The sequence below is a fragment of the Phalacrocorax aristotelis genome, chromosome 4 (genome assembly GCF_949628215.1).
Source record: "Phalacrocorax aristotelis chromosome 4, bGulAri2.1, whole genome shotgun sequence".
Classification (NCBI taxonomy): Eukaryota; Metazoa; Chordata; class Aves; order Suliformes; family Phalacrocoracidae; genus Phalacrocorax; species Phalacrocorax aristotelis.
The window spans coordinates 25545213-25687102 of record NC_134279.1 but is presented as its reverse complement, the minus strand read 5'-3'; the positions used below and the strand labels follow the sequence as shown (position 1 = coordinate 25687102).

Sequence of the window (141890 nt, the reverse complement as noted above, 5' to 3'; positions counted from 1 at the left end):
GTTCAATGTGAAGGCAACTGATCCAGTGACCTTTACACACAAGTAAGTGATTCAGCTTCAGGTAACATCATCCAATGTGCAAGACGGGGTTGTAAAAGAGGGCAAAATGAAAGTATATCTATTAAACAATAAAAGTCCAGTCTTGATTTGCTGAAAATAAAAATCAAGCCAAAATGAACTCGCTAAACATCCTGTTTGGTTTTGTGTTTGTTTTGTTTTTTTTTTAATATAATATTTTTATTCATTTTATATTTTAAATTCTAGATGCTTGACAGGTGAGCTAAAGTGGAACCATGTGGAGATTTTTAAAATTTTTGTAATGGAAGCTCTGCTTTAAGATACATGGCATCTTTCAGAACATAATAATATTGGGCTTCAGGTCAAAGATAACTGTAAGGAAGAACAGGAAATGCAAAGAAAACCGAGAAACTTCCAGATCAACAGGCAGAGCAGGAAGATACATGGTAAATATTCTACTGGGTTTTTTTTTTTCCTTTTCAGCCTCAGCATTTAATATTACTTGTAGTTAACTGAAGGAATAGGGGGAAAAAGTACTTTACAGAAGTTAATGAAGTCAAACAAAAGAGGGAGCTCTTCCTACACCTGTCCAGCCTTTCCCTGTGATTACTTTACAAAGATCCTGATTCAGCAAAATAATTCCTGTGTAGGAGTATACTTAAATGCTTTCCTAAATAGCAAGCCTTGTTGGGGGAGTTAAGAGAAGCAGTTCATACCCTTGCTTTAGTTATTGGTGATTGACAGTGTTTTTACATGACAAATTCATGCTGATGTGGGGTTTTTACAAGACTGGAAGATGAAGAAAAATCTATGAAAACATAAAAATGTCTGAAGCAGGCAAGGGTGAAAAAACACCACCACAACTCTGTTGTGCAAATATATGCCATTTATTCAACAGGAAAATTAACCGAGAGGAACAAAGTAAAATAGGTACTAAAAACGTTTGTAAATTAGAATACAGTGAAGTATGTCCTAAAACTATTGAGCAGTTGGATAGAACTGACCAAGATGGTCCTGAAGCTATTTGATGGTTTTGTGTTGAGGGTACCAATCCACAAAACAAATTCTAGTACTTCTAAAAAATTTTGTGCACACTTTTTGTGCATAACTCTTGCCAAATGTAAGACTGTCACGTATAGACGGATGTTTTCTTATAGCAGATGCCATTACTGCTGTCTAAAAACATGTAGCTTATGCAGTAGTCCTTTGGGCTGTGCTTCCTGATTATCATGTGGGCAGAACTTCCTCGAAAGGACAAGGATTTTCTGCTTGATCGTTCCAGTTTTCTTGATGGCCCTTTGTCTTTGTCCAGTTCTGGGTCAGTTAAGGCAGTAGCAAAACTGTCCCAGACTGCACATTGCAGGATCAGGCCCTGGATGTTCTTCCTTGGCGTTACTGTTTCATGCTTCTGTGTGTTGGTGTAGGAAGCTTGTGGTAATTTGAGAATCTGGTGGGGGGGTGGGGTGTTTATAACTGAGAGTATTCATTTTAAACTTTAGATATGTAATTTGGTTTTGTAGAATTAAGTCTATATGTCTAATATATAGACTTTTAATATATTTATCTTGTTATATAAAGTGTGTGTGTATATATAAAAAAATACATATATACACGCAGTAAAACCCTGCTTGATGTTAAGAGTTTGTTGGATACCAGAAACACATGTATACATACACAGAAAACTGAAGACAGGAAAGATGCTTTTTATTTAAGTTGAAGTTTAAAGTGTTAAAATAGCTTTGTTGCTTGTGATTATTAAATTAATAAAGCTTAGAGCTACAAAAATGGCCCCAAGTTAGATGATCAGATGAGGTATATTAACTGGATAAAAATTGTCTGAGTTCGTAGCTGAAAACACTACCAACAGAGTTGTTATTTGGGTAATCGTTGCATTACAACAGATCTCATGATCATAGTCAATCTGTCAATTAATAGATGGTCTGAAGGCTACTTTTGCACAAAGCCTAAAGAATCAACTGCCAAGCAAGGCAGCACCTTGAGGGCTTCTAGTGACGTAGGCCTTGAGGTAATGGAAGTTCTCTGAAGCACTCTGGTTGCTGTCCTTTCTGTGACGTTCATGTAGCCAGTGCAGTCATTTTCCAACTGCTGCTTTCGTTGCCCATTTTAAATAAATAAACAACCGCAATTGAAACACAATGTGAAATGTGGAAAAAACCCAAACAACAAGAGAAAGATATTTTAATTTCCTTGCTTTTATTAAAGACTTTTGCTGCAGGCTCATATGACTGTAAAATTCTCTTCCTACAGGCTTCTGCAAGATTGTGGTATTCACAGAGTGTTAAGAATTTTCAAGATATATTCTTTAAAAGTTTGTACTAATTGCTGCTAAGTTACATGCCTGCTGATTGTAAAAAAGGATGTTCATTTTTGCATGGGTGATAAGAAGGACGTATTTAATTTTCCAAGCGTCAGATATTATACCGTGAAATGAGACTCCTTGTCACATGATAGCTAATCCAGTCATAATAGCTGGCGACTTTTGTATAGACGCCAGGGTGACCAGCCTCCCCGCAGTTCTCACCCCAACTCACAATACCCCAGACGTAGGCCACATTTTCTGCATCAAAACAGACCAAGGGTCCTCCTGAGTCACCTTTGCAACTGTCTATGGAGCCATCATAAGTACCTGAAGCAAAGAGGAAATAAAAAGCAAAAATAAGTTCACATACAAGCTAGCACACAAAACAGAGCTTGGGAGGTTTTTTGGGTCCATGTCGCTTCCTGGCAGGTGTTTGCCTCATGGTCACCAGTAAAGGAGGTTCCTAACCTCTTTGGTCTCTTACTTCTATTTCGGTTTAAGTGCGGGGCCTTTCTGTACATTTGTGGCTGGCTCAAAGTTGCCTCATTTGCTTTGATGTCAGTGATGTGTGTCTTGTTTTACCCTATGCAATAGTAAAGAATTCAGCCATATTGCCTATTATATAATTAGAAATAGTTCATTAAAAGTGAACAAAAGTGGGAGGAAAAAGGTAAAATGATCTGTAGGCTGATTCCTGTGAAACTATTGTAATTTGTGTCTGCCTTTGGTGTCCGCTCTACCCACTAATTCATGGGCCAGTTTCATTAATATAGGGCTGTACAGAGAGGCAGAGGCCTCAAAATCGTTTTCCCTACCAGCCTTATGAAAACAGATGGGCGGATCTAAGAAGCAGAGCATGTGAATGCTGGGATGGGAGGGAGAGCAACTGTCTGTAAGTGCCCTCACTGCAAGGTCTTGGCCACAGTGTGGGCTTTTTGCAACACCAGATAGTGGCCCTGAGGCACAAGTGTGTAGGATCCAGTGCTCTTTATAAGTTTCAGTGCTCACGGAACTACTAGTTTGCAATTCAGCAAATATAGTGCTTGTGAAAAAATGAATTAAGAGTGAAGGACGTGATAGAAACACTGCTACAGAGGTAGAATATGATTTATGCTTTGTCCTATATACTCAGTAAAAGTTCATTAATTTCTAACACCCTTACTACACTTTCCTGCTTGGTTGGAAGGAACCCATACTAAGCATGAGTCTCCAAGTTTTTAAGACTGTAACCTCTTTCTTGAATCTCTACCTTACTGAGAAAGAGTTTTGTGAACTTTTCAGAGTTGGAGTTACTAATCCTATAAACCACAACTTTTTTGCCTTTACTCAGTTTAATTAATATTTGCTTGAATAACTAACTCCCGTGGATACTAGCCCTTAATTCCAAAGTTTGTATTTGTATCAGGGAGGGGAAGCTAACCTGAGATACCCCTTTTCTGGTGTTGTCTCATGTGATACTGCTTTGTTCCCTCTTGGTAAAGTACGATCACTTGAAATACATTGAAGATCAAGGAGATAAATCACGGAACTTGCACAGTAGATAAACCCAGTATCTTACAGATGTCATGCTGAATTTACCATAAATTATTTGGCTTTTATATCTGGTTGTTTGTTTTTTTTTTTCATCAAGTAGTTTAAATATTGCCTTTACTTTTTGATTTTAAAAAAAGTTGAAACTATCTGCCCTGTAAGTTGAATACTCATTGCTCTCCTAGTCATGTATTCAGCAATACCTTTTGTTACTTGAGAAGCAAAAACTGTGTATTCAAAATCCTTATTTTAGTAATAGGAGCAATAGCCAGTTTCCTGGCCAGACTAATCTTTGTTTCAAAAGTTAACCATATTTTTCCTGGGGTGCAGTGTGGTAGTAGCAAATGTCTAAGCAGCTGAACAGTCACATTCTAGTCAACGGGACTACTAAGACAGGCATCTGCTTAAATACATTGCTGAATCAGATTCAAATATAGTAAAGTCAGGAAGTTCAGTGGGCTGTAAAGTGCTTGTGTATTTAGAAAACATAACTCAAATTGCATGCCAAAATTTGCCCACATGATCATAGAAGCTTGGCATACTCTTATCAGTGTATTGTCTTCCCCAAATCTAGAAGATTCCCAGCCAGTATGTCTGATCTTATAAACAGTGGGTTTGATGGTAGAGAAATTATAGTAAGAAAATTGATGCTTGCCTGCACATGCCATTTGTTTAAAAAATCGTCCTGGATACAATTCAGAACAATTCTCAAATAAATTAACATTGCCCCACTTGAGGATATATTGTTTGGTATAACCTAGAAAAGAAAAGAAAAAACTTTTCTAAATTAAAAATGGTGAGTACATATTAGACACTTTTAATATCATAAATTGAAAGATATATATTTGCCTATCTACAGAATATAATCTTCAATATTATCAACCAGATACCTTAAACTGCCACTAACACCCCATATGAATTGCAGTATATTGGCCATATATTTTAAAATAAAAGCAGAGTGGTCTAAATTGCAGTGTTAAATACAGTACTTCCATTTTGTGACATTTTCACCCTTTCCCTTTCCTTGTCTTCCTCGTTTTTTTCCTGTGTTTCCCATGTCAAGGTTTTCAGACACTGGGAAACTGGTATATCGTTCTCTATGAAATGGAGATGGGGCCCTGATCATCCTTGTTACCTCTTTTCCAATTCTACTCTGTCTTTTTGGGATGAGTGGACCAGATATTGAAGATACAGGTGAACTATGGATTCACAAGGTTAAGGAGATTCTCTGTTTCGCTCTCTGTTTGCTAGCAATGCCCACCTTTGCATTTGCTTTATGGCCTGCCACTGAGTATGGACAGGAGAAGCCTCACAACCAGTATGCGGTAGCTCCAATGCCAGGCTGTAATCACTGTGATACAAAACAAATGCTTCCCAAATTTCTGAAAGCGTGATTACTCTTGGCTTATCTGTCTCAGTGCAGCATTCTCTGGGCTAAACTCAAACGCGGCTGAGACAAGATGTGCCGAGTTTCGTAACTGTTGGCTGCAGCTCAGGTCCCCTTGGGCAGGGCACAGCGGACGGGCTGTGACTATGGGCCACTGTGAGCTACTAACCACCATTTGTTAAATATTGTTACCAGGTCCCCACAGCTAATGTAAATCTTAGATTGACAAAAGGAACATTTCTTATTGTCAGGGTAGTTTTCAACCAGGAGTGTCCCCCAGATCAATTTACTGAGTGGCTGAAACAGCAGAGGAAGCAGTACAGAAAAGAGACCCAACGGTGACAGCCGAACGCCAAACCAGTGTCTTCTACGTTTTCTATACTCAGCCTCTTCTGAGTGCTTTGTGCACAACTGCTCTTCAGCCTTTTCAAAATGAAAGCTCGCCACGATTAGAAAATGAGTGATACAAATAATGCATTCTTCTAGTAAGCACTAAAGCAAATACCTTTCTCTAGTCCCCATCCAGAAACCTTGCATCTGTCACCAGCCTTGAACATATGCTCTGACCACGGGATACAGGCAGGTGTGCTGTATGTCAGGGAGCATTCTTGCCCGAAACCTCTCAGCTCCAGCAGAGCAATGTCATTTTCATAAGTTGACGCATTATAATTTTCATGAATTATCAGTTGTTTTAGTCTGAAAGTGTCTGTCTCTCTGTCGTACAGTATTGTATTCAACAGTCCAACCCAGACACGGTACAGATTGACCCGACTTGCCCTGGAAAAAAACAGTGAAATAAAATATGTTTTGGTACTTAACACAAGGACTGTACATTCCAACTAGCTGTAAACTTTTGCATTTTATCAAAGTTTCTCTAGAATAAGAATTCATATTATATACATATAGTTTCTTTCTGGACTTGGTGTCCAGGTTTTTTTGAAGCGTAGCAAATGCAAGACAGGTGACACACACTGCTGAGTACTGCAACTAATACAGAATATTAAAGGCCAGTCTCTGTGTTTAGTGCTGTGACAAAGGGAAAGCAGGCATTTATGCCTCTCTGATTTCAAGTGAAAGAAGAGTGAGCTGATGTGGATGGGATGTGGACTGGCAAGTCTTCCCTGACTGCTCTTGCTTGTTCTGGGGATTATATGACCCCAGGGACATTCTCAGGGATCAGATGCTGGACTTCCCCCAGACAGAGATGGGGAAGAGAGGATGCCCCTTGTATCTCTCTTTCAGGCAACATGGTTACGGTGAACCATTCCTGCCTGCCTACGATCTGACTGAAGAATGCCACGTCTCTTCAAACTCATCATTACTTTTTCATCTTTCTATTCGCTGCCAAAATATTGTACTTTCTCTGAATCTTCCCTATTGTAATGTGGGGGAGTCAGTGTTTTAAATTGTTTTATTCAGTAGGCAAATAGGAAGTAGCAAACAGGTAGCTAAGAAGGGCAATAATATCCAAAGCAATCTTCCTGCCTTGCAAGACGAAAGTAATTTCCCCATTTGTTTTTACCTGACACAGTGTGCAGCAGTCAGAACCCAACAGCCACCAATATAAACCCCTCCACAGTACACTGTTGCACCTTCATTGCCAGTTTCTTTAATTGCCACTTGCCAAGGGAATTCACCCTATTCAAACAAAATACACCCAAATAACGTGAAATCATAATAATTGTACTATTTTTAGTGCACAAAGGGAAACACACTTCTTGGTATCACCTCATCTCCTTGACTATATCTGACTGTAAATAAAAAATTTGCTATCCAGAAATTATGAATTGGGCTCCATCTGATATAGGAGATTCTAAAACACAGTGATTTTGTTCAACCTTCTGATTTTGTGCGATGCCTCCTTTGCTCCAGCTTTCTACCATGAAACCCCTTGTGGCCAGAGAAACAGATGTAGAATCTGACCTGGTATGATCGAGTATAGCATTTTTGACTGTATTCTGTTTCCAAGGTGCAAATTTAAATTCCATTCTGTCAGAACTGTTATTTCTAGCTATACTATTAAGTATTTTGTTGAATCGTTTTCAATGGGTACTTGTACCGTAATGCTCAATTTTGCAGCTCCATATTTTACTTCATAAATTGTGCTTCTCTTTACTTTCATTCAGTGCAATGCCACTACTGCTGCAAAACATGAAATTAGCGTTGGAGCTGATTTTGTTATTTCCATACATTTTAACAGAAGTGCAATAATCCCCATTTAAATTGATGCTGAAGGAACTCATATCTGGTAAGGTTGGGGTTTTTTTACCTTTCTTGCAATCTCTCCACCTACGATTCTTTTCCGTCGAGTTAATGGGTGATTTCTAAGACCGCAGTGTACTTGGGGAAGGAGTGTCTTTATCATTTTTCTTTCTTTAACAAAAAGGAAAAATGTGTCATAGAATTCAGGCATCCATTCTGTCCATTTGGAGACAGGTTTATCTTTATCTTGAAATTTTGAGCGCTGTGAATATGCCAGTAGCTGAAGTAGCAGGAAAGCAAAGACCAAAAATGTTGGCATCTGTTTTTACTTTGAAAATTGCTTGTGTCTTAGCATCACATTACTTTTCTTCATTTTCCACTGCTGCTTGCATTCAGGCAAATAATTTTAAAGCAGTTCCCCTACATTTCCTGAGAGTTTACCTCCACCAGTTGCCAAAACATGCAGTTGTGGGTCCTCAGCCAGGATGAATTATTATGGCATTCTTGAAATTAGTGGAATGTGAGACAAATAGTAAGCCCCAGAGTGTATATTACTAAATCACAAAGTCCAAATACCTGAGTGTTCTGGGTCTGGCCAGCTGGTTGGTAGCTAGAAAGCCACTAGTAAGAGGGTATGCTGTTGGTTTTGGAGGGTTAGTTAGACTTACCTTCATCCATACTGTGATTTTCAGCACCTTTTTCTTTGCCTTTGCCTGTAATAGAATAACAAAATACTGAAAATATTGGCAAACATACAAATTTGTTCTATTACCTGAACATATGTTTGCGTGCCAAAATCGCGGTACATGTTTTAAATGGATAAGGGCACACCATTTCACATGGACAGCAATACTCTCTCAGCCTAGTGCCTGCTGTTTCCTTTGCTACTAGACACTCCTTGGCTGCCTCAGCCTACAGAGGACCTACATCCAGCAGATACTCATTCGTAACTACATGACATCTACTCTGCTTTCCATGCCTCGGGAGCCTTTCTGCAAAGAATCCCTGAGAAATAGCCTTTTTTGTTGTTTTTTGATCTCTAAAGTGATATCCCATTCTCGTCCATCAGGAAACAACAGAAATTCCTCCTCCTGCCCCATCAACCTTTTGGAGCTTTCTAAAGCCCGAAGGAGCATTAGGTAACAGGTTTTGTTTGTTTTTTTTAAATTTAGACAATGCTGTTGAGTACTGTGTGCCTCCTTTAACAGGGTAAGGGAGGATATTCAACATGAGAGGTAAATTGGTGCTTCCTGAATCTGGTTTTTCAACTTTTATTCCAACAAAATGCCCATTGAATTCAGTTCCTAAGTGGAGCTGAGGATTGGGTCTGTACTCATGTTACTGACAGCGATGTTTACATTTTGAGTTCAGTTTACCTTTACCAATTACCGTTTACCAACAGTGTTTACTTTTTGGCTTTAGACTTTGTCTCTTATCAAAGCAAGGAAAAACATTCTAATTTCAAAACAAAATATTTTTGTTAATGAGGGGAACAGCACAGAAGAACTATTATATAGACAAATTAGGTGAATTCCTCATCTGTGAGGAAAATATTCCTGCCTGCCCTGTCTATGGTTCTTCACTAATAGGGGATACTAGTTTTATAGATGGCCACCTAAGCAAAAGACATAATCTGCCTTAAGCCTCCTAAAACATCATCTGTTTCTTCCTTCCTTTAGTTTTCTTGCTGTTCTTTTCTAGAAGGAAAAGGAGGAAAGTTACGTAACCTTTTATTGCTACTATGCATAACATAACATTGGGAAGACTAATTCTCGCATGCATTTTGGTTTTGCTAATCTGTTAAATAATGTAATAATATGCATTGTGTAGTCTCTAGTTATAATTGAGCAGAATGAAAGGAAAGAAACAAAAACATCTTTCGGAAGGAAACCTGCACAGAGAACTTGAGCTTCATCCTCTCCTGTGAGGCAGTCAATTTCTTTGTTGCAGACATTCTCCTTTGGAATACAGATATTTGACCGACAGTGGAAACTGTTGCCTCTGCACTCTGTAACAAAGGAGAATTACAAATGTAAATCACAGGATCATATGATTCAGCAACCTCACATAGTTACAGGGCTCTTCAAAATGCAGGCACAATATAATATCCATGTTATGGGGGACTTGGCTGTTCATGAACAGATCACAAAAGCAGGCTCTGCAAGTGTAGAATGAAATGAGTACTTAGCTCCCCTCATTTTACAATCTTGCAGTTTTAAGACTTAAAAAATGTGGATCTGTGTTACCAGTTCAGTACTGTACTTCTAGACTTGGTATCACTCCTTACCAGTTTCATCCACAACGCATGCCCACACTTAATCTCAGCCAAAGGACCTCCAGTTTTGCTGGCATTACTGATCATCTCAAATGAGGAATTTATGATGCTTGGGTCAAATTTCCCCCAAAAAATCAGAGCCCAAGCTAGCTTTTGGTTGAATGAGCTAAATGCTGAAATGCAGAGTTAGGAACCAAGAGTCCTCTTTTGAAGATACTGGGTTTAATAACTTATTTCTTCTAAAATTCTTGAATTATATGAAGTGTTGTTATAATCCTGAGAACCCCCTTTCGTTAAATTCTTGTCATCACTTTGTATGTTATTAAAAGCAAAGCAGTGCTTGAATTTATGGCAGGTTTTTTTGAACTACTTTATAACCTTATGTCAATCTACTATTTAAGGATATATCTTCATCAGAAAATAAGATAGTTATCTCCAGATATCCTAATATGATCCAAAGACCACTGAACTCAGTTGAAATACTTCTTTTGATTCCAGGAAGCATTGTTTTCAGCCCATACAGCTGAAGCAGCACTATTTTGGTCAAGTGGAATCTGAATAAATGTCCTCTAAATACATGAATCCACAGGTTTGTTTTTTTTTTTCTGAGCCTGAGTCATGCCTGTGACTGTGTTTCCATGATTATCAGATTATTTTTACTGACAATTGTAAAACTACAAAATTAAGGTTATTTAAGGAGAGTGATGGGATTGGTAACCCACATTACCGTTTGGCACCTGAAATCCAACTTCTGAAAGTACTCGCCTGCATTCAGGTCATGCTAGATCCATTCCTTGTTTCTAATCAAAATTGTTACAGCTGGAATTGCAGATGCTGAAAGAATGACTGCTCGTGAACAAGCAATGTCACAGGAACTGTTCACAGATATTCTATGGATAATCTTGCATTAGTAATAAATTTAAGAGGGATCTTACTTAGGTTTAAAGACAGTTCATTGGAAAAATAGTGTGTTTAATTACTATTGATTTTTTCCCAGCTAAAAATACATTTTTCATTCTAACACCTTTTTTTTTTTTTTAATCACTGTTTAACAGCCTCCTAAATAATCTCATTGTATTTCCTTATCCTCCAGGGAAATCCAGATTCTCAGAGATCACTGGCCTGCTTAAAAAAATTATATGATGCCTACTTTTTTTGCACTTGCATATACATAAATTATGGTTTGAGTGCTTTAATGTAGTGACTTCTTGGAAAAGAGACCTATAGCTGTTACATCACTAAAAATTCTTTGGTGGTGTTTTTCTACTGAAAGGATTTTGAAACAGCTGAGAAAGGAAATTATTACCTCTACAGCACAGTTCATCACTTAGGTCTCCACAGTCATTGATCCCATCACAGGTTTTATGCAGAGGAATGCACTTCTTGTTGACGCACTGAAACTCACCATCTGAACAAGCTGTGCAGCACGATGAAGATGAAGTTAGTGTGGAAATGTCTATAGGTTCACAGCTGCCAATGGAAATATTCTGCTTGTGCATTTTATTCTATCAGCAGTTTGGCCTATCAACAGTAGGCATTCTGGGGTCTAGGAGGGTAAATAGGAATCTTTTTTTTATTGTTTTATTCGCCTTCTCATCAAGCTTTCAGCGTGACTACTTATTCTCCTCCTCCAACTTGCAGTAGCCTGGCAAAAGGGAACTTCATTTCATCTAGGCAAGGACTAAACCAGAAACGATCAGTTCAAGCCACTGTAAATTAAATTTGAGTGATTAAATTTGAGTGATTAAGACAATGGATGTTCCCCCTCCAGAAGGAAGTCATCAGGAGTCTGTGAACTCCTGAGACGATTCATAGCTCTCCTAACCAGCAGCATGTCGGGCTTATCAGCGCTAAAGAAAGCCCACTCCAGAGAACAGAAAGCTGTTAGAAATCAAAACAAGGACTTCATTCCCCTTATATCAGTGAGAACCTGAGGAGTCCTGAAACTCCCCAGAAGACACAAGTGGTTCCGCTATGGTCATGCTTGTCTGGCTATAGTGCTACAAGTGTCCTAACTGATCACCCTCATAGACAAAGCAGTGAGTAGGAGGTTGTCACCTGTCTCCTCACCAGTTAACCTGGGAGAGATGAGACTTGCGGGATGCAATATACCTTGGTAGCCTTGGAAGGGATGGGGGAACAGACAGAACCATGGGTGAAATTTATTTACTTTGGGGAAATATCTGTAAAAATGCCTTAGGAGCAACAGTGATTTTCCAAACTTATAAACTCAAGACTGTCTTGACCCAAGACTGCCTCAATTGTCTTAAAGTCTGCAAAAGGGTTGTTTAAAAAAATCAAAATGTTTCAGTGCAGGTTTGCTGTGGCTGAGAGTTCATCAAACCTGGTCCTAATTATTTAAAATAAACTTAGAATGTAAGAACCCCAAGTAGATATAAAATTAAAAAACCTACTAACCTCTGAGATTTTCATGGCACTGGAGGCTAACAAATCCCTCAGTACTGTCTCTTGGTTTCATCTCTATGTGACATTCAGCAAGACTTGTCTCTAGGCCCCTGCATGTTATTTGCAGACAGTGCAATGAATTTAAGGCAGATTCTGTGATGTTGGAAGTGGCTTGGTAATATTCAGCACCCCTGTGAATATACAAAAAATAATAATAATAATAACAAATTATATAATTTCACAACGGATTGTCCATTGCTTTTGTTGTTTAGAATTTATATGTTTTTCCTCAGTGTCAAAGAATTTTGGTCATGGCTAAGAAAAAGAAAGGACTTCCTATGGAATTGTCTAGGGGTAGGTAGGAGATATTTATTTTGGAAGAAAAAGTAAAACAAAGTGCTAATTTTTCCAGGTTGCTGCACAGAACTGTCCCTAAATCCGTATGTAGCTCTATGACAGTCACTGTATATCACAGTGGATAGAAAAGTCTCCTTATGTAGCAAAACTTGTAAGCTCAGATGCCTGTCTCTGTGTGGACACAGGTGAGCCATAACTTGGAAACCATCCTGCACAGGGTCAAGAATCCCCAATGTCATCAAAACCAATGCATATTGAGGAAGCTCAGGCCACTGCAAGGCTGGGATTAATAAATTTTATCTCCCTTGGTTTTAACTGAGCGGTATCCTCCTAACAGTGTATGTGTCCCCTACCTTAAAGAAATATGGATTGAATAAATAAGTAACTTGAGGCTTAGTGTGGGACTCCAGGGTTGAATGCTCTGTCCCAGGACAAACCCTTCTCTGCTATCTAAATAAATACTGATCAGGACTAGGAAGTATTTGCTTCTCACCTAGAGGGGGCAATTTAGGGCACTGCAATAGCATTTTTAGTCTTCAGATAGAGTTGGGAAGGCAGCCTTCCCTGACTAAGTTACATTATTTGTACATGTGTAAAGTTATTATGTACGGGATATAGAGTTGACTCTTTATGAAGAGCTGAATGTGCAACTCAGGTCACCAGCGTGGTTGCAGGAAAAAAAACAAGCTCTGTGTGGCTTCAGCCATCCCTGGAGCCAGAGCAATCACTGGCAGCAGGGGCAAGGGGTAAATTAAACAATGTGTTCTGGTTCTTGTTAGTCTGCCTGGTGCAAGTGGCAAGACAGAGCTGTACCCTGTTGTCGGTTAGCATCAAGAAACTTCTCTGCCTACAGGTTATTGCTCAGAGCTACTTGGGGATGGTCCATCTATGCACTGTCCCTTACACAGACCTGAGAGAAAACCTCTGCATTGGTCTTCAGCTTTATTTTAAAAGTAAAACAGTTATGGTTAGTATAGTTGTGATCTGTAATAGAACACAGAAATCTATGCTTTGGCTTTCACTCTCAGGTGTCAATTTAAGAAGCTTTATCAGAACACTTTAGCCAATACATTGTTCATGAGTTTTCTGTCATAACTGTTGGCTGGCTGTGACTGACACTTCTGTAAGCATCACTGCTTTTTTAGATCCCTTGCAGTTATCCAGGGATAAATTCCCCAAACTTACGATTCAAAGCCAAGGTGCCTGCAAGCCACGTTTGCTTCATTCATCGTCCACTTACTATCACATACAAAAATGTCGTTCTTTTGATTCATAGGCTTTACTCGAAGCAAACTTGAATCTCCATGGCCCACAGAGATTGAAAATGTTTCTAAAAAAAAAAAGATTAAAAAAATCCCCACATAAAATCGTATTATATAGATGTATCTAGTGGAAAGACAGCCCAGAAACAAATCAGGACTAATTTTGTATTGACAGCCAAAGTTCATATGGTAAGAACAGTAGGTTGGGAATCAGAAGCTTCAGGTATTATTCCTGATTTTTCTGAGGATTGACTGTGGCTCTGAGCGTGCCACTTTTCCAAAATACACCAGGCTCAGGACCAATGAGGGTAATGGTTCTTACCACGTAAGAGTACCTGGAGGTCTACTGAGGAAAGGTTGCAAATTAATATACTGAATTTCATTAGAGGCCTTTCAATAACCAACCAGTATCACTTCAAGTGAGATGGCCAGGTCCTGCTTATAGTACCTGTGTAGCAAAAGTTCTGCTGTTTACAGTGGAGTTAAGGTCCTCAGCTTAACTTAGGGAAGCCGTGTAGAGAGCGCACCAGGAACACACGGAGGCTTTCTAATACTTTTCAGTGGAATAGGCAGAAATGAATTTTGCCACCCTGAGGGCAATGGGCTGAGCTGCTGCTTCTGTAGGGAAAGGGAGGGATGATACTGGGACAGAGACTGGGCAGGAGAGCCCTGGGCCTGACTTGCTGCTCCTGCTGCGCGCGGTGGCGGTGGGGCTGGAGGACGGGTAGGGACAGCAGCTGCTACTGCTAAAAGAGGTCACCTGCCTAGTTAGCAGGAGCCATTTCTCCCTGCTCTCAGACAGAAGTTGAGCTGACAAAGCAGCTTGGTGCAGCCCAAAAGGCACGTGAGACCGAACAGCTCTTGTCAGTGCACAAACTGTTACTGGTTTGGAGGGCAGTAGCTTTCTGTTTCAATGAAATCCACAGGGTGAAGGTGATTAAGGTGAACATGGCTTACCTTCTCCCCATGCACTCCCACACACACCTCAGCAGCCTGACTCCACCCCTTGTGCTCTTGCTCCTGTGAGGTCTGCCCCTCTCCAAAGGATACCCTCTCTGCTGATGTTCTCAGCGGGCCCTCTTCCGCTCTGCCTCCCACCATAGTCAACATCCTGCCTGGAAACCTTTGAGCTCTTTCCTCTGTCTATTTCTTACCTTTCTGCCTGATGATTTGAGCAAGCTACCAGCAGCAGGGTGACCTGGGCCTGTCAGTTACTTACTTCTTATGAAAATCAACAGATACTGCCCATTTTCAATGACTTCTCATTTTGTTTCATGTTGTTACTAGTGGAAGGAAGTGAACAGGCTTTCTGAGCTCCAAGTAGTAAGCATCTCCAAATGACTGATACATTTTGGAAAAGGAGGTGTTAATACCTTCAGACATGCATTTTCCCTTGTGCAGAAACTTTGCTTCGGGACGTTGGCACTCGTAGCTCTTTAGGTGACAGTAAGTATGGAAGTTCTTTCCATTGGTAGAACAAACTGAAGAGCCATTCTTTGGGCACTGGTAGGGAAGCTTACAAAGGCATTTTCCCTCCACACATCGTTCCCATGGGTGGCAAAAAACTTTCTGACAGGACTTGTGTGTGTATTGGTTGCTTAAACATTCTTCTATGAGGTACATGCCTTGTTCAGCTGGCTGGGCAGGCTTAACCAGCTGAAACTGCTTTTCTTCAGCATTAGACGCTGCATTCTGCAAGGCACAAAATAAATTCAAAAAAAGGGAGTAAGACTAGGAACTGCACCAAGAGTTCTGCACATCCCTTCACTGACCTCAGTGAAGTGTTCATTCATAAGCCTTCTCCTCTCTTACAAGCACAAAGGTGCTAAATATAATTTATAGTGTTTATTCCCCTGTCTTTGGCCACCTTATCTTTCTCAGTTTTCCTGAACTCCTTTTTTCTTTTTGGATCATTCACCTGGTGTGATCTTCACTCCTCCTGGTCTCCCACAAACTTTACACACTTTACTCTTCAAACATCTGCTGAAGCGCACAGCAGATTATAAACTTTTTTTTTTTAAGCCAATGGTTTATAAGACACCACAGCAACAGGACTGTAAGCAAACCAAAACATATGGGGACTTAAAACACCAGAAAAATAAATAGCAACTTGTTTCTTCCTGAGACTTTTTTTATTGGCTTGGTTGGCTTTGGGTTTAAATATTACCTGTAAATACTTATGAACTGCTTAGAAGCAAATAAAGAAATCTACAATTAATTATTTGTTTCACCATGTGACCACTGAAGTGACAAGTATCTTAAAGAAATTTGAAAATTAATTGCCCTTCCTTATCAGCTTTTTTCCTGTATGTTGCACCGCAGCAGATTTGCAGCATGGCTGCTGGTCATCACTGGATTCAAGTACGGATTCTGACCCCCCGTCTGACTGCCTGCAGGCGAGAGGCTCTGCACCTGTGCTTTTGCTTACTAAGATCTATGTGTAGGAAGAACGTTGAAACATGAAAAATATATATGGATGGACTTTGCAAAAAAACAGGAGAGAAAAGTTAGTCCTCAAATGTGATTTATCAGCTTTGGCTGTGTCAACTGAAAAAATAGAGCTGAAGTTTAAAGTCCTCGTGAAGAAATCCTGGCCGTAGTAAAGTCAGCGGGGATGTTGTTGGGCCACAATTTAATCCAACAAAGCCCCTTTTAACAGTTGTATAATCTTAGTAAATTCTTCCTGCTCTTCTCAGGTCAGTAGAACCCAAACTGTGAGGCAGGTCCGGCTTGGCACAACTGCCGTATTGTACTAGGTGATTCTCCTGAACGGGAACAGAAGGTGCTGATTTTTATCTAAGGGTTTCTCCAAAAGACCTGGGGCGTGCTGAACCGGTGCTGAACTGAACGCGCTTTCTGGGACACTTCTGCCAGAAGAGATTTCACAGTGGACCCTCAGGTGGGACGATATACCATGCTGCCACGTGAGAAGGCTGTAATCTCATTTCTCAGAAAAGGGAGTCAGGCAAAATTGCAGCACCCTTCTGTGGTCAACCATACTTGCAAATTGGGTTTAGGATAGGATCATGAATACCATATTTTCCAGAAGCCTGTTAGCATAAACCCCAGATGGAATCAGTACATGAAAGAGAAATAGCAAGCTTCAAATGTTCAAGCGAGGCCAAAACAAATGTATAAAACACAAATACTGTGAAAGAAAACTTAAAAAAAATCAACTGGTTTTGCTTTTATAACAATAAACTGCTTTTTGACTGTTTTTTTTTTTTTTTTAAATAAATTACCACCACAATAAAATAAATTCTTACCTCCGATCCACAAAACGAAGAGAGAGACAAGAAAACCAAGAAAGCCAGGACCACCCGCATGATGAAATTTTATCTCTCTTTGTAGACAAATTCCTCTGGCTGGCATCCTTTTGAATGTCCATTGTTAGATTTGTGTTTAATTTTTAACCTTTAGTAAAATATTTTAGTGTGTTTAGAAATGAAGTACAGGGGCCTCAACTGTTAACTGATGAATCTGATCTCTCCAAAAGGATCCCGCCTCAGTTTAGCTGGTTTTACTGTAAGAGCAAGACGAGTTAAAGCCCCGAAAGTAAATGATTAAAAGGAAGCACTTATTAAGGGTACACGTTTCTTTTCTCCAGAGGAGGCGGATCGCATCACCACGCCGGTTCTGCTGGTCGTAGGCGACCGTCTTTGCCCGGTTACTGGGAAAGATAAGTGTGGTTTCGTACAAGAGATATATGTGTCCTCGCATATATGGAAAGAGGGTCAGGGGAACACTCATATCCGTGCGACGCCTGTCATATACTCAGCTGGATTACAAGGTCATTTTACACAATTTGTACAGAGAATTTTCAGGTATTTGACAAATGCTTGCAGTCCTCTTCTGAAGGGAACCCGCCGGGGGGGGGGGGGGAGGGGCTGGCAGGGGGCGGCCATCGCTCCCTCCTGGCAGCGCAGCCGGTCAGCGCCCACCCGCCGCGGGTGGCGGCCCATCGCGCCGCTCCACTCGGACCCAAATCCAGGGCAACCGGAGCCGCGCCAGGCCCGGCCCGGCCAGGCTCGGCCCAGCCTCCCTCCCCGACCGCTCGCTTGGGACGGATGATGACGGGCGTTGTGCTCCTTTTGCGACAGTGCCGGTCGGGGGGGGGGGCCGTTTCATTTACGGCAGGCTGCCTGGTTTCCGGCGGCGTGGGCGGCTGCCCGGTGGTGGTGCACGCTGCTGACGGAAGCGGCCGGTGGCGGCGGGACGGACGGCGGGGCGGACGGCGCGCACGTGGAGGCAGGCCACGTGCGAGGAGGTCGGGCTCGAGCCGCGTGTGGGGGCACGCGGGGAAGGGAGCAGAGCCGTTCGCGGCCGTTGGACCGCTCCTCAGTGCCCGGCCCGCCCTGCGGACGGGCCGGTGGCAGCCCTGAGGGAGCGCCGGGCCGGGCCGTCGGCGGGTTCCGGGAGCGCGGGGATTGCCCTTCCCGGGTTGCCCGCCCTCCTCCCGGGGCCGGAGAGCACCACGTCCAGCCCTCGTACCTAGGAGTGAAAAACTTGCCATCGCTGCTAGTCGCTTTTTACAGGTAGGCGTTGCAGTGGGTGACTTCGTAGGTGTAAACCCGATTCTTCCCGTGCCTGCGTGCCTTCAGTGAGAACTGAAGTGGCTAGCCATTAAATGAACAAACAAGGCTGTCTGGAGGGTTTAATTTGTACAAATCAAATGTGAGGTATCTCTTACATCTTAAACGACTAATTTATGTTTATAATTTAGGAGGTAGTAGAGAATGTCGTTTCGAGGAAGAGGAGGTGGAGGAGGAAGAGGAGGTGGAGGAGGAAGAGGAGGTGGCTTCAATCGTGGAGGTGGCGGCGGTGACAGAGGTGGCTTTAATCGTGGTGGACGAGGTGGCTTTGGACGGGGAGGTGGACGAGGAGGCTTCAACAGAGGCGGATATGACCAGGGGCCTCCAGAAAGGGTAGTTTGTAAGTTACTTGAAGAGATTATGTTTACTTAATTTAGAATGGCTCCTCCAGATCTTTAGCTTGTTTGTTCTTTATTTCAGTATTGGGAGAGTTCATGCATCCGTGTGAAGATGACATTGTTTGTAAATGTAAAACAGAAGAAAACAAGGTGCCTTATTTCAATGCCCCAGTGTACTTGGATAATAAGGAACAGATTGGCAAAGTGGATGAAATCTTCGGACAGCTGAGAGATTTTGTATCCTTCAAAAAAATGTGTGATGTACAATATTTGCTTTTTAAAGGCTCATTATTAAATGGAATTTCTGTAGGATTTTAAAATAGTTCAAGGCTTGACTACCAGTTAGATGTGAACAGTCACAAGTCTAGCTGCAAGTGTTGGTGTCAGTAGGTGCCTTACTCACATTAAGTGCCTGTCGTAAAGATTTTTCAATATGATGGAGTACTTTATGTCAGGCAGAGGTTTTCGGTCAGTGCCAGTACTGGCAGATGCCTTTTGGATCTGTGGAGGTTTGAGATGTTACTTTTTCTAGCTACCTGACAAAATTTTCTGCTATAGGTTACTTATTCATAACAGGGTTGGATCAAGGGAGGGGGCTTTTTTTGTGCTTAGGGGACCTTGATCACGCTCCAGCTTATACTTAGTTATAAAGGTGAGTTCTGCTAGGACATCCTTTGCTCATCGTCCAGCTTGTTACTTAAACTGCCAATAAAAGTGGGCTTGTGCTAGGGCATCCTCTTGCAAAGCAAGGTTGTTGAGACAGGGGTACTGGGTCCATTCTTTTCTCGCTCCCAGGCTGACAGAGTCCGTGATAAAAGCGGGATGACTCAGGGAGTAACCTTGTAACATGGTGGTAAGGCTTAGCCTGTGTTGGTTGGCTGAGCATCAGTAACTCGCTGCATGCATTTTCCTCTCCCACATTAAATGTGAAGTAAAATGTGCAGGTTTAAATCACTCTCACGCTCTGAATTATTAACTTGCAGGTTTACTTTTTGTATCAGAATTATGTGAATTTCAGAAACTTGTTTTCTTCCTGCAATAACATACTAAAAAAACCATGTTACTGGATTTTGCAGTTCCCTTGCTTCTCCACTCAGTCTTGAGTTTTAATTAAGCGCAGTTGGCCAGCAGCTCTTTTTGATCTTCGGAGCCACATACCAAGGTCCTTGCATACTGGAGAGCTGAAGGATTTGTGCAAGACTGTGTGTGGAGTTACAGAGAGTGTCTGCCACCTCGCTGTGGGGTGAGGCTGGGCATGTGGTTGGTCCAGCAGACCCTGCTGGGTCTTGTCTTTCCACAGCCAGGCAGTCGTACCACCCAGCAGCAGCAGCACTAGCAGAGCCCCTGCAGCACGTAAATTGTTGCAGATAAACTTTGAGGTCACCCTGGGGCTGAAGGGGTCATCTCTTGCTAGACAAATTTGTTTCTTTACTATTTTTCTATGTACTCTTTCCAATGATATGTTCTTCCTTATGCCTTAATACATAGAAGGAAAAAACTATTTTACTGCAAAATTCCATATTTATAAATATGAAAAAAACCTGAGAAAAACTGGGGATAATTTCTCCTGATCTTTTAATTGTAATTTTTTGTGGCGGTGATGTTTAGCTTCATTTATAAAATACTAATTTAGAAAATGTCTGAATGTGCCTTTCATATAATAAAAATCACAATTTCTAGTGTTCATTCCTGCTGTATTCCTTAAAGAAACTAACAGTACTTTTCAGTGAAACTGTCTGAGAACATGAAAGCCTCTTCATTTAAAAAAATGCAAAAGGTTAGCCAATCTAGTAACAGAATTCTACTGTATGTCATCAGTTAGATGAATCTACTCTATGTAATCAGATAAGAAAAGCTGTATTAAGTTTTTATTAACTTTAAAAGCTAGTTGTCCTTTGTAAACGTAAGTATTCATTTCCTCTTCATTCCACTTTTGTATCAGCCACGTTCTTCCTTTTCCCCGCCCTGCAAAAAAAGATGTAACAAATGAAACTCGCGCAGATACCGTCTATATTTTAATAACTTTATAACACTGTCATTTTTTTCTTGCGTGCTTTCTTTATTTGGCTGTTTGCAGAGGACAGTTTGACATAAAGGGTTAAGACCAAATTTTGGACATTTGTAAATGGAGATATTAATGCGCTCTTTAGCCTTGGTATTTCCAAAGCCTAATGGAACTCTCTTCCTACAGTTTTACATTGATCCAGCAAAGCTGCTACCCCTTCAGAGGTTTTTGCCAAGGCCCCCTGGAGAAAAAGGTGCTCCCAGAGGAGGTGGTAGAGGAGGACGTGGTGGTGGACGTGGAGGAGGAAGAGGCGGTGGTAGAGGTAAGATCCCAAGAATGGATGCTGCAGAATGTTGGGATTTTTGGTGTGGGATTTTTGGTTGGTTTAGGTTTGGTTTTTTGTTTGTTTGCTTTTTTTTTTTGTAAAGCTGCAGTTGAGTACTTGAATATGAACAGTTGTATTGCAAAGAAAAAATGTTATGCAGATTTCTGTGTGATGACTCAATGGAAGAGGCAGTGATACCTTTCCAATGGCAAGACCTAGGCTTCTCTAGCTAGCTAAGTAACAGCTCCCAAGCATGGGGAGGACAGTAACCTGATTTGTAACAAAGGCAGGAAGCATGACTGTTAAGCAAACTTTTGCTAAAAGGTTGTAGATAATACACACTCAAAACTGTCAGTGAAAGCTTTGGTTTTAGTATGTTCTAAAAATCTAGTTTGGACAAAATACTTGAAATACAGTGTTTTGAGAGAGGGGTGAATGGCCTGGTAGCTCTCATCCTTCTTTGCTTTTTGAACATCATCTGCAATATACTCCTCAGTTAAAGCTGAAGTTCATTTTTTCCAACATTGCAGTTTCTTGCCCCTTCTCCCTACCCTGCCCCTTCGCAGCACCACACGAGTGTTTCACAGCTTTTTGTTTTGCTTGTTTTAATGCTCTGTTGCCTTGTAATGAATTAACAATTAATAGTTGTAATTGATTTTTTTGCTCCCATGAAAGAAGTCTATCATGGAGTTTTGTTAGTGTCTTTAGTATTTTGGACATTGTATATCAGATATTAAACAATACCTAAAATGCTGCAGATGGTCCCTAGAAGAGACAAGGTGCTGGTAATTGACCTAGTAACTGTCCAGCAATTGCCAGCTGCTATTTTGTTGTTGTTGTTCTTTTCCTCTCAGAAGCTGTCGGTGAAAGAAGTTGTTGTGCATAACAAAGAATTCATATGCTTCTCAAAATGTATTTTTTTTCCTACGTTTAGGAGGATTTGGAGGAGGAAGAGGAGGGTTCAGAGGAGGAAGAGGTGGAGGAGGAGGAGGATTCAGAGGAGGAAGAGGTGGTGGAGGAGGCTTTCGGGGTGAGTGTGTGGTTTTTACATTTCAGAAATAAGAATGGCTCCTGATTTCTAAAACTTAAACACAGTGTTGTATTTTTTCAATCTCTTATTGATGTTTGTCATTTCCTGCAAAAGGTTTCTGTGCGTCGCAGTAGCTTGCATAAACCAAAGCACAGTGTCCTGCATTTTTTGATGCTTATGTAAGACCTTGCTAGTCTTTTGCATTCAAAAAGGACTGTGAGAACAGATAATGGCGAAAAATTATTTTATTCCATCAACTCATTTAGTGTTGTGTATATAATTTATTTGCTTTAAATTCATCTAAGATGTGAATTGTTTGGTGTATTTTTCTTCCCTCTTAAAATAGGAAAAGGATTTTAAAAATGGAGCCATGACCATCTCCCTGCTGTCTTACCGTATCATCTGCAGAAGTGAAGAACAAGGAGAAATTTTTGTAAAGGACCCTGAAGAAGTTCTTTTTGTAAAGAACTTGAAACTGTAAAACGATAACTTTTTTTATACTTACTGACTGTTGATGAACACATGAGGAGAGCTAGCCCTAGGCGAAGAACTGAAGACTGCTCAGAAAATACTTGAACTTCTGTTACTAAGCCAGGATTCAATGTTATTCTTAAACTGTTTGTTTCTGACAAGTGACGTAGTGAAAGCTTGACTTCATGTTGGAGCTTGGAGCAAAAAATCAGTTGAAATGTTTTTTCAGAAAAACCCTACGGGTTCACTACATGCACATACGTCAGTGTGAACCTGTTACCTACGTGTGACTGATCCCTAGCTCTCATCCTCTTTTTATATTGAATCCTCTGGGTGGCTGCAAAGTGGACATGCTGTTTAAACAACCTTCATGAAGCTTTTTATACAAACTAAACTTCAAAATTCTGTGTTCATAGAATTTTTTTATACATAATAATGTATAAAAGGAAAGGAGGATAGCAAAGTATGTTCTGTGGATTTTTCCATATAAATCTCAATGAAGGCCAAAGGCATTAAGACATGTTCTTCTTAGAAGCTATCTAATGGCTAAGACAAGGTTAATACTATTCTTATGTCACCTAATTGTATCTAATTATACTGATACTAAAATTGCTAAGGATTTTTAGCTGTCCCCACCTCCCCCTTAGTCTGCTTCTCTTGAGGTTTTAATGTCCTGGCAGTGCACCTCTGTGGTGCTCTGGGCTTGTGTAGGGCTTAAGATTAGATAGCCCATCATAGGGCTCCTCTGCACGTGGTGCTTTCAGTTAAGTATTGCTTAAAAAAGACATGAAAAAAATCTGCACAAGTCTTTGGTCTCTTTAATTAGATCCATTATCAGGAGTGTTGAAGAGCTAGTAACTGTCTCTTCCTAAGGGTGGAGGAGAACAGGATATCTCTCTGCTCTTTAACTTTGGAAATAAAATAAGAATAGAGAAGTAGAATCTCCCTGGATTTCATCCCAGAGCCAGGAGTCCATTCACAGACTCTCATACCAAGCACTTTTGAAAAGGGATCCGTAGAATAATCTACGTGAATGTATTTTAAACATCTTGTTCAATGTGGAAAGAAGTACATTTCAGAATTGTTTGTATTGTTATATGTTTTAATTAATGAATGCAGTAACAGGCAAATGAGTTATGTTAGCCTTCTGCTTAACAAAAGGAAACAGGTAAATTGTCAGCACCAGGACTGGACAGTTACTGGTCGTGTTAACGAATGTGACTTAGTTTGAATAGTCTCTGGAACAAAACTTGAAACAAGTTAGCAAAACAAATGTGCAGGAATTCAGTTAAGTCTGAACAGGCGCTGCATAGGGTAATCTCTACCCTATGCATATAGAAGTACATCCCTCTATACAAAAAGGATGTGGACAGGCTGGAAGGGGTCCAGAGGAAGGGCCACCAAGATGATCAAAGGACTGGGAAGCTGCCATACGAGGATAGGCTGGGAGAGATGGGATTATTCAGCCTTGAGAAAAGGAGGCTCAGAGGGGATCTCATCACCACGTACCAGTACTTAAGGGGCAGCTACAAAGAAGATGGAGACTCCCTTTTCACAAGGAGTCACATGGAGAGGACAAGGGGGAATGGCCACAAGTTGCTCTTGGGCAGATTCCAGTTGGACACAAGAGGGAAATTTTTCACAGTGAGGACAGTCACCCATTGGAATAATCTCCCCAGGGAAGTGGTTGACTCAGCCACATTGGACACCTTCAAGAGTTGTCTGGACAGGGTGCTGGGCCATCTTGTCTAGACTGTGCTCTTCCTAGAAAGGTTGGCCTAGATGATCTCTGAGGTCCCTTCCAACCTGGGATTCTGGGATTCTGTGTGATTCTGTAATAGGTAAAAACATTTTTCACCTTAAAAAAAAAAAACCACAAAAAGTTGGAATTTCTGCTAGAGCTGCCTTTGTGAGAAGCAGCTGAGTCTACTGTTCAACTGCAGCACAATCAGGAGTTGAGGAATACCGATTATTTTCCTGGTATCCAGACCTCTGAAAATGTTTAGACTTGTGTTGCTGTGTATTGCTAGGCCTAAATGACTTAGGGCTCTGACTTGAGGCATCGTAGAATTGCCCTTTAGACAAAATCCTATGCCAGTCGTTGCATCTCTGGCATACCGCATTGCAGTTGAACAATGCCAACCTGCAGTGAAGCTGGACTTGTCATCACTTTTGTCATATTTGTAATTGTATCATCTGCCGTGCTGTATTTCCTTAGTGGTGCTTCAGTAGCTACTTGTGGGTAGCTGACTTAGATCTTTCCTTATTTTTCTGGCTTTGGAAGACTAACATAACACAGTCCTCAGTCTTACACCCAACATCATACTCTGCTTCACTATTCTCACTGCATGCTTCAGGAACATACTTTTTGCCAGGATATCGGAAGAAGAGTGTACTGCCATCACCTTTAAATTTTGTGACATGACAGCTGATCTTTCAATTGTGTGAAGTACTGTCTTGCAGCCTTGGACAAGAAGCGTATGCTTTGAATCCCACAGCAGATGGAGCAGTGAGTCAGCCTGAAGCCATTGCAAGGCCAAAGCAAAGACTTCTACGTCTGTGTGCGGAGGGGTTAAAGAACAATATCCACTGCAGCTCTAGAGGGGAGTTCAGCCTCTTGATTTTAGGGAACGGGATTGCTGTCCCAGCTAAGGAGTGCATGAGGAGCATTATGGCATGCCCTATGCCTACAAACAATGTTAGATAGGATTAACACAAATATCCAGAGGAAATTTAGATCTTTGTGGAGGTTGTAGGACGTTCAGATGCTGATGGAAGAACAATCTTAGTGATTGGATGTGAAATGAGCTGCTATATGAGGAAGCAGCATCTGGACACGTCTGCCATGTGGTGATGCCTTTGTTTTGCTTTTCCTTCCCCATTCTGGGGGTAATTGTGTTTGGTTGTGGCAGGGCCCACCCAGTCTCTGTTCTGCGTTGTCTCCTCTGTGCCGTGGCGTGACCCTGCCCTCCTAATGCAAGTAGTTGCAAACTGTAATAGGTAAAAAATCAGTGTCTTAAAATAAGACAAAATGTCTTGTTCTGCAGTGTAATGCTGCAGTAGTCAAATCCTGTCTGTGATTCTGTCACTGCTCCTGATCCTAGTAAGTGAAGTGTTCAAGTTGTATATATGTGCTTACAGATATCCTAGGATTTTTATGCAGAGAACAGGAAAGGTGGGCTCACCAGCACCCTGACAGAAGTAGGTATGGCGGCAGAAACAGAAGGTTCAAGTAGCTGTAGTGTCTGGGGGAGAAAGAGTCACACTGCAGCAAGAGGGGTGGGGGGAACATGTTAGTGTCAGTGCGGGCTCTCAGTGACGGTTTGGTGTTCCCTGGATTTCCCCTCACTGGCAGCCTTTGGGGCAAACAGCTGGGCCATCTAAAGAGCTTCCCACGTGCCTCCCATGCCAGCAGCACAAAGCGGGTTGCTGTCCTGCAATATTCCTCCGAAGCTCTGGAAGAAGGTTGGCTTCAGTGCACCCCAGAGCACTTGGCTTCCCGTCCAGGACACAGCCATAGTGGTGTCACCTGCCTGTTGCCTTGTCTACTTGTCCATGTCTGCACATGCTCGCTGTCAGCAGGGGCAGAGCGTTCAACGACCAAGACCCGTTTTCAAAATGTGGTCGCAAGTGCATGTGTTAGCCACTGCGGTATTTGACCCAGACACAGGGTCCGACTTTCAGCTGATTCTGAAAATGACAGCTGGTAAATCAGTAAGATCAGGTTGCTTAAAGGTGCTTAAAGACCTTGACCCTTTTGTCTTTGCCACGCTAAAATTCTGGTTTTATGTTTTTTCTGTGTGGGATCTAAATCCTTGCTAAACAGGGTAATACATGGACGTGTATTGTAAAGCTGAAATTGTTATCAGTTGAGAATGGCTTTAGTGCTCCTGCATTCCTTCTTGGAGGGATGTTTTTTCTCCTTGTGTTCTCTATAGTTGCCGGGATAGGATGGTTCGGTATAGCTCATAGATTTGCTGTGTAACTTTGACAGAGAAATTTGATGAAGTGCAAAAAATAATTGGGATATTTTAACGTATGTCTGCAGCACAGGCTGTTGTAGAACAGAAAGGGTTCTCTCTAGCACTGACATGAAATTATGAATGGTTGCCTGAAGCAGTGCTGGTTAGTCACATGCATAGTGGTGCAAAGTTATCTGCAGTTGTGCGAAGCATTGTCTTCTTTAAAAAAGCATAGCTGCTGCATGAAGTTTGGCAAGTAGAAAGCTTTGTGGAGTCATGCTTTTCAGGGTGTTTTCTTCAGTCAGCTGAAAACCTCTTCAGTTTAGAGTCAAACTTTTCTAATCAACAGTTTAAATCTAATAAGAGCCTCTGTGAGGGAGGAAAAAAAAGTAATTGATTTGTTTTCCATTGGGTTCGAACCATTTGCATCTGTTTGTGAAAATAAGACTAAAGGGAAGTTCTGGCTTATAGAGCCCTCTAGTGGTGACGTGGGTAATAAACGTGGGAGGGTTTGTTTTGGGTTTGGTTTTTTTAGTGTGGTCACCACTGAAAGTAGGAGAAAGGTTTTGTTTTGGTTTTTAATTGTTAAATTTTTTAAAATGCAAACGGTAAGTTTCGCTACTCTCATCACTTGTAGATTGAAATATACTTTACAAATAACTGAAAGAAACTTGCTAAACCCTGTAGTGAGTTTTGCATTGCCCCATATCTGTACAGATACCTACAAATTGAAGAATGGACTTAAATAGAAATTGCTACTGATCTGGGACAAGTGGGAAGGAAAAGCATCACTTGAGATTATAAAGTGCCCCTCTGACACTAGTAATATGTAATACTATCTGTTATTGGAGGATAAAAACAGCCAGAGGATTTGCTTTCTATTTTTTCTTATGCCTGTATTAAAAAGCAGTGTGGTAAGCCATATTTTATCTGGCTTAGGAACTGTGGTTCCAACTTTCTGGATTATATCTATACTTCAATATTAAATGTTTTATGAACTGCAGTGTTCTAGAAAAAATACTTTTAGATTAATGATAAGTAAGGTCTGCCTTTAATTTTGACTTTTTTGTCTCAATTCCTGTTGCTGTAAAATTAGCCACATTTAAGAGAAGAGGAGGCAGAGACAACATGGTGGTACGTAGGATGGACTGCACGTATTAGAAACCTGTGTTTTAACCAACAAGTACATATAAAATCTGTATAGTCTCATTATCTGATACTCCAAGTCTGGAATCCTCTCTGAGTAAAAATAGTAATGCTTTGCTTTTCTGAGACATTCCGCATTGCAAGCTCTGACTTCTGAGGAAGCTGCAAGATCTGAGATGCTTTTGAAAATCTTGCCAAAGTTTCAGGGGAGGAAAGCAAAGATATCAAATTATCACCGTGCTTCTATCTTTCGAGGCAGGACTGTGGGGTACTAGGGAAGTGGCTTCTTTGCCAAACAGATCATCTTTCCTTTCAGAACCCACCCACTCTGTTCCTGCCTAATCTTCTTCTGACAGGAAAAAATACCATAATAATAAAAGTACCCTGAGAACAGTAAGAGTGAGTGTAGATCTGTGGCATTAAAGAAAATGCTTGCTGGTAGAACTGTGACACGTGATTGTAGCAATGATGACTAAATGTTGTGACTGCACAAGTTCTATATAAAAATTTTCTTACCTTTTGGTTCAGCTGGGTGAAAGATGCAGGATGTCTCTTTTGGAAAGCTGAGGAGTGGGAGGGAATGCTCTAGGAGTATTTAATGGGTTAGAGAAGGGAGAGCTCTTCAGGTATACTTCCATTCTATATGATGGCAATATTCCTCAAAACCACCTGTGTCACTACTCCCTTATTGCTGCTCAGAAGACACAGCCCTAGCTGGGAGCCTGCTTCAGCTGCCTGTGAACCAAGCATAACTGAAGAACCACTGGTTGCTTATCCTTGTCACTTTTATACCCAGTATGAGTACGAAACTGGAGGTAAAAACTGTATGAAGGGGAACTAGTGGGAGACACTTTCTTTGACTGTTGTACTGATACTGCATATAAGCTCTTTTGGCAAGGGTTTATTGCAGCTAGTATTTATGCAGGGTTTTGTAAAAGGTCTTTACTTAGGTGTAAAGAATTGTCTCGCTTGCACTGAAGAGAAGAAAACATGAGCTTCTGCTGCTCAAGGCTTTGGAAAATGCCTAATAATTTTCTGCTCAGTAACACGCTTTTGAAAATTTGCCCAAGTAAGCTTACGTGTGTGTGTTTGGGAGCGGGAGGGTGTTCAGACTTGTAAGGTGTATTCAACAACCGTTTTCCATAGACCAGTCTATTTTAGAAATGTAGCAATGGAGTTTTCTGAAAGTCATGCTTCACTTTAGAAAATGCTGGACTGTGTTCTTGTGTCTGTGTCAGCTCGAGAGTTTAAATCGAATGAAGAATCTTGAAGAAGTAGGTCTTTAACGATTTAAAGGGATGTACTTTACAGTAAGCGTAGCCTGCTTTTTAAAGAAGTTGACATTTGTGTCTTTATGTTGTGTCACGGTTTTGTGTGTTTGCTGTGATGATGGGAATTAATTCCAAACCAGGCTGTGGTGACCGACTGACCCGAGCCAACTTTTGTTGAGGTTTCCGAAGCATTGCACAAGAGGTTTAAAGGAAAAATTTTGGGGGCATGTGACAGTTAATCTCTTTAGCGGTAAGAATGAAATTTAAGCGTACTGTTGAAAATGTACTCGGTTCTGTGCTGCTCTTTGTTTTAATTAACAATCTCCTGCATAGATGGGGAGTGTAAACTTCTTTGCACTTTAGTCCAATTAAATCGTGCTTGGAGGCTGTCAATGGTGGGGAGAACTCCCCCCTGCCCCCCTTTTTTTAATTGTTCAGTGAGTCTGTTGAATAATGAAAGAATTTGCCTGGCAGGGTTTTGTACTGTTTCGTCGTCTCGATGAATTATTGCAGAGGGTAGGCGACAGTCTCCTTTGTCCAAAATGCATTGGAATGATTCATCCAATTCCTCGGAAAGTGACAATGAAGCTCATTCAGCCTTTACACAGACAGAGCACAACATAGTTGCAGCTTACTTAATAACAGCAGGTATGGGCATTGGCAAATTGTTGTGTAACTTTTTAAAATAGAACTGTAGATCGGAATGCTCATTTTGTATAGTAACAGTGATGGTATTTTGGTTTGTATTACACAAATGTCTGATGGCTTTCCTCCATAGTTTACTGACAAGTTAGCAATCAGCAGGCTGCCTGAAATGTGCAGAAACATCTGAAGTGTGTAGAAACATCTAAGTTTTCCGCTCTATATTTGAAGGCAGGTTGTGTCTTGAAAAATATATTTTGTTGATATGTAATTATAGACGAGAGTAAGAATTAATTTCTGCCAGCTTGCAAAAGAGATAAAAATAGGGCATAGCTGTCACATCTTGCATTTTTCTGTGATGTGCTTGAAGCTATCTTCAGATTTCTCCTGGGCCACATGTTTGTAGCAATATATGTGTAGTCTGAGCATGTGAGCGTGTGTCTGTTAGGGGGATGCGAGGGGAAGGGTTGGAATGTGACTTGGAGGGGGCTGGTCATTAATCAGAGAAGAGCAGACTCCAGTTGCGGCTGTATTTTTCACCGATGACACATGTTAGAAAAAGCACTCTGGAAGTCTTGACATCGTGTTCGTTCTTTGTGACTGCAGTGGCCTTTGGCTAAACTTGAATGATTATGGACTTCTTTTTTCCCTTGGAAACTTTCTCATTGTTATAATCACAACTGCTTCGGTAATGTTTTTCTGAAGCATTGAGTGCTATAGCAATGAAATATCAACCTGTCCAAAAACTGAAACCCACTGTGTTTAAAATTAGTCCTTCTATGCCTTTATTATGGAAAATTAAATCAGTTTATACTTTATTCGTAGACTGTACCATACATTTACTGTTATAATTAGTTTTTTAAAATACTTTAAAATATTAATGTACTTCGGGTTTATATGAAATAGTATTGCTGATGGTCACATTTTACTTCGCATATCTGTTTGAAGTGGTGGGTATCAAATTGCTGTTCTGGTAAAGAGTGTATTTTTGAATGCAAAGGCAATAATTTATTTCAGATTTTCAGAGAAATTGATAGAACAGCTGCACAGATCAGTAGACTTGTTAAGAAGCTGTAGAGATGGACGATAGTCAAGTGTTGGAAGGCTAGATACACTCCGCAGTACTACCACGCTATTTGCAGGTAACTAGATCTATTAGGTGCTGCAAATATGTATGATATTGCTATAGTTTAATTAAAATTGATTACACTGTATGTAACAAGGTGGTCTATTCAGATAGTTTGACCACCTGGTGTTAGGGATCGAAGCTATCGTAGGTGATCAGTAGGATTAGCCAGAATCAACCCAGCTTTTCTTTCTTAATCTTGCATGGAAATTAAATGTCTTTAAAAACAAAAAAAAAAGAAGTTGGATTACTTTGCACTTTGGTTTTTTTTCATTTCTGGGTTTGGGGTTGTTTTTTTTGGGGGGGGATTTCTTTTGTTGTTTTAATTAGGGGAGCCTAGTAAATCTTTCACCTGTAGCTTAGACTTTGTTTTCTTAATGAGGAATGTTTTTGACAGTGAGGTCTATAACTTCTTTGCAAGTATGATTGATTGCTTTGCAAATGCCTTACCACAGCAAATCTCACATCTGAAAAATTTAAGCTGTGTTAATAAGCAGATGTCTAAGAATAAGAATGAAATACAAGGTACAGTGTTCATCATTATGCTGCTTTTTAAAAAGTTCGAATGCTTCTTTCTCTTGAAAATAATTGCTTCGTTTTCTGAGAAGGGAGTATTGCATTCTACAATAGTGGTCAGTATATTAATTTTAGTGATGACAACAGCGATACTCAGGCTGCAGAATACTCAGGCTGCAGAATGCAGTATTGCCGCATGAATATCCTTCAGCTTATAATGGTGTGATGCTCTGGTATAATTTTAAAACGCTAACTGGAAAAGTAAATTCTATGTTATTCACAGACCTAACTTTCATTGTTTTGATGCTACTACCTGTGTGTCTTGCTTAACTCTGTTAGGGCTTGTGGTTGCATTTGGTCTGCATTTAGTTTTCATTGCTTCCCTGGGAAGATGGAAAATAAATTCTCCTGCTCTTGATCAGGTCATGAGGTTTTTATCTTCATTTTCACATAACTACAAAGTTTAATTGAAGAAATATGGGAAAAGTCTAAACCTAAGATGTTTCACAGGCCAAGTGGCAGCATCCATGTGCTTTTTCTGAATCACATGAGTTTGTCCCAGTTGATGATTTCAGGTTACTGAAAGTCTTGGGCTTGGTCTGCACTCCCTGTCCTCTAAGAAATCATAGAATCATTTAGGTTGGAAAAGACCTTTAAGAACATTGAGTCCAACCATAAACCTAACACTGCCAAGTCCACCACTAAACCATGTCCCTAAGCACCACATCTACACATTTTTTGAACGCCTCCAGGGATGGTGACTCAACCGCTTGCCTGGGCAGCCTGGTCCAATGCTTGACAGCCCTTTTGGTAAAGAAATTTTTCCTAGTATCCAATCTAAACACCACCTGGTGCAACTTGAGGACATTTCCTCTTGTGATATTGCTGGTTGGGAGAAAAGACTGACCTCCACCTCACTACAACCTCCTTTCAGGTAGTTGTAGAGAGCGATATAGTCTCCCCTGAGCCTCCTTTTTTCTCCAGGCTGAACAACCCCAGCTCCCTCAGCCACTCCTCATAACACTTGTGCTCTAGACCCTTTGCCAGCTTTGCTGCTCTTCTAATGGGTGCTGCTTAGCTGCTGCTGCCTGGGGAAACGTTGTTCTACTTGCCCTGATTCTCGGAAAGAGGGAAGAGAGCATTTCTTGAATCTGCATGGTATTTGTTTTTACTTTGTTCAAGATGGAATCCATCTTCTTTCTTACATGTTGTTCCCCAGAACATTTTTTTTGGCTCTATTATTGATTTGTTTTAGTGGTGGTAAAATTTTTAATAAATATAGGCTTAGCAATTCTCACTTTCTCTTCCCTGTTTTGGTTTAGTTTGGTTCCCTCCCCCGCTCCCCCCCTTTATTTTAAGGTTGGGCTCTGAAGTACTAAATTTAAGCATGTCTAACAGGATCCTTCCCTCACCCTGAGGATATGAGTTTACAGTCCTGTTGTGTTTCTGATTTCATTCTTGGTAGCTGTAATATCTGTTAAAACATGCTTCATAAGAAGCCTGTACTGTTTTATAAGCTTGTAATTCTATTTTGCTTTCTCTCTCCCAAGAGATGACATGCTACCTGTCAACGGGAGAGCTGACAGAACTGGCACTGGGAGTGCGTTCACTATGGTGTTTGTTTCAGATCAGATCCCCAGCTCCCTGCTTTTGTTCATTTTAGGGGCTCATAGCATCACAGTGGCATTCCTGAAATGTGTGAATATATGAATGTGGTAGCTGATGGCATCTGTGTGGCTAGGCACCTCCAACATCATCTGTAGTGTAATTTTTATGTACTGAGCAGGAGACTTGCACCTGAGAACAGACATGCTTGGTGGTTTTAAAAGACAATGGAAAGAGAGATAGCTAAGAATTAGTTACAATTTTGCCTCATTTGATTTTAAAATTATTGACTCTGTTAAGATCTGTTTCTGTAATGAAGGAGATCGTAACTGATTAATAAAATGTTGCAGTGAAACTCCTTATGTGAGCTTCAAGTGTAATAGAAAAGGTACCAATTTATGTAACTGTTATTGAGAAACTCAATTTAAAAGTGAAGAGTTGGTGTTGTCCCTAGTGTCCGTTATCCTAAGCACCACCTTTGTTATGTTTTTATGTAATTATGATCGCACTGGCTTTCCTTCTGCCCTTTTTCATATCTGTCATGGAAGTAACATAGCTCTTGCTGAGCATAGTGGTTCAGATGGTACTTCTGATGTGTATTTGACTCCAGAAATGTCTGCCTCAGTTTGATGCACTGGCGTGTGTGCTGGTAGTTATAAATCTATGGAATGGGTTCCTGTGGGCTGCCAATGATGGAGTCCACACAACTTTGCATGGTTTGAAGGAGTTTCCGTATCGATACCAGTTGAAGTCTTCAAGATTCAGCTGTGGAGCTGAAGTGCTTGACATTGATTCTTGCCCTCAGGTTTTCTAACCCTGCTGATTTGAGTTTATTGTTTTAAGTGCAGCGTGTTTGTAGTCTGATGGTAACCCGATGTTAGAGATTTTTAACTCTGTGCTGCAGCATTGACAGTGACGGGGACAGAAGAACATTGTATAATACTTTAAAAACTTATTGCCCTTTCCACAGAGGCATGTCAGCAAAAGATAAGCTGTGTGTGTCAGGTTTTTGGTGGAGCCAATAGACGAGCAGAAATCCCATCAGTGAAGGTGATGCCAGGGGACTGGAGCAGAATGGGCAGTGACTGTGGAAGAAGATGGGTCTGCTTTTGGAAATCCACATTCAGTATGTCAGCCATTCACTCAAGCTCCTTACAGAATTATGCTTCAGATCTGATAAAATTCTAAGCGACATTTCCACGGACAATATGTTGTTAGACTTTTACCAAAATAACATTCCACTCTGCACTTGTAATTTAAGGTGCCCAGGCTATATAAACATTTGTAAGTTTAGGATTTGGTTCAGAGATACTGTAACAGCTGTGCCACACTAGGGAATCTGTGAACAGCTTATAAACTCCTGTCAACATTTACAAGTTATTTTCTTAATGGCTGTGTTTGAGCATGTTGGAATTCTCCATTTTATTGATAAGGGCTGTGAGTCTACTGAGGTGCAAGGGGGAGTTTTTAACCTCATTAGCTGTTTATTAATAGCTTGTATTAACAGTGGATGAGTAAAAGTTTAGAGGATGGGAGTTTGGTCCGGGTATCTCTTCAACAGGCTAGAGTTGAAGAGAATAAAACCACAACACCCACCCCACCATACTCCCCCCAGTTTTGTGGGAGTGCCATGTAAACTCACTCCAAGAGCCATGCAGTAGGATTTGGCTGGGAAGGAGGAATAGCAGGAGAAAAGGAGAATCTGGGTGTTTTAATATAAGTGGCTAGGGTCAGAAAAAGCTTGCTGATACACAGGATCCTAAAGAGAGTGTCCTGGGCACCTTGAAGAGCATTAAGTCCAAGGCAAATTGCAGAGGGATTGGACATGAGGAGAGGAGAATGTACGTTTTAGCTCCAGTGCTGTATTTCTTTATTGCAACTCATTATCGACTGGCCATTTCTTGTGTTGCCTAATAGACTTCAGACACAGTTTGAGTCAAGCCAGACCAAAGAGGTTTAAAAATACACAGGTTAGTGAGGCAGGATCAAGTTCAGTGCAGAGCTGGACTTTTACTGTGGCTGTGACACAGCCCTGGAACTTGTCAGGTGGAGGAAATAGCTGTGGTGCGGGCACAGCCACGCCACTGTGGCAGGCTGTGCGGGTCATCCAGACTGCCTGACAAGGCTTAGAAAATACAGTCTGCAGCAACCTGAGCCAACTCGGATGTTTGCAAAGAACTGGGCCCTCATGAGCAGCGAGGGGAGTTAGTCTGGCTAGGATAGTGGTAGCAAAGTCAAAGCTTCTGATTCCTTTTGCCCAGGATTATTGTCTGAATGCACAGTGGAAACTCTCCACTGAGAAAGGAAGATCTCAGGTGGTGGCAGGGGCCTTCTGCTAGATCAGGTGCGTCATAAGCCCTTCTTTTTTTTGCCAGTCACCAAGCTGCATTCTTTTTTGCCATGGAAGAGAGCACTGCACTTGGTGGCTGGAACATTTGAATTGTAATCCTAGATGCTTTTGAATTTCTGCTAAGCTTGTTGTCATTGCATCAGAAGTCCCAGGTTCAGCAAAACATTCTACTTTTGGCCCTTACTGAATCCAAGTGAAAGTTACCTAATTGGAAAAGCTTTTCTCTCCTTTTCAGGTGTCTGTCCCCTTTGCAAAATTGCACTTGACTGAAAGTAAAACTTGTTTAGGACTTAGATATTACAATAGGCTGTGTTTTGTTCTACATGTATGTTACTGGCTGGGTGTATCTTTTGTAAAGATTCCCTTGTTCTGTTTTTACAGGAGTGATAAGCATTTTCAGTAACATTGTTGTGTTAGGCATCTTTGTTAAGTACAAAGAGCTTCGGACAGCGACCAACGCAATTATTATCAACTTGGCTTTTACTGACATTGGCGTTAGTGGCATTGGTTACCCCATGTCTGCTGCCTCAGACCTGCATGGAAGCTGGAAATTTGGATATACTGGATGCCAGGTATTGCAATTTGGTCAGAGAGAAAGTTTTGAGCACTTAAGATGAAACTGAGAAATAAGTAGTAGCTCTACCTGATACTCATTTTTTTAAAGAGATAAGATGGAGGTACAAAGTTTGACTGTAGTCCTGAAGCTGATGTTCTGTAATGTCAACAATTTCTGGATATAGGATTTAATGTGAATTTCATTGCAAACTTGTATTTATAATCTGAAAACATTAAAATGTAACCTTATATTTTAGAGATTCTAAAGTAGCTTTAAGAAGGCTTAGGGAATGAAATCTCCAAATGAAGAAGGTCATAGTAGCATGTGCACATTTGTTGACTTATTTGATAGTTAAAAGGCTTTGGCTGTGGCTACTGTTTTGATGATGAACCTAACAGATCTTAATGAGTTCTGCTTGGCAAATACATATTCTTTTGGGTGTCACTATTAAGATATCCAAAATGAAGGCCTGCAAAGCTATTGGCCTCTGTTAAAGATTTAGCCTAGTTTTAATAGCTGTCTATTTTTAAAAAGAGACTGGCTGAAAAATTGTACTTCCATAGCAGAGAGGTGGTGCCCTTTGCTCACTGTGTACTGTGATTTAAATCTGCTTTTTTAAGAGACTGTTGGGCTTAAGTGTCCAGGAAAATGAGTACTGATGTGAAAGTGTATGCTGAAAATGTGACTCAAGGAAAATATTAGCAACACTATACATTTTTGTACCTTTGTATAATGGACGTTTATAACAATCTGACATTACTTGCCTGAGAACACAAGTTATTTCAAGCTCAACATTCAGTCACTGTTTGACAGGAAGCCTCACTTTTAACATTTTTGGATCTAGACTGACTTGTAGTGGGTTGAAGATGATGTGAAATCTCGCTAACAATGCTTTGGGAGTTAAGATCACTTGAAGCACAACTCATGTCAACCTAAACCAAATCAGCCCTGTGAACTGAGATGGCTGAATGTCATGTTCTATTATAATTGCTGGTGGCATGTGGCCTGGCACAGGGCTCTTCTGTTTCTGGGGTACCAGTGGTAACAGCCCTCCCAGTCACCCTTCCTGGTCAGGCTGCCCATGGGATGACTGGGCAGATGCGTTTGGAGCATGTAGGGATTATAGCATATGACACTCTGTGCAGTACATCTGACCCATGTGAAAATGGGGGCCGATGGGGAAAAATCAGTGTACCATATCTGTGAAATAAGTGTAGTTATACAACAGAGGACAGAGTGACTATTCAGGACTTCACATTTGCTAAAGCCATAACTTTTTTGATTAATCAAATGCTCTTCAGGTTTCTTTAACATATATTGAAGACTAATTGAAGCACCACCACCACCCCCCCCCAACCTCCAAACTCTTTATCTCTGAGTCTCAAAATTTGCTTGTTGAAGTATGGTGTTTGTTTGCTTTTTAGACTACTGTCTTCAGGGTTTCTGATGTGCACACAAGCAGGTTGCTTTTGAAACGTTTAATTTTAAATGAGCCAGCTCCATATCGCCTGCATTGAGTTAGTTCCTTCAGTACCTTGCTTATGGAAGAGAACACTGACTGAATGTGATGTATCATAGTGCCTTTGAGTCCACAAATTTGTTCTTGTACCTTTGAAAGTTTTCTCAGAAAGGGTTTTGTTTGTTTGTTTGTTTGTTTTAATTTCAGATCTATGCTGCCTTAAATATCTTTTTTGGGATGGCGAGTATTGGTTTGCTCACGGTTGTTGCAGTTGACCGCTATCTGACAATCTGCAGGCCTGATATAGGTACCGTTCTTATGGTCAAAATTTATTCACTGTTGGGCTTCTATGAAATAAGAGTCTAATTGAATTTACTTTATAATTACAGTGCTGGGCATAATTTAAATTTAGGGCATGATCCTACAGTGGTTGGTTAAGTTATCTAGTTGGCATGGATGGTACTGCTTGTGAAAGTGAAAGTTCCACAGTTAGGCTTTCTGTTTTTAAGTTGTGTTTTCACTGCTGTTTCCAGTCTTTGGAGGGCCACATCTCTACAGTAGCACATGAAAAGCCTCTACCTGTGGGAGGTTTTGACCTCTGTCAAACTGGTGTGTGCCTCTAGTGTTGTGCCAACACTGTACGGGGTGTGTTTCTCTCTGCTCTGTTACAGCTATATTGTAACAGTGAACTCCTTCCCCTGCAGTCATGCAAAGATGTGCTTGAATGCACAGTTGTATAATCAGCCTTTTGGCATGGGGTTTAGGATCAGGTATTGCCTGTATGCTGTGAGTTGGAATGGGTGATGGTATTCAAGTGGCATTTAAGGCTGGAAAGTTTGAGATGTTGTTCAGCAGTATGAAACAGGCATGCTACAGTGTTCAGGAGTATAGGCCTTTGAAAAGATCACTATTAACCGGGTATGTGCTTGCTAGAAACAACTTGTCATTCCAAGTTCAACACTGGAAGGAGGCAAAAGGTGACAACTTTTTGTGATTGTATGTGCTTGGCCACAGGAAGAAGAATGACTACCCGTAGCTATGCCACTCTGATCCTTGCTGCTTGGATAAATGCAGTCTTTTGGGCTTCCATGCCTGCTGTAGGCTGGGCTAGCTACGCTCCGGATCCAACTGGAGCAACATGCACAGTAAATTGGAGGAAAAATGATGTGTAAGATCCCCTTTCACGCTTTCTTTTAAATTTGCTGTCTCACTGAAGGCTAAGATTATTTAATTCACCACTATATGAGCACAACTTCTTCTTCCTGAAGTATGTAGCCTAATTTGTAAAAATAATTTAAAAACAGTGGAAATAATACAGAGCAAGTCTAGAAAAAGCGTAGGAATTGAGCCATGCTTGAAAACTGCAAGGCTTGTAGTTGCTAAACAAAAATCGAAGCTGAAGAACATTTTCCTCATTCTTCAAAAGCTTGTTTTAGAATTTCATAATCAATTCAAAATATCAAATTCTTTAGTAAATTTTCCTGGATAGCTCTTTGTAAGTGTCTGTATTTTGTTTTTCTGTCTTATCAGGTCCTTTGTTTCCTACACAATGAGTGTAATTGCTGTTAATTTTGTTGTACCCTTAACACTCATGTTTTACTGTTACTACAATGTTTCCCGGACAATGAAAAAATATGCCAGCAGTAACTGCCTGGAGAGCATCAACATAGATTGGTCTGACCAAGCAGATGTGACAAAGGTATGGTAAATGAGGGATGTTTTATTTTAAGCATGTTCTTTTGTGTTAAAGTCTTGGGGCAAAGGAACAGTGTAGCCTTTTAAGCATTTCTGTTGCCTAGACTCCCCTGTTTCCTTGGTGAAACCTCTCATCTTGACTTATAACACTAGATTCTTTGTTTTTGGTCTAACACTCTTTCCAAATGAATAGCTACTTTGAAGGCTGGGAACAGTGTGAATGTTCTGGATAGCTCTATTTTCACACAGGTGCATCTGCTTTTGAGGTTGGGTTGTGAGGTCTTCATCTTCAGGTAATACTGCTTATGTGTTTCTTCCTCTTGTTTCACAGATGTCTGTTGTGATGATTGTAATGTTCTTGGTGGCATGGTCTCCATATTCTATTGTGTGTTTATGGTCTTCCTTTGGAGACCCAAAGAAAATTTCTCCTGCGATGGCCATCATAGCTCCTTTATTTGCAAAATCTTCCACGTTCTATAATCCCTGCATTTATGTAATTGCAAACAAAAAGTAAGTGATCCTAATTTAGTACCAGCCTACTTCATGATTTTAGCTATCATCTAACTATAGAAGGATCATCCATAAAATATCACAAACTGATTAGCAAAGAGATCAAAGGGTAAGCCACTGTTGACTTACCAAAGATGACCTTTTGGACAAGAAAGTCTAAAAGAAATTGTTTTGATCATCATCAGAACATACTGAATTGGTAAAGATTTTTGAGAACACATTAACAAAGCTTTTGTAAGACAGTTTTGAGAAACCACAAAGAGAATTTCAAAGGGACTCATTACAGAATTTGGGTTGTGTCAGCAGTAGACTGGTTTTAATGACTGTGGCCAAAATGTGTGGTAGCTTAATGACGTGCCGCTTCTGTAGATTTCCTTGCTTGATGTGTCAAGCAAGGATGTGTGATGGGATGTGTCATATTCTGACTGATGAGGATGAATTGACACTTTTTGTTAAAGTAAATAAACTAAGCCTATTCTGTTTTGAGCAAGCATATCAAATGCTCTAATCAAGCCCGTGCCAATGACTGAGAACTGGGTTTAGCAAAGAGGCATCCTTCCTTTCTCTGCTACCAACCTAGAAGCAGAGCCTGTGATCTCTGTCTAGGTGAACTTCCCTGATCCTGCTGAGTCAATGAAAAACCATCTCGTTTTTTCCCCATTCTGTAAGTTCATCTTTGTCATGGCTATGCCCTGTCTTGGGATAAGCAAAAGCTACTGTGACCCCTGTGGTAGAAGAAACACTGATTTTAACTGAGTTACTCCTGTACATGGAAGTGAAAAAGACTCAGGTCCTTTTGATTTCCAAATACGCTATTTTTTATTAAGTAAGTTTTACTAAAATTCAAAACGGTTGTAATACTTAAGGCCAGCTTACCCAGTTTTTCTCTGTATTTGGTTCTCCAGCTAATGATCTTTCTCGTTTCCCTTTCTTGTCCTTTGCAGGTTTCGGAGGGCAATGCTGGCAATGGTTCGGTGTCAGACAAGACAAGAGATAACTATAAACAATGCCTTGCCCATGAGTGTATCTCAAAGTGCACTGACATCATAGAACTCGTGTCATTTGCCTGCACAAGTTACATGGAAAGGAGTGAAACCTGGGTTAAAATTAATTGATCTTTTGGAAGATTAATCTTTTGTAATAATAATCTACCCCAGCCAGCTATTTTCCGTTGATCACAGTAATCTTTTTAGATACGTTAAGCAGACAAAAAGACAAAAAACACTAAGACTTTAGTTTTTGAGAGTGAGGTTTATTGGCTCAATATGCCTGCCCTAAACAAAAAAGACTAGTGAAGTGGTCACTGTGACTCTTACAGGGTTCGACAGGGTGACACAGGGGCAGGGAGAGACTGAAGCAGGAAGCGCTTCGGTTCAGTAACATAGATTTTGCACCTGTAATTCCTTTAATGAATTACTTTCCCTCAACTTCCCTTGAAAATTTTCCAGACTTGAAATATTCTGGATTCTCTCTGTGTGAATATATTTCTATACCGAGTGTCCATGTTGATATACTTTGCAAAGTTCTGTTTCTGTGAATATGTTAAGGTATCAAAGTATCTACCCAAACCCTACAGAACCCGTTATCAGCTTTTAGGATTTTGAAGGAGTTTCAGGATATTTAATGTATTTTTAAAGTTTTGGCTCACACAACCAAATGAATTTGTAGGAAAGACAGCTTTTGTTTTAGTAGTAGTACATTTCTAGTGCTTGTGACTGCACAGCAAATCCTAAAAACGAGACAAAATGCACCTGAAAGCTTGACATGTGGGAGGCATATAAAACCCAGTAAATATTTATGGTCATTTATCATAATTTCTAAGTCAATCTCACAGTTATATACGTCTGTTGTGTAATTTAAAAAAAATGCCTTTGGCAATGTGACCAATGGATTTATTCAGGATGGAAAAGATAACTGTGTATGATTCTCAGCTTCTGAGAATGAAGATCTTCTGTCATCATGTACGCATGCATCTGAAGTTTGGCTTTGCAGTGTGTAACTTATTTTAAATAATTTTTTTTTTTTAAAAACCTGTTTTTACAGGATTTTTTTTAAAGCTCTTGAATCTAGGCTTCCTTTTAACTTTTAGTATTAAAGAACGTGCCATGCAATATCCTCATGCTGTACTAGATTTCCTTCAGGAACCTTGGAACACTTAATGGACAGTAACTAATGCATTGCCTCTTAGAAGGAGCAAAGAGATATTTTACTACATACTAACCCTACAAGCTATGTATTAAAATAGCCTTGAAACATGCTGGATATGATTTGAAACAGAGTGTGTTCTTCTGACAGAATAAAGAATGAGCTGGTTTAACTGATCCCTTCCAGGATACATTTGAAGGTTAAGCAACTACAGATCTCAGCTAATCTGATGTAATCTGCTGTTACTAAATGGATGTCTACATTCACGTTCATAGCACACTGCACATGAGTGCCTAGGAATAAAGTTTTCAAATTTTTGCATATCAGTTCTGCTGGGAGGTAGCCATGTATCTGTTTGTTTACTTCTACCTCCTACTGAGTTTTTTTGAAGAAATGCATGGGTTTTGTCCTTCACAATGCACTTGCATTTACCATGGCAGAAGTGATGGCACTGGAACAAGGTATATATTTTATTATTTGTTATACAAGGCAATTTATAAGGAAAAGGGTTGAAGAAACTGGAAATAACATTTTCATACATTGCAGATTAGTTCTAGCATAGTTGAAATAAAGGCATATTTTACACTGGTGTTATATGGCTAGCAGAGTTCCTGAATAGGAGCAGATGGTGATTATGGCTTTGTACTTAGCAAATAGCTACTCTAAATCTTCAGTTTTTGCGGAAGGCAATGTCTTTCTGCTCCAAGATTTTCCTACTATTGTAATGTCCTTTCTATTTCTACAAAATAGTTTTCTACTGTAAGGTGATTCTGGTTTAAATAAATACAGTAGTTCCTTCTTTTTTAATCTGCAGGATAAATCATATAATTTTTGGTAATGAAGAGGTTAATTTGAAATTTGTTGATCTGGGTATTGTCACATCAATTTTGCGAGATACTGTTTGTCATTGAGACTTATTGTCACAGTATCTTTGGCATAAAGCTGGATGAGGAGAAAGCAAAATACAGTAAAAGTATAGAGAAAAGAGGGAGAAAATTAAAGATTGGCTTAGTGAGGGGCGGGGAATTGTCATGCTAATATGTGCAAACCATGTACCCCAGAAAAATGGAAACATACTGATTCTTGAAAATGCTTAGAAATTCCATTTCACTGAAGTCATCAGGAGCAGAAAGGTCTTAGCACTTCTAAAAAGCATGTCATTTCTATGTAGACACCAGAAAGAGGGCTAGAAAGCTCTCCTTTAGAGAAATATGCTAACACTTTCGATGCTGAGTCTATTCTGAAAGCTAAGCATAGGCAAATACTTTGAATCTTCATAAAGCAGAAAAATTAGAAATTAGTAATCCAGTATTCTGAATTTTAGTAAAACAGATGGCAAGCAGTTCCCACTTGAAATGCATGCATGTACTATTCCTTATACAATGGCTTCTGGTTTTCAGTTGCCAAAAGAATGATGGACAGAAGATAGTGCTTATATGCTTTAGAATAAAGCAAATCTAGATTTCATGTGAAAGTATAATTGCTATTATGTATTCTTTTTCTCTTTAGAAACTCCATGTTTGTCTTTTCAATTTTTAAATGCAGACGACTGTCCTTGATTTGATTTTCTTTATTCTGCTAGTAGTGTTGCAGAAAGTAATAAAACTTGCATTTAAATCTGGAATACAAATTTCTGATAAAGAAATGGCCATATCTCTTTTCTTTTTTTTTTTTTTTAATGCTAGGTCTGTGCTCTGTAATGATCCTGATATGTATGAGATCCCTGTGAATGTTCCTGTGGATACTGTAAAACTTCGTATAGAGAAAACTGTCATACGAAGGATTCCAACTGAAGCCTTTTACTACCTAGTAGATCTCAAATACCTGTGGGTAACTTATAACTGTGTAGCCAACATTGATATCAGCAGTTTCTATAACCTGAAACAACTGCATGAGCTACGGCTGGATGGTAACCTGCTCTCAACTTTCCCTTGGGAATCACTGGCTGAGATGCCCAACCTACGGACTCTTGATCTACACAACAATAAAGTGACCAGCATTCCCGCTGACGCTGGACGGTACCTGAGAAACCTCACCTACCTGGACATATCCAGCAACAAGCTAACCACCTTGCCATCAGACTTGATGGACGTTTGGCCCCCCTTCTCAGAAGCTGTCCTGTCCAAGAACAAAGACATTCTGGTGACCCAGAGAGTAATTTTGGGTATGTTAAACAGCCTGTCTCATTCCTGATTAAAATGTACCTAAACATTAAGTTGCAAGTGAGAGTAGGTAGGGGACCAGCTTGCGATTTGGGAGAGTAGGTTTTATCTAGGTCAGCCTTCTGGTTTGCTCTGTAATTATTTATTTATTTTCTGTTGGTGACAGAAAACTATAAAATGAAGATAGTGACCTCCATGTATGTTCTTATCTCAAAGCTATAAAACTGAAGTAAAATCTATGAGATTCCAGCCTACAGGCATACAAGCCATATGGAGTATTCTGTATCCATATAAATGCAGGACTTCCAAAAATTGTGTTTCTGATGATATTTTCTTCATCACTGTGTGTGGCTGCAACTGCAGGCATGTCCATCTGCAACTGTTTCTTCCAGTGGCTCACAAGCCAAACAAGTAGCTAGAGTTGATGCTCATATGAAGCCTGTCCTGAGACACAGTGCTGCAGACAGCATCAGTGGCTCATAAGAGGGCAACTCTGCTCTCCTCGAGACTCCTGTTGACCTTGTTTTGCTCAAAAGCTGGCTGATTATTGTGAAGTTTTTCCCATTTTATGTGTTGAATATGAGAAAGAGAGATGAGAAATCTAATCCCTACAACTTTTTTATAGTAGTTACGGTCACTATTTAAGAATAGTTTGGCCACACTCTGATTTTTTTCATAGTTTTATTCCATCTCTGTAGTATACCATCACATCAGTTCTGTTTGTGACTTCCTGCTTTATCTTACGCTTTCTCACCATTTCCTGGTCTTGCAGGTTGCCCTTTCTCTTCTGCAGTCTCAGAACATGGCTGCAACAGCTCTGTCAATAGTGTTCTCTTCTGTCGCTGTTTATGTATAAGTGCATGTTTTGATGTTTATGTGGTGTAGTGTAGCAGGTGGAAGGGAGGAAAGCCACCTGGCTCTCTCTACTGCAGTAGTTCTATACCCACTGGTAAATATCTGCCCTGCGTCATATAGCCCAGTATTTCCAATTTCTTGATCTAAGCCCCCACTATGCAGTGTTCATTTGTTCTTTGAAATTTGAAACTCTCATTCAGGTGAGATTGCGTATAAGTAACAGTAGATGCAAGTAGACTGAAACGAGTTCCTCGCATGCATGGTAACTGTAGGTTTGCAGCATTAGTAGGATCTTTGTTTATTCAGGATTTAAAATAAAAGAAAAAACTGTAGAAGTAAGTCCAGCTCAGTACCCCTTTCCCTGTCCCCACACTGAAGGCTACAGGAGGCAGTAAAGTAGGAGCTGACTGTGCTAGACCTAATCCTCCTGATAATCTCATGTGGGAGTCCCAGAGGTTATTTGGTTTCCTTGTCTTACATAGCCCTCACAACTTAAAAACCAAAACAAAAGAAACAAACAAAAAAACCAACCCAAAAAACAAACATAAAAAAACACCATCCCTCCCTCCCCCCCTTCTCTCCTCCCCTTCCCCCTGGCAACCATCTGCAGGCTTTGTCGGTGCAGGCACTTTGCCAGCTTCCTCTAGTCCTGGCAAACCCTCTGGTGCCAGCATTGAGTTCTCTAGAGGCTTGGGATGTGACCTTTGGATCGTTTTCATTGATGAACTACAGCTGGGTTTGAGCACAGGTCTCCAGAGTGGAACACACACTGGGTTCAAACAGCGCCTTGCTTCTCTCTCTCTCTCTCTTTCTTTTTAAATGTTATGCGCTGGGCAAGGCTCTGTGCAGTCGTTCTAGACTTGGATCTGAGAATGCAAAATGCAAGGTAGTACTTTCATTGTGTTATGTTGAGTAAATCTACCTTAGTTCAGCTGTGGATAATTAGCTGAATTTTCTTTCATTGACATCGTAGCCTTCTCGTGAGTGTATATCCCAATGCAGACAGACGGTGCTTGCTACATAAGGAACTCTATAGTGAACAAGAAAACATCCCCTTCCTCTGGAGATTAGAAAGTGCAGTGCTTTTTATGTCGTGGGTTATTTTGACAAGGTTACTTAGTCTCCATTATTATCTATATTAGTGGAGCCTGCAAAGCTGTGGTTATGCCACTCACACTCACCGCCAGAGGCTCATCCTTAGGTTGCTGTTGATGGACTGTTACAAAGCAGTTGCTTTTCAGGAATGAATGTTTGATAGAAACTATCAGGCTAGAAAGGTGACCTAGGAGTTGAGATGTCTATAATGCTCCTACCATAGAAGCTGGCTTAGAACGAAAGGAGCAAGATGTGCCCTGTGACATTGCTTCCTCTCTGATACCCCTCCTGTCTCTGCCAGAATTGCTGGAGCCTGAGGGAGGAGAAACATATCCCATAGATACTCTCCTCCTCTTCTAAGGGTGGAGATAAGGATCACAGAGGTGTGTGGCCAGGAAGGATTTCAAAAAGGCCTCCAGCCTGCTGGGATGCAGGTCCTGATGGACCGAACAGTTCTGGTTTAGTCAGCGCTGTTCTTAAGGCCTGTGGCCAGACCACTCCAGAGCCTTCTCTGGTAACCTCGTCCAGTGCTTGTCTATCAGGATAGTGAGAAAGTTTCTCTTAATATCTAACCTCAATCACCCTTACTGCAAACTAATCTGATTACCTCTTGTCCTACATGAGATGGTCGTACAGAAAAACTAATTACCATCTCCTGTAACAACCTTTCATGCATTTTCCTTCCCTGTTTGCTGCTTTAACTAATCACACCATTTCTTTCACCAATTTTTTATAGACTGTTGTTGTTGTTGGTTTTTTTAAATTTTCTACCATAGTTACTAGTTTCCTTTGGACTCCTTTGGGTTTTAAAAAAAAAAGGGTCTTTTAAAATGTGATGCCCACAATTGCATGCTTTGGTGCTCAAGAGCATCCTATGTGTTCCAGCTGTGCTCTGTGGGAGCACTGAGCCTGACCTATGTGCCTATATGGAATGGTAACTGCAGCCAGAGCTCTACTAGAAGCTGGAACCCAGAGCAAATAAATGCTGTTTTTGTCTAGTCAGGAAAACAGCAGTCAGATTCTACTTAGTATAAGCAATTATGGCTTGAGCTGGCTTCTCTCCTAGTTCTGGCAAAGCAAGATTGTCACTTGTATTTAATTAACAAGATCAACAACAGCAAAGCCCCAAACTCAAATGTTTGTGCATATGCATTTTTTAACACCATGAGGCAATTTTATCTTCAGTGTCTTGGCTGAGCATCAAGAAGGTTGCATGTAAAAGAAAGTTCAGGTTCCCCATGTTTGCATCAAGGACTCTTGGAGGAGCCACGGACTGCTTTTGCCAAGGGACTGGCAGGTTGGCATCTCCTTATTCCAATTCATAATCTCCATACTTAGGGATTTGGGTTTTTTTGTTACCTCCCACTGTATGATGTTCCTCTGTGTGGACACTATGCTAAATGAAAGAGGGTCAGGGAATGATTCCTGGCCCTGTGGTCAAGTGGCTCACTCTGGCTCTCATCCACATGTTTTAGGGCCAGCTCTCTTCAAAGCTGACTAGCTGTTCCATACTTTGTAAGATTTAGCCCTTGGTTTTCTGTGGGTGTTAAGGGATGCTGCAGTGACTCTGAAAAGTAGCTCTGTGGGTCAGGGTGTTTTTTCTTCAGTTCAAACTGCCTGAAGTAATGTGAGAATTGCATCATGGCCCATAGAACTGTGCTTTTGTAATATAAAATAACAAGGGTATGTTGTATGCCTGATGGACTGATAGGCATGCAGGATAGTTTGGAGGTGCAAAGCCTGCTGCACTTACGCTGGGGGCAAGAGCAGGATAGAGAGTGTCATCCTTGGTGTGGTCTCATCCATAAGCCTTTCAGGGAGCAATCCCTGGAGTGCAAACTGTCCTCGGAGCCACATCTGACCATGTCTTGGAGAGTGCCCTCTGGAACAGTTCAAAACAAAGCTGTGGAGTGATCTGAAAATTAAGCAGTGGAAATGATCAAGGGACCAGCGTGTGAGTCCATCTGGCTCTCTCCTGGTTACCTCTGGAGCTATAGCCTAATATTTTGATCCAAATCATAGCTAAGTTTCAGCACTGGCTACAGAGACTGAAATTTCTAGTGTGAATGATGGCAGTAGTAGTTTTTTGTATGGGAAATTACATCTAATGAGTCACTGAGAGGAACAGAGGAATCCAGGATTTGACAGAGTGGCAGTTAGATGAGATGTGCCTCTGTTGCACGTAGAGGTGCCAAAAATCTGAAATGCTGCAGGTCCATCAGGCTCCCAGCTGTTATGCTGGGCCATTGGGTAGATGCTGCTTTACCTGAAACTACTTCCTAGCAGTTACTGTGTGTAGGAAACACTGGGACACAGTGTCGAAATCATGCTTTACCGTTTAGAACTACGGATCAAAAATTTTGTAGCCTCACTTGGAATAGAGCCTCGGGTAGATTGGCCCAAGCTGGGGTGAATATTTCCATCAGCCCAAAACGTAAATATTTCACATACTGCCATTTTATAGCAACTGAAAAGCAGTATATTATACAAGTTATGGTCTGAGACTGGTTACTAATTTACAAAAGAAATTTTGCTTGTAGCTATTTGGAATGCTAAAGTCCATATTGACACAGCATGGGGAAACCCTGCTTACTGAGAAGACTGCAAAAATGTGCATGCACAGACACACGTATACATTTATTTGCATTGTACACACAAGCATACATATAAATCTGAGAGTAAATTTTAAATATGCTAAATCTAGAATAAAGAAAGGGGTTTAGAGCAATTTATAATCCATATTTAATGTTAAAATAAACGGCATTGGTATATTGCAAGCCATAAATATTTATCAGTGTTTGTTTTGCCTTAGTTAGTATTTCTTTCACAGGTCAATAAGCTGCTTTAATATTTCTACAAAAGAATCCAGGGTTTATAAAGACTTGGTGTTCCATCAGATACACATGCTGTTGGAGACTTATCATTATTTTTATTTTCTCTTCTTAAGAAATTATTTTCCTGAAGGGATTCCATCTCATTCCTTTATTAAAGCTCCCTGTTTTTTACACTTTCTTCATTATTTTTTCCTTTTTTTAACCTTTTCTTTATTCTTTCAGGTGTTTGTTCTCACTTTTTATTATCTTGTAAACACAAGCTGTTAAATTTCAGAATGCCCTTTGTAGTTTGGAAACTACATTTACATTCCCGTTTCTGTTGTCTTCAATAGCTAACTGAAGTATAATCAAGTTCAGTGTTTTATCCTTGCTTCCAACTCAACAGTGCTTTCATCTTTTCATTTTGGGAATTCACATGACTTAATGACTTAAGATGGTTGTGCAAGCTTACTAAAAATAATGTGAATACTGTCAGATATTGGCGAGACACAGATAAATAGAAGGGATGAGCCATGGAGGCAAGGAAGGAACTCCTGTAGCTGTATATATTCTATGTATTTATATAAGTCCTGATGCTTTAGCCAGTTCCACTGGGAAGCATGACGGATGGAGGGGATAAGGTGACTAACTGAAATAACTGTTTCTTTGCACTAAACCACAGGAGTACAGAGTCTTCTGGACTACAGCTTTCTTCTGAAGCTGCAACCAGGACTTCAGAATGATCTGAGATGGCCAAACCTGTGTCCCAGACTGGACTGAATGACCATCCAATCTGAGGACTATCCATCTTTGCTTCATCATTCCTTCTATTTTGTCAGTTTCTGATACTTACTGTAACTCCTTTGGGTCATCTTCGGGACACTGGGAGAATATGAAAGCTGCGTATTTATATATATTAGGAAAAATTTCTTTGCCAAAAGGGTTCTCAGGCACTAGAAGAGGCTGCCCAGGGAAGTGGTTGAGTCACCATCCCTGGAGGTATTTAAAAGACATTTGGATGTGGTGCTTAGGGACATGGTTTAGTGGTGGACTTGGCAGTGTTAGGTTAATGGTTGGACTCGATGATCTTAAAGGTCTTTTCCAACCTAAATGATTCTATTATTCTATTTGAATGGCCTTTTCTATTTAAATGACCTTTGGGCGCTGCTAGTAGAAACAATAATAAAGCCCATCCTTTCCTGAGTAAAGCTTGTAGGATGCAGAAAGGTCGCAGAAGAAATATTTTCGGTGGTGTTCAATGTAGGGGAGAATCTGCTGCCTGGTATGTGGGCTGGGAGCCCTACTGATACTGCAGATCTGCCCTGATTAACGCTATGGACCCAGAGTTCCTGCCCTGCCGCGTGCTTATAGCACAGCTGCCCCGTGCTTCTGTCCTCTAGATAGCACAGAGGCCGTCCTAGGAGTTCACATGCATTTTAGCAGCATTTGTTATGGAGGAACTCCGGCAGTTGAGACCTTGTTCCAAGGGGATCCTGTCTTCCCCCTGTACCTTAGGGGAATTTAATTTTCAAATGCTCATACAGTATCTTTCTAATAGAGTGAGGAAAATTAACTACTTAAAAGCAAGTGAGACTGGAAAAAAAACCCAAGTGGGAATATTGTCTCAAACTCTCTCTAGCTACAAATTAAAGCTTGCCTAATTTATGAGTACAATAGTTACATATATGTGCTTGATTGGGCACAAAGAGTTGTTGTCCCTAGACATATGGGAAACATTCAGATGGAGTCTCTTTTGCTTGTGAATATATGTGTGAAGTTCACAGGAAAAATATAAATATTTTGGAGATATTTTTTTTTTTAAGAAAAGCAGTTGCTGATACAGGTTCTGTGATTTTTCCTTCTCTGTTCCAGCTGGCAATAAGTACTGAATAGACATAAAATCTCTTACGTCTGGAAGGGGTGAAATTGGATTGTGATGTCAAAGTCATGGAATCTCTTCAGGTCAAGTCTTGTTTTAAAGAGTGGGGATTAACTGGGGTTTACAACAGTTTTAACCAATCACTGCCATTGTGCTTAAAATAACCTAATCTTGGTCAGGCGATAAAAGGAAGCAGTATTTAATTATTCGTGTGTTCTTTAATTTACAAGTGTCTTCCAGAAAAAAAGCAGAATTTTTCCATTAGCTATTTTGATAATTCCTAAAAATAGACACTGGAAAATATTAGCAGGTGTTTCAGATTTTTTTTTCTTTTAATTTTGGTTTAATTAATATGACTTGTCTGTTGCACTAATCAGTAAATTCAATAGCGAGGGGTTCTCGCATACCATCCCTCATTTCAGACTGTAAGTTCTGTTTATTGTTAATATTGAAAAAAAAAAAAGTTATGCCCAAAAGCATAAGTCAAATGAGAAAATATTTGAACTCATGAGTGATACGCTGTGTGGTGTTTTACCTGGTGAAGCCGCTGTTGCTCTATGAAGGTCGACATAGCGGAGTAATCAATACCAGCTGAGGATTTAGACTTACATTCCTCAGAAATGGCTAGTCTCTTTCACCATAATAAGTTGACCAAGAGGGAGAAGCCTCTCATTCAAACACTTTGGAGTCAAGAAGCAGATGTTATAGCCTCTAACAGAAGAGGAGAGAGAGTGTTCTTGTGTGCCATCATAAAAATATTGTAGTCATCAGCTTTTTTTTCAGGGTCCTTCCCATTTTCTACTCTTCTTTTTGAATATATTTCAGAGGTTGTCCTAAATTGAAGCCAGATTTCTAAGAATATCGGTACAGTTCAGAGCCAGATAAGAATTTTATTGGCCTAAAGCTTTGTCTCCTCAGCCTTTATCCTTTTTTCAAGGGGCAGAGATGTTGGTGTAAGCTCTAAACCCTTAAATCATCACGTTCTCTGCAAGCATTGAAAAAAGGGTCTGAGAAGATCAAACTGTAAGAGCCCAAAGAAGGACTAAGAGCAGAGGAGAGTGACAGGATGCAATAGTCCTGAGAAGCTCTTTCCAGAAGGCACAGGTAGGTGAAAATGTATCATCAGTCTTAAGACATCTTTTCAAAGTGTTTTTTCGTAGATAAATAGCAAAATTAAGCAAAGGTCGTGCCAGTATAATACTATGCTTCTGTAAACTTCTGTGAAGTAAAGGTTTTGCTTAAAAACCATTCATACCGTTCTTTCTCACCTCTGCAAAAACTCCCCCGCCAATGAGCCAAACAAAAAAGACAAATCGAAGGAGAAAAGATTGACTCAGAATAGGCCCACGGCTCTCCTTGGTTGTACTTGGTGGTAGTCGCGCGTCATGCTGTAATCACAATAGCCATATATTGCCTGACAAAATTATTTTTTTTTCCCCCTCTTCCCTCCCTGCTTCAGGTTTGCAGGACAACCCATGGTTTTGTGACTGTCGCATTTCAAAGCTAATTGAATTTTCCAAAATTGTGGACATCTCAGTTGTACTTCTTGATCCATTGGTTTCATGTAGTGGACCTGAGAGCCTGGCAGGAATCTTGTTCCAGAGAGCTGAGTTAGAGCAGTGTCTTAAACCATCTGTGATGACATCGGCGACAAAAATCACTTCCCCGCTGGGAAGCAATGTTCTGCTACGCTGCGATGCGACTGGGTACCCAACGCCACAGCTTACTTGGACTAGGTCAGACAATATACCAGTGAACTATACAGGTATAACTGCTCTTTTATAGGAAATGGGAGAGCCTGAAATTGTTGGTTTGCTTGTGCTTTGAGATCATTGTAATGAGTAACAATGGATCAGGTATTGCACCAAGCTGGCAACTGTATCCGTGCAACAGCTGTTACGAAATTCTTTGTCTAGGTCTTGGTCTGAACAGGTCCAACAGACTGTTCTGATTCTGGAGGTGGTCTGTGATAAGAACAATGTGTGTGGAGGAGGGAGATGGATGAAGCAGGGAAAGAATAAAGGGGAATGGAGGTTGGGATAGTTGGGCCCTAACTCAGGAGCTGAAAAGCAGAAAGGAGAATTTGTTACGGGAATCTCCATTTTGGTTCAAAATGTTCACGTTAAAAAAGCTAGTGAGGCCATAACTGAGCCACTTAAAACTCAGCACTGTAAACATAGAATTTTCCAAAATCATGTTTTCTATATTATTTGCAAATGTTTATTGTTTAATTGCATCATCCATCTTGAATGTTAAAGAGGCTGTGGTTGTCTGGTATCATGCTGGCTGCTATGATAGATATTTATGTAGTAACTTAAATATAAAAAAATGTTTCTTGCTAATGCCAAGTAGTTAGCAGTTATCTTAAATCGTAGGTCTGAAGAAGGTAATAGTCCAAAGCGCTGAAATACCTTAAGACAAAGGTAATTTGCAAAAATGTTTTTAATGGCTAGTATGTTCAGTGTCACCTGAAGTCAGTGAGACTTGTATTTCCTAGTCACTTAGCAGCTTTCAGGCATTTGATTTCTCTTTATGTGGTTTTGTTTTACTTGGTGAAACTGCAAATTATATTGTAGTTCCTCCAGACAGTCAATGCCATTTTGACCCAAGCTGAGTGCTTTTCTGCAATAATATTGTATGGCAGGGAGTTCCATAGTTTGTGTGCGTGGTTTTTTTTTAAGTTTAATACGTGTGATTCCTTCTGGCAGAAGTAACTTAAGGGAAGAAGTAGTCTAATAATGTTTACTTTCTCTTTAGCTCCCTTTTATAATGTTTTACTCTTTGCATTTTCCTGTAGTAATTCAAGAAACACCTGGAGAGGGTGTCAGATGGTCCATAATAAGCTTGACAGGGATTTCATACAAGGATGCAGGAGAATACAGATGTAAAGCCAAGAACTTAGCAGGAATGTCAGAAGCTGCTGTTACTGTCACAGTGGTTGGTGTAGTTACTACAACTGTGTCACCACAGAAATACATAAGGAAGCAAGAGGCAGAGAGACAGACTACCACTCGGGAGGAATCCAAGCAAGAACCTGAGAGGACAACCACACCTCTTCCCACCACGCCAACCACCACAGCACTGGTTAGCACTGAAAGATCAACGAGCATCAGGTTAACTGACAGGAAGCAATCCAGGCCCATGTTTGATGGAAAGAAAAACTCAAAAGCAGTGACAAACGGAAACAAAAAGCAGACTGGAGAGATAAGCAAGAAAGGTGAGGAGACAAAGCAGGCTGGGGCGATAAGCACAAAAGGTGAGGAGACTTCACTGAATACAGCAGGTATGGCTGAACAAAATGTTACTGTAAAGAACCTAAGGGTGATCAGTGAAACTGATGAAAGAGTGACCTTAACTTGGAAAACTGTCAATGCCACAAGAAACTCTGCAGTCACTGTGTTATACTCCAAGTACGGTGAGAAGGATATGTTGCCTCTGAGCACTGATTCTAGCAAAAAGAAAGTCACAATTGATGGTTTGCAGCCTAGTACTCAATATATGGCATGTGTGTCACCCAAAGGAGTGCCACCTACAAAAGAGCAGTGCATTATTTTCTCCACTGATAGGTTAAGTGATGAAAGCAGCTCTCAGTTTTCTATTCTGATACTGGCCAGCAGTGCAGCATGTGTGGTTGTTTTACCTTTGGTATTTTTCTTACTCTACAAAGTTTTAAAACTTCATGTGAAACCGAAAACTGCAAGGGAAGCTGACCTTGCAAAAGAGACCTATGTGAAATTTGAAACACTGTCTCTGAAGCCTCGAACAGTGAATGCCGGTGAGCAGCTCTGGGCACGAAGGTACACAGATGAGTCGGAAAGACTTCTCCTTTGTTCTAGGTCAAGCATGGATTCTCAAATGACCTTCAAAAGTGAGGGCTCTAGGTCTGAGTATCTGTGTTGAACATGGGTGAGGGTGGAATAGATGGAATATGCAATAGGTAAAGTTAATCCAAAATGATGATACTGCATCTGGAAGCAGGTTGGTGCTAAGTGGTGGTCGGAAAATATTATCTGATGTAATGCAGTCTACTGGATGGGTAGGGTGCGGGGTAGGAGGGATAATGGAAGAAAAATGTTGCCTGTTTATTTCCTCTTTTAGTTTGTGACTTCAGATGTGAAGGAATGATGTTCTTCAAAAGATAAATACAGCACGAAATGGTTGCCTGGTTAAAGATCTTTTTTTTTTTTTTTTTTTTTACATTAAAACATAATTCTGTTTTCTCCTTTCTCGTTTTACTGTATGATGTGCTAGTTGCATTTATCAAACATTAATCACAACCTTCATAAAACCAATGTACTTAAAAATAATAGGAAAACAGTTTGCTTCTATTGAGGTCAAGACTTTATTTGAAAATACAGGTTTCCTTCTGACATCAGCTTGTGCTTTGAGACATCATACAGCTCTGTTGTACAGTATCTTGGCCTGGAAGTGATCTCAGGCCAATCAAGCCTGAAGCTAGGTAGCCACAGCTTATGGACTCTCGAGAAGTTCATACACATCTTATTGTGATTTTGCAGATGCTATGGCAAAGGAGCTTCTTTAGCGTTCTGAAGCTCAGGTAAGATATTGTTATGAGTAACTCTGTGAGAGATACTAGATATTAATAATGTTAATTTACATCAAATGATCTTACTGCAAATCTCAGCCTTAGAATTTACTTGGATGCATATCCAAGAAATCTCTGTACAGAAAATGTTGTGGTACTGTTTAATACAACACACATTCCCATATACCTATATATTATATAGATATTGCACAATATTATGAACTACACTGTAGTAATATAATACATTTTGAGATGCACTAAGAGGAGGTGTTGTCCTCAGGTCATGTTGGATGTGTAATGAAGTTCAGTGAGCACAGTGAAAGTTAATTTTAAGCATGCTTCCCAGTGTTTAAAAAATCAAGTATTAAGAGTAATGATGAATGGAGAATTGCCTGTTAATGATAATAATGAATTGTCTATTCTGAGGCTGCTTTTTTATTGCCTGAAGTAAGTAACGGAGCTTTTATTGTTTTAGGTTCAGATACTATGGTACATAGTATGTATGAATTGAGAACCACAGTTTTTCCTAAAACTTACAACTGCATTGTTTTCTTGGACCTTTCTATGGCTGGAAGAACTGTTTGTTTTGCTAGGAAATTGGGAATCTTCTCTTTCCAGAGGGAGAAATTTTTCTCAAAGCTGCAAACCAAAGCTTAGTTAGTTAGCTTTAAAATAGTGGCATTTCTTGGTGTCCCTAGTGTAGGATTAAATTTTGCCTGCTGGAAGGCTAGAGAGCTTATCTTGTAAGGCATATCTTGGCAAGAGGAGAACACTCAGTCAAAAAACCAACATAAAATCATGGCAGAAAACGAACACATTGAAAAATCTCCATAGCACCTACATGATGGTGCTCGAGAGTCAGGAATAACAGAATTAGTATTTGAGACCATGGGAGCTGTAGTAAGGAAGCAGGTGAGATGTTCAAAAGTGCAAAATTAGCTTACCTGCATATGCTTTTAGTGTTAACCTTGGTGTTCCTTTCTGTGTTACTAGTGTGTGTGGTTAAAAAGCGATCTTTTTCCATGGACAATTTTGATTGCAGTGAAGATGTTTTTAGTTTTCCGAGTGGAATATTTTTACTTTGTCAGGTTTTTTGAAATTTGGGGTTTTTTTTGGAAAGCAGATCCTTTCTGTATCAAAACCAAGGTTCATCTGACAAGCAGTTTATGATAAACTACATTTTTAAGGGGACCTGAAGTGTTACAAATGGAAGGCAAATGCCTTCTATTTTCCATATAGATAGTGTAGCCAGTAGCAGTTGCTGAAGATGTTTCCAATTAAAAACACCATGTTTGTCATTAATGAAAGCAATTATTTTAACGTTTATCTTTAATTCCTGGAGAACGTTTTATTTCAGGTTTCAAAACTTTGCAAGAAACTTGAATCTAATTCTGGAGTACAAAAGTGCTGTCACCTGACTTGTAGATGATACATCAATATACCAGAGTGAGGTGGTGCAAAGCTCGTTCGAGAGAGCTCACTTGCAAACGTGAAACCTTTTGGTTTGACTCATCCTTGTGGAATTACCGTGTCCTAAAGTTAGAAATTAATCTCTATGACCATGTGTGCTATCCATATATCAAAGATGGAATGTATTATAAAGGGCGTGTTCTTTCAAGAAAACATGAGATACATTATTTTTTCCACAGTTCTTGAGACAACAGGGTTACGTAACCCCGACATGCTTCTGGACCTCATGTCAAAACAGCAAATTTGCTGGGGAATTTCGGTAGGAGTTTGATACAAAGGCCAAATCACACAATAAAGACATGTGCCCTGCATCACCCTGCATCGGTTTAATTAAAGAGCTGAATAAATAATTCTGGTAGCAGATGCAAATTGTTAATATTAATGATAGAAACATTATGAGATAGACTTTGTCACCTGTAGTCAATTTGTATAATACCTTCTGAAATGCAATACTGAATCAGTCATCCACTATGAACAGTGATGACTGTAATCTATGCTCGCCCTATAGGAGAATTTGGAGAGGATTTAGCCAAAGTTTGTGCATCGCCTTTCATGTATTTTGCACTTTGTTAGCTCAATTCATCCTGCACTGCACCAAAAAGGTTAGACTTCTTTTTATACGTTACCCACAATGGGTGTGTCAAAACTGAAAGGTTAATGAAATAACTGAATAATGTGAGCTGAATGCCAAATAGACCTCACTTTTACATAAAGCTTTAGTGGGCATCAGCGCTTGTCATAGTTAACCACAATACTGGCTTCAATGTGCACTTACTAAGCCAAACTTTAGGCATCCGTGCATCTATTTTAGTCCTTGCCATTGCTCACAGTGTACTTTGTATTCCTTGCACTACCATTGGATTCTCACGCTTTTCTCAGGCTGGGGATTAAGAGAGAAAGCACTTTCGTGTGTACCATGAAAATGTCTGTGATACGAAAAACATTCAGACTTGTGCTAACAAGCTAAACAAGGGACATTTTAAACTCATTACCTTTGCAAAGAAGTAATTAAAATAGAAGTTGTTTTGATGTGAAAATAAAAGATTGTTTTTATACATGACCGTGTGTTTGCTTCACCCGTTCATCTTTGTTTATCACTTTAGACAATATGCGATGAATGTAGCTGTAGGAATAAGAGGAAATCTGAGAAGAAATGAGAGAAAATACAAAAAGACGACTGAGAAACAATGGAAAGGTAGTATTCTAGAGAATGCTGGGACTGCATGTCACAAAGCCTTTTGCTTGCAATTCTGCTATGTACATGGCAAGGGTGCTGGGGTGTCTGCAGACCGGTAGCTATAAAAGCATGGATGAAGATGCCACAGGTTATTGCAATGAGCGGAGCTCTGTACATGCCCAGTTTTGACAAGGTGGGGGCAGCTATACAATTGGAATGTGGACCAAAGGCACTAGGGGAATTTGGAGAACATACTTAAAGCCAGTCTTAAAGCCTGCCTGCGTCCCAATGAAAGTTGTGAGAGCTGTTTGAAGAACATTGCCTGTAAACTGAAAAGGGGAGAGCGAGTAGTTTATGCATGTATCGCGAGGAAGAGGGCTATGCATCAGTAGCAGATCTCGCTAGGGTGTGAATCCTAGTTGTACTATACCACAATAGTCCATCATGATCTATGATTTTCTTTTTAAAACAACCAATTTGTTAGATCTGTGGCTGGGAGGTAGACCAACTTGAATTTCCTTCAGGAGCACAGATGAGATTTCAAAATTAACCTTTTTCTAAATTATCTAACTGGGTGTAGACTGGAAACATGCTGACCCTGGATGCCTTGTCTCATGGAATTCATTGCATTGTTCTAGGTGTTACAGTTGGCCGCCAAAGCTCCAGGCTAGCACTGTCACTTTCCTTTGTTGAAAATGAGAAGTTTTCAGCAGAATAAGTGCTTTCTGTTTTCTTTTTAAATCACTGAAAAAAATTTTCCTCTGAATTTCAGAAGATCAAAATTCACATCAGACTGGAGGCATGATTAATGTGTCATTTTTATAAACTGATTTTTATAAATCTGGAAGGCTCCCTTGCCAGACAGTGGCAAAATCAAGCTGAAATATCAGTATGAAACAGCCTATAGCAAGGGGAGAATTCTTTTTATGAAGCTGTGTACATTATTCATCAGTGTTCAGGAGGGGAATCTTTTCAGTCAGGAAGGCGGAAAGCAACTCTGAACAAAAGGATATGGTCTTTCCCAAGATGTAAGTAAAAAAGATGCACTTTTTTTTGAGTTTCTATTTTTTATGAAATAACATCCTAACCTTGTGTCTAGAAAAGAATGTGAAATTGCTCCAATTGTTGCAGCAAGTTCAGTAGCACCTGTCAGGTATGTATTTTAAATATATTTGGTCTAACTTAAGGTCTGGTATTTTTGCAAGACACTTGATTGGCTTAAGAGTGTTATGGCAGGAGATGACTGTACAAACAACTGTAGCATTTACATCTCATAACAGTGGAATACCAGTTTACCCACAATGTGTGAATTACTACATTTTGGAGAAGACAGTCTGACAAGAAAATACTTTATTCTAAAATGCTATGCGTAATCAAATACTTGGCATACCTTTCTAAGGAGTTGTCAAAGCAATTGGGTAGTGATGTGGGGTTTTTGTTTTTGTTTTGTTTTTTATGGAACTAAGGTGACTGAGAGGGACTTGGTGAAATACTTCATGTCCAGAGAAGGCTAAAATGGAGCGTGTTTTTTCTTCTTTCTTGACACAGAAGAAAGGAACTTTATGCATGTGTGTATTGAGGGCAGGAATAGAGTATTCCAGCGTTGCCTCAGATGGAGTTCAGGTACTTTCTTTTGAGGCCTCTGGTACAGGCTACTTGCACTTGAGACGTTACTGGTCTAGGTGGAAAGAACATTCCAAAATGACAATTACTAGGAGATAAAGTGCAACTATAATTCAGTCAACTAAACAGGAGCTTTGTTGATATATTTCTAGCATTCTCAGTTGTTTAGACGTATAGTTGTAGGAAACCTTTAGAGTCCTCAAGCAGCCGTTTCTCTAATCCTTCAGAAAGTAAATTAATAAATAAATCTCCAGATCATGTTCTTGCTTAACTCTTTCTCATTTATTCTTTCCAATTTAATATTGTTTTGGAAAACAGGAACAAAACAATTTGTATAGTCTGCTTTGTAATATTCCCCCCCACCCCGTCTCTAGCACAATTACACCTTTGTTGAAGAAAAAGGTAATTAAGTCCAATGCTCATAAGTACCTTTTTTTTTTTTGTAAGAGCCTGATTAATTAATGACGCTGAAGTCTAATGCCATGGGCTGATCAGATCGACTTCTGAGTCATGTGTCTTGAATTTTATGCTGCTAAGATTTGGCCAAATGTTCAAGCCTCCAAAAATAACTTGTACCAACTATATTTTGTTTGTTTCATAGCCCAGTCCCTTGTGTTTAAGCTCACGTGGAAGTTAAATCACAGAGGGAGAAAGAGGACAATATAAGGGTATGGTAAGCAGCCAGCTATAGAGCATGGCTCTATATAGTTCAGAGTAATATTACATTCTCTTCTAATGTTACTTCTCTCTTTTCTTTGTCTTTTAAATTTTACCCTTACTTGATTTTGGATAGAGCCACCTTCTAAGTTACACTAATCCTGTACAGTACTGCTAGCTTCAGATTACACATGAATGCATTATCCATGGGTATTTTTCCAGAGCAAGCTCTCAGGTCTTGAGTGACCCGTTCTGGTTTCTCACTGATTGGTTTAAAAAATAAAAATACTTGGTATTTCTTCTTCTCTAGCATGAAAATGACATGGTGGAGTGATTTCCTTCCTGCTGAAGCAGGAGTGTGAAGACAGGAATCGTAACGCTCTTGCTTGTTCTGGGACGCAGACTTCATAGCTGAGGAACACTTATACCTTACAATTGTAGTGCTTGCTGTCATGTCTGCGTTGCATCAATATCCACAAACCACTCAATTCCTGGAGTTCTGTGCCAATCATTCCGAGTTCGGCCTAAAATCTGAGCATAACATTTTTTAGTAGAAGATTGCCCCAAATTATTTCTCAACATCAGGAAAGAGTCTCTCTAGAATGGGAGAGGCACGTTTCTGTGCACAAAAGTGCTGCTTATTTGTTCCTTAGCTTGCTTGAGCATTCTTTACTCTTTGACAGAGGAGCAGACATTCCCTTTGGATAGGGTAATCAGCAGCAGAAACAATGCAAGCCACGTTTTTCACAAGCCAGAAAAATAACGGTCTTTGTTCTGGTCAGACAAAGATTTGAATAGGCATTATGTCCGGTATCTGTATGAGTTATTTCTTTGAAACTGTAACAGGGACTTCATGAAGAGAGGTAACTAATAAAGTTCATTGTTTATTGATAGAAAAAAGTGACATTTTCTTGTGTCTTTAATAATGACATAGCTCTAGAGATTGCTGGAATGTGAATTGGTACAGACAAAAGTTCAGTCTGTCACAGGATAATTAAGTTTTCAGTTTCTTACTACTGAAGATTCACATAGAAGTGAAGTCTGGATCAAATGATATGAGAGAAAAAAATGGTGATTCTTAAAGCTCATTAGCCTTCATAAAGTAATCAGAAGAATAGCCATGAAAAGTCTTTTAAGGGTCGATCAGCCAAAAACTATGCCAAAAAAAATGAATAATGGTTAAACAATTGCTCTTTTTTTATAAAAGACTGGAAAGACTCAGAATCAGCAGATAGACATTTGGAAAGGCGCTCAGTACAAGCAGAACACACAAATGATATTTTGGTGACTGGGACATGAAACAAGAATTTTTAGTATAACTATGTGCAAGTCTGCCTTGGAAGAGAGCATTAAATTGGCAACCTGATCAAACAGAGATTCTAAACAAGGGAAAAGGCTGTGGTGAAGGGGAATGCATGAGCAGCAAAGAATAAATTCCTATAGGAGATGCAGAAGAAAGATTAAATAAAGAATAAAAACACCCAGCTTATGAAATAATGAGCAAAAACTGCAAGAAGGAATAGTGAGAATTCACTGGTTCCAATAACTGGTGGAAAACTTTTCAGTAGAGTTTAAGAAAAATCTGGTCTGGGGGACATGATTTGTTCATTATATTTAATATTAATTCATTATATTTAATTCAGTTAATCCAGGAGCTGAGGTAACTGCTTTGTAACATGACTTGTGGAAAGGGAAACCCTAGTCTTAGGCTGAAGGAAAGAAAAAGATTGGCTTTCTGAGTCTGATGAGGCTACATAGGCGAGGAACCACGTGACTGACACCTTTGCCATCAAAGGAGTCTAACTGAACTGTAGAAATGAGATAGGCCACATGTTAAGCGGGAGAAGCGAGGACAGTGTTTGGTGGCAAATGCCAGCTAGAAAGATAGATGGGGTGAACTTAGCACCACTTGAATTTTCAGTCTCACTGAGAAGAATACTGAAACTGAAGAGAGAAATAAACTATGAAGATGACGTACTTTTATAGGCCTTGTTATAGTCAAAACACCATTGTGTATCTTTCTGATACTTTGCAGTTATAGGAAGTTCTGGACAGAATGACAACTGACAAAACTTTAACTATAGAGAGCCCATTACAGTACAAATAACCTGTGATTCATCAAAAGGGCAGGAGGACAGGCCTGGAGGAAGTTGAAGTCAAATGTCACCACCTAAAAATATATCTGAAATGATGAGGTTTCTTCCTCTGATGAATATTTGGAGTAAATTCCACAAAAGGCCATGCTCTTTCTGAACTGTGTGATGCTGGCCTTGCGTGGGCTGGGGATAAAACATAGGAATGGGTTCTGAAAAGATGCTCTAAATAACTTATTGACCACATCCTGGGAACTGGCATTTGACAATGCTTCTAAGCCCACAGCCATTTCAGCAAATGCCAGTAGCTCAAGACTTAGTGGAGTAGTACTCCAGTTACAGCGAGATGATTCCTGTCACACGTTGTTTTGGGCAGCTTTCAGACGCCAAGAATAAGCATGCACAAATAGCAAGAGTGTCTGGCAAGAGGCTGGGCCATGGCAGAGATTCGGAAAGTGCTTCCACATATTAATAATTTCAGCAATGTGACAGGTAGATCATAAACCACTTGCAATATTGATAAAATAGTAATAGTCAAAGTGCCCCTTACGAATGTTTTTCAAGCATATGTCCAAAAAAAAAAAAAATTTTCCAGGAGAGACTAAGGATGACTGACTGTCTCTTAAGGAGACTATAGATGACTCAGATTTTCAGCATGATAAAGGAGCCTGTGAAGATACAACTAAATAGCCTCATTTCATTACTGTACAAATCTGGCATGTATAAGTAACCACTGATGACCACAAACAAACAAAAAATATCCACCTTTTTTTTGAGTTGGCCTCAATAGCCATCAGGACTTGTGTTCTGCCTGGCAGTTTTGTGCAAGACATCTTTTTGTTTATGTGCATCAGTTTCATAGCAGTTCCACCATCCTCAAAGGTCAGCAGTTTATGAGAAACAGCCCTGCTGGCTGCCATAAAGTTGCCACTCACAGAGCTTAACATATCCACTGGGTAAGTAATGAGGCTGCAGAAAGGTAAAGTGACTCCCATTTACAATGTAGCATACCATTTTTGGTGTTGTCTGACTACTTTTTCTAGTTTTCTGGAAATCCTGCTTCCCAGTAACTCTGCAATTCAGCTGGTCACAGAAAAGCAATTGCTTTGGGTTCAGCACTCCAATTTCAAGAGTATTACTTCAAGCCCTAACCACTTTGCCAGAGCACTGATTGCCAAGAGCTTTGCTGCATCAGAAAGACTTGGCTTTTTTTCTTAGAAGTTACTGAAGAGCGACCACATTACTTCTAGGAATAGTTCAGTTGGTTAGTCAGGAGAAATCCTGGCAACTTTGGAGGTAAATCTTCATTGTAAATCGATCTTTATTAAACATGTGAAGCTAAGATATGGCAGTCTTTTCCTGTCTGTACATTTGCCTGAATTAAACAATATGCTTAATCTGATGGGTCCTGGTAAAAACAGAGTGATGTGAAATATGAATGTCATCATTTATTCATTGTGGATACAGCTGTAGCAAGAGTTGTCAATAGCCATGCAGCAGTACAGGCAAACCTTTCAGCCTTAAATACTTATAATGCTATCCTCATTTGAATTGTTCTGCACTTAATAGATGGTTCTTCATCTTACAACAAATGCATTAGTAGCAGCTGAATACTTCACAGAATCCCAGAATCCCAGGTTGGAAGGGACCTCAGAGATCACCTAGGCCAACCTTTCTAGGAAGAGCACAGTCTAGACAAGATGGCCCAGCACCCTGTCCAGACGACTCTTGAAGGTGTCCAACGTGGCTGAGTCAACCACTTCCCTGGGGAGATTATTCCAATGGGTGACTGTCCTCACTGTGAAAAATTTCCCTCTTGTGTCCAACTGGAATCTGCCCAAGAGCAACTGGTGGCCATTCCCCTTTGTCCCCTCTTCGTGACTCCTTGTGAAAAGGGAGCCTCCATCTTCTTTGTAGCTGCCCCTTAAGTACTGGTACATGGTGATGAGATCCCCTCTGAGCCTCCTTTTCTCAAGGCTGAACAAACCCATCTCTCCCAGCCTATCCTCATATGGCAGCTTCCCAGTCCTTTGATCATCTTGGTGCCCCTTCCTCTGGACCCCTTCCAGCCTGTCCACATCCTTTTTGTATAGCGGGGACCAGAACCGTACACAGTAATCCAGGTGTGGCCTGACAAGTGCTGAGTAGAGGGGGATAATGACTTCTTTCTCTCTGCTGGTGATGCCCTTTTTGATGCAACCCAACACCCTGTTGGCTGCCTTGGCCGCAGCAGCACACTGTTCGCTCATGTTGAGCTCCCTGTCCACCAGGACCCCCAGGTCCCTTTCCACAGAGCTGCTTTCCAGCCAGGTGGATCCCAGTCTGTACTTGACCCACAGAACACTATGACTTGAAGAGTTTTTAGTAACTGGTCATTTCAGAAGGTATAATTGCTTTGTTGTGTGTAAGGGAACAGGTGGCTGTTATTGGCAGTAGAGGAAAAGGAATGTCGATGTCAATTGCTAGTTAACGTTTGCTGTTGGAACCTCTCGTAGACTTAAGATTGAGAAAATAAATGTCCATTTCATGTGCTCACACAACGGCAACTGGTGTTTGGGACAGGTGTGGAAGTGCATAACATGAAAACCATATCCTGAAGCCTTAATCAGATTGTCCCCTTATTTTGCCTTTACTTTTACAAACATTATCTAATATATTAGAAATACTTTCCAAGATTTCTCTTATTTCCAAGTATTAGGCTAAAGTTAAATTATACAGGTTTAAAAAATACTTAAGTAGCCCCTGGAGAGCACATGATAGAGATATTCTCTTACCCAAGGAGCTAATATCTTTTGATTTCTGTGGGAGAAAAAAAGCAATGTACTGATTTAGAGCTGTGTTCGTGGTTAAGACAAGAATCTGGCCCTTCCATAAGATAGGCCTAGTCCAACGTTTTTAATGCAGTCAGTGGGAGTTTCATATTGACTTCAGTGAGCTCAGGATCAGTTTCTCCTTCATGTCTGGAAGCAAAGAACTGTCACTCTGGGTATTTAATCTTAGAATGTGACGATGAGCCTGTGGTCCAGCAACATTCGAGGAGAGTCCCCACCCTTGGTCTGCACGTTTTGCAGCTATGAGCAGCTATGAGCATTGAGAATGTATGCAGGAATTAGTGTCTTTGTCTTCTACGCCAACATACATAAAGTAGGTCCTTCTGTAAGTCTCTCTAGAGATATATAGATGATATTAGAATTTTACTGTTTGGCCCAGATATTTTTGGTACCTAAGTTTCTTCTTATGACATATTCTGCCTTGCCTGTCAGCCCAGTTCTAAATAAGGCAGTCAAACGTAAATGTGCAAGTGGAGAGGTTTCTTTAGCATTGGGAAACACATGCAGACTCTCAGAATAGATTTCCATGCCCCTCTCCCCTTACTAGAGTCTTGTTTCATTTTGGAAAACTGGGCACCTATGGCTAATTTTCAAAGCACTACCCAGGAGGTATACCAAACCCTCTCCCAAGGGCATTGCTGAAAAGGATTTGGGTGGGTACTCCTTTTTATAATTTGTCCTAATGCCCAGTTGACCTTAACTGCAATAGGACTGCAATATTATACAGAATGGCCCTGAAGTGCTCTAGCTTTTAATAAAGACGCTGCTATAGGTTGGAGTAGATCTTATAGATGGCGATTTTGGATTAGCTACTGTGTTCACTATTATTGTGGTTTTAGTTCGGTGACTTGAGAGTGTGATGCATTTTTTTAATACAGTATACAAGGCAGTGAGTCTCAGAAATGCTCTCACTACCGTAAGCTAGCTGATGTATTCCGACTGATGTCATATGTTAGTTCTAGTAAAATCATGGAAGGCTTCTGTATATTTTATCTTACAGTACTGATAGGAACTTTATTATAATGAACTTAGTTGGCACTTTGAGAAATAAATATTTCCGAAATGTAGTGTAATGATTTTTGGTAGAAGTAAAGTATAAACATTAACTGAGGGAAATGTATCTGTACTGTGCTTTTCTCTATGGAAGTAAACTTTTATTGCACTCTGAGTAGCAAATATTTAAAAGTTTTCAGTGCTTTGCAACAGCACTTGGCAAGAAGATTATTTTTTATTTCTGATGCAACTAATGTACAAACCCAAATTAATTTTCTCTTCTTCCTTCTATTTTGTGGCCCAACTTGTTCTCTCTATGTGATCTTAGCAGTAATAAATTAACAATCACTTTGCAGTTTTGAATATTACCTTACATACAAGGATCTCATTGCACTTTATAACAGCTATTAAATTGAGTAACCCTTCTTCATGAAAGAGGGAGGTATTGGTCCTTTTTGTTATTGAAAAGTGAATAGTGATGTACGCAGATCTTGCACAGTACGCCAAGATCATGCAGGAAGCCTGTGGCAGGATATAGATGGAATGAAGGCACCTTTTAATACACTGTGCATGTGGTTCTAGCAGCCACAGAATTTGTCTGTGCATCCATAGACATTTTAATTTACAAAGTTTAACTGTGCCTGATTTCACAGCTGCTTTTCTGGGTTTGTCAGTTGACAGCCTAGTGTAAGGCAAAGGCTATGCCAACCAGTACGTACTGGCAACTACAAAGGAGGTAGCTGTACCTTTCAGGAATCTGTTCCTTCGCTCTTCAGCTAGGCAGATGTTTCTCATTGTCATGCGCCCGAGTAGACGTTTTGTAAGAATGTATGTGACTGTTAATGACCACTTCGCTTGCTGTTTGTTTGTTGGTTACACAATCACTTGTATGCTGCTCTGTTACAAAATGATTTTTCCTGGTCCTTAATGCTTTAACCCAGTGCTTAGTACTTGCTTGATCAGTCCCTGAGACCCAGCCTTTGTTATGTTGTTTCGTTTTCTTCAAAAACACCATGGGAATAATACTCTTTCTGACTTCTACAGGTAATCTTAGGGGTTTTCTGTAGCACGGTAGTGTTTTACAGGTTCCAGAGGTAAAGGGACTACCACAAAGAACTGTTTCTTCCCTTTCTGAAATCACCACTGTCACTTGAGTCTGAACTGGAGCCTCCGTATTCACACTTCCACCAGCAAATACAGGATCCGTCTGAAGCTCTGGAGTATGTAAAGCCATTATCTAAAAGTTAAATATAATGTGGGCTATTGCTTGTACACAGTACGCCTGCCATTTTCCCCACTTTTTCTCCTTGTCCCTGTCTAGATGGAGAATGCTCAGCTGCGGCCTCAAGCAGGGTGTGTTTGGTAGCTGCAGGATTTGGATGCCAAGTTCTGGGATATCATTCTCACAGTGGCATCTGGGTCTGCGATAGGCTCTGGCATTGCACTGCCTGCAGCTGTGAGGCTCTCTCTGAGGTGGTGTCGGGTCAAGCTGCCTCCTCCGTGGCAGAGCCCCTTGCTGATTGCTTGCCACTTTCTGTGCCAACTACTTCCTGATATGGCATAAGAAATCCACATGCAGGACACTTACGGCCACTCTGGGTAGGCTCTGACAACCATATATTGTTTTGCTTTAGATCTGTACTGCGCCTGTAAAATTATCTCACGCAGTAAATGCCATCACATCTAAAACTTGCGTTTCCAGTGCAAGCTTACTTTCCGCAGGCTCTAGGCAAATTCTTCAGGAAATTCTCAGTGCTCAAATATTTACTAATTAGGACATATTTGCTTCTGGAGATGTCATGAACCCGTTCCACGAATTGTAGGGAAATGAACATTCCCAGCAATTATCAATGTATTTTATTACACCTGCTCTGGGTTCCCCACCAATTCACAGATGAATCCCTCTGGCGCCAGCTGCATTTTCCTGCCACGTACAGGAAAATGTTACATTTCGATGAAGAGAATGTGGCTTGCAGCATGCTCAGGAAGTCATCACCTCCTTCAGAGTCTGGCAGCAACTGGGAGCACCCTGCAGTCTGCTCACAGGAGCTCAGTACCAGGCACTGACATCATCTCTGGTAATTCCAGTCTTTTAAGTCCATCTCAGGTGCTTTTGCTGTGGAAGGCTGTCTATAGCAATGCCTGTTTCTACTTCTACTCGTATTTATTCTTCACCTTATTTGATTCTGCCTTTGAGATGTGACACACAGTGTAAGCTTACGCAGGTGTGTGTTTGTATAGGTATGCCAAACTGGTGTAATAGACGCGCTAGGATAAATGGGATTAATCTGACAAAGTGAATGAGTTTGGTAAATGCAGTGATTCCGTTCCACAGAGCCAGGGAGGCAGCTGTAAAACGAAACCATAAAATGTTCCCTGGAGTTTATCTTCTACAGAGCATCTTCATCACAAGAAGAATGAACCATCTGAAAAGGTCTGTAATGCGGAGACAAAAATTGACTGGGAAAAGTAATTTTAATTATTCATCTTCCCAGCCCAGAATTCATGGGATAAAAAGAGTAAAAGGAGCAATACCTGTAATAGATAGACTCCAAATAAGAACCTATAGACTGATATTTAAAATCCTAATCTCTTACTGGTATCAGTGGAAATGGTGAATTGTCAGCAACTCTGAAAATCAGTGAAATCAGATTTCAGCCAGTGCTTTTGTTCTGAGAGATCTGTTAGAGTGGCCGTTCTACTACGTAAACTAGAAGTCATTTTGCTGTGGGCGAAACAGAGCTATCCGTGGGACAGAAACGCAGAAAAAAAAACATGGGGAGGTTACATTTTTGACCCTGATAGTGAAGTAATCCCATACCTGTTACTAAGATCCTTTCTTAAATGTTCTCACATAGCAAGCTGCATAGGCCTTATTCATGGCAACAAATGACTTGCTTTCTCTTCAGTCTTATCTCCACTTTGGAGAGCCAAATGACTGTTTCAACATGCTATTTTAACTACTCCTTTATGTCTGCTAACATAGAGGCCTAATGTAGTCATCTAACATTGATAAATGTCATAAGTCAGTAATGTGCTATGTGGCTTCTCCAGAATGTTTCGCTCTTGTTCTGACTGTCTGGATACAAGAGAGAGCATATTTGACTTTCTTTCTGGATCCTTCTGTGGATTCCAGTGTGGCCTAGCTGATGAAATAAGTACTCACTGTATAGCAACTGGTGAAAGGTGCCTGTCAAAATGTTAAACGTAAAACTGCTTTAAAAAAGATAATATTGGTTATCACTAACAGTATGGTTTTAACATGGATTTTTTTTGTGTCTTTTTCTTTTCCTTAAGATCAGACTGCAGTAAGAAAAATTATAACCTTAGCAGAAAAGACGTGAACTCAAACTACCAAAAAAATCCAGTGGGTATTTGCCGTAATTGCTGCTGTGAAACAAATTGAGACAACCGGAAAAAGATTACCTACAATAGCACTTGGTTTTCATAAAGTTTTCACCATGTAAAGCCCCGGTATTTAACTAATTTTACTAATAAATTAAATTACAGCACCCTGCCAGCCAAATATCATCTCCAAATTGTTGAAGAGAACAACGAGTGACATGCTAGAGGACGAAACCAGAATGGCTGTCGTACCTCAGGAGGAGATTTCAGGCATTCCTAGTTTTTAGAGATCACTGGAATATGCCACTCTCTCACACTGTGCCTCCCCCTCCTCTGTCTGATGGGCAATTTAATATTGCATAACGTCCCTTTTGTCAGAATTATACTCAGTGCAGGCTCAGCCTCCTGAAATTACGTCAGCGGTACTGAATCAAGCACTGTCATATCGGAAGAAGTATGGTGATCAGAGTCAGCCATCCCCACACTGACCCTGAGCTCAGGCTTCAGCAAGTAGGTGTAAGGCATGGTTTACAAAAATGTGTATTTTTCGTCATAAAAGTTGCTTGTGTCAATCAGCTACTGCTCTGGTGGCAATACCTTTTCTGACAGAATGAGACGTACATAAGCGTGTTGAGCCAGGGGCTGGCAGGTTTCCTGGGGCCATCAGGGGGGATCTGGGAGCTGTTCTGTGGGATCTGAGTGTTCCTCACTGCTCTGTGCTATTTGTACTAGAGAGAGCTACTACACATTTCCTATGCCATTTCAGTGAACTCTTGCGTTTAATCATTAACTTGTGTTGGCCGTAACTGGGATTGTGATGACTATAAAATATAACTTAACCAGATTAGAATATGCCTAAGGCCAGAATCAAACTTTCAGAGGCTGACAGAAAAAGAAGTCAAAGTGCTGACAAGCTAGTGTAATGGGTAACAAGCAAGAATAAAAACCAAGATATGATTTAAAGAATGTGCTAATTAATACAATATAGATACTGAAAGCCCTGGAAAATTGAGGGAGGGCTCTGTTTCCTTCACAGTTTAGAAAGAGCCAGAACATACTGGCCTCGAACTAGGTAACAGCAGCTCTTTGCCAAGACAGGGGAGAAGACCCTCTCCAACCGAATCACTAGGTGGTCTTTACCAACTTTGGCAAAGAAAGCCTTCCAAAGCTAGCCGAGATAGCGGGAAGTCTGAAAGAAAGGAATAAAATGTTTGTTTGTCGTTCATCAGTGTCTTGAGTCAGCAGGTCAAATTAAACTAAGTCAGACCTTTGCATTTGGTGTACTGGGACAGATAATTTTAAGATCATTTTGACTGATTCCGTGGGGAGCCTACAGATGGGACTACTGTGCTGTTTTCATCTAGTTTATCATATGAGTGCTAGACTAAAGTAAATTGCTGTACTGAATACCTGTAGGTGAGAACAAGAGTTTGCTTTGTAGAAACATGTTTGAACAACTTCTTAAATGCTAAATGACTTTAAGTGTGAAGGAATTATTCTGTGCGGTATGTTGAACCACTTGGTGAAAAATGGTATGTTTGAAAAGTTTAGGTGTGGTACAGCCTGATATATTTCATGCTTTATAGAGAACTTTCTGGTGTGGTCTAAGGGACAGTGATTGTTTCTATCCACTTTCAAGTAACTTGTTTATATTGTTAGGCCTAGATCATGTCAATTCATATTGTGGGTCTGGGGGTTAGTTCTGGTCTGAGCTATATTTGGGTTTTGAGGGTAAAAAAAAAGAAAGTAAATCCACTATTAAGATATCTTTCTTCCTGTTTTTAAACCATACCTGTATTTCTAGGATGGTAAAATTAATGACTTGGTTAACCACTCTTTACCTGACTGCAGTGAAGGGATCTCTTCTTCCGGAAAAGATCGTTGTGATATTGGCATGTCAGACAGTTCTGCCTTCACTTTTACTTTAGAGAAAAAAGAGAAATTCTGGGACATGCCTTTGACTGTGTTTTGAGTAAAGGCAAAAAGAGGAAAGGGCGGGGGGGGGCAAGACTGGGGGAGATGTTCAGAAAAGACAATGTGTGTAAATAAGAGACTAAAAGAGTATGAGTAAGACAGAAATTGCTTCTGGGTTTTAATAGGAAAGGCAGAGCTTATTCATTTTGTCTCCTTCAGTGAGTTTGTCTGAGTCTGCCCTGCAAGAGGTCAGGGCTGTGCTGGGATGGCCACCCTCATGGTCTAGCAAACACTCCGCTCATAGTTGCTGACAAAGAAGTGACACATTCCTTTGGAGCTGTTTAGGTTGCGTGGTCCCAGCTTGAACACCAAAGAAAATTGTGTGAGGAGGAACTGATGGCTGTAGAATTAGTAAAAGAAGTTCACGTGGAACTTACCACAGTTCCTGGGCAGGATCCTGTAATCCTAGATGGGATGGCATTATACTGCGCTTTCACATTGGTTGCCCTTTTGTATTCCAGGGGACTATTTGGAGAAGCAAATGCTGCTTGGCATGAGTCTGGCCCTGCATAATTTACATTGCTGTTTTTGCATTTTATAGCATGCAGAATAGAGACTCGGTTCTGAACAGAGTATATGGAAATGTGGCTGCCATTTGTCAGTCCGGATTTAATTAGTTGCATTAACTGTAGCCGTGAAGACTGAGGGAGCAGAATGTGCCTGCACACAGGCAGAAACAACAAGAAACAGTTGTTTTTAATGGTGAGTGGTCCAGTTTATAATCAGGTTGTTTCATGCTTTTTATTTTCTGACCTTGGAAGTCTGGGCTCTCATCGATTCGGTCAAATATTGGGGGTGGCGGGAATTCCCAGAGACAGAACTCGTACAGCTGTAGGTTACTGTCTGATGCTGCTGCTGTATCCAGCTGTTGTATTAGTATTTATTCTAGCACAACACCACAGAAGTAAAAAAAAAAAAAGGAAAGGAAAGAAAAGAAAAAAGCAACAGACTAAGAATGCCTCACAGTAGTTGGCAAACAAAGCCTGTTGCAGTCAACCAGTTGAACACCTGCCTAATTCTCAACACATTCAAAATTCAGCAGATCACTTATGCTTGTGCTCTAGAGCTTTGCTAGTCTGGGCCAAAGGACTGGGAAAAAGGAGACTTTTCAATACTGGAAGAATTAAGAGCTTGATGCATTTGGAATTTCTCTAGTTTATATACTTCAGCAAAACAGGTGTAAAAGAGCGCTGCATCACAACAGTGGCCTCTTACAGCACTGACATGTGCATCTAAATGACTGCAATGTATGTGAGAGATGCAGACTCAGAACACGTTGCCTTGGTCTCTGACAGCAGGTATTCTCCTGGAAGTGCAAAAGCACCAAATTCAGACCTGAGAGAGATGGTTGGAATTTCTTTGAAATCAGAATTACAAACACATACCCTAGATCTGAACTTGACCTTAGGCCAATTTGTATTTCCAGTTGTAATGTATCAGAGAAACCAGAGGGATGTTTTTTTTTCCCTTTTTGCATGAAATGTTTTGAAGACAAAGTTTGTTTCTGGTGGTAAAACACCTGACAATATTAAAATGAATGCAACTAATCATGATTGAACAGACATGGTATAAACCTGCCTAAAATCTCTGAGAAATAAAATTTAGCTGGCATGCCGCAGGTACTTCTCAAGCAGAAGGGGCTGCTTTTCTAAGTAGGCTGTATTTATTACGGGTGGCTGGAGATCTGCATTCTGGCTCAGTTCCCTGTAGTAAGGAACTGACCACATTACTATTTGCAAACACAGGGTTCACTCAAGTGGTACTAAAAAGAGAAGAGGTGGGGCAAGCAGAGCTTTAAAAAGAAAAGAGGAGTCCGTCCAAGTTTGTATGTAAAAAGCAACTGCGTTTTGGAGAAGGACGGTACCTGGAGATCTCGCTCCCTGTACTCCACTGAGGGCTGTGGTGAACAGTTTTCCAAATTCGCTGCTTTTAAGATCTAAACAGCAGCTTTGCTTGTTGTGAGGAAATTCGCAGTGATCCTTGTGAGCATTGCTTGTAAGCTGTGTTAAATTTGTGGCAAGAGTGTCAGGCATTTCATACTTGGCTTCCAAAAAAGAAAAAAAAAAAAAAGAAACGAAAGAGAGAGAGAGAATAAAACGGCGTGTGTGAGGAAGAAATCTCCCAGGAATTTCTTCAAGGTTGTAGTCAGACACAGTAAGGGCTAAAGTGACAACGAAAGCAAGGCAAAGATAAAACTTCATATTGTGATAAGATGTCTGAGTGTAAAGTGGGAGATTGCAGAAACCTTTTGGGATTACGTATGCTCATCTTGTCCTGGATATGACTGAATGCAAGCTAGTTTTTCTCTAGTGACAGTTCAAAAAACCCACAAGATTATGTTTCTCTTCCTTGTTGCCTTTTTGCCAGTGGTTTTTAAAATTGGTTTTGTCAGCCTCTCAGCATTGCAGCACTGGAACTGTCCTAATGGATACAGATTAAAGACTGAAAACTCTGCTTGTGTAGGTAAGTTGCTGACCATTCACAGACTAAGAAAACTGCATTTGTATTCTCTTAATTGAGCTTTATAACTTTCAAAGCGTTTTTTTTTACAGATTGCTTGTGCGTTGTACTGGCAGAATTGATAAATCAGCTTCATGATATCTTTTGCTTCTGATAATGAACAGAACTCATTTTTAGTTTGTTTTTCAGAAATCAGTCACTTTTCTGTCAGTTTAACTATCCGAAAGCGGGATAAACTCTTATCCGATCATTAAGAGAGCTGAACTGTTCCCCAGTTAACAAAATTCCTTGCCATTACTTTAGTGTCTCTGCATTTTCAATACATGTGCACGCACATATTTGTGCTTCTATATATGTAAAATTTGTGTATGGGTGTATTTTTGTATTTCTATATGCATATAGAAAGAGTATTTTAATGATTATGTATAAGTATATACTTAGATGTGGGCTAGATAAATTTAAAAAGTACTCTTTCTATGTTTATTGGTGCATGTAGATATGTGTGCTTATCTTTAATAATACATCTCACAAAATACATGAAGTGCAGGTGTGTTTGATACCATAGTCTGGGTGAAATGTTCATTCCAATATTAGTATAATCATCTCCAGTGATTTGGAACATGTAAAATGCAGGTTCCTATTCTTTACAAAGTGTAAGGCAAAGAACGACACAGCCCTTCTCCCTACCCTGTTACCTTGAAGTCCAATTTTTTTTAGAAAGCCAGAGCCAATGAAGCTGTGGGCTTTGCAGTAAGAACATGAGGAAACACTCTGTAAGGATTCGAGCAAACAGACCTAATACTTGGAGTTAAGGCTTTTGTCTTAGATTGCTTGGGCTTCAGAGGCTCTGACTCAGTTCTTGACATGAATCCAGTGATTTAATAACAGGTGCCTCCTCTGTGCATTCTGCCAAGAAATACCATCTTGTAAGCAGAAAGTAGAAGTATGCATGTTAAGTGCTCTCGTATTGAAAGAGGAGGAGCTAGGCATTTTTTGTGTACAAATGTTAAACCTGGCTGAAGGTTTAGCTGAGAGTGAAACACACCTAGGGTGCTTCCACCCTGATGTTTGAATTCAAACAAGAACCATACTTCCAAAATGAATCTCCACACTGCCACCTCTTACTAGGCTTGTCTTCAAATTGGGGAGCACTCTCAAAGTGCACAAACTGGATTTCCTTTAGGCCAGCCTAAATCAGAAGGTATTCCCATAGGAGAGCATCCACCCTCCCTGCTGTTGACGGCCATTCGGTCCATGGGAACAGACTAGACCTGGTTCTCCGTAAACTCAACCTGAAATATATGCAGTGTGTATGTCATATCCTCACAACCTCTCCTATAGGTCCACACTATTTGATAATATGTAAGTAGCTTCCACAAGCTAATTAAGATGTACACTAGTTATGACTTCTACATTACTGGGTTGCCCAATTAAGAGTTCACATACAACAGGAGAATCCTACTGTCATGAAGGAATTGCTCAGTTCTTGTTTAATGAGTCAAAATACACTCTTAATATTGCCATTCAAAAGTCTGCAAAGATGTATTTTTTATTTCAGTTGACATATTTTGCATATTGATGTACATCGCTCTTCCATTAATGGAGATATAACCTGCCCCGCATTATGTCTTTTGTGTGAAAAATTAGATACATTCAGCTGCTGTATGAATGGGGGACTTTACATAAAGCACCAAAACAGAACAGCCGGTCGCTCAGCAAACTCTACAAGAAATAGTAGTAGAAGTCGCCTTTTGTGTAGGGGCTAACGCTACTATGACATACCCTGACCAATTCCATGTAATATAGAATAAATGGAAAATAAGATGTGCTAGGGTCTCTTTTTAATTAGAGACCACTGGATTGCAGGGGGTTAAGCAGAGGTGAAATTTTGACATTAAATGTGAGACTGAAGGATGCTTTGGTGGAATGGATTTCCCCTGTTCTTTCCTCTGTGTGCGGGATACACAAGTCATGTTCTGACCAGAAGTCCGGATGTATGATATTCTAGTTCATTAATTATAAGGGATAGAGGGTGCAGTGGAAGCAAGTGGTAGGAGGTTGGAGGCAGGCTTTGAAGGTAATAGTGGGGATAAAAGTGATGAGTGGGAGACGTGACTCATACCACTGAACTGTGAACAATGACAGCAAGCTGAACTGCGGCTTGGCGACTGTTCTTGGTGAGCTGTAATAAATATACCAATTGTAAAATGTTCTTTATCGTCCGTGACTGTGGTGGCATCCTGCCAGCCATAAGGACTACCCTGAACTGAGAAGGTGTCTGCTCTCTGTTAGTGAACAGTTACAAGCGATACTTACTGGAAAGTGTGTAGGCTTTTCTAGATTTGTTTTCCATATTGCCACTACAGATGAAGGTCTAGGTCGTGCTCTTCTTACATTGCTAAATAGCTCACTTCTTAATTAGTTCCTTTTATTTCTAAGGATATTCAAAGATCAAAGACCTTCTCATCCTGTGGAAGGATAATGAAATCTAACCCTAAATGTCTCACATAATTTTATACAGTTATTTTAAGAGAGATTATTTGAATCCTGACTTCGAATGCCAAGAGAGGAGAGGCCTTTCAGAGGGGACGTGCATCCCACAACAGCGAGGTTTATAAGAGAGGAAGTATGGGAGAACAGATCATGAGGTCAGAACAAGACCAGTCTGGTGAATGAACATACCAATTTATCAGCAAGTTATGGTAGAATTGGAAGCATTTCTGCAATTTTTGACATTGCCATCTTGATTTAATTGTTCATGTTAAGCTGATGTCAGGACTGGAGACTCAGCTACCTTTAAATAACACATCTTTCTTAGACCACAGTGAAAACGTAGAACCTTCCACCTCTAAAGAAAAATTACCTGGGCTACACAGGAGTTATTATTCCTACAAGGTAAAAACATGCATAGTTGGCCCTGGGAGAGCTTTGATTTCTAACATATTCAATGCTGTAAGCATACATGGTACACCCAGGGGATGGGCCTTATGCCTCTTGGAATCAGTTGCCTGTGCCCTCCTGAAGTACTGCTTTAACAACATTGGGTTTTATTCTCTCAAGATATATAGACGCTTTGCCTACTTGAGACCAAAAAGTTTCCTACATGGCACTGTTTATCTGAAGAAGCCCCTAGAGCAGCCCCTTGCATTATCAGTTTTAGACTAGATACTAGTGCCTGTTAGTCTTGGGCTACCCTAGGTAAATATGTTCTGGATACTGCAAGACTGGAGGTGTACTTTGGCTTCAGGGCTGATTTGAATACTCACTTTGTAAGTTTTAAAAGTGAAGTAAGATAGTTATTAAAAAAAAACAACCCAACAATATTGTAAAAAAGTTTTTTGAAGAAGGCAAAACACAACCCACGTTATTGAAGTTTTACCTAATCGTAGGTTCTTAAATTCTGCACATCTCTACTAACTGCTGACATTAACTGATCAGACCTTGTCACTTTTTTAGGGCTAACATGCTGCACATTCCTACAGAGCTACTGCCTGCAATTGAAGGTGACAACTGCAGCTAACTAGGTCAGCTCTTCTGATCAAATGTTTCTTTCTGTGTTTCAAGCTTTCCACTTTTCTTTCTAACTGTTCGCCTCTCTCCTGCCAGGGAGCACTGGTGATGCAGCATATTAAGATATTCCTCTTTGTATTACATCTTTAAATTCACCTTAATTAGCTAAATCCTGGCTTCACCTTGCTCCATACAGCCTTCTGAAGAACACGCTGTTAGAACTTCTTATGTTGTCTCCTGAGAAATATGAAACACCAGAACCTTACTAATTCACAGCTATCCTTTCTTTGGAACCATTGCATAAGGAGCAGCAGGAGCCAATGAAATGGGGAACTGTGTCGTCTACCCCTGTCATGACATAGGGATAAACCTGTTGAGCCCCTGCTGTATCCCTCTGTATTTCAGAAGAGTTGCAGTTGAGGCGTGCTTGTTTCCTTGTTTTCAAGTAGCTGCCTTCCAGCTAGCTCACTTACTATTATCCTGGCTTGAAAACATTGTTGCCAAAGAGTAGCTAGGAATTCTTGAAGATGTGTCTGAACCCACAGACCGATTCACAAGAAGATTCCCATTGAATTCTCTGGAAATTGGATCCATCTGAATGTAGTTTTAAATACTAGCTTTAGCTGTAAAAGCTTAGATCAAAATAGGAAGGAGGCGAATATGTTACAAGAAATGACAGAAATGGCATCATACATCACACGAAGCTTAATCCTGAAGAGGGCTAAGGAGCAGACTCCAGCACCAATCAGCGCTACTGCAAGACTCATCATTGTTTTTCTCAGTGGAAAATAACAGATATTAATTTTGTGTTCTGTTTTAAACAAAACTGATTACTTTCTAGCATTTAATTTGAAACCTGATTTTAAAGGGAGCTGGATGGCACTATTTGCTGATGCCTTTCAAAGAGGGCCAGATGATGGCCTCATGAGCTTCATCTTTGAAATGCAAGCCAATAACAATATGTTGAAAGTGGCATGAACTGGGAAGTAGAGGTCCGTTTCGTAGTTACTAATTTACACATAGAACTTATTTAGAAGACAAAACCAAAATACATTTTTTTCCATTCTAGTCCCCAAACCCTTGAGACCTGAGTCTAGGAAGGTAGAAAACTAAAGATATTGTAGTCCCTTGAGATCTTTTTTGCCATTTGTCTTCAAGATGTATCCAAGTGATTTCTGAACTTTATTCCAATTCTAAATTTTATTCTACTTTATACTTGATTAAATCACATGTTTGCTCTTGCTGTCATATCTGTGATATGACCTTCTCTGTAGTTCTGGACTGGAAGAGTCCAGAAGTTGATAACCACCTTATTGTATTCACATTGTATTTCTTACCATAGTATTTGAGCACTTCACAGCCTCTATCCGCTCAAAAATTGTGAGTGATCAAGTGGTATGTTAAACCTAATTTAAAATTAGAGAGAGAAGATACTGGTTGTGCCTCATCTATTTTATTGTGACCTGCTGATAAATGGAGCATCTTTTTCCATTTCTAGCTATCTTCTGTTCTTTGAGCTCTATGCTTTTAACAAAACGGAGGAAAGGCGTGGGCCGCTTTCTTTGTAACCCAGATGAAATTTCATGTTCAGCCTCGTTGAAAAGATTATGGTGGTGGCTAGACGTGGCAGATTGAATTAATATCCAGCCCAACTCCACAGGAACCAAATTTTGAGTGAGGTTATTTGAGCGTGTGTATCTGCACATGTATATTTAATGTATATAATGTATGTATTTGGGGCCATAATGAAACGCAAGTTCTGGCTTACTGTGGTTTCTCTGTATCCCTGCCAGGCATACTAATGCTTCACCTTCAGAGCATTTCTCAGGACTCTCAATAAAGTAGCATATTTGTATGCAAAGTCATTGAGAGCTGCCAACATCATGATGACATGATTCATTGTTTTTGCTGAGTCTCAAGGCATTTTTTTGCATAAAGAAGCCTTTGAGAGCTGAGCAGAACCTCATTCTTCCTTTCAGGGCTGGCTGTCAGGACACTGGAGACAGCTTTTGTGTTCACTAAGCCGATTTCTTTCACAGGGTAAAGTTCCCACTGGGGGATGTGGTTGCCAGGACACGTAAAACAGCTACAGCAGGACTCAACTCTACGCTTTGCTTTGGCACTAGGAGTGCAGGTGAAGGCACTGCTAGTTACACCTGATGGATGATTTTATGATCGAGTTCTAAACCTTAAGAGGCAGCTTTTATGTCAAGCATAGGACCCTCTTCCATTGTTAGTGCCATAAAAGCTGAATGTTCACAGTGCTGCAGTGTGTTTTACAATAGCGCTGTGTCTGTTGGCGCTTCCTGTTTACCGCTGGAAGGGGCTTTCTCCGGTGGCCGAGCCGCCTGTTGCCACTGCACCCCTTGTCTTTTACTGGGTGGTTATTCTTCCACTATAGCCTTCCTTCAGCCTTTCTTCTCCTTTAACAACCTATATCTGAGAAATACAAACAGCGTGCTGATATAGTCTTACCATTGCCATACACAGAAGTAAAATGATTTCCACACTGTCATTCATTTCTCCTGTGTTTACATGTGTTGTGATTTGAATTGTCTTGCCCAGTAACACGCTAAGAGGTCAGCTTTCTGTCCAGTATGAACACAAATCCTTTTCAGGGTAAACAGGCCTGATATAATCTGCAGGTCAGGCCTAACTGTCTTATTCTTATTTAATGTGCTCATTATTGTGATTGAATAATAGTTCTTTCATCAGTGTTTCACGTCGCTCAGTCAAATGACCCATCTTTAGCAATCTTAAATCTACACAGTTGCCTTTACCACTCATACTCGTGATTTCCTCAGAGATATAACATCAGGTTTATTTAACAAGCCACTATTGTCGTAAAAGTATATTGACTAACATGAACTACATTATAGCCTTTAATAACAAAGTCCTGCACCTCCTTTTGTACCAGTGACTAGATCAGATTAACTGTCTGCCCATTACTCCATTTGAAAAACAGTGTGTCAGAGAGAGGCACAAACAGTGTTCATGCCTGTAGACTCCTTGACGTCTCTGCTAACAACGACAGCAGCTGTGACAATGAGCTGAGGTCACCAAAGCCCTCTCATATGGGTTACCAAAAAACCTTTTAGCTTTAATGACTCATGGCAATGTTAGTCAGGAGTAGCTCGTTTTAAACTGGCAACCTGGAGCTCATGGTTTCTGTAGCCCATTAACAAACTTCTAAGCCAGTCAAGCCTTTCTAGGGGATTTGCAGAAGGAGTTACTCCTTTGATGCTGTGGAGAATGGCACGTGCATCCCTTGTACGTGTGGGAAAATATGCTCCTTAAAGCTGATTGTTTGAAGAAGATTGTGGGTTAGAATTAGAGCACTTTATGGAATTAAGTTGCTGAAAATGCTTCTGCTTTACCTTCATAATCTGTGCAACAGAAATCAGTTGCATGTGCTCTGATTATGTTTCATACATTGTCAAATTAGTTCATCTGCTTTGTGGAACATAACGTTGTGGGAAAACTCTGAAAACAATATGGAAAGATCCCCTAGTCTGTACAGACATGTCAGGTGGCTGTAAAGCATTGACATGCTATTTGAAGAACTTTGACACCTGACACAGAAGAAACCCCTATACACTTCTGCTGCATATAGTTTTTTAAAGCAGCTAAAGGAGACAGTTTCCCAGAGCCATGGGGTATCAGAGACCTGCTTGCTTAGCTCTCCCCAGGTTACAGAGAGAGAGGATGTTTCTTTCAAAGTGCTGGTGTGAGTTGGTTAAATTGCAGTCCCTTATAGTTGTTATGAGGTGCCATTTCTGACCTTTGAACCAGGAGAATCCTCACCTAACAATCACAGACCTCCTGAAGCACTGCAATAATTTGCTCTTGATTCAAATGATCATCTAAGATCAGTTATCCAAGGAGAAGCTCTTCTTTCATTCCCCTAAATTCTCCATCAGGAATACAGAAAAAAAATAATTGTTGTGAGCTATACTTGGAATAACTCAATATGTATATGTAGTTTTGGTAATGAATTTATATCCTTTAGTGACTTAATCAAATGTGTCTCTTTCTTTAAAATAATTTGTGTTGATTCCTTTTACCCTGCGTGTGCAAAGTCAGACGATAAAATCAGGACAAAAGGCACTGACATCAAATAGATCTCAGGCAGGGGAAAAGCTGCTCCTTAAAGCAAACCTTGCAGTGATTATACAAGAAGTATACAAGGATATGGTATTGCCAGATGTCAAGCACCTCGGGAAGTTACTATCAGATGCATTTGTTTTCAGTAGGAACTGAAGTTTAGCTACATTTTTTAGGACAATCATCCATGGTACTGCCAAAGGGGTTAATTTATTTCCCCCTTAGTGTAAAATATGCTCCTCAGTGGTGACCTTTTTTTCTGAAAAATAAAGTCCTTAATTTAGGATTTAATTAATAGTTACTCCCTCAAGCCCTGATAAAACACCATAAATACATCAAATATCTTTTAATTCCTGAAGGCTGTAGCCTAATCTACTAGTCAAAAGCCAAGTTTCTAATTAGTTTGCTTGTTGCCTTGCTTTGGGCTTGTTGCTGTCAGAATATGGGGCAGGGGTTTAGTGTTTTGTATGTATTTTTGAGAGTTGACTCAAACCGAAATGAGCTCAATGTGGAAGTCAGTGCTGTGGCAGTCTGTTTGCTGCTTTGCTGTTTTGCAAAGTTTGTTGATTTGTTGGCAAAATTATTACTGTGGAAGCAGCTGCAGGCAGCATTTGTATAGCAAATGATTATGCAAATCACAGACATGGAGTTTGAGACAAGTCTGTTTGCTGTGTTTGGGCAATCGGAGACCAGAGAGCCCAGACACTAGGGAGAATGGTAATTTCTGTGGACAGCCTTATAAAAAAACAAAAACAAAACCAAAAAAACCCCACTATGCCTGTGACAATGGACAAACAATTCTGAAACCAATGCATAAAGCAATACAGCCATCCTCCTCTCCTTTTTTAATGATGTGATATTAAATTTTGTGACCAATTTATTAATATATAACTCTGTCAAGGGTATTCTTCTTCTTTGCCGCTTTTGCTAGCTGAATTCTCCTGATCTGTTCAAAAACATGTTTCAGATATTGACGAATGCCTTGAAGGCGGTTTGGGAACTTGTGGCCAAACCTGTACCAATGTTCCAGGGTCCTACATCTGTTCCTGTTTGCCTGGCTACACTTTGGATATTGACAAGCGGTCTTGCTATGTGAACGGTAAGGTCGTTTGCTTTTTTGATGCCTGAAAAAGAGCTTTAGAGACACGGTTGGCATTAATTTTCAAAGTGAATGATGCCCAGCTGGTCCCTACTGGACAGTGACCGGGGTGCTCTTGTTCACTGATGGAAAAGCTGCCATGGTGCCACAGAAAAGCGATGGTGAAGGATGAAAAGTATGGTGGTGGGAAGATGAATAAACATATGCAAACAATCAAATAAAACAAACAAAAAAACCCCTTCCTGTTTAATAGACATACTCTCTGGGTGTGCCTGGAACTGTAAACTCTCTTATCCCCATCCTTGCCACTTCCAGGAACTCACGGAAAGATTTTGCTACCTTTGCCTCTTTCACTGTGCTGGTGTTGATGTCTTTTCAGTGTGTTTAGATTCAAGTGACAGTACTGTGAAACCATAAGCAGGAAGCCCTTATTTTTGGTTTGTCCCACTGGTGGTTTCTCAATAAAAGAGTGCTACTGTGAGTTCTTTCTCTCCATTGCTCTGTCCTGAGTGAATAAATTGGTTTTCGAATGTGTAAGATGTGTTTAAATCTTAAAAGTTTTTAGCCCTCCTAAGAGGAAAATAGCCACAGTTATGGTCTTTGAATAAACTTCATTTTGTCCTCAACTGATGCTACCCAGGGGAAAAAAAACATCTAGTTGGACTCTATTGGTTGGTTTAACCTTATATAGTGAGGTGGGAGTGCCCTGAAGTTTGCCTCTCACCTCTCCTTCTTGATTTCCTGAATGTCTGGTTTTGGTTCCTGTCTGGGATATGCTACTGCTCCCTTCTGGTCCAGGAGCCCAGGTTTTCTTGTTTCTAACTAATGTTTGCCTGGGGCTCTCACTAATGCAGAGATGGGATGTGCCAGGGCATGTTTCTGACCCAAGAATTAGGAGCTGTACTTGAGTTCCCCATGCATGTAGCCCTTGGGACCATGAACATAACCAAAAGTATTCTGTGCAGCTTCCAGATCGGCGCCAACACGATTACTTCCATCAGCTCCTAGAATCATCATTATTGACAGCAACATGCGGCTCAAAGACCCAACTTTTGGACTTTTTGTAGCCCTGCCTAAACATCTCTATCCACTTAAATGGAATTTTTAATTTTGGTTTTTTTTAATCAAATGTTTTGTGAACTCTTCACTTCTGAACTGAAGAGAAGTGAAAACAAACGTGTTACCTCACGTGGATATATGTGCACAGGTATCTTTCAAAGAACAATCCTACCTTAATATTAGAGGACTTCAACTTTTTTTAAACATTGTTGCTAATATTTATAGCACCAGTAGAAAGTGAGTTATGGTTCAGGAGCTACTGTGATTGAGATAAGGAACCCTTATGCTAGGTATAAACCCTTCTGTAGGGGATATACCAAGTGAAATACCCTCTTGCTTTAAACGTAGGAAGCTCTTTGATGCAGCTGTTGTTTACCTGTTCATTAAACCCCTGATAAAGTAAAGTACCAAATCTGACTGGTGCCTCTGCAATCAAAGTTAGATTTGTTTGGTCCCTGTTCTATTTACAGCCCTGATTCATGCATGGGTGCCTGATGGGAAATTCAGGAGCGGAAAGGACAAAACCAAAGTATATAAATGCTCTTGTTCAACTAATCGGCAAAAATGCAGGCAGTACAGCTGTCAAATTCCTGCGATAAATCAACCTTGCTACACTTCACCGTTCATTTACCATTTACGTAAAGCAAGTCTTCATAGTTTAAGTATTCTCACATGGGGTTGCTCAGTGCAAATAGCAGCAGAAAAAGGGAGTGACTAAAATCCTAGAAGCAGCTGTTATAACTGTGTGATAGCTTGAAAACTTGAGATACAAAAGAGTCTGTTAGTATGGAAACAGTGTGCTCATCATCTTCCTTGTGAAGAGAAGAAAATCACATCTTGGATGCTTGTCAGAACTCTCTGCCTAACTTGCTCTTCACTTGGAGAAATCAAAACTGGTCTCATTCTGCTGCTGTGAAAGGGGTTGAATCAAATAACCTTACAACCATGATGAAGGTGGAGAATCTGGCTAAAATTTGTAGAAGTGATGTCTGTTGGGTTTAAAGCCTCAGGTTGCATGCTAATAGTAAAGATAGTTAGTTAAAAGGCTACAAAACCAGTTTAATTTTCAAAAGTATATGTGCAAGAAAACTGGTGATAGTGCATCTTTGATGATATCCATCCCTGCTAAATGGAGAGCTGCTCTGCACTGCAGGAAGATCAACAAGTGACTAGGCTGGCTTGAAAGCTGTCGTTCTGTTGGATGACTATCAATAATTGCATTTCAAAGACACTTGGTTAGACCATTACTTGTATGCCATCATTTGTTGCTTCAGGAAACCATGTTATAAGTCCCCACCATTACCACCACAAGGGGCTTTCTTCTTTGAATGTTGTTCTGGTGGTAAATTAAAGACTAGGCTGCATACCCCTTTTTTTTTAAATTTTAATTAGGAAAAAAAATTTCCTTTTAAAATGAAGGCTAAAATGTGACTGGTTGCATAAAAACTCCTTTCCTCTGCTAGACACTTGATAGACATCCATAATATTCAAATTGCCTAAATGAAAACCATTGTAGTTTGGAAATGTAGTTAAGGTTCCTTGGGCAATCTTAACACTGCCCTACGGTGATACCCTAAAAATAACAAAGAGGACTTGAGTAAACTGGGTGAGTGTAATCTGCAGCCCCAACCCCTATGTCCTACTGATTGTACTTCCATACTAATCACCTGGTTTTAAGGCTGCATTAAAGCTATTTGGACCATCCTAGTTGCTCATCACTTTCAACCTTAATTGGATTTCTAGAGTTTGGGGCATAATTGGAACACCTTTCATTTTAATGTATTTTCTATTAAGTTATTGATATGCTCTTACCCTTCACTCAGTATGTATATAGTTTTTGTTTGGAAGGAGTTGTTGCTGTTGAGGTACAGGTCTTTTGGTTTCCTTCAGCCCTCTGCATCACAAGAAACCTCCACAGTCTCTAGCTTTTTCCTTTGTCCTGTCTTGGGATCTTCAATTTCCATGTTTGGACAGTTAAAGTGAGACTCCAGACCACCTTTCTGTGATAAATTCTTGCTCTAGCACAATAGTTGGAAGCGGTCTTCAATCTGAAGACGCATCCATGGTATAATTCTTCCAACCTCTCTTGGCATGCATGCAATGGTTCTTCTGAACTCTGTCTAGGCTGTAGGATTTGGGATTAGTGGTAACTGCTGCAATCTCAGTTTCATGACTTAGATTTTTGACCTAACTTTTAACATTAAATGTGAAAATATTTATATCTTATTGGTCCTCTGTGGAAAGTTATCATTAAAATATGAAAGAGACTATTAGATCCTGAACTTATCTTTGTCTAGTATAATACTGTTGAGAACTTAATGCAGCAAAAGTGTAATGCTTAGGCATTAATCGGTTGCATTTTGTTTTCGCACACCAGACCCTGCACCATTCCTACTTTTTAGCCATGGAAATGCCATCTTTAGAATCGACACTGAAGGGACCAATCATGAAAGACTGGTGGCTGATACTGATCAGTCAACACTTATGGATTTTCATTATAGAGAAGAGAAAGTGTATTGGGTAGACTCTGAAAGGCGACTACTTCAAAGAATTCACCTGAATGGCACAAAACAAGAGGTAAAGTAATCAGTTCTCTGGAATTCTCCAAGTTAATGGGCATAAAATCTTCCATGGAAACCACTTGCTCTTTAGGTACAATTCTGCCATTCCTGTTCATTGATTAGCACTTCAGACTTATTAAATAGTTTTTGCTGTCATAATAGTTATTGTCCTGAGTCTAGGGTGTTTTACTGGCATTCACAGTACATTTAGTATTTTCTGTGGATCAAGTGAAAGGGAGTTAAAAATGAAGGAGAGGAAATTCAGATAAACTAAAGCTTTGAAGACAATAATGTTTCTATCTGTTTTAAATTAATCTTTGGAATTATGGAAGTTTGTCTTCCAGATTGCTGTAACTCAAACTGGCAGAAATGGTACGAGAAGAATGTGCTTGAATTCCTACTCATTTTTTCTCAAACCTTTTATTGGTTTCTATGGTTGCACAAATGCTTATTTTAGCACTTCATCCTTTGTTCAGATAAAGCTGTGCAGTTCATTGCATCTGCCTGATTAAGAAGGGCAGGCAGGCTGTTGTGGCTGAACTTTAATGCTGTGAGAGCCTTCTTTTGTTTGAGAGAGATTGCCAGTGTTCCTGTACCCATGTGGAGTCTTCACTGATGTATTTTATGTAGATTTTTAAGGATCACGGTCCAGCAACAGTGTGTTAAGAAGTCTTCCATCTGTAACAGTACAGGTCTGGGTGCTTCATAGTGTGCCAGATGCAAGAAGCTGTAGCAAAAAAATCAGTGTATTTCTCACAGAGAACAGTTTCCCCTTTTGCAGTGGGTCACTCAGTTGAGAAGGGGTATGTGTAAGTACAAAGACCAAATGAAAGTGATTAAAGAACAAGAAAGAGAAATATCTACAGATCTGAGAGAAAGTAAAGCAGGCAAAGGAATGAAAGGGGAAGCTTCAGTCTGGCGGTCTGTTCCCTATACTGAAAGTCAAGTTTAGGATGTTTCTTGTTGTCAACCTTTTTTTTCACAGAGACTGTGTTACATAGACAAAGGTATTTCAGGATTTGCTATTGACTGGATAAATCAAGACATCCTCTGGGCCAATAGGCAGAAATCAACCATAGAAGCGACAGACATGAATGGGAAGAAACGCCGAGTTCTTCTAAGAGATGTTGGTCATCCCACAAGGATTACCATTGATGCTGAGCAAAGGTAATTTTAACTAGGTTAGTAATTTCATTGGAATGGACTCAAGATATGCAAAGTACCATGACTGCAGTTTATAGGCTGCTGGGCTAGTCTGTGCACAGTGTATTGTGTATAGTCCAACACCTCCTTGAGCTTTGACAAAAGAGGATAGAATATTAATAAGCATATAAGAGATAAATAGAGAAGTGCGTGAGAAAAGCCCACCGAAGTCTAATGCAGAATCTATACCTCTTGGTCATCAGGGATAATTTTGCTAGTGAGAAGAGCTGAGGGTAAAGAGTTATTGCTGGTCCCTTCTCAAAGACTGTGAAGTTTCAGAACAGCAGAAAGCAGGACTGGAGCAGCAAGGGGAATGATGCCTGCAAATGCTGGGAGTCCCTTGTGCTCCAAACCTGGCATACTTAGAATATAAATCAGTATGTTTTCTGAAAAAAGGTCTAAACTTACAGTTTTGCTCCTGTTTTCCTTGCCTCTCTGTCGGCTGCTCTGAATATTGGTTCTGAATCTACTGTTGCTACTTTGTGTCACTAGTAATTTGGCCATCATAAAGATGCTTCTTTCAGCTTCAAGCCATTTACACTGAGAACCATGCTCATATAAGAGATTTGGCCTCCTTAAGAGTTATCAATATGAATTGTCACAGTGGTCCCTCCGTGCTAATTTCTCTTTACCATAAACCTCTCCCATTAAAGTTACAAAAATAAAAGCTTTCAGAAACTTTGAGATGTTTCTGTTTCATAGAGCAAAAGTGTGTTTTTGTGGCCACTTCTGATTTGCAGTACAGTTGCTCAGCAGTGTGTGAAACTATTCTAATATTAAGGCTTATGTGTCCCTTCCTAGTACTTTATATATAAACCTATCTTCTGATGCTGGTAGCATTACTAGTATTCTTTGAGTCTTGTAATTTGGGTAGGATTTAAAGTCCTGAACATCAGCCTTTTTTTTTTTTTTTTCTTATTTGCTTTTGAATGTAGTATTTACCGATCTTGGAAATATTCACAAGTCCTCAAACTCGCTGCCAAATGCCTTCGAAACACATGTTACAAATGGCATTATAGAGATATATTTGCTGAACTTACGCAAAAGTTTGGGAAGGCTCAAGTGCATATATTCACCTAGGTGTGATTCACCATGCATATAAGCTGTACTCATGTGCTTAGAGGGAGGCCAGTAAGCTGGTAATAAACTGTAAAGAAAGTAGACTCCAAGAAGTCTAATATAATTTTTATGTCCTATGGCGGTTCCCTTGGAGGAAAACCCCAAGGGCTCTATTTTTAATGTGAAGTGAATTAAACCCCCAGCATTTTTATGTGCACAGGCATAAACATGAGCTAAATGTATTCCTTCAAATATGTGCAACTCTTAAGTAATAAAGGTCAGTGTGATACCCTAATAATAGAATTTTTATCAGTAGTTGTGTCTGGATATTAGCAGTGATAGGATTATTTTAGTAGTAATAATATAACTGCTGCTGTAAGATTGTTTTAATTTTTAATGGCATTTAGAAATGCTGAAAAATAAGGATTAAGACTACAGAAAAATAGAGGACAAATACAGTAAAGGCTGGCAATTACTCAGGCTTGTTTCTAATCTTAATTCCTCTTCTGTCTTCCTGTTTGTTCATAGCATATCCTGTCCCTACACTGATTTGCAAAAGCTGTACATAAAGACTATAACCACCTTGATTTCTTAGTTTCCTTATCTATAAAAAGTAAATCCTAGAATTTGTCCAGATTTCCAGAGTAGTGATGTTTCTTAGGTAACGGGTGCTACAGAAATGCAAGCGGATATTAATAAAGTGTTCAAAAATGGCAGTATAAAATTGGACTGTCCTTCTGGAAACAGGTTTTCACCTATACATTAATAACTTATGATAACTGTAGACTATGTAACAGTGAGGAAAATCTGTGAGGCAGGGGCTGATTCTCCCTACTGGTTTAGTAAGTCCCTTGCCAGTGAGATCTAATCCATTTTGGGGCCTTTAACAAATAGTTGAGATAAACACAGTAAAGCTGGCTTTATGCTACATTGCTTTGTACATATAAATTCTGCAATTTTGTAAAGACAAGACAAAATGGTGATGCTTCTAGGATTTTTCTGTGCCCAAGTACAAGCACAAGCACACAAGCCAAGCCAAGACCTAAGCAGAGTCTAAACACAAAAGTTAAAAAATAAAATATACATGAATGAGGGATAACTTGCTATTTTTGAAGAACTGTTGTTAACCTTAGTCACATCAGTAAATCTGGGTTCGGCTCCATGAATAACTTGACATATAAGTAGCTTCAGTGCATAACTGTTTTGAGTATTGGAGCTTTATTTTGACTGTGTCTTAATGACAGCATAGTCTGGCTGCTATAACCAGCAGGAAGGTAGAAAGAAATGAGAACAATAATAGAAATGGTATTTTTAAGTTAAGCAACTTCAGTGATGTGTTCAGCTAGAGTTTCGGGAAATAGATTCCTCGCCAGAGGAATGCAGAGGGCAATGCGTACCTTCCTTGGAGATGTGCCCTTCCCCAGGTTTGCAGAAGTTCTCTGTAGATTTGAGAGGTTATTCCCATTTCCTTCTCTGAATGCCTGGCTGAACAAAACAGAGGGACAGACAATAGTGCTTCGTGGTTAAGCTAGGCTGATTCCTGTTTGACGTACATGAGAGAGACATTTCTAGTCTCCCATTGCTTCCTGAACAGTGTCATACAGTCTCTGATAGAAAGATATTTATTAAAATAATAAAACAACTGTAACAAAACTTTAGTGGTAATATTGCTTCTGTGAAACAGACAACACTTCGTTGTCAAAAATTACTTCCGTTCTTAATAGAACTATGTTAAGGAGAGATGTCTATGGAGCTATCCTGAAATAGGCGAGTACGTATTTAAGGAAGACCCTTGCTTTATTGTTAGTTTTGGCTCTGAAAACACTGTGGTAAGACTGAAAAATTCTGCGTATGGGAGCAACTAAACAAGGAGTGTGTAGCAGTGATGTGATGTTGCAAATGTCGGGTTTTGTAGTTTTTTCCTCTTTTTTTCCCTTTTCTCAAAACATTCCTCTCTTGCCTGCAGGCTATTATTTTGGTCTTCAGAAGGTACAGTTTCCAGCATACACCGAGCATCCCTCAGTGGAAGTGATGTGAGAAATGTTTTCAGAACCACAGAAAAAATAAAGACCATCTCACTAGATTTGGTGGACACAAGGCTCTACTGGATCCAACATGACCATGGGAAAGAGATTTCCCATATTGGATCATGCGACTATGATGGCAGAGCTGTTCGTTTCCTAAAAAATTCTGTCCGGTGAGTTTTCCTCAGCTTGTCAGAAATAAAACACTAATTTCCTGGGGATGCAGTTAAGCTGTCTTCCTCATTCTCCCTTTTATTTTGTCAGTTCATAACACAATAAGGAATAAAATTGTAGTGCAAATGGCCTGTAACTGTAAATCTAAAACTACTGATAGGAAAATGGAAAGAAGTCACTCTTGTAAGGATAATACTGCCACTCACTACTCTCCATCTTCCAAGCTTTTAGCAAATGATAACTACTTAATCCTTAGAAATCCTCTCTGAGTGTTTATTAGTGGCTGTTTTCTGCAGATAGAGAAGCCAAAACCAAAGAGATTAAACGATTTGTCCAAGGTCACAGTGGGTGAACTCAGGTGTCTGAGCTGTGCTCAAGAGACTGAGCTAGATAAGGTCTTTCCTATCCTCCTCTAGGACTGTTGTCCTCATGAGCTGCCAGGCAGGGATACTCGGATAACCCCCTGTGCTCAGGCTCTCCAGCAAGCGTCAGCAGATGTGGTGAAAACTGTTCTGTGCAACAGACTTGTTCCCCTCTGCTCCCTGGTGCCAGGGCTAAGCATGGCTGAGGGGGGCTGTTAGACCCATGTGCTTTTGGGTGCTTTTAATATTTAACCTTCCTGCATTGCAGTGGTACAGATGCTTCATGGTGGGCATGTTTTCAGTGAGGTACTCAGGAAAAGGTTACCTTATATCACTGCAGATTCTACCAGGGTGGCTGGATCGGCATATGCGTAATAGGGATTGCCAGCTGCAAAATGAGAAAAATACATGGTTTTGCTGGCCTGATGATTTAAATATGCAGCACACTATTTGCATATGATGAACACAAAGCTGGTTTCTCTCTACATTGCCAGCTGTCACACTGGATTTTTCCTTACCCTTTCCCCCTTTCTCCCTTGAGTTGGCTGGTGTTCACTAGGGAATCAACAATTTCTCTTTGAGCCTGGATGATAAGGATTCTCCTTTTTCCACCTGGAATTTGTACTGGAAAGTGGAGGCCAAAAATCCCTCTTTCAGTATTTTTTCTGCTTTCCCTCTTATTTAAAACTTGGCCCTTTTGTGGTTCCTGCTGGCTGCTATAACTGACCAGCATATGGAAAATAAATTCCTGTGATAGGAGAAGCAGCAAGATGGATTTTAGGAACACCGTACTCCTACCACTCCATTGCCACCCTGATTTCCTGGGACAGTCAGAAGTGTCAGAGCAGGCACTGGAAATTGGGAAATAGGGAATGTCACCTGGCCTACATCCTTCAACAAAGCAAATGCCCATTTTAATTGCTGGGTTCACCAGAAGCAGGGTGATACCGAGTCTTTGTCTGTCAGTTGAGTTAGTCCTGAACAACAGCTCATATAATCTGTGAGAAATGCAGGTTATCCATTTTGCATATATTTCTTGCAAATCTGCAGGATTCTGGGTGCTGGATTATTTGGTAATGTCTCTGGTATCTCAACTGATTCTCACATATGTAAGATAAGATATATATCAGAATGCAAAGAAAGTTTATTTACAGTGAACTTGACTGAACTAGATGCTCAGAAAATGTATGGGTGAATAAATACATAGGGATCAGCTAATACGCCATTTTGTGTTATCTTCTCTTTGTGGTAGACATCAATTGCTTGGTATGTCTCTCTTTGCTGAGCACCTGTATTATTCAGAGTTGAAATCTGGTATGATATGGAGAGCCAACAAATATACTGGAAAAGTTGTAGTCACAATTAGCCTGAAGCCATCATTTTTTCCACCACTGGAGATAAAAGTTGTGCATCCCTTTAAACAGCCAGGTGCAAGAACAGATTCTCAGGATTTTGGTAAGTAAATTGTAATGATACAGTTGTATGTGTGAGGATAATAATGTCGTACACTCTAATTTTTCACAGTAATAATTTTCTTTGGCAAAATTTCAGGCCTCAGTGAAGTCAAGGAAAAAGTTTCCTTCAAATTCAGTGATCCACGGTTCCACTTGGTGTGTGTAACTCCAGCTGGAGTATCAGGCTGGAAGTGTGCTGAGCATGAACTGCTCATTTCATTAATCTGAATATACATGCAGTTAAATGGGATTTTGTCCTCTTCCCTTTGTTTACAAAAAGATGGTTTCTGTACTTTCCTGCTAAATGCACACAGTGTACAGTTTTTTAATCCTTCATGTAGATTATATTCATCAAATGTCTGCTCCCTTCTGGAAGTTTCATTCTCATGTGCATCTAAACACCTCTGATTATTATGGCACTGAAGGATTTTAAGTGCGTAGTATGATCATAGAATCACAGAATGGTTTGGGTTGGAAGGGACCTTTAAAGGCCATCTAGTCCAATCCCCCTGCAGTGAGCAGGGACATCTTCAACTAGAGCAGGTTGCTCAGGTTGTATGATCTGCAAGTCACACTGTGGATGTCTCAGTTTTGCTGTGAAATGGCTGGATTAAGAGTCAGCCTGTTTTAGGCAGACATGAAGTTGCTATAATAGTTACGAAATAAGAGCCTTGGGTCTCTTTAATTGATATCAGTTGTAGCCTACAGTATGAGGTGGTCATGTCACTGCCTTTCACTGTGGATCAGAAAATGAACGTAGTGGATAGCTCACTCTCCTTGAGGGTTCCTGCTGAGGCAGTAGGAAGCGAGGGGTATCCAGGGGAAATAATGTCTTGTTCTCTGATCTCGGGAAAGCAGACATAGACTGTTCTTGCTTTAATGAAATAACTTTTGTCACCAGTTTTGCTTGGATACAATAGCATCGAGGTAGTTGTGTGTTGAGCAGTGGTTGTAGAACTCCCAAGGGAAGACGGCTTTGGGTTCCCAGAGGTACAGGTGGTATAAAGACGTGAGGAGAAAGTGGTGTCTGTCTGTATGAACAAAAATGAAACTGAATATCTCTCCTGAACCATTTCTAAATACCTACTATAAAATAGGCTTTGTCTTTCTTAATGCCAGTCAACAGCTTTATACGGTACCATGCTCTCTCTCCTTCCTGAAGCCTGGTCTGAGCAGGAAAATCAAAATCTTCAAGGGAACTTTCCCCTTCAGATGCTTTGTTTGCAGTGCAAAGAGCTGTTGAGATGCAGAAGAGAAAGTGTTCCTGGAAATCAAGCTTATACTTGTAAACACAGGGAGCCTCCATTCAGAGGCAATACCTGTTCTGTGCTTCGAGGAAAAGAGTCATCCTGGCAAACAGAAGCACTTTTTTTAACTGACACGTTTGGTGTTCTCACACAGAATAACTAGGGAAGGATAAGTTTGTGGTGCAGTCAGTGGCATGTCCACACATCTCAGTGTTGTTACAATGAGATTTAGAAAGTCTCATGAGGCCTCCCTGGGTGACAGACAGTCACCAACTCTGCAGATGCGTGAAGATGGAAAGGAAGAAACAATGACCAGGAGAGGTAGTTCATGATAGTGGTCTCTCGAACCTCAGGGGCTATTGTTTGTGTTACGTATGTCCTTTCCAGAAGAGTGCGTAACATAGTTTCATTGACTATGGGCACTTACCTTTCTTCTTCTCTCAGAAGATTAACTCTGCTTCTTCCACCAGAACATGCTGCTTTCCAATGTTTCTCTTTTCACTGGAGGAAGGGTTTCCCAACCTTTATTAATAAACAAACGGCCAGTGTTTTTAAATGCCTTAATGCCTTGCAGTATATAGCAGTATATAGCCCTATATTTCCAACACATTTAGTAAATTTTTTTGCCAGTAAGTAGTAGTAGGCCTTTTTTTTTCTAATTCCAAATACCTTCTTGTAAAAATGTCTGGGAAATGATGGAGTAGAATGAAGCTTAGCTGGCTGAATCCAGATGAACCTTTAGGACTTTGCATGTATGTTGCTTGGCTTATCCAGTGCAAGAACTGGGATGAAAGGAGGACTAATGAGCCTGGAGTACAAATGAGATTTATAGCTGATCTTACAGCAGAGAAACCTGGAGATAAAAGCATACCTAGACTAATTGGATGCTCTGTACAAGCTAAGAAAGTGTATGTTTCAATGTAGTGTCAGCTGTGAATTATTGGGCCTTCTTTAAAGCAGATAACAAGTGAGTTCCTTCAGATGAAAAGGGAACTGATGAGAAGAGCCTAACTGACATGATTTGATTTTTTTACTAGAATTTAGATTATTTAGTTTACTGCTTAAATTCCTCATGTCCCCTCTTCCTTTTCTCTTTCAAAATACTTTCCTGGATTGGTAAGGGCCAGTAAGTACAGAGAAGAGCATTAATTCAGCTACAGGTTTGCTATAACCCCATACAACAACTTTAGTATGGCAGTATCTGGAACATGGCCTCTAATTTACCTCAAGTCTCTTCGACAGAATCCTAGATTTGATGACAGTATGTATATTTATACATGCCTGCTGGAATGTTCTTTGCACTTCTATTAATGGCCCATAAAATATCTTAATTACCTTAAAATCTCAAAGACTCCCTCTGGAATTTTTTTTAAGTATCTTCTCTGACAGATTAATGATATTCAGTATGGTCAGGATATTTTTTTGGAGGAATTATGTTGTGTTTCTTTCCAGTGTAAGATACCAACATCAGGCTATTATGTGAGAACACCCATTTCCATATAAGAGAGGTGATGGGAGGGGAAAAAAAACCAACCCAAAGCCAAACAAACTAGAAATTATGGTTTGTAGTTGTTGTTCTTCCAGAAAAGATTACCTTAAAAACTTTGTGATTCATAATGTAGTCACCATTCACTTTAAGTTTTGAAATGTGATTATTTTTTACATATTGATTTGGCAATACCAGGTTCTAATAAGTACTCAATTAAAAAAGAATATCTTTTTGAGATTGCTCAGATGGCAAAATTATTGCTGCTGTTATTATTCTGTAATTCCTGGGTGTCTTAGGTCTCATTAGACCACTAATGGTACAAAAAAAGGGCAAAATAGCAGCATCAGTGAAAAGCATAAGATGCAGTCTTGAATGTAATCTTCTTCCTGTTTTGTATTTTTTGTGATCACATGTACTTGCAGTTTTGTCATTCTAATGAGTTCTGTATTTGAAGATTAGACACCCCATCACTATAGGTTTCTGATTCAACTGCCGTAGGGACAAAGATGAAGGGTCCAATTCAAAACTAGTTCTACAAAAACAGAGGGTCAGCTAAAACTGAATGTAAAATTCGAGTCTCTCAAAAGCTAACATACTTAATAACAGATAATGTCCATCTAGACATTCATTCATCCATCATTTTTCATTTAGTGCTACATCTTCTGCTACAGAAGAATAATCAGTTTGATGCAAATAAGTGCAATGTTGATGATTTCAGCCAAGCTGAAGAGTCTGCCTGGGCAATTCTTTCAGTCTTTTATAGACATGATTTGTCATTCCACCACATGGCCAGCATTTTCTCGGTTGTGGCTAGCAGAAGACTAAATGTCGAACTTAAACATTATGCTGCTTTCCATCTTGTGGAATTTAGAGGGTGCATTAGAAACAGCACATGAAAATGGTTCACATACAAATTTCTTCACCTGTATGAGCCCATGATTTCTTATACGTTACACAGCACAGGGCAAAGGCAGTGTTGTGTGTGGGTGGCTACATACCCACATTCAGTAGCAGCAGTTCAGCTATTCTTAGCTTGGGAAAGGGGCAAGATAGCCCAGAAGAAGATTAGGAAGATTAAAATAAAAATAATAGGTTGGGAGGCAAAAATAAAACCGTGAGTGTTGCATACCTGTGAAAGCACCAGCTCTAAAAGATAGCTGAGCACAGACACGAAGCCCTGCAAATCCTTCCCATGAAAAAAAGATACTTAAATACCTGTTTGCCTTTTTCTGTGAAGCAGGAGAAGTAGGAAGGCTTCTGGGGATCTGTTGGGTACTTTTTTCTGCTTCCTTTGAAGAAACTTGGAGCACATCTTGTTGGAAATCAGAAACATTCTGAGTTTTAAATCCAAATCAAGTTTATAATGCTTGTATTTCTCATAGTCGGAAACCAGGATCCACTCCAGTACAAAGATTCTCTAGCCTGTGCTAATACTTTTTGTTCAAACGAAAATATGGTCATTATGATCTGTTCAGCTGTTTTTTTGTTAAATAATGTGAGACTTCAGCACTGCTTTGTGCTAATAATTTCCAGTCTTTGTATGCTCTCTCTCTTATAAAATCTCCCTTCTCCCTCCTTTTGCATGTGTGCTTTGTCGGTGTCGTTCTCTTCTTTCTGAGTGTTTTACAGAGCCTGGTAACATATAATGCTGTGCAGGACTGGCGGCATATGAAGCCTGCACATAGGGTTTTCCCTTTCTTACTCACTATAAGTATGCACCCAAACCAAACCATCCCCTATTTCAGGCGCTCTCTAGATCTGCTTCTGCTGATGCAGAGTTAGAAATTATTGTTTGCACCTGCTCTTAGTCTTCTGAGTACTTTCATTTTTTTTTGGCCTGATTTTACCAATAGAAAATAATAGAAGTTTTTTTCTATTAATAAGAAGTTCCTCAGGTTGAGTAAGTAGCTGTTGAGAAGACACATCACTGAGCATCATTACTCAAAATTGTCCTTGAAGGTTGATATGGTAAGAACTCCATTACCTTAACACTATATATGTTCTTCCAGAAAAAGGAACCTGTGATTTGAACAAAGAAAAGTGCAGAAGAAGAATCTGCAGGCCAGACTCAAGGACTCATCGGTGTAAATGCTCTAGTGGCTTTATTTTAAGTCGAAATAAACAGTTTTGTGAAGGTAATACACGAATCTCCCTTTTTTTTAACTCAGATCTTGAGTATAAAGAGCACTCTGAGGTCTTTAAAATTCCCATTGTGCCATTTCAGTTTTGTGCCCTTCTAGGTTCTGAAATAGTCTGAAAGGAAACCCATGAAAATGTCACAAGTGCTGTTCTTGTGAGAAATTTTGGTCTTAGCCTAAGTAGTTAAAGGAGCTTCACATAAGTAGACGTGCTTATGAGTGCTTATTTAATTTTTAAGAAATTAAAACGGATATATCACCAAAGGCGAAACACTGAAAAATCCTGCAGCAAGATCACTGTCCTAAGTCCCACTTTCAAAAAAGACACAATTTTTTTAACATGCTTCTAAATGTTTTGATCTGGATTGTTTCAATAACAATCTCTCATTACTATTAATGACGGTTAACCTATCACTTTTTGTCACTACACGATGAGATTTGAAAAGATATAAAGGCATCAAAATTTGTAGCTTACAGGATTTACAGACCTGCCTGAGCAGCAGCCATCCAGTTCTCAGGAAATTCATCAGGATTGTTTTCCAAATTTCCACTTCTAAACCACTTGGGTGTTTTGAGAATTTTACTTAGGTCATGTTGCTGCCAAATTTTTAAAAGAATTTTTGTCTGAAGAAAGTGTCTAATGTAAAGTTTTTGGGTGCACACAGGGTTTAACTGGCACTGGAATCTGCATGGAAAGGCATACTTTTGAAAGTCCTCTAGGTACCTATGCTGGACACGTGCAGTCTGAGAAGGTTTTTTTAGAAGGTTTCTAAAGCTGATTTGAATAAGGTCTGAAAACTTGTTTTTTTATCATGTATTAGGACCAACAAATTTTTGTAAAATGAATGGGGAAAAAGAGGTACTTATTGAAGAGTGTTAGTTTGTTTCATTAATCTAATTTCCTGGCACTGGTTGATGACGTTATTCCGACACAGCAAGTGCTTCTTTTGGCAGATATCAATGAATGTGGCTTCTGGAACCACGGCTGTACTTTGGGCTGCGTGAACATACCTGGTTCCTATTACTGCACCTGCCCGAGAGGTTTTGTTCTGCTGCCTGATAGGAAAACATGTCATGGTAAGTAGCAGTAATACATAAACGCCTCCAGTGTGGTATCGGAGAGAGTCCTCATTGAACACTGGAACCACTGAAAGTTTTGTGTGTTGCATTGCTCACTTCCAATCCCTTATTATGTAAGCAGGATCAGCTTAAAGTGAGGGAACCAAATTCAGCTGTCATGCTTAAGGAAGTGTAAATTACACGTCAGTAACCAAGTGTGAGCCTCTTCAGGAGAATAAAAAAAAAAAGAAAAGAGTCGGGTCTCTCCAGAGACGCCTTTGCTGTAGGCTCTATGGCACGTTCCAGGTGGATAAGCAGTTATACCTTTTTAAATGTGGTCTCTGAATTTGGCTCACTCTGTCTAACCTGCGTAACAATTTGCACAGTCTCTGAATGAGAAGCTTACAGCATCATCTTTTTTCTCTTCAGGTCACGATTGATAGCATTGCTAATGTGCACAAAATTAAATGTATGTGTATATATTTATAATGAATAAGATACAGGGAAGTACTCATAAAGTTGTTTGTCGTGCATGACTGCTGCACTTGTGGGCTTTTTTTCTTTTATGAATTAAATTGTGTATAAGAAGTATGCCTGAGAGAACTTATCTAGGTACCTTACATAGGTGGAAGCTGAATAAATGTGAACAAACTAAACACAGAGAACACAGAATTGGAGGAAAATCCCAAAGATCTGCCCATAAGCTTCAAGGACCATATTTTAGTCATAGTAAGAGTCAGAGGTGTTTTTGTTCTCCCTTTGAGCAGCATTGTGTATATTCAGCCTACAAATGAATTAAGCCCTTCTAAAGTAAGTCTAGAACATAAAATGTGAAATGCATCTAAGTTTTGTGGTCTTGGGATATTCCCAGTCACTTTTCTATTTCATAATGAAGTGGAACTTAGGCTTAAGCAAAGGGTCCTTCTACCCTGTTTCCATGGGGAAAAAAACAAAACATTGGTGTATATACCCCAGGTTGAAGTGCCAGTGCACACCAATGAGTTCAGTCTGGATCATGGCAGGATCAGGACCCTAGGTTATATTAAATATCACTGCTAGAGAATAACAGAGTCTAACAGACTCTAACAGTCTGTCTATTTTAGGCCTCCAAGAGTTGCTTCTCCCTCTCTTTTAAGAGGGACCCAGGAGTAGGATACAGTGACGCAAATGCGGGGGTCCAGGGCGTGTGACAGCTGCAGAAGGTAGCCAGCTGTGACATAAGACCTATGGGAGTCCTGCAGCCAGAGGTTATTGGGAGGTGGGATATCCTTTTGTGTGCAAAACAACACTTAGACACTGTGCAACTCAGTCCTACTCTGGATGACTAGCTTGAACTATATGCCTACATTTTGAGCGGCTCAAATTAGGTAGAAAATAATGTTTTTCTAACACAGGCTAGGGATGCAGCCTGGACAGTATAACTCCTTAACTACTGCAGGACAAGGCAGATATGTCACCATCTACGCAACTTGAGAGACAGAGAGATGCAAGGTGAGAAGTCCACACGCTGACCAGACATTTTGATGCTTTGTCCTCCAAGTCCTGTATGAAGCTTTTCATCTAAAGCCACAAGCTCTAGTCAGAAAGCAGTACAAGATCAGTTTCTTGACCCTCCTCACTGTGCTTAAGGGGTTAGAACAATCCAGTCCAGAGTGCGGTTGCCCTGGAGAAGCAATATTTGCAACAGCTATGCACCTTTTAAGCCAATGTACGCAGCTGATTCAACAAAGCAGCTGTGGGAAACTTGCATTAGTTCCAGTCTTCCAGTGGGTGTTGCCATATGGCACTAGAGTTGGCATAAAGAGATGCAGCACTGCAGTACAGAAGGTGGAATGAGGATATCCTGTGAAATTGCATTAAAGAAACACTCAAAAAAAAATTTGTTGGCACTCTAACAATTATAATGGAAAGTCAAGGAAAGCTATTGCCAGGTCCTCAGATGGTTTTGCCTCTACATGCAACTTCAAAAATTGCCACTAAGGAACATAGCTTTATTTCTGGAAGGTACAGCTCCTGTTTTCATTGGTTCTAACTCTGTCACCCTTGCAGTAGTAGCAAAATAGTTTTTCTTCATTCTCTTTGTGTTTTGTACTTATTCTTTCAGTATAACTTCCTGTAGTTTTCAAAAGCTGATCTATTTTTGATGAAATATAAAAAAGAAAGTTTTCTAAATTATTTCTATTTTGATAACAGGTCTTAACACAATTCATAGGAAATTTAAAGCTGATCAGTATAATGTCTTCAGGACCCAGCAATTTTGGCTTTCTCCTTTGCTATATTTAGGAGAGGTTGGGAAAAAAATTTTGGAAAAAACCAAAACAAGCCAAAACAAACCAGAAAGACCACAGAAGTGTTGTACTCTCAACATCACTTTTTTTCTTTTTTCTTTCTTTTTCTTTTCCCTTTGCTATTTAAGAAAGTGTTAACATTTCTTTTGGGGGTCTTAGTAAAAGATGGTATCATCATTTAAGAAATTTTTTCCTTTTTAAATTACTGTAGAGCTAATTTCCTGTACAAGTAACGACACCAAATGTAGCCATGGTTGCCTTCAAACATCTAAAGGGCCTGTTTGCTTTTGTCCTGAAGGATCAGTACTCAAAGTGGATGGCAAAGCATGCACAGGTAAGTAACATTTTTTCTTGCTGTAGTGACTGCCAAGCTCTCTTTGTCCTTGGCACTGAGAGCAAAAAGTGAACGATGACATTTTACCTCATTTTGCACAGCTGTAAATGATTGTACAAGACAGGAGGCAATGGAACGTCAGGTGCTTTGAGTGCTGAGATAAGCAATAGTCATTTTCCAATAGACGTTTCTTAGCAGCAACAACCAATGTTTGCAGGCCAAATCCTTTTGTCGTCAGTACAGATCAAGGCATCTCCCACATGTTTGTTGCAGGAGACATCTAAAATTTATATTTGAGGGGAAATATAGGTACAAAATTAGGGCCTGGTTGAAATCTGAAGATGGCTTTATAGACATCGTGCAACCCAGGTTCACTCTACAGCAGTGTCATCTAACTACCCACAGATGGTTTTTTTTTCAGTGAGAATATTTGAAGACTCACTAATCTGTCATTCCCCATTCCATTATCTTCCAAATTCAGGGGGCTGTAACATTTCGGCTGTGTCTTTTCAATCTTAGTGCTCAAGATAGCTTCATTAATGCCAGCCTTACACCTTGAAAAATCACCTTCTTTTACATCCCTTACGTACTGTGGACTGTACTGTATCCATAGATTCAGTCAGTGTTGCCGTTTTGCTTGGGACACTCCACTGAGTAAGCTCAGGTTGGCATTGAGGCTATAACCATCGTACAGCCCCAAGAAGAAAGAATAGTTTCTTTTTGTATGAAATGTTGGTCTGTTGTATTAGAAAGTATCAATTCACCATCCTAGCCTAATTAATTCCTGGGGAGTGAATGGCATTAATTTGCTCTTTCTTTGCATGGAGTGGAAAGTCTGATAAAATTTGTTATTCTGTTATAGATGGGAGGAGATTTGCATGGGAGAAAGAGTTCTCTGAAATGATGAACACATGGAAGCCCTCTTCATATATTCCACCCCCCACCCCTCCATCTTGTGCTGTGACTTTTCAGGAGACTCTGGAAGAAGTTTCTAATAATTTGCTTTCACTTCTCCAGACTTCTGCTTTCAGCAGGAGCCCTCTCAGTAAATCTGTCGGTTCCTGAGATGCTTTGCACTGTAGAAATCCTAAGTAGAGTGTATCGTTCTGTTGCTTGTATCTCTGATTTTGTTGTATTTGTTTCTTAGAATGGCGAAGTTAAATTTTTCAAATGCTCTGTTTAAGGTTGTACATCTCCAGATAATGGTGGCTGTAGTCAGATATGTTCTTCTTTAAGCCCATCCGCCTGGGAGTGTGCTTGTTTTCCTGGATATAAGCTTCAGCGAGACAGAAAGCACTGCGCTGCTATAGGTCTGTATCTTGGTACACCTGCATATTTCTGCCAATAAAAGCAAAAATATTTTAAAGTCCTTTCAAGTGGACTGCATAAGTGGGGTCCATTTTTGCCCTGGTTTTAGGTTGCTTTGTGAAACTTGGGAAGTATTAGTTGTTTGGAAAAATAACCTATTTTGGAAATATACCAGAACAAGCACCAGTATGCGGTTCAGTCTTCCTCACAGAAGATTCAGTCTATTATCCAACTTGTGCATTGCACTCTGGGCTCCTGTACCGCAGAGGTCTATCTGCAATATTCAGGTTTTTGTGCCTTCATATAAATGTGGGTGTAGCTTCTGCCCAGTGTTGCAGAATTGGAGTTGAGGTGTCTACATTTGGAGAACAGGGCAGAGAATTGTCTGTTGAGGGACTTTTTTTACAAGGGTATTTCTCCCCGCACTGGCCCCAGAAAGCCCAGGTATTTGAAGTGATGTTTAGATTCCAGACCATTCTGTTTCTTCTGAGAAAAGGGCAGACCCTGGTGAACAGCAAGATATAAGCAATTGCATGAGAGAGGGGAGGAAGGGGAAGTTTGTGATTTGTTTCGGGAATAAGGGAAAAGCTTTATTTTTTGGAGGACAGCATTTCTCTTGCTTTTACTGTGAAAGGCTTTTCATGTGCGAAAGTCAGGTGTTCTGGCACTTATGGTGATGCCCTGAAATGCAGAGGGAAGATTGTCTTGAGGCTAAGTCACTCGGTGTGAAATGCAGCGGAGCTAGTGACTGCCTTTATCACAATTTTTGAGGCTGATCTTGGGCAAGGCACTGTTGCTGAAAACCTTTATTCACATTTATCTTTGATTTCTGAGGCAAGTGGAACGTAGGATAAGGGCCTTGATTTCTTGGTGCTTCTGTTCCTCATTTTGTCTCCTACTGTTACTTACTTACAATGTTAGGTAGGTAGTGATGCAGGCTAGAGGTCACTTTCAACCTAGTGGAATTAACATATGTGCAAATTTTCGTCAACAGGTCCTAAGCCATTTTTGTTATTTGCAAATGGCCAGGATATCCGCCAGATCAGTTTTGATGGAACAGATTATGCAAGTTTACTTGACTGGCAGATGGGAAGAGTCTTAGCACTGGACTCTGACCCAGTGGAAAATAAGGTAAGGCATTAAAAATGAGAGGATTTTGAAGTGTTGCAAGGACAAATGGATTGGGCTTTCATGTGCCTTAACCTTTCTGCTGCCAGTGATCCAGATTACATGTTGTGCAGCATGTTGTTCTGTTGCCTGTCCAGGAGTGCAACTGGTACAGGATTCCAAACACGAGTTGAAGTGTTTCGTCTTTTACTTACTGATTGAATGTGCTTTGTACATTGCCATGGCTAATTCACAGAGAATTTGGATTTTGAAATTCACTTCAGGCATGATTTCAATTTCAAAGAACTTTTGTGTGATTGATAGTTTTCTCTCTTAAGAACTCAATACTGTTTTCTGGAAATGTATTGTGGGTTTTTTTTCACCAGGTAGCCATAATAGCAACAATATCTTTTTTTCTGTACAGGTACATCCTACAATCCCTACTCAATGCTAGGAGTAATCTTAACAAGAATTACTTCCCATGTCCTGACATTATTGAACAAAACTGCTGAACACTTGCTGGGTTTATTGCTCTTACGAAATCTGTTCCCCATATTACAAGATATTCCTGATGGAAACAGGAGTCTTCATAACAGGTCTCCATAAAGAGAGACATCCCAGTGCCCTACTCCTTGGCTGCAGAGTTGGGAAGGAGTTCAGCCACGCTTTGCTAAACCTTCTGTGGCAGATAGTTATTTTTTCTCATGGTGAGACTTATTTACACTGTAAAAGTGTTACAAAAAGATACTGGATGGTATAGTGAAAGCTGATGATGAGCTCAGTTAGGTTGCTGGAAACATCTCAAGGCCTGGACAGACACGGCTAAACAAATGTGAATGTTACCAGATCTGCATTACAGGGGGACCATTCCAGGCCCTGCTGGAACATGGCCACTTGCTCCTGAAATAGGGCCCTGCTGGGGAGCTAGCAGTTGTTCTGTGCTGTGCTGAATGTAAATCAGCTGTGCCAGTGACACTGGGGGCCACTCTTGTTCCACTTCTGCAGGGAGCTCTGCACGATGGCGGGGTCGGCAGTGTGGAGGTGAGGTGATATGCAGTGGGCCAGCCAGGCTACAGCGGTCTGGTCCTTGTGGCACAGAACTGATGTGCAAGATAAGTTAACTCAGCATCACTCTGTGCTCCCATGGTAATTGAATTAGCTGGCTTAATGCTACAGGCCTCCCTCCTGCTTTGTTTGGCCTCATGGTTAGCATCAAAACAAAGTTATTTGTTTGGTTGCTACCATTTGCAAAGAAAGCCTCAGCATTGCTTTGCATATCGTTCTGTCATACAGTGTTTGGCTCTTTATGGCTATCAAATACAAGACAATTTGTTTCCTCATCCTTGGAAAACACAAACCTAGTTTCCCCACTGATAGAGAACTTTTATTTTGACCCAAAAATGAGAAGCCTTTTCTGGAAATGTCAGAGCTACAGAATAGACACCTGTTAAAAAATTAAGATGTGTGCAGGCTGAAAGAGGAAAAAAAAAATAGAAGCAAATTATGTAACGCCTTTCCCTTCCCAGTTCCTTGACACTACTACTCTCTTCTCCCCATTCCCCACTTTTTAAAATGAGCAGCCAGTGAAATGGTAACCTGCTTCTTTTTGCCTGCTCCTACGTTTTCTTCTTTCAGCTGTGTTTCACGTGAGGGAGATGCTCGCTGAAACAAAACCACAGGATAATCAAAGCGCTGTATATAGGGCAACCAGGATTTACAGCTAAGCACAAGCTGCCTGTAGAAGTCATCCTGGTTGAAGGATAAGTGCCTTGTTATTTGATCAGGGATCACAGGTTACCTGTGCAGCTTTTTGTGAATAACCAGTTCAGGGAACTTTCAAGGTAATAAAGTTATTTTAGAAGTGGAACTATTAGATGAGGTAAATAGAGCAGAAAGTGAGATGGGAACTAATACCACCTCATCTGTTATTTCTTCACAGATTTACTTTGCCCACACTGCCTTGAAATGGATAGAACGAGCTAATCTGGACGGCTCAAATCGTGAAAAAGTTATTCACGAAGCTATAGATATACCCGAAGGCCTTGCTGTGGACTGGATTAACCGTAAATTGTATTGGACAGACAGAGGGTACATGCTCCACAGTGCTTTTATGTTGAAGCATGCCGTAAAATATTTGGAATAAATGACTGGTGATACAGAAATAGCTGAGCTATCACTCTAAATTCAGTACTGCTTCACATTCTGATTGGGTAGCTGTAATCTCAAGTATATACGGTTGGAAGGTTCTTTAAAACTGAAACACTGGAAGATCACTTTGAGTCTGCTATTGTATTTTTATCTTTGTCTTTCCAAGAAGCAAGGATTTGGACACAGTTGCAAGGAATCTAAAGCATGTACTGGATGTATACATATCTGTATGTGCACATGCACATGTGAATATATATATATGTAGTATACACTCATATTTATACACATACACTGCATGTGTGTATATATATAAGTATAACTTTACTTATATATCTATATATATAATAATGAGTATTAACGCACTAAGTATATCTTGGACAGAAGTCAGCATAGTTGACAGCTAGAATCATGCCCCTTTAAGCTAATGGAGAGTCTTTGTCCCTGATAAAAGAGGAATGGCCACTGGCAAACAACGTGACTTCACATTTCAGCTGATACCTAACCTTATGCGCAGAGAGAAACAAAACTGACCTTTGGTAAAAAGGCAGTGTCAGATCAGAACACATAATGAAGACTCCTTGAAGAGTGGTCGTAATGTTTCAGTATGGCCCGTATTCCATTAGTCAATAAAAAGTGGTTTTCAACATACAGATCACACTCCTCCTCCCTTTTAAATATGCTGCTAGTCCACTTCCTTGCTATTAGGTACAATCTTCTCTACATGATTGTGCTCCTGTATAAATATGCCCGTGTTTCTTGAGAAATAGGAAATTGTAGTGCTCATCTCTGTAAAACAAGAATCAAGGGTGAAGCTGTGAATTTCTATCTCCCACTTCCTTCTCTCTCACTGCATTTACTTGTTTGTATTCCACATTTGCATGAATATATTTCTCCTTCCATCTTTGTGTGGCCTTCCTTCGCAGGTTCAGGTAGGCGTGGAAGGCTGTAGGCTTGCTTTCAGGTAGAGGTTGATATTTATTTGGCAAAGTGAAGTTTGTAGCAATAAGTGCAGTTTTCTGAAAAATAATGGATTGGTAGACTGGCAACATAGATTCTATACTTGACACTGCTGTAGATTTTAGAAGTGATCATAAGGACCTTAGCTTCATTCTTTCCTGTAAAATAGATATAATATGTAAATTGCTTGTCAGTTTATGGATGAAAACTGCTATGTAAAAGTACTATTTTAAAAAAATTCTTTATACATGTGATAATGACATTCAGTTAGGAGCTTGTTTTCCTCCTGACTCCCTTTAAAGCTAACATTCATCAGTTAGTGATCATACTTCCAGCTCATTATTTGCCCATAAAAGGAGAACTTCATGTCTCCTGCAGAGCAGCAGGTATTTTATCATCATGCCCTGAACCAGATAATGAGACTGTAACATGAATTATCTGTTGATAAAACAGCTAGACATCCCACATCAGCAGGATTATTTCCTGTCTTTGCAAAGTTATTTATTACAGTTTTGTTCTAAACTAAAGCAATGCAAAACCAGTACATTCTGCCTGAGAAGGTAATTAAAAAGATAGCAGGGAGGACCTAACAGTGCTCTGTGTGTTGCAGGAAGGCAGGCATCGAAAGGAGCAATCTGAATGGAATGCAAAGAAAAATGATTATCTGGGAGGATATCTCCCAGCCCCGAGGGATTGCCATTCACCCATTTGCTAAGTAAGGAGTGATAAACCTGGTTAATTGTGTAATACCTGGGGAGGCTTTTTTAAAATGAGCACGCAAGTCTTGTCTTTTTGGCAGTCAAAAAGTGCATTAGTCTCATGTTAGGGTAGTCATCGGCTTGCAGTGTTGTGTGAACTGCAATATTCTATTGCTGGGTTTCTTCTGTGACTTGGGACATGTTCACTTTTCATATAGATTTAAAAACATACCAGAAACATTAAACAGTTTACAGTTTAAGCTAAAGAAAAGCACAAGTGACTGAAGTCACCCTGGTAGTTGTAAGCACCACACTACTAACTTTGATGGTTCCATATCTATTAGTGTGAGAATGGTAGTCACTTTTAACCAGCGCTGCTTACAAAGGATTTTTTTTGGCCATGTTACACTTTCTGAGGAAACTAAACCAAATCTACTGTTGTGGAGATGCGTTGATTTAAATGTGCCTGATATCTACTTACCTAGTGCTAAGATGATGAAAGGAGTTTTGAATGTTTAAACTATTGATGAAATTCTAGCCATTTTAATCAATGGCAAAGCCCCATGGATCTCAGTCAATAAGCTTGTAGTAGGATGGGTTTAAATCTGTTGTTTGTTTTTTTTTTTGATGCTCATATCCTGCTGTAACTGAGTACTGGTGATTGAAGCTGAGCTGGGAAGGGTGCTTTGTAAGCTTCACTCTGCGCATAAAAGACCTGAAAGAATCTTTCAGCAGAGGTTGAACATGATAGAGACATTTTGCAGGAAAACTAAGAACAGTTAGGCTTAGGGAGATTGCTTATTAAGAATTATTGGTAGAGGCAAGGGCTAAAAGGAGAAAGGGAGGAAGAAATATCACTAAAACCTTCCTTATTAGGAAGTTAGTGGTGAAAGGAGGAACAAACATTATAGCAATGTCCATAAATGTAAAGCCAGTATTAAGGAGAGATCTGAGATACGGTTAAGACTATTGAGAATACCATTCCCTGCATTGGCTACAGCAAAACTGCTCATGTAAATAAAGCTAAGGGAAACTGTGAGTTATTTCACAGGAAGGCTGGAGTCCTAACTTCAGAAGTAATTTGTGGGTTTGGCTATCTCCATTGTAAGTGGCCATCTTGTGCTGTCTGTTCTTTGAAAACCAGTAAGCACTCAGTGAGTAACACTCAGGACTCCAGAGAGACACCCTGAGAATCGTGATTTTATTAGAAGAAGAAAAGTGGCTGGGCCTGATACTAGTTTGTTGTTTTTTTTTTTTTAAAAAAAAAAAAACTTGAGGAGTCTTCCTTGATTTCCATGGGTGGTGGGCATTTTTGCTTCCATTTGCCCATCGTTAAACCTTTGTTTGGACAAGGGGCTGGGCAATGCATTGTCTTCTGCTGTCTGCATTTGTTAAATTGCTATCATCAGTCGTGGAAAACACAAAAAGCAGATATGAAGAGTTGGCAGTTAGCACAGGTGGGAGGAATTGTTTTTCAAAGGTTTTGTGCAAATGAACAGAGTAGGGATTCTGCATAAGTCCCAGAGTAATCACCTGGAGTCTTATGGCAAGTGTGAAAAGATCAGCAGCCAATATATTTACTTGAAGCGTGCACCTTTCCTCATGTGCCCCAGGCCTGTATTGCTCTGATCTGATCTTTCTGCTTTGAAAGAACTCCATGGATAGGAGGACAAACATTTACTTACTGACTTCCTGTATGCATTTTGTTTTCTAAAGGAGATTATTCTGGACTGACATGGGGGTCAATCCCCGGATTGACAGCTCTTCATTAGAAGGCATCGATCGCCAGGTTATAGCCAGCACCGGTCTGGTGTGGCCCAGTGGAATAGCTCTCGACTACCTAGCCGACAAGTTGTACTGGTGTGATGCTAAGCAGTCGGTGGTTGAGAGTGCAAACCTCGATGGTTCTGGTCGTCGAATTCTTGCACAGAATGATGTAGGTGAGGCTTTGGTGTTGATAATTACTTAGTGCTGCTTGTCAACGTGTGTGTGTATCTGCATATGTGCATGTGAATTACTGACAAGCAGCTGTGCTGTATATCCCATGCAACTCCATTTTGAGGTTAATGGCGTCACTTAGTTCCTCATTCTGTTATCCAGTTGACTTTTATTTATTCATTTTAGCAAAAGAATACCTTTTTAACACTCTCTGCTTTTACTAATCAGCTGCTTTGCCATGTAAGAAGAGCTTCTCTGTCTTCACAGAAAAATGAAAAGAAGGAAAAAGTTAAAAATGTCATTTGCTTTTTCCATGCATGGCTGCTTTGCGTAATTCAGGTTTTGCCGTGTTTATTACACCAGCGAGTTATATTGACGTAAGCTGGAAGAGAATTAAACTTGGCCGTTAAGGTCCTTGAGCAAAGAACCTGCATCTGCACAGTGTTGAACGCTGGGATGATTCTAAATACACAATAGACACTGAATGGAAAAATTACTTATGCTATATGCTGGTAGTTGTTATGGTTGAGATTTCTATTGTTTGACACGTAACTGTGTTGTGCTGGAGCAAGAGAACAGAAGTATTAGCAATGAGGAACTGATGTTGTACCACATCTAAAGTAAACCATGTGTTTAAGAATCTCGTACATAGCACATTAGTTTCTGGAGGGGACACTTCCCTTTGTGCATGGTATCTTTCTGGGCACCATTTTGTAGGTGTGCGTACAAAACATGGGCAGAATGAAGACTCTTGGTTCAATACCATGACTGCCATGGGTAACGACTTTATTGTTACTCTGTTGAGCAGCTGCTGTTCTAGCCTGTGCTCTGGGAAAGCTTGTGTTCATCTCCTAAGCCAGCTGCCCTGACACTTGTTTGAAAGTGAGCAGAGTGAAGTCTTGGAGGGAGCAGTGTTCTCCAGTTCATAAGACATCAAAAGCCCTGAGCAGACTGACATCCCAGCATTCCTCCTTTTTCCCCTACTGTGCCTATTCTGCTGTACGCTCCACCTTGCAACTGATCTGCAAAGGAGGACTTTGAAACCTGTTGAAAGTTTCACTTTGTTTCCCGAAAAGGAATGAGACAGTGTCTTACTGGGAGAAAACAGAGGAGAGCTAGGAGTGCTGGAGAAACACAGGGTATGGGAAAGGAGGTTGGTTTGGAGCAGTGATATGGCTGTTTGGAAGTGGGAGAAAAGGACATCAACACCTCTTTGGAAAGAAGTGAAAAAGATGAAGTGCAGACCAGTAGGGGTATGGATTTAGAGAGGCAGAGGGACTTGATATCCTGCTGTTTTGCTAATGCTGTTAGTGAGACCAGAATTCAGCTTCTGTTCTTGGACAGCTGTACACTGGAGGAGAGGAAGGTGACATCTCCTCATAGGTGTTCTGCTGTTAACATGAATTTTTATTACAGCAGCTCCCTCTAGTGCCCCTGTACTGAGAATTCATTCAGTACAGCTGCATGCAAAATAGGTGAAATTATTTCTGCTCTTCTGCTAACACTGTTTTCAGCTGTAAGCAAACAGCCTGTAAGCACCTGCCCAAGGCAGTGAACAACAGAACCGTTCCTTCTTTTTTTTTTTTTTTTAATGCAACGGGCTGGGTTAGCACTGTTGTGGAAAGGGTTTGCATGATTATTATTTTTTCTGTTCCTGCTATCTCCACTGATGACACTACACTTCTATTTTTAATCCTTAATGTATTTATAAATTCAGAGGTTAAGGAATTGCTGTTCAAAGCAGGGTGTTTTTTGTTGATAGTGCAAGTTATAGATCCTAAAATTGTGTGTAAATGTTTGGATGGGGACTCAGCTGGTTCCTCAGATTTCATGGAAGGAAAAACTAAGAACCATGCCCAGTGATTAAGCATGGTTCAGTGGAGGCAGTGAAGTGCTAACAGAGTAACAACATGATCTTCAACTTAACACTTAAGAACACTTAGTGTCTTAGAATTTTTCATATGTAGGAGTGGTTTTTTGCAGTTTATTTGTGATGTGTATTCAAGATATACCAACATGTACTCCTTCTCCAAGGTTCTAATTTATCTGTTGTTTTATTTGCTTCTTTGCTTGGCTTTGTGGTATTTTTTTTAAATTATTTTTTATTTTTTAAACTAATACCTTTTGGGATCTCAATTTCATTACTGGAATTAAACATCACCTAGCTGAGGTCTACTTCAGAAAACAGCACCACAGATCATAAAATCACATGCCTACAAAACATACCTTTCAGAGGGACTCAGACTGCAGTGGTAGAAAGCGAGGTGCGTATTCAGACTGTGAGTAAGGACGAGGACAAAACAATCTGGCTTCAGCCAGGAAGCACCCACTCTGAAACCAGGTGGCATCCATGGAAGAGCAGTATGTGTTCTCACCTTCCATTGCAAAAAGCTTGCCCAAAGGCTACCTTGAAAGCAGGAGATTTCTAGATGTATAGAAAGAATGCATAGTCCCATATGGACTAATGATAATTTTCCATGAGAGAGATATTAAAAAGAGTCAGAATCATTTTGCAAAGGTCTTTATATCTATAAGTATGTCTGCCCTCATATATGAAAGTGTCCTTTGGATTCTGAATTGCTTCTCTCTGGAAGTCAAACTAGGGATCTGGATTTTCCTAGTGCAGATAATGTGCTACTGAGAAAAAATTGCTCTACTCTGAACTAGGGGTGGGATTTCTCTCATCAGCTATTAGTCATGTAAGTGTAGGTGCCTGGTCTAAGCTGCTGTCTACGTTCCTGTTGTAATCAGTGAACAGAGAGGAAGGTACTTGGATGATCTATTGCATCCAGCGGTTTGTGTTAGCTGTTAGTGTTAGTTAGCCAGCTAACAGGCAGTGACTAACTAGTCACAGCCTACTGCTGCTAGTTGGCTGATGTGAGGAAAATGAATTCCACTCATGAATTTTGCACTGTCATGAATGGGCTAGTGAATGTCCGTCCATGTTCCATATGTACGTGCAGACCACTGTATTACACTTGTGTGTACTTTTGGCACTTGCAGAGACCACACACTCGCTTTGGGGTCCTACTATGAGTCAGTGGTTATAGTGTCTGTAGCTCCCAGGCTGCCCTGTGCCAGTACACTTATGCAGGATGCCACATGCCATGAGCTCCTCTCCTCCCTGTTATGTGAAGACTGCAGAAGGAGCTGTTCGCCTCAGCAGCTCTGTGCTGGGCCACTTACTGGCAGAGGAGGGAGACACTCCACTTCTGAAAGGCTGGTCCCAATGCTGTTTCAAGAAATTATGATGTCTGAGGTAGAAGCATCTTGCGAACTGGATCTGGTTGGAGGTCACCACAGTATAGAGACTACTGAGCCAGGCATGTGTCATAGCCTCCTGTGCTAAAAGCATACATAACATGTGCCCATGGTCCATCATTCATGGACCCTCCCCATGAGACATCAAAGTGGAGAGGTGACTATGGCTATGCTGCTGTGTTAGAAGCAGACCTGTATGCAGCTACTGCTTTTGATTACATGGTTTCTTGTGTATGTTCTACAGATGTGGAAATAAGAAATCTAATTTTTTTTGTAGGCCACCCTTTTGATGTAGCAGTGTTTGAGGATCACCTTTGGTTTTCTGACTGGGCTAGGCCATCACTAATGAGGGTGGACAAGAAGACCGGCCAAAACAGGGTACGTCTTCGAGGCAGCATGCTGAGACCCTCATCAATGGTTGTAGTTCATCCTTTGGCGAAACCAGGTATACTGCAAAAATTAAGCAGTTATTCCCTTCCAGCCTCCTCTTGTTCACTGATATCAGTAGAATAGACGTCCTTGGGGAGAAGATTATCTTCTCAGAAACAGGCCCTTTAAAAGGCCTTGCATAGTCAGACTGGCATTTATTGAAAGCATCATCTGGGCATGTGTCCCAGGAATGCTAACAGATTTTGTATATTTATGATCATGCCCAAGAACAGATGTTGATCAATTGCCACAAGGCTACTATAGTCTTCTAATTCCTATTTATCCTGGTTTATTAGCACTTCTCACACACACAAATAATTACAAATGACATGGAGAAAGGTTTTGTAAGATTTATTAGTTTTGGATCAAATAATTTGATTTTCTGTTGGGAACAATCTCCCTGTAAGCAAAAAAGGGAACTCAATAGACCAGGACTGTGAGAAGGCAATTACAGGTTCCCTATGCCCTTGCAGTGTTCTTTCAGGGAATGTTAGACCTCTAAATATTAAAGGAGAAATAATAAAGGAAATTTAAAAAAAAGCGATACATTTATTAGATAGAGAGTATATGTAGCTGCTTTACTGCCAGAGGCGAGGTGATAATATCTATGCTTTATTATATGCATCTGGTTTTAATAAAAAAAAAAAAGGATGTTCTAGTTTTTGTCAGTCCTTATTCTTTTTTCAACTGCTTCAACTCTGCACAGCTAAAAGGAGATGTTGACTGAAGAAGGAGCTTGTTAAGTTGCCTGTTTTTCTGCATTAGGGGCAAATCCTTGCCTTTATGAGAATGGAGGCTGTGATCAGATCTGTGAAAACAATTTTGGAGTTGCCCATTGCATGTGCCATCCAGGATTTGGGAAAACTCAAGATGGAAAAACCTGTCATGCTCTGGATGCTTCCAACACAACAGCAGGTACAATCCTCCAGTTCCAAAAAACACCCTCCCCAAACCCTTGAGGATCCTGACAGATGGCACTGGAAAATATTCACCTTGCTCTACGTAATGAATGACTGTTTCTCTGAAGAATGAAAACACTGGGTGTTGTCTTGTGACAATAGCATGTTGTCTGACCATTGTAGGTTTTCCCTTGGCATATTAGCAGTAGAGAGACATGTGCAGTGCTGACAAGTATTGTGAGCAATGAGTTACATTCCTTGCCTCTTGTATTTGAGAAAACCCACCCATGAGTTCTTTTAGGTATAATTTAAGGCCAGAAACAGGCTAGTCTGGGAGGGTACTGATATATATTTTAAAAGGAAACACTGTGATTATTGGAAAGTAGACAAGTGATAGAAAATCAGAAAGTCAGTTCAGTAAATTTAAACAGTCTGTGTCACCTTTTTTTGTCTTTTTCAGGAAGTGTCTCTGTGCATAAGGATGTAGTGCCAATGCCAACACCAGAGACCTTGCTGCGGAGCACACAAAGCAGTGGGATATTCAAGGATATGGATAGTGGGGAAAAGCAAAAAATCAACATTTTGTTGATGGCTGAAATAATGGTATCAGGTAGAGTCCAATGATTGTCTTCCTTCTATTTACTGTGAGGCTCTGAACAGGTTTATAGAACAGAAAGAATCATAGGCCTTAAAGGAAGAAAGGCTCACTGTCAAGACTGGTGGCATTCATGCCCTTAACCCTCTTACTAGAAGATGGGTCTATGTAATTATGCCAGGTAGGAGTGCTTTTTTGTTTGTCTCCATGTTCTTTCTCTATCTCAACAAAGCTCGATAATATTATCCAGGTCTAGAGAACAAACATTTCTAATTTGGAACACCTGTGAAAGTCTCTCCCTTAGATTTTATAAGTTCCTCCAAACAAAACTGAAGTAAAACCATTGAATTCTACATATGCTCAATCACACTAGATCATTAAATTGCACTATAGATTTTGCATACAATATTCAGACGTCCTGATAGTAAATGACACTTCAACTCCATCTAGACAAAGACAACAGCCCTAGTGATTGTATTGGCTTGTCATCATTAACCGTGGAGAGCTATGTTTCAAATTTTGGCTGTTTGTTCCGGTTTTCTTGTTAGTTTTTTATTTGTTTGGTTGCTGGGGTTTTTTATATACAGTACCTCCTTTGATCTGTCCAAATGCATCTACTGGGTTTTTTTTGGTTTTGTTTATGCTATAGATCAAGATGACTGCACTGCCCTAGAATGTGATGTCAACGCACAGTGTGTTTTGCTGGAAGATGGTGCTATGTGCCAATGTTTGAAAGGATTTACCAGGAAGGGGAGATCATGCTATGGTAATAAAAGACGTTAACACAACCTTCTGGAAAACTGTAGATTGAGGGAGAGGAAGACAATCTATCTTTTCTCACATTGGCAGATCTGCTGCGTGATCCGTCACAGAAAGGTCAATGGTATTGTTTGTTTTTAAAGGGATGATGAGCAGAGAGTGTGTGAGATGAAATGGCTAATTATCACACGCTTTATTTTCCCCTGAGTCATGAGTGTTAGTCCTGTTAATATTAACAAGCAATAATGGGGATAATAGGAATAAAAACGTAATGTATTTTTTTGTAAAAATTGCCTAATTATAAAAGCTCAGTCTATGGACATGAAAATTGATGTATAATTTAGAAGTATGTATTAAGGAACCTCTTAAAAATTAGTATTTCTGATGTAATGTTTATATAAAAGTGCTGCTCTTGCTTCTTTCTAGCACTAGAAAGAGATTCTAACAATCAGACAACACATTGCTCAGAGTGGTGGTCTTTAAGTTTTTGGACTTGCATACAACATAAATGGAAGCACTTTGTTCTCTCAGAAAAGGCCAAGACAGGAAGACATTAGAAATAGAACAATTTGCCGTTCGGTGGCTAAGCCTGAAGGCTCACAGGTGTCTATGTTGCTATGGGAAGGGAAAAAGAAAAAAAGGAAGGTGAAATGGGTGTAAATGTTTTTTCACTGTGGTGCCTTTTTTCTTTTTTTTTAAACTTATGTGTTCTTTCTCAAAACAAAGTATCTCTCTGAGTAGGATTTAGGAATATAAGGCTAGTTTTGAATAGGATCATTCCCCCCAAGTGGGATTTTTTTTGAAGTAAGTGATATTTGTAGAACCTCTAGGTCTCCATTTGAAAGTAGGTGGTTGACTGTCTTAGGCTCTTTAGAACATCCCCATCAAATTTCATGTCAAGAAAAGACCACAAAGCCCTTCTCTTCCCATTTGCTTCAGATGCACAAATGACAAGTGACAGCACAGGCTGAGGGAGTTTCAGGATGTAGACGTTTCTTTTTATCGATTTACCTAATGGTTTCATGACCCATGTGTCCTGTCTCCTTATTTTGTCTCACAGATGTTGATGAGTGTGCTGTAAATATGGACCACTGTAATCGAAACGTGTCAGGCTGTATCAATACAGAAGGGAGCTACGTCTGTAAATGCCTGGAGGGCTACACTGGAGACGGAGTCCATTGCTATGGTACAGGCATGTGTGAGGGCTGTGCTGTGTCTGGAAGTCTGGGGCAGGATGAATGAGCAAGAGACACGCCTCATTATTTGGGCTAGCCTTGCATCAAGCTCTGAAGCTGTCTAATGAGCTGTTCTGGTTCTTTTTTAAAAATCTGTTAGGGGCATGGATCCTAACAGTGGCTCCCCCAGACAGCTGACATTTATCATTTCTTCCTTTTTGATTCTTTCCTTCCTGTTTGAAGTGTGGCAACCTCAGCAACTAATCAATATGCAAAGCCTGTAGTTGTCAGTGGATTCCTCCTCTCAGTGTTTGCACTCTTTTTAGTAGTTACAGCAGGAGAGAGAGACTAGTGAAGGGGAGGAGGGAAGTGGAGGTGAGGCAGTAGAGCTTTATTGGAAATCGTTGCCATGAATATAAACGAAAGCAGGTATTGAGTGTGTCATAATACTCATCAAATAATTCCAGGTCTGTTTAATAGGCATGAGGTTCAAGGTGTTGACACTGACAACTTGAGTACATTTAGAGTCTTGTTAATAATCAGACCCACTGGTTTTCCCATCCAGCTCTAATGCCAGGTCTTTAGTTAATTCCCTACATTTCTTAATTTTTTAATCCATTTTAGCAGTAAATATGAAGGAACAGGAAGCTTTTCCCCTCTACTATTTGACTAGCACACAGTTTGTTCAGAGCTTTATGAGAGTCTTGGTTTCTCTTTTGTCCTTTTCTTTTTCCTGTCTCCTTTATAGCCTAATTCAAAACCTATTAAATTTGACTCAATTCTTAGTCTTTACTGGACTTTGGTTCTTCGACACAGAGAAGGATGACTGAAAAATTAAGAACGGTATCATTATTATAGGCAGGGTGTGGAAAGTATCAGAGGCAGGAGGTTCAAGAAGGCATTCTGCCTACAGTGGTCAGGGATCCAGAGCTCATGTCTTTGAGGATGTTTGGAAATGCAGACAGAAGTGACAACGTCCTCTTGCTGTCCCAGCGCCTCCTACGAGGCATGTCCCCAGGCAGCCCTGGGCTCTCACTGTTTGTGGCTGCTCAGCTAGAATGATTGTGGTACCTACCACTATTATTGAAAAACAGTCCGTTATCTTCCTGAAGTCTTAAGTCCAGAAGATGTTATGATGTTTTCATTGCTTTTTATAAATGATGCAATGTTTTTATGATGTAAACAGAATTGAAACTGATTTTGTGTTCGATGACTTGAAATGCACTATAAAAAACAGAAACTGGTGAGTCATTTTGTACTGCAGTTTTAGACACCTGCATGCATGCCCAGTGTCCAGAAATGTGTCAGTACATCCAGAGATGGTACAAGAAGAGTTCATGTTGTGTTGTTGAAATCACATTTCTTGGAATATGCTGCAAGAGTAATGTTCCTGTATTTTTGCTTTTAAAAATTCTCTGAATTTTCTATACTGTTTTGGGCCAGATCCTGTATATTTTACTGTAGAAAAAGTCTCAGTGGTATAAGGAATAATTTCACACAAATGGAGATGGTAGGTCTGTGACTTTGTTTCCCTAAAGTGGATCTGGCACATGCATTCTGCTGACAGTTCATAAAATGAATCAGAGGCTCCAAAACTCTGGTATGTGAACCCTTTCAAAGTTCCCACCTTTGACGTGGGTGTCTGGGCACTTAGCACCAGGCAGGTGCCAGCCTGGGGGTGAGTGCCAGGCTGGCAGGAGCTGCTGCCGTGGGCTGCGCTAGAGAAGGTGTGGAGGCGGGTTGAGCGTGTGCAGCAAGGTGTGGGTGAGAGGTATACATGAGCCTAACACAGACTCTGAGCCTGGAAACTCTTGTACTCTTAGTAGTTCAAAGGCACACTTCATTTAATTGTTTACACAAACTGGATAAACGTGTAGCTTTCTAGACCCTTTCCTTCTGTCTAAATTTTTTATCTAGGCTGGACCAGGTGGATGGTACAGGGGTGGTCAGCTCCCCACTCCCAAACCCTTCTGCTGTCTTAATGCAAAAATGCCAACTGACAGTCCTCTAGTACTCATCCAGGGTGCTAGCTATGCCCTGCAATGCCAGGAGAATGTATTTAGTATGAATAAGTCCTCTCTTCAACTCTACTGTACTCGTTATGTTTCATGGGGAAGCCTTTCCTTCCTTCTCCTTGTGGAAAGCTTCTGCAGCAGCATAGCGTGCTCTGAGAGGCCGGGGAGGCTGTGCTTACTTGGCATAGAAAGTATGCTGGGTGCTCTTCTGTTATGTTTCCCTTGAAGGATTATTTGCAGAGGGAAGGTCTTTGGTCTTTTTTCCCCACTGCCAGGAGACTGCAATGCTGCAACTGCTGCCCTTTTAACCGATGCTCTGAGGCATTTCATTCTTCTAACTGCAGACTGTTTGGGTGACAGATATTGATGAGTGCAAGACGGGGTCCCACACCTGTGGACAGAACATAACCTGCACAAATACAGAAGGAAACTTCACTTGCTCGTGTGCTGATGATGCTTCTGGAACGGACATCGGCTGCAGTGAGTAAAAGGAGAGAGCAATTAAAATGAAGTGGCCCTTAACTAAGAACTGTGCTCTTGGATAAACTGTTATACCTGGAATTTAAGGAAAACCTATATAATGACATACCGGGCAGCTTGTGGATCCATTAACATTGCTTTAGGAGGCTGTTTTGAGGTGAACTAAGGAGACCAGATGTGAGTTTAGTTTGGAAATATCTACATTAAGGTTCAATGCTAATTTTTACTGTCTAAATGTAACAACACATGTATCTAATGGCCTTTAAAATAAACAGCAGGAGTAAATGCTCCTTGGGGGCAACATTTCTGAAGGTGATTTCAGTCTGTGTTGTTTTTCAAACTCTCTGTGCCTTCTCTCCCTCTGCAGAAGGCTAGCCCAAGAACTGCACATAATTTAAGTCCCATTTAATTCTTCATAATAAGCTAGTCTTTCAGATCCAGTGGCAAAGTTTTCAAAACAACTCTGAAACTCCTTAGAAAATCTGGTTACCAGTTCAATGAAGGGAGCTGCTGAAGGTTCAGCACTAGTGACCACCTGACCCTCATTTCAGTGCCTCAGTGTGACAGCAGCATTCTCTGAAAATGTGGAGCTGAGTGACTCATAGTCTTACTCTGTGTCAGCCCCCTTCATCGGGGTGAATTTTACTCAAGATCAAGTGACTGTCTGATGATGGAGGGACACCATGTGATTGTCACAGATAGGTTTCTCCAGAAAACCAGAAAGAAATTATGGCTTTTTAAAGTAGAACACTTATTAGGATCCTCCACCCCTTTTCAGTTACATAAGCTTTAGTATGTTCAGGTGTCACTCAAGAGATGATGGTTTTAAACGATGCATGACTTGGAAGTAATGCCTTCTAGGTCCCTCAGCTGTAAATCTGACCCCATGTCTTTGTGTGTGTTAACACACTGTTTTAGTTCTTTGCCTAGTTAGCTCTTTTAGCAAGCTGAAATTTTCTTTGCAGAATGCAGTCACACTTTAGGTTCACTAAAATCACTCACTCCTTTCCATTCAGGCTCTTTGCCACGGCAGTGCTCCTGCTCATGAAATTTAAAAAAACAAATGTCATTGAAGGTCATGTTACAATAAAACTGGTGTGAGTCATAAAACTGATTCCATAAAAGTATGAGAGCGATTAGGCGCATTTGTGCTAAGCCACGCTGCTAGAAATTATTTGGCATGTAGGTGTTTGGTTCTGACCTACAGATTTGCTGCAGCATCAGAGTAGGCAAGAAAGTGCTGCTTTTTCTTTAAGGGCATGTCTATACTGTAAGTCATGCTGTGCAGAGAGATTACAGCTACCTTTCAAACTAGGTAGTTTGGATATCTATGTAGGTGACAGTGCATGTGATTCAGAGCAGGCTGCAGAACCCTTTGAAGAATTGGGTCAACTTCCCTGCTTCCCCAGTGATGTTGTTACCTGTACCTGAGCTAGCTTGAAACAATAAAAAATGTGATCTGCAGTCAGACACCGATGCAGTCAACTGGATGGCAGCAGAGTAGAAATAATCTGCATAAGAACAAGTAAGTTGCATGTGACAACTTCTCAGTCTGAGATCCAAGTGCATGAAATGCTATCACCCTTCATCTGTACATCTGACTCTGGTACTTTAGGCATAATAGAGATTTACCATACCCTAAATCTGCGTAAGTTGTAAAAATCATTTAAGCATAAGTAACTAGACAGTCAGTGCAGTATTTTCTTCAGAGCTGTACTCACATCTAAATAGACAGAATGCAGCCAACCTTTGTGAATCGTTCATTGCACAACTTGAACCAAGCATATTTAGTATTTTGATCTAAAGTTCTGTGTGCCTAAATTTGGTAAGCAACATAAGCAAATAGGTAAACCACAATTAATTGGTCAAAATTGGAGATTTTAACCTACTTTCCTATCTTGAAATTCTGGAGCTCTTTTCTAGGATCGTGTTGCCAATGCGGCCAAAAGTTTGAGATGTCCTTGTGAAATCCTGTGTTTCAGAATCTACTGTGTCCCCCACTGTTGTTGGCAATGAACAATCTACACACCCTGTGCAAGATGATTCTATAGGATGCCCTCCTTCGTACAAGTCATACTGCCTCCATGGTGGAGTGTGCAATTATGTTTCTGATCTACAAGACTATGCCTGCAAGTAAGTACAGAAATTTGTATTGTCTGTGCCGATGAATGGTGTCCTTAGGGCTCAGCTGAGTGCAGACAGTGGAGTGTTTGTCCATGAATTATCTGTTCATCACTGATGTTAGCAATTACCATTAGACTCTGCTCTTCTCTGTAAGTGATTGCTGTAAGTTTATGTAAGTGGTCACTCCATTCAGACCCATTGAAATTAATAGTAGGATTGGGTTTGGTCCCTAAACTCTCCATTCTTTGCTTTGGAAAGGTGAGGTAAGTTGTTAAATGACTCAGTGCTCATAGCTTTATGAAAGAGGTGCTTGCTGACTCCCCTGTACATATCGTGCTGACTTGTATCTCCCTGTTGGCCTTGCTGTTCATGTGTAGCACTCACTTCCCCCAATGGAAGAGGACACCCCTGTCTTGTCTTCTCTGACTGGGTCCAGGGAGGAGAAGTCTGGTGTCAGCACCTTCCCTCAGAGTTTGAAGAGTCTTTGTCCCTGGCACAAAGGGTACAACATGATGGTCCTCTTAAAAACAGGAAGAGTAGTGATGAGACCTCAAAAATGAGACCTTCTTTCTCCTGTAGGTACTTTTGTGAAGCCTAATTCCCAGTTCCCCAAATACAGTTACTGATAAAAGCAAAAAGAATCTCATATTTCCAGAAGTCAGCCTTGGCCTGGTCAAGGTGACAGTCTAGTCCCATGGGGTAATAATTTCTTTGAAATCTTTAGTGCTGAATTTAAATTGTGTGCCTTGGTTATATCTGAATCTGTGTTATATATGCGTTCAAAATCAAGCTTTAAAGTGTTTACAGTGGGACAAATCCAATGCTGGCCTCCTCCCCTGGGGTCTGGGAGTCCATGGGAGAGGACCATGCACCCCTGACTGTGGGGTCACCTGGTAAGAAAGGACTTGTGCAGGGGATGGATGCTCTTCTGTAACAGGCAAATCTCCCCCTGTGTCTAACTCAGGTGGCCCCGGTATAACCCTGGAGCGAGGAGAACAATCTTTGTGCTAAAGGGTCTCTTTGACCCACCATTCCCCCAGATATTGCTTGTACTGCACTGCAGGAACCTCTGTACAAGGCCACACCTGCAAGCACTGTCACATCCTAGGCTTTCTTATTTTTAAATATGAGTGGTCTCCCCTGCCTACAAACCTCTGTACCTGCAGGAATATAAAAAGAATGTATCTCGTGTACCTACATGGGAATGAAGTGGATGCTTTGTGCCGTGGGCTTCCTAAGCTCAGCAAAGCCCTTGGGCAAAGCCATTACAGGAGATAGAGTCATGTTCATCTCTGGTATTTGTTATGAATTTTTACTGTAAATTTCATAGGCATTGAAAACTATCTTTTTCCATCTCATTGAGTTTCTCCGATTGAGGCTGAAGAGTCCAGAACTGCAGAACTTTCAAATTGAAGCACATCTTTTATTCTTCTATTTTTTAGGTGTTAGTGCATAATAAGAACCCAAATGTACATATCCTTCAGTGCTGGAAGTGGAATCCATTTAAAAAATTAAGGAGCAACGGTGCTCAGCCGTGTTCCTGGGGGCCAGGATTTGTGTGGATCTTCCTGAATTTTGCTGAATTCCCACTAGATGGCAGCATTCATTCACGTAGGCTGTAATAAATACCAGAACGAAGTCTTGGAAAAATGTTACATAGCAAAAATCACGTACCGAAAGTGATTTGTATTTTAAGTAATAAAAGCTCTTACACTAGAAAGTAGTTATGCTAGCTTGCTTGGAATTTATTGTGATCTTACATTAAAAATCAGCATTTTTCTGCCTTCCAACATATATGCATTCTAATTGGGGACAGAATGAGGGTGCTTGTGTCTGATTTAATAAAGAATGCTGATATAATGTTCTCAGAACATTAGGTAAAAACTTCTGCAAGTCAAATCCTGCTTGTTTTGCTCATTTGACTTCAGTAAAACTAGACCAATAAGAATTGTGAGGAGGATTTGAACCTACGCTGCTGAGAGACTGTTATGAATTGAGTAGACTTTTAATTTTTTATGCTTATTATTTCCTTTTTATGTCTCTCACCTTGGATAGTAAAACTAGGCTGAGATTCTTTTTGATTTATTTATCACTTCCTAGTAATTTTGATTTGAGGGTTTCATGCACTGATAAGATATTTCTGTGTTGGGTTTTACAGCAGTAAAACCAAAGAAATAAACAAAATCTGCCTACAGAAGCAGCTTCTATTAAAACTAAATCATGAAAATATTTCTAAACGATACAAGTTTGTTCTTTTTTTAAAAAAAAAAATTTCATTCATCTTTTATTTTGAAGTAAGGATTCAGATTAAAATTTGATTCCCTTAAGCAAATCACTCTGAAAGTATAAGTCCTATATTGCCTATTTCAAAGAAAGGGAAGCTTATTGCTGGAAAGAGTTAAATGGAAAAACTTAGGGAAAAATAATCACACAGCAAGATTTAAGAGAAAATTATTTTTTCTATTTTTCTATATTTACCCATTGGAATCTGAAAATTATGCTCTCACTGTATAATTCTATAGCTTTACAGTAAAAAAATCTTTCAATATTGAATTCTGCAGGTTTTGACAGCCATTCCTTTAAAGTCATTTTGTCTTCACCACTACTAAATATGAGTAGATATTTCCATGTTGGTTGCCAATGCTAAATCAATACACAAAGTGACTGAAGTGATGATCCAGGGGTTTTCCTCCACCACCAGTTACAAGGTGTGCTCACTTCCTTTTGGCAGCTGTGTGACAGGCTATGTCGGGGAGCGGTGCCAGTACAGCGATCTAGAGTGGTGGGAGCAGCAGCACGCCGAGCGGGTGAAGATGCGGAACATCACCATCGCAGTATGCATAGCAGTGCTGGTCCTCCTGCTCCTGCTGGGGTCCCTGGCCGCCTACTGCCACAGGTACTGCTTCCAAGCATGCACTGTGAACGTGTAGCACAGGGCCCGAGGTGCTGCTGACTTTCAGAGAGAGCTCGTGGCAAAGAATATGATCTGTTCCTCAGCTGGTGGAAATCGCCATATCGTCCTTGCTACCCTTTTGCTTTTCAGTAATTAGATCTATGAATACTTCAAAAGTTCTGGCATGTCCCTTGCCTGCAGTACTCACGTTGGTGTTAGTGAGTGACATGTGTCTGGGGGGAAGAAGAATACAACTTTTTAGGTTTGAAGAGGAGCAATAATTTGTATTGATGAGAGCTCTGTTTGGTAGCATGCTATTTACTGCTTCCTGGGTTTCCCTTAGGAGCTCTAGATGTCTGAAACTGTCATGGTATGGTTTGGCTCTTCTCTACTAGCTATCCCATTAGCTTCGTTTTGCTTCCCTTTCTGTGTAGAGTGGCACCTGGAAGTTTCCTTACCATTGGGAAAAGCAGCGTACTAACCTTCCAATAGCAAACTTCCACAGTGATGCCTTCAGCAGTGAACAAGAAAGCAGTCTTCCTGGCAATAGAAAGAGTAAAATCAGGGATGTGAGCCTAAGGCACATCTGTTGTAAAAGTACTCCCTGGCATTTTCCATGGCTGTAGTGAATTGTGCAGCTTTGGGATTCTTCTCATGGCAAAGAGAATTCCTACGGTCACTACTTAAGAACCCAGTCTGATGTGAACTTAAATGTCATCAATGTCCCTTGGACTGGAAAGTATTCAGCATTTAATAAGTTAGAGTCTTTTGGCCATGACCTTGGCAGATAACTGTTGTCATAGGCTCTCATTTAAATGTATGTTTATATTTAAAAGTAAACAAACAAAAAAGCAGTAAAGCCAAATCAAGAGTCTCCTGCTGTGTGCTGACCTGCCCTCCGTGTGCAGGGGTTTTGCTAGTAGTTCAGGTTGATTTTTAAATTAGACTCCTCTAGGTATAAAAAAGTTAAGCTACAAAAGAAGTTAGCTACAGAAGCCAATATTTTCTATTCTTATTTAAGGGTTCCTAGCACAGTTAGTCCATAAAAGTAAAGAAGCTCCCATGTATCTTATTTTCTATTAACTAATCGTAGAGGTCCAGAATTAAAGCTAAGTGCAGCTTAGTTTGTTCTCATGACCTGGGATTCAGAAGCTAATCAGTGGAATGATACATACAGAACAGACAAATTGTGAGGTTCTTGTATTTCCCATATATTTCATATACACTGTAATGAAAAATAGCCAGAATATGTCTGGTTTTAAGATGTGAAGATATTAATTCTCTTCCTTTCCTGTCTCTTTTTTTCATTTCTCCCTGCTTTACCTTTCTTTCTTGCCAAATGCTTTTGATCAATATAACTATTTAGCCCAACAACAAGTTTTCAATTACATACTTGACTGAATTTGCAATGCAGCTGTTACTAGCCTAACTAGATCAAAATGAAACCACTGACCTAAGATCCCTATTTAACTCAAGTCTGGAAACCAGTATTTGGGTTGAAATTGCTATACTGCTTTTTCACATAATCTACTGTATTTTGAAATGTACTGATTAAGTCTGTAATGGTCCTGTTCCTTCCCCTGTAAAATGGAGGCAACGATCTCCTTTCAATTGGAGGAAATTAAGATGGAGATCTACACCTGCCAATCTGAAAAATGTGTGAACTGGAGGGCAGGAATATCAATGTATTGTGTTGGTTTGTTCAATGACTGTGGTCTGCTGAAGAGCATTGTGTTATTCTTAATGTTGGGTTTATGTAGTCTGACTGTATAGTATGCCAAGTTTCCTATCTTCTTAGGGAAGCAAGGAAACAGCTCTTTTCCAACAACAACAACAAAAAAATCTGAATCACAGATTTAACACTCACAGTCCCTCTACCTCAAAGGCCAAAGCCATGCAAAAATTGACAGTAGGACTGGGATTAGGATTGAGGAATTCTTGGCCTCTTGCCCATGCTCGGTCAACTCCAGTTCACTGCCTTGCCTGCTCATGCTTAGTCACACACGAAGACTCCCATGCCCGCCAAGTCCATCTGGCATCTGTTACTCTGCATGCCATAAAGTAAGACATAGAATTAGTGATCCTCCTGAGTGGGGTATCCTGCTGAGGACTGTGCCTGTGTGTGAGCTCTGTGCAATGGCTTTTATAATTCTTGAGTAACAGGCTTGAGGTTTGTCAGTGCTACGAGCCGCAATGCCGAACAGGCACATCCAGGTGACTAAACATGAACAGCAGCCTTGCCACAGTGTCAGGAAAAATGGACTAATTTACCTTATTTCTCAGCATTCTGCTCTGTGGATATACCCTGAGATCTGACAGCTATTTGATTTCGTATTAGCAGTCCCAGCCGTATCCTCTACTAAAGACAATTACTTTTTTTCTTTAAATGTTTGAATATACAGAAACATGGTATAGAGATTCTGGGGAGAAAATCCATGGTAGAGACAGGTCTTTCTCTTTTCTAGCAAAAAGCAAATTTAATTTACATTGTATTTTTATGAAGGAGCAACATATGTTAATTATGGCAGATACACTTTCCCAGTTACTATATGAATGTGATACAGAAATAAATGGAAAATTCCTATTTTCTTTGGTACATCTATTAAATTTCATTTAAGATAGATCAAATAAAAAGATGTTATAACTTGAGAATTCTGAAATATGAAGAGTGTGACATTAATTTTGTAACTTCATGTCTAGGAGGAGAAAAAATGTGTATGTTAAGTCAGTAAAGATGTTATGATTTGGATCTCAAGCAGTGAAAATGAGTTCTTTTTCTTATGACCATATTTTCTATGTTGGGGCCTATATGGGCTTTTAATACTGCTTTATAAGTGTTTGCTGTTCAACTGCAAAAATAATAATTTTTGAATTTATGGAACTAGCCACTTAGAGCTGATCATTCAAATCCTTTTCCAGCTCCAGGTTGTACTCTTGCCTTTTTTTCCCCTTGAGCTAATTCTGCTGGTCATGCTTTTTCCTGGAAATGTCCTAGTTCCAAGCTTTTTGAGGCTTTCATCTTATTTCACAGTAATTTCTGAAATTGTTTTTCGTAAATGATGCAGGTGAATGCTGAAACAACTTTCATAATTGTAACTGTCAATGGTTCACAAAAATACAGTCAGGTTTTTATTTCTGAGCTTCACTCACAAATGCTGTTTATTGTATTGGCTGAAACCTAAATCTTTATAAGAGGAATCATTTTAAATAGAATAATATATGATAATGGAAGGGGGTAGTTAAAATTATGAAGCTTATTGTTTTTTCTAATGAATGACCCTTTACAGATGGCACATTAGAACAAACATTTGTTCACTTCTTTCTTACTTCTGTTTCTGACAAGCTGTTTGTTTTAACCACTGTGTGGTAATTGGCAGTAACGCACCCTTTCAAACCAATGAAAGAAAACAAAATATATGCCCCTTCTGTAAATTCCTATAGAACAATGTGTGGGAGGAATCAGCGTCTGTTCCTCCCAAAGCAAAACAATTTGTTTCAGCTTTTGTTCTGTTGCAGAAGTCAAAACTTGTATAAGAAGAATCTTTATGCAGAAGCGATAAGAGATGCTAGCAGCTGCACTGACAATGAGAACGTGATACCTACCAGCAACAAGTCTCTGGTAACTATATTAATGTGGAATGGAGAGGGAAGCAGGAAGGATCAAAGAGTGTTAGGGATCCACTTGAGATTATCCACCAAATAATTCACATCTTAAATATATTAAGTAACTGCTAGAGTCATCAAGTGCTTTGCTGTGAACCCTAGTTCATCTTACCTCATTGTTATCCCTCAAAGTTCACAGCTGCCTGGATGTATTGCAACCATTAGCTAGTGTTATTGTTAGCTTTGAACGCAACGGTTGGGGAACTGTGTTCTAAATTAAGGAAATGGCAATGTGATGACATGGCATATCACAGAGTTATTTTCACAGGAAAGCATGCCCTCTGTAAAAAAGGCTTCTTAGAAGCCAAGTATTGTGTGTGCTACATGAGATGTTGAACTTTATTTTGGGGGTTGATGAAATTAAATGTCTTTGTTTTAGAGGCTGCTGCCTTGTAAAGAAAAACAACCAGGATGTTATCAGGTCGTTTGGGAGGGACTATAAAATACAGATTTTGCACTGGTGTAGGTAGAAATGCCATCATGATCTGGTTGTACTGTCCTGTTGCGTTTTTGAGGTTGCATCAGAGAACTTGGACCCATAAGATCTGATCTAAGCACCTGATTCTCACTGGTGTCAAAATGGCATTATACTGATGGGTGATAGCAATTGAAACTTGAAGTTGGCAAAAGTGACGTAATTGCTATCTGTAGCTAGTTCTGTGCCCGGTCTGAGACTCCTTTCTCAAAATGACATGACTTAGGCTGAGAGCTTGTGTGCACACATGTATCATTCAGCTCTGAGTAAGCTGCTGTAGTGCAGATATCACCGTACTTGTCCAGGCAGCATCACATTAGCTAAGCAGCATACACTGTTTGAAACAAGCACAGTTATGCCACTGCAGAAAACAACTGGAAGAGTTTATACTTGTACAGGATTGGTGATAAACTCTCATGAAGCACACACCTTTTTACTGGGGTAACTGCACAGGTGTTTTTCTAGTACAGGTATTACTGTAAGGTTTTAAAGCCTTGCACGCCCAACTGTAGCTGGAAAGGTACAAGAACCGTGTGCGTAGTAGTCATGGTCACAAAAGCATTTGACTTTAAATGGCCTGAAGTTTGACTCTGCTCCAAATCTTTGAGTCCAGAAAAAGCTGTTTTTGTTCTCCTTGGGAGTCTGTTTGAGGGGTTGAATATCATGGAGTATTTATAGTGCAAATCCAAGGATTTTTAATCAACCTGAAGAAGGCCTCGCAAATGGTTTAGATTGAGTGTCTGGCAGGATTTGTGAGTGGATAGCCACCGAGACACACCATCAAACATATGTTGGGAGTACTGAATTGACTTGACCTGGGTTACAACATATTGCTCCGTAGCTGGTCTACCGCATACTCTTGTGGACCTTTTGTTACCAGCACTTTGTTCCTCCAGATACTGGTCAGCAAATGTGCTGAATCATGGTGATGTCATCATTTGTTCACAGCAGAGACAAAAACTACAGCTTGCAAAATATCTGAGGCTGGGAAAATCAGAAACATTTGTTGGGACTGAGAACAGCTTGTTGCCTGGGAGCAATGCTCTTGGAGGCCTGCAGCTCATCAGCTCTGTCCCCACCTGCTGTTTTCCCCACAGTTGATATTAGTCGTCAATGACCAGTGCCTTCTTGCACTGGGAGACATCAAATACGTTAATAAAGTAATTTATTGCAAATGGCTTGTTGCAAGCTGGAACAGGAAGTCACTGACCCTTTGCTAATTGTTGCTGCTTACACAGTAATGGATTCCTGTGGCTTCATGCCTGTCATTTTCTCTATGCTGATGTAGCCATTGAGTGTTAAGTTCACTGGGGTTTCATGCATGCATGTACTCAGGTTAGAAACTGTAGACCTGCCAAAAAGGAGCAGGAAGTTGTCCATTTCTACTGTTCACTTAAAGTGGATTATTGGGGAGTTTTATGTTAAAAAAAAAAAGAGATTATACTACATCTGGGACAGAAAACTCTATAGCTCCTCAACTCTTCAGGTACTGGAAGAGGTTTTTGGGTGCTATTGATTTACACAGCATTACACATCCTAATGAAGGACTTCATATGGGGACTGGATGATGTGTATGCAGTACTATAAAGAGCTCATGAAATTCACTCCTTTTGTGGCCCACAGTGCTACTGCTCATTTGTGAGGCTTGGGAGAGGGAGTGCAAAGACTTTCTTGTTCTTGCCCATCTATGTTAACGTAGAGGATAATGAGCTTTTATCCTATCACACATATCAAATGCTAGGTGTCGTGATACAGAAACTATACCTATAAATTGTACAAATGTAATACATTTTTTCCCTTACTTCTATTCTGCCAAGTGAGGCTATGCTTAGCTGAGGGCATGCCTGGGTATTTTTTCAAATTCGTATTAGAGTTCATAAAACAGGCTAGGTTTCTCCTAGGGTTATGTAAGCCTTGGTAAACTTCTGGACATGCCTGGATTTTGATGCTATTCTGAGACTTTTCATCCAGCAAGTGTTCTGCTTTGCACAGTCAAAGATATTTTGCAGAACTGTGTGTAGGGGAATCTCCTCCAGGGTCTGTCACATGTGGGTTAGCAGCTGTAAGCCTAGAGATTTTATGTAAATGAACTGATGCTTAAATAGTCACACCTGCTACATCTGTGATCTGTCCACATAAACCCACCAATTATCCACCTGGACCACTGAATCTGTCATTCCTTCTGCTGGAACATTTTATTTAGAGATATTTTCTTTTCTTCCCTGTCTCTGCCCTTTAAACATCCCCCTTTTACTGGATTTCCCTCTTTCCCCCTATACTATTTCAGCACAGTGCTGCACATTGCTTTCCTCTACCTGTGTTTTTTTCTGTTTTCCCCCGGTCTTTTCTGCACGTTCCCCCAGAAAGTCCCATCTTCTGCTTCCAAGGTGTCACTCCCACTGTCACCATGAGACGATGGAATCGCACACCCCAGGTGATGCCAAGAGCCAGAAAGGGATACTCACTTCCTTCCCTGTGTCTGACAGGGTTTCCTGCAGGCCTCTCTAATACTTTAAAAGTGGCCCTCAGTACTATGGAGAGAGTTGATTTTCATCTGTTTTTGTTTTTGCGACTGGAAAGGTTGATTTGCAAGGCAAGAGAATGGGTAGTTCTTTACTAGACTGGGACTGCACGCTTCCCAAAGAAAGACCAGGGCTGTCATCAACTCAAATGTTTAATTATCTGCAGGCGAAGGGTCATCCCAGAAGCCAGGATGACCTTTTCCCCCCTGCTGTGGTTGGAGTGTGTGGCCCTTCTAGTTTGCCTCTTGGGTTTCAGAAAACCAGTTCATTTTATATTAATTTGGGCTCTGTATATTTTTGTGCATATTGTATGTATTTGCAGTTTGCGGTTGTTAAGGAGCGTAGCAGTTCTCTGGAGACTAAAGCGGTTGATCTAATTGAGTGTGAGACAACAGATCCTCATCCTGCTTGTCCTTCAGAGTATGGTGAGTAGGATTTCCTTCCTTATTAGATCTCTCCTCACCTTTGTAGCAGCAGGAGCAGCAACCGATAGAGGAGACAGAGAAATCAAAATCGTATTTCTGGCCTGCTTATAGCTGCTGTGCACAGCAGAAGCCATGTCTGCATTGCTGTGAAGAGACCATTCAGTCCTTCACTTTGCAGATTATTAATGAGAAATTACAACAGTGCTTTCACACTCATAAGAAGCCAAATGCTTCTCGTGATAGTAATAATATCATAGTTTTGCATTTATATAGAACTTCACAGGTTTCACAGAATCCCAGAATCCCAGGTTGGAAGGGACCTCAGGGATCACCTAGTCCAACCTTTCTAGGAAGAGCACAGTCTAGACAAGATGGCCCAGCACCCTGTCCAGGCAACTCTTGAAGGTGTCCAACGTGGCCGAGTCAACCACTTCCCTGGGGAGATTATTCCAATGGGTGACTGTTCTCGCTGTGAAAAATTTCCCTCTCGTGTCCAACTAGAATCTCCCCAAGAGCAACTTGTGGCCATTCCCCCTTGTCCTCTCCATGTGACTCCTTGTGAAAAGGGAGCCTCCATCTTCTTTGTAGCTGCCCCTTAAGTACTGGTACACGGTGATGAGATCCCCTCTAAGCCTCCTTTTCTCAAGGCTTGTTTCATAGCAAGTGAGTTATGTCCATCATACTGATGGGCAATGTATGTCTGCAGAAAGATATACTTTGACAGCCCTTTTTCATTCAGGCAGGATAACTACATTGGTGTGAGGAGTCCAGGTCTCCCCAGAAAGCTTTTGCCCTGTGGCAGCAACTACAGTTCTGCTTTTTGAGTTAAACAGGCTATTTGACTGCTTGGGGAGTGTTTGGTGCTTAAACAAAGATGAGATGAATGAAGAAGATGTGCCTCCCATCCCTGGCACACCGGCAGCACAAAGGTAAACAGTGGGCTTCCACAGCCCACAGGTTACCAGCTGGACCACTCTGAGTTTTAGGAAATGCTGCCTTAGAGATGGCATCTGAATCTCCTAATTGCTCAGATGGTGAGAAATGATGGAGAAAGACTGATATCCTTAACCATTTGTCATGTTTACCATATATACCTCCTAACCACAGAAGTTACTAGAGAACCCAGTTTGCATCAGTCATTTAGAAATATGCAAAGACAAATGTTTGAGGATACTCAAGTGGGAAGACATCTTGCAATATTTTCAAAATATTGGGAAGTCACTTTATTAATCAGTAGAAAATATGTCTCACATTTACTTCATTGGACTAATATTGTGAACATGTGTAGAACTGTATTGTCCATTGATGGAAGCCTGATGTTTCCCATTAGGAGGTTCTGTTCTCATTTATAGTTTTATCAGATGCAGCTATTGGAACAGAAATTTCTCATGAGAGGTGTCTGATTTTTTCCTAGTTGAAAATTTTAGCAAAAGTGTTTCAAACATTTTAGGCAACAAGACCGGTAAGTAATCTGATGTCTTTTCTAACATGTTAAAGAAAGTTCTTACACCATGCCAGTGAATAATTCTAAGATCTTTTGACTTTGGAGAAAGGGCTTTAATTTTGCCAGGCAGGTTGTCTTCTTGTCATGGGCAGGCATTTTCCTGTTCTTGTGCATTAAAACAGAGAACCATGAAATTTGCATAGGACAAGTCATTTCTTAAAATCTGAAGCAAGTTCTTGACTTTGCCTTATTTTTTGTTCTTTTGACATGAATTGATTTCATACTTTTCTGAACACAGTTCCATGCTTCCTTTCATAGCCTTCCTCTCTCAAAGCTGACATTAGCTTTCTTTTAGGTTAGTTATTGTGAAGCTTCTCAAATGGCTTTCAGTAATACATATCCATTTTCTCCAGTGGAAGAACAGCCTATAACATATGACAAAGCAGGAGAGACTTTGGCAGAAGAACAGGAGAAAGAACAAGGCTGTCGACAAGAGGTTCCTGTTGGTGAGAAATTGTGCAAGCCCATGGGAGCGGCGAAGGGCCCTCCCCAGGCTCCCTGGAGCATCCACCCCAAGTCCCTGCTGGAAAAGGAGCCCTGCGAGCTTGCCCCAGCCAGCCTGCTGATGCAGCCAGACTAGAAGCAGCCTGGGTTTGAGTGGGAAAAGGAGGACGGTAGAAATCAGTAGAGAATGGGAACTCATGAAACACTGAAGCAACCCTCACTTCTGCATTAAACTCCACTTTAGAAAAAAAACACAAGGCAAAACAGAGCAGAGAAGTCTTTGTCTCTCCTTCCCTATCATCTCTGCTTGGAAGAATTATTGTGAGTAATGTATTAGCAATGAGTACTCTATAAGTATCCTCTTTAAGGATCACCGCTGCTAACTTCTTTAACTGCCTGCTAAAAGGACACCGAGAGGAAAACAGATTAGTGGGTGATTTGTCAGAGATAAGTATTTTCTAATGCAGTCTATGGCAAGTAGTGGTCTCTACACATACATACACAGACTCCAGAAAACTGCCTAGAAAATGGGCCACAAGTACAACTACAGAGAAACTGGAATGGAAGATGATGGAGGAAAATGAGTTAAAAACGAACCTTTTTATTAAAATATTGTTAATGGACACTTTAAGACTCTCCCTAGCACTGCTGGCAGGCCAGTGTAACTTCTTGGACTTCACCAGAGATATTCTTGTATCTGCTTCTGTAAGTGAGCACCAAAAGGGGTCTTGCATTTCTCAGGTTTGGTGGTCTGGAGGATGGTTTATAAGCATATGGTACTAATGATGGTCACCTTTATTCAGTGACAGGTAACATTTGAGGGAAATAGTGAATCTTCCATTAAATTTTCCAGTCTACACTGCTCCTTCAGATCATTACAGGATTGTTTCTGGGCTGAGGCAGTGGGCCTGAGTCTGCTTTCAGCCCTGCGAGGAAGCATGTACTGTAGTTATCCTTGCCTCACAGAAGCGTGACTGGCAGCAAAAGGTGGTCCATTATAGAGGACTTAGGAAAGAAGTCCAGCCAGTTGCTGCTCCAAAAGAATGGGAGGAGTGGGACAAACAAAAAGCCACTTCAGTTTGGACTGACTTCCGCATAACTGGTTTGTGATGCCTGATACACTCCACGGGATCAACTGGAAAACACCACCGATTTTTCTTGGAACTGGCTTTCTAACAGCTACAGTTCCCTTCCAGTTATTTACTAAGAACTAACTCACTTATAAAGCTCTGTTGTATACAGTTGTAGTTTAGTTGTTTATCATCTCAAGTGATTTGCACCACTGGTCTTGACTCCCTAAGGCTGTTTTCAGAAGGTTTTGGAAGATATATGGAAATCAGCTATATTACTAACAAATTTTTGATTCTAGAGGATCTCTCAGTCCTCTGTCTTTGAAGCCTACTGCTATAACTATCCAACACCTTCTTTAAACTTTGCTACGGTGCCTACCACTCGTGGTCCTTGTAATTCATTAGCTGGATAATAGTGGTAAATGTTATTAATTTGTGTGCTTACCATCCTGCTTTTTGGTGTTTTAGAAGCCTGCCAGGAAGGTACGGGATGTTGTAATTTGGTTACCAGGTCTGTAGGCCAATGGTGGCAAAGAGTATTGAAAAGCTTTTATCTCTTGTCCAAAACAGTTACACAGTTGAGTAACTGTGGAGTCAGTTCTGATTTAGGTTGGTGTAAACAGTGAGAACATTGAGCCTAAGGTGCATGAATTACAATAAATATAATGCTCTGTTGTGTAGAGAGTTGTAATATTTTTATCTTCTAAAGTGACTTTTGATAGTGGTTTTGAATTGCGGAGTCTGTTTTCTAATCACATCAGTTCTGAATTCAGAATAAACTTGTAAAATAGGCATTTCCAGAGGTTAGTTGGAACCAGTAGCAACAAAGATGTATTCTCTTGTGTGAATGGCAACAAGGGTGCTTCCATGGAAAGAGAAGTGGTTGAGGAGTGTCGGCATACTAAACTGTGTTCAGGAGAGGGCACCTACTGGGTTGAACCATGGGTATTTGATAGATTATATTTTAGGTTCAGTATAATTTAATTTCATTAACATTGTTAAATGATTTCCTGGTCTTTCACAGTTCATCATTGATCTTGTGTATTTTGATGGGAAGAGTCCAGCTATAAAGGCCCTGAATCAGTAAGGCATTTTATTTCCATGAGAGCTAGACAGTAAAAGAACTTTGATCCCTGCACTTTGATTAGCTCTGGTGAAATATGTTTGTGTGCTTAAAATCAAAGTGTTGTGTTGAATGACAGTCAACATATAGTTGGAAGTTTCCCCACTCAAAGGAAATAAAGATTTGTAACTTTGGACCTTGTCTAAACAAAGGTGTTTCAGACTCTTTACAAATTAGTTTCATGTTCTAGCCCATGGTTTTTGTTTTGTTTTGTTTTCCTTCAGTTTAAGGATCTAATTTTAAATTTGATAGTGTTCTTTACAGAATAAGATAGAAAAATTGAGCTGATGCGTCTTTGTAATTGGGGTGTTTTGAGTTTTAAATTTTTCCTAAACTCAACTCTAAACTCAATTTTTAGTGTAAAACCTTGAGATGATATTTCAACACAAATATAATATATTTGGTTTATTTGTATGTTTATAAAGCTATTGATTTATAAAATAAAATAAAAATATCCCATGTGTCCCTCTTGTTTTAAAAGAAGAGAATGCAAAATTCTGGTTTCATGTCATGTTTGTTGATAGCTCCATTGGTTTCATACAGCCACAGTGTGTAATGTGTTGGTACAGCATGTGCATGGGTTTTTCTTTCACCGCTTAGAGAATCTATATTAATGAGGATTATCTTCTGCAGCTCGCAGGTAGATCCCAGCTTGAATATGGTAAGTTTTTATTGATTATTTTAGTTATACATTCCCATAAGCCAGTAGAATCCATATACTCCTTTTTGTGCACATTTAAATGGCTCTGTTATGAATGTTGTTACTAGTTTGTCTAGAAATATTATCCATGGCTTCACAGTAAGCTTTCAAACTGGTCTCCAAGATGTTATTCTGAGGCTTTACATGCAGATCTTTTGAAGTGAAACGGTTGAATCCTGGAGGATCCTAAGTTTTTTGGCTAAACTTTTTTCAGGTATGCAAAAAAGGTCCCCCAACAACTTTTAAAATTATATTACTTTCTGGGTATGTAGCTAATTTAGTATTAACCTCAAATCCTACTGGTATTCTCTGACTTTTAAAAATGAAATGAACATGTATTATATTAAGCTGTAAAAGAGGAATTCAGAAACATAGGGGAGAAAACCTTGACAAGTCCAAAGTGAGAAAACTCTTGGGCAATTCTAAAGAGCAAAGGAAGAAACGAGTTTGCTCAGTTTAATAAATCCTGACTTTATTGAAATTGACATCTCAATTCTCTAAAGCCATATTTTCATTGTAAACAAGTGAGGAATAATTCACGCACATTCATAATGAACATAGACAAAGCAATGGTTCCTAGTCATAGGAATGCATGACACATCCCATTTTAAGTTCCTTTTGCAGTCAATTGCAGCTTTGCAGAAGTTAATCTGTTCAGGCAAAAATTTTCCATCCTGGTAATCTCTTTCAGGATGAAAATATTTCTAAAAAAATTCTAGGAAAAAAAAAAATTATTTGGAATGTGATTAGGGGAAGCCTCTGCCTTGTTAACGTATATTGTGTTTCTGTCTTATTGGGAGTCATTTTATCTCTTGTTACTTCAGGGTGATGCCTATGCTGTTCAGTTAGTCTTCAGGACACACTTGATGTTATTGCTTCGCTCCTTGATAACTTGCCATCTTTATCTCTGTGCATGTGAAAAGGAAAGATGTTAGTGGCATTAGAAACCTCCCCCAGAGCCCCAGGAATGCACCCCAAACACAATCTGCAAGGGTGATAGCCTAAGTTGGCTCATGTTCCTCTGATCTTTTACTGAGACTGCTGTTTAATGCCAGTTTTGATGTGGACCAGGAACAGCCAACTTTGTGAAGACCATTCATCATGGGATTAACTTTCAGGCACTCCTCAGTACTGAGGTGGACTAGATTCAGACTAGTGAAAAGCCTTAGTCCCTTCTATCCAGCCTCAGGGCCCTCAATATCCTGCAATTTCAAGGCTTTGGAACTTCTCTTTTGAGGCAACAGCTGCAATAATCATCTATAAAGATGCAGAAGCCCTTTTGTACTGGGACCCTAGCCACTATCATGTCTTCCTCCTCAAGCCTCGGTGTTACAACCAAAATGTCTTCTCCCTGCCTGCTGTCCTTTTGGAGGAAATGGTTCTGACTCTTTCATTCTATTAGATACAGGCAGAAGCTAAACCAAAGCCTAGAAGGAATTTCTACACTTTATAGATCAAGTCTGGCAGCTGCTTTTCTTCCAGGTAAGAAGTTAGGGTATGTGTCCAGGATTAATTTTAAGAGTCTGGGTCCTAGACCCTTGTTTTTGCTCGCACCCACTGCTGCACGACACTGTTACCTTCCCAAGCATTCAGATTTATACCATATGACTTCCAGGAGCTTCAGTTCACAAATAACCTTGTCCATATTACCCCTAATCTGGCCCCATCAGTCTGACCCTTACCATATGCTTATTACGGGTTATGCGATCCTGCCTGCCAGCCAGTTTTCAGTCCATGTAGCAATATTGGCCTTACCTACATGGCCTTTATCCAAACCAATTTGGAATGGTTTTAAAAGTAAGTCAAAGATACCATGTGCTCACTTTTATGTGATCAGCTACTGGAAACAGAGTAGCTGGAGTCTTGGTCCTTTAATAAGTCCCCTAAGTATTAATATAATGCAAACAATGAAAAGAATACTTAATAATTTATAAAAGAATTAGCTACTCATGCCCATATTAAAAAGAGATTTATTAAAAAAAAAAACCAACACCAAAACCAAACCCTACAACAGTTTAATAGCTTTGTAGTTTCATGACCCAGCAATTTTTGTGCTGCTCTGGGCATTTCATTGATTAAAGCCAAGAAGTTTTATGTGCTGAATTCAGTCTACAGAACAGTATGCATGTTTTAATGGCCATGATCTTCATTAATATTGATTGCACAAAACAATATTTTTGAGTGTGTTTTAATAAATGGAGAGAATGCACAGGTGATATTTCATTAGGCTATTAACAGTAGTTAGCATTATGTAAGAGAAGTGAAAGTGTGCTGTATATAAATTTATCCTTTTTTCATTCAAGAAATAAATAGAATTATTTAGACTAAGATTTTAGTGGTCATGTTATTGTTTACTTCTTGTTTGCAAAAGAAAGTTGGACCCGGTTCTGCACAACTTTTGTGCAGTGTGTGTGCCTGTATATAGTAAGAGTTAAGAAACATGTATTTTAAGTGGCTTTTGAGAGGTAACCATTTAAAAAAGGAATCAATAAACTAAATACAGCCAGATGCTGAACATCTCGCTGGAGACCAAAATCACTAATAGTTATGGGAGTTTCAACAATCCCTACAGTATTTGTATGAAATAATAATAGAGTTCAAACTTATTTCCGCTGACCTTAGTGTTGCTCATTAAAGGTTTTAGCAGAGACCTGGATACAGTCGCATTCAAGTGAGGCGTTTGGAATTAAAATACAGATAAAAGAAAAAGGTTAATCCAGGTCAAGGGAACAGACCAAAACTGAGGTTGCGTAAGATTATGTATCTTTCCTTATTTCTCCAATGGTCGACAGCAATTAGTTTTAAGTAACTCTCTTCTTTGCAAAATCTCCTAAATTAGAGCCTAAATATGATATTAACTGTCCATTTTTTTGGCTTTGTCAGTATCCTTAATCACTATACAATGATTTTTGACCTCTAGGACAATTTTGTTTGCCTAAACCCAGAAATGTGCTAAATACTACCTCCAGGAGACTGAGATATATAACAAGGTACCTTCTACTGCTTATTTATATGTTGTAATCATAATAGTTCTCTTCTCCTTTCTCATACCTAATAATGTGTATCAATTGTAGGAAGTGAGTACATCAAAACACACTATGAGCCCAGTTTCGTAATAGTGAGTTAACCATCACCTCAGAGCTGGACATTACTAAATGTTGAGGCAGTTGGATCTGGATCTGATGTACCCTGTGGCTGGATGTAATAATAAACCCAACCGGAAGTCTTCATCCAGCCAGTGGTTCCCTACTCTTCTTCTGCATGCCATATAACGTTCCCTCAAAACACAAATTCAGAGCTTTGTCGCTGAGGGTGCTGCTACATTATAGTGTGGCGGTGAGCAATCAGGAGCACTTGGTTCTGCCCCTCATTCCACTACTTGTAGGGTGGTGTCAGAGAAATAACTCAGCAGGTCCTTGCAAGCTTCCTTCCCACTTGAAGAAAAAAAGAGATGGAAAGAGAGTGAAAGAAGGGCACAGGAATATATTGTAATAGCCTCAGTGTGGCATGGGTTTTGATCTTTGAAAGAAATTCCCGCAGAAGGGCTATTCTTTTAAACAAAGCTAACATTAGAATCATTGGACTTGGAATCAAACTGATTGAGATTTGTGTTTCTTGCTGCTCCAGAGACAGATTAAGACCTATTTGAAGTGGATGGAGTTTTAGCACAGTTGTGTTGACTCATTTTACACCAGATCTGAATCTAATCCCATTCTCACATTATTATACACATAGAGTGTGTACTGTACACCTTGACTCATTCAATATTTTATTTCTGTGATGTTAACTAATCTTTCTTGGTAAAACTCAGTCCTCTGTCTAGAGCCTGTTTACCATAGAGTCCAACTTAAATCCTAAAACAGTTAAACTGTGATAACCTTTTGTGCAGAGGTGAATTCACCCTCTCTTTTTATGTGTAATGATAAACAGATCCAGATCTAAGATTTTAGAAATACTTTACAGAACAGAAATATTGAATCTCTGCATCTGGAGGCTTCAATAAGCAAAACACAGGTATGTTTGTGTAGGTGTATATTTTAAGATGAAGGGAGCATTAGAAGCATTTGAATATATCGGTGCAAGGTCTTCTGATCTACAATAACACAAAGCATGCAGTGTGAAGTCTGGTTCAAGAGTCTCTTCAATTCAAGGCTTCAACCAAACCCGTAGTGTGTAAGGTGGGATATGCGAATGCGTTGTATACCACCCAGCTTGCTATGAGAAACAAGGGAAGGGTGGCTGGGTTCTTTAAACAGTTAAAAAAGTTAAAAGTTAGACCTAACAAATGACACATTTTGAAGTCTTAGTAAAGAATGTGTGCTAGAGTGCACTAATATTGGCAAACAACAAAAGAGAAATGGATACAGCCAAAAGTTGGCAGATCTTCTCTTGGAATGTAAAGGGGGGAGAAAAGAAGCCAAGAATAAAAAGGCTAGGTGTTATTCTTTCCACATGTGTTTATAGAAAAGGGATAGATTTCACGTTTCACCTTTTTCCAGTTTAATGTGTATTATTTTTTCTGCTTTGGTTTATGATACTTTTTTTCACCATCCATTGTTCTATTACAGGTCATTCAGCCTTATGTTTAGATGGTTTTGTACCCTGGTAGTATCCCTCTGCTTCCCATCTGCAAAACCAAAGGGTCATATTTAGTACACTACTAAGCATTTGCGTTTATCCTGCATGCTGTGCATAGGAAACAAGCATCCATGGTCTGCTTCTTCAAAAACATGAAAGCCAAACAAACGCCCAGAAGGACAGGAAACATCTTTAATGACAATGGCTGGCAGGTTTCAGATATTCTCATAAAAATAAGAATGAAATAGGGAGTTTAATCATTCTGCAAATGGTCTAGAAGAGCAAGATGGAATGAGGAAACTGATTAAAAGGCCGCTGTTCATCAGAAGATTCATCAGAACAGACCTTCCTGAAGACAAATCTAGATCATCTCTCATAAGTTCATGTAAGCTCTTCTTTACAGACCTCTCATTTAATTATTTCCATGTGTGAAACTACCATTTCTGGTGCAATGTTTTGGGGTTCTTTTGTATGCATGTTTGTGTGTTTCTGTCTTTAAATTAGCACATAGTGAATTAGTTTAAGGATTTAATATACCAGATTATGTTATTGTATTAATGGACAATGGATGTATCTGAGAAATACCACAAAGCCAAATGTATTGTTCAGAGGAACTAAGCTCTTTCGAAGGGTGCAGAGTCTTGTTATTGCCCCATCCTGTGGGAAAATGCGATCTGTGCTACCTCTGTGGGTTCAGTAGCTCTGGGCAGGGCAGTGATCGGGCCACTCTGCAACCTTTCTTCACACTGGGCTGTGCTTTACACATGTGCCTACTGTCACACTCAAGCTAATAGAGAATGTACATCAAATATCCATGCCCTTTTGCAGGTTACCTATCTGAACTGTATCTACCTACCATATACTGTCTATCTTACAGAGTGACCGCCGAGCCCCATTGAATCACACAGATTTATGTAGGAAAACCATTTGCCTTTTCACCGCCATGGCTGAGAAGCAGTATCAATTGACACTTTCTCAAATAGAAACTTCAGATACTCCCAGACATGTGTAACTTAATTTGACATTTTCCCTCCTATCAGATGAAAGGAATACAGCAGGGAATTGCTTCAGTATTTCGGATGTTAGATGAAAGTGACATCCATCTACTGGTACTTTGAGCTGTAGGATATATTTAAAAAAAAAAACAACTCTAAAAGGTAAATATAATTACGAGCGTATGATTTGTCTTCTTGGTGCTGGACAGAGAAGGGATAGTAAGTTTGCGGTAACATCTCCCTCTTGCTGAACATATATAAACAGTGTTGAGAAACCTGAGAGGGTAAATGTATGCAAGGCTTCCAGTCACAGCTCCAGTCCTGCAGGGTATGAGACTTCCAGCCTTTTTTTACTTCAGGACTTCCTGGAAGATTTTTTTCTTGCAGAACTTTGCAGATCACAAGGGTTTGGCTAAGCTTCAGAAAACAATGTACAGGATTATAGCTGAAAGGAACCTGTTGAGGTTCCCTTTAAGTATGCCACTAGAGCCCCTGGTTTTGTAGACCTCTCAAATTGTTTTTAGATTTTAAGTGTGTCGCATATATTAAAATTTCTTCCTATACTTTGAAACACCATTTATTTTCTTGGGGAGGGTTTTGGGGTCTGATTTTTAATCAAACTTCTAGCTGAGGGCATGCCTCAGCTGTAAGCATAGAGAAAAGCCTCAAAAAAAGAGGATTTAAATGAATAAGTGAGTGCTAGAGATATAGTAGAACACTCACAAAACCCCCACAAATGAAAATCTGTTTACTAGGAAAGGTGATCAATTGAAAATTATTAAATGTTACATTCAGAACTGTCTGTCCAATATCAATTTAACCACTTTCTTTATGTGCATTACATTGATTTATTTTCTTTGCTCCTATGGATTTTTGGTTCAGTTATGAACAAAATGATTTAGAATAGTTTTACACTAAAAATTATTGTGGTGCTCAATCCTAGTTGTATGTCACCAGCAAAATCCCT

General features: G+C 40.1%; 5 protein-coding genes and 1 long non-coding RNA gene across 13 annotated transcripts in view; 5 read left to right on the top strand and 1 right to left on the bottom strand.

Moving 5' to 3' along the window:
* The window catches only part of LOC142056217 (uncharacterized), a 17644-nt gene extending 672 nt beyond the window's left edge, over positions 1 to 16972 (top strand). Inside the window, exons 2-4 of the long non-coding RNA XR_012660259.1 lie at positions 265 to 464; positions 12432 to 12492; positions 16080 to 16972. This is a non-coding gene — a long non-coding RNA (uncharacterized LOC142056217). The remainder of the gene's footprint in view (positions 1 to 264; positions 465 to 12431; positions 12493 to 16079) is intronic.
* CFI (complement factor I) lies at positions 2212 to 17313 on the bottom strand. 2 transcript variants are annotated; one of them, XM_075090660.1, is made up of 12 exons: positions 17024 to 17313; positions 15131 to 15449; positions 13681 to 13825; positions 12151 to 12329; positions 11039 to 11149; positions 9349 to 9465; positions 8126 to 8170; positions 7525 to 7628; positions 6778 to 6893; positions 5761 to 6032; positions 4524 to 4625; positions 2212 to 2665 (listed from the first exon to the last, which is right to left on the bottom strand). In XM_075090660.1, exons 1-12 carry the CDS (start codon positions 17081 to 17083, stop codon positions 2448 to 2450), a joined length of 1788 nt encoding a protein of 595 aa, XP_074946761.1. In that variant the 5' UTR covers positions 17084 to 17313; the 3' UTR covers positions 2212 to 2447. The 2 variants fall into 2 exon arrangements, with proteins under 2 accessions (XP_074946761.1, XP_074946760.1); XM_075090659.1 differs by lacking the exon at positions 2212 to 2665 and having other exon boundaries at positions 3941 to 4625.
* Positions 17314 to 17364: 51 nt separating this feature from the next.
* On the top strand, positions 17365 to 27483 carry GAR1 (GAR1 ribonucleoprotein). 3 transcript variants are annotated; one of them, XM_075090668.1, is made up of 7 exons: positions 17365 to 17547; positions 18481 to 18689; positions 18770 to 18924; positions 20405 to 20464; positions 20879 to 21014; positions 21952 to 22047; positions 22394 to 27483. In XM_075090668.1, the coding sequence occupies exons 2-7, from the start codon at positions 18494 to 18496 to the stop codon at positions 22405 to 22407; spliced, it is 657 nt and encodes a 218-aa protein (XP_074946769.1). In that variant the 5' UTR covers positions 17365 to 17547; positions 18481 to 18493; the 3' UTR covers positions 22408 to 27483. The 3 variants fall into 3 exon arrangements, with proteins under 3 accessions (XP_074946769.1, XP_074946768.1, XP_074946766.1); XM_075090667.1 differs by having other exon boundaries at positions 17365 to 17581; XM_075090665.1 differs by lacking the exon at positions 17365 to 17547 and adding an exon at positions 17900 to 18292.
* Positions 27484 to 28014: 531 nt separating this feature from the next.
* Positions 28015 to 40406, top strand: RRH (retinal pigment epithelium-derived rhodopsin homolog). 4 transcript variants are annotated; one of them, XM_075090663.1, is made up of 8 exons: positions 28927 to 29147; positions 29372 to 29545; positions 35518 to 35708; positions 37359 to 37458; positions 38166 to 38319; positions 38682 to 38850; positions 39178 to 39356; positions 40301 to 40406. In XM_075090663.1, the coding sequence occupies exons 2-8, from the start codon at positions 29440 to 29442 to the stop codon at positions 40404 to 40406; spliced, it is 1005 nt and encodes a 334-aa protein (XP_074946764.1). In that variant the 5' UTR covers positions 28927 to 29147; positions 29372 to 29439. The 4 variants fall into 4 exon arrangements, with proteins under 4 accessions (XP_074946762.1, XP_074946764.1, XP_074946763.1 ...); XM_075090661.1 differs by lacking the exons at positions 28927 to 29147; positions 29372 to 29545 and adding an exon at positions 28015 to 28441; XM_075090662.1 differs by lacking the exon at positions 28927 to 29147 and having other exon boundaries at positions 29282 to 29545.
* Positions 40407 to 41732: 1326 nt separating this feature from the next.
* On the top strand, positions 41733 to 54524 carry LRIT3 (leucine rich repeat, Ig-like and transmembrane domains 3). Of its 2 annotated transcripts, XM_075090658.1 has the most exons (4): positions 41733 to 41962; positions 43187 to 43665; positions 51765 to 52070; positions 53103 to 54524. In XM_075090658.1, exons 1-4 carry the CDS (start codon positions 41847 to 41849, stop codon positions 54203 to 54205), a joined length of 2004 nt encoding a protein of 667 aa, XP_074946759.1. In that variant the 5' UTR covers positions 41733 to 41846; the 3' UTR covers positions 54206 to 54524. The 2 variants fall into 2 exon arrangements, with proteins under 2 accessions (XP_074946759.1, XP_074946758.1); XM_075090657.1 differs by having other exon boundaries at positions 41854 to 43665.
* Positions 54525 to 72626: 18102 nt separating this feature from the next.
* On the top strand, positions 72627 to 136351 carry EGF (epidermal growth factor). Its single transcript, XM_075090655.1, has 25 exons — positions 72627 to 73477; positions 82056 to 82187; positions 85624 to 85823; positions 86793 to 86974; positions 90036 to 90266; positions 91882 to 92084; positions 96829 to 96954; positions 97912 to 98034; positions 100516 to 100638; positions 101823 to 101948; positions 102941 to 103077; positions 104993 to 105141; positions 106769 to 106873; positions 108573 to 108796; positions 112333 to 112500; positions 113250 to 113399; positions 113844 to 113993; positions 114628 to 114744; positions 115798 to 115923; positions 118288 to 118407; positions 120390 to 120540; positions 123263 to 123427; positions 126941 to 127043; positions 130407 to 130509; positions 132367 to 136351. The coding sequence occupies exons 1-25, from the start codon at positions 73303 to 73305 to the stop codon at positions 132591 to 132593; spliced, it is 3816 nt and encodes a 1271-aa protein (XP_074946756.1). The 5' UTR covers positions 72627 to 73302; the 3' UTR covers positions 132594 to 136351.
* The last annotated feature ends 5539 nt before the right edge of the window (positions 136352 to 141890 follow it).

What these genes read in the sequence shown, in the direction of transcription:
- GAR1 (XM_075090668.1), top strand. Translation starts at nt 18,494, where the DNA reads ATGTCGTTTCGAGGAAGAGGAGGTGGAGGAGGAAGAGGAGGTGGAGGA. An exon ending in GCCTCCAGAAAGGGTAGTTT is followed by an intron (nt 18,690 to 18,769) that starts GTAAGTTACTTG and finishes TCTTTATTTCAG; the next exon opens with TATTGGGAGAGTTCATGCAT. An exon ending in TCGGACAGCTGAGAGATTTT is followed by an intron (nt 18,925 to 20,404) that starts GTATCCTTCAAA and finishes AGAAACTAACAG; the next exon opens with TACTTTTCAGTGAAACTGTC.
- LRIT3 (XM_075090657.1), top strand. Translation starts at nt 43,041, where the DNA reads ATGCAGACGACTGTCCTTGATTTGATTTTCTTTATTCTGCTAGTAGTG. An exon ending in GACCCAGAGAGTAATTTTGG is followed by an intron (nt 43,666 to 51,764) that starts GTATGTTAAACA and finishes TCCCTGCTTCAG; the next exon opens with GTTTGCAGGACAACCCATGG. An exon ending in TATACCAGTGAACTATACAG is followed by an intron (nt 52,071 to 53,102) that starts GTATAACTGCTC and finishes ATTTTCCTGTAG; the next exon opens with TAATTCAAGAAACACCTGGA.
- CFI (XM_075090659.1), bottom strand. Translation starts at nt 17,083, where the DNA reads ATGCGGGTGGTCCTGGCTTTCTTGGTTTTCTTGTCTCTCTCTTCGTTT. An exon ending in AGGCACCTTGGCTTTGAATC is followed by an intron (nt 12,330 to 13,680) that starts GTAAGTTTGGGG and finishes GTATATTCACAG; the next exon opens with GGGTGCTGAATATTACCAAG. An exon ending in ACTGCTGCACACTGTGTCAG is followed by an intron (nt 6,033 to 6,777) that starts GTAAAAACAAAT and finishes GTTTTTTTCCAG; the next exon opens with GGCAAGTCGGGTCAATCTGT.
- EGF (XM_075090655.1), top strand. Translation starts at nt 73,303, where the DNA reads ATGCAAGCTAGTTTTTCTCTAGTGACAGTTCAAAAAACCCACAAGATT. An exon ending in ACCATTGATGCTGAGCAAAG is followed by an intron (nt 86,975 to 90,035) that starts GTAATTTTAACT and finishes TCTTGCCTGCAG; the next exon opens with GCTATTATTTTGGTCTTCAG. An exon ending in CTACAAGACTATGCCTGCAA is followed by an intron (nt 120,541 to 123,262) that starts GTAAGTACAGAA and finishes TCCTTTTGGCAG; the next exon opens with CTGTGTGACAGGCTATGTCG.
- RRH (XM_075090661.1), top strand. Translation starts at nt 28,270, where the DNA reads ATGATGGCAATATTCCTCAAAACCACCTGTGTCACTACTCCCTTATTG. An exon ending in TTGGATATACTGGATGCCAG is followed by an intron (nt 35,709 to 37,358) that starts GTATTGCAATTT and finishes TTTTAATTTCAG; the next exon opens with ATCTATGCTGCCTTAAATAT. An exon ending in AATTGGAGGAAAAATGATGT is followed by an intron (nt 38,320 to 38,681) that starts GTAAGATCCCCT and finishes CTGTCTTATCAG; the next exon opens with GTCCTTTGTTTCCTACACAA.